General features: G+C 44.3%; 4 protein-coding genes and 1 long non-coding RNA gene across 9 annotated transcripts; all 5 read right to left on the bottom strand.

Annotated features, from left to right (window-relative positions):
• Nucleotides 1-25,658: 25,658 nt before the first annotated feature.
• Nucleotides 25,659-53,842, bottom strand: LOC141924966 (uncharacterized). Its single transcript, XR_012623712.1, has 3 exons — nt 53,452-53,842; nt 32,827-32,995; nt 25,659-28,764 (listed from the first exon to the last, which is right to left on the bottom strand). It is a non-coding gene; the product is annotated as an uncharacterized LOC141924966 (long non-coding RNA).
• Nucleotides 53,843-54,638: 796 nt separating this feature from the next.
• Nucleotides 54,639-90,043, bottom strand: MTX2 (metaxin 2). Of its 3 annotated transcripts, none has more exons than XM_074829174.1 (10): nt 89,911-90,043; nt 76,092-76,139; nt 75,067-75,113; nt 62,967-63,039; nt 59,846-59,922; nt 59,018-59,110; nt 58,270-58,308; nt 57,734-57,859; nt 57,005-57,081; nt 54,639-55,140 (listed from the first exon to the last, which is right to left on the bottom strand). In XM_074829174.1, the coding sequence occupies exons 1-10, from the start codon at nt 90,029-90,031 to the stop codon at nt 54,930-54,932; spliced, it is 912 nt and encodes a 303-aa protein (XP_074685275.1). In that variant the 5' UTR covers nt 90,032-90,043; the 3' UTR covers nt 54,639-54,929. The 3 variants fall into 3 exon arrangements, with proteins under 3 accessions (XP_074685275.1, XP_074685276.1, XP_074685278.1); XM_074829175.1 differs by having other exon boundaries at nt 57,734-57,796; XM_074829177.1 differs by having other exon boundaries at nt 57,734-57,793.
• Nucleotides 90,044-104,680: 14,637 nt separating this feature from the next.
• Nucleotides 104,681-105,517, bottom strand: HOXD1 (homeobox D1). Its single transcript, XM_074828298.1, has 2 exons — nt 105,094-105,517; nt 104,681-104,955 (listed from the first exon to the last, which is right to left on the bottom strand). The coding sequence occupies exons 1-2, from the start codon at nt 105,515-105,517 to the stop codon at nt 104,681-104,683; spliced, it is 699 nt and encodes a 232-aa protein (XP_074684399.1).
• Nucleotides 105,518-111,660: 6,143 nt separating this feature from the next.
• Nucleotides 111,661-143,515, bottom strand: HOXD3 (homeobox D3). Of its 3 annotated transcripts, none has more exons than XM_074829170.1 (4): nt 143,398-143,515; nt 119,530-119,613; nt 115,572-116,117; nt 111,661-115,122 (listed from the first exon to the last, which is right to left on the bottom strand). In XM_074829170.1, exons 3-4 carry the CDS (start codon nt 116,065-116,067, stop codon nt 114,371-114,373), a joined length of 1,248 nt encoding a protein of 415 aa, XP_074685271.1. In that variant the 5' UTR covers nt 116,068-116,117; nt 119,530-119,613; nt 143,398-143,515; the 3' UTR covers nt 111,661-114,370. The 3 variants fall into 3 exon arrangements, with proteins under 3 accessions (XP_074685271.1, XP_074685272.1, XP_074685273.1); XM_074829171.1 differs by lacking the exon at nt 143,398-143,515 and adding an exon at nt 135,254-135,694; XM_074829172.1 differs by lacking the exon at nt 143,398-143,515 and adding an exon at nt 120,332-120,359.
• Nucleotides 126,922-131,347, bottom strand: HOXD4 (homeobox D4). The gene is made up of 2 exons (XM_074829173.1): nt 130,764-131,347; nt 126,922-130,360 (listed from the first exon to the last, which is right to left on the bottom strand). The coding sequence occupies exons 1-2, from the start codon at nt 131,170-131,172 to the stop codon at nt 130,056-130,058; spliced, it is 714 nt and encodes a 237-aa protein (XP_074685274.1). The 5' UTR covers nt 131,173-131,347; the 3' UTR covers nt 126,922-130,055.
• Nucleotides 143,516-143,815: the final 300 nt, after the last annotated feature.

Raw genomic sequence — 143,815 nt, 5'->3', positions numbered from 1 at the left:
GTAGGTAATACCACATCTCATTAGTTATCCTCCTTCCCTCACAGTCCGTGAAGCCAATTATATCAGGGTTGCCATTTGGTGCCAATTGTTTTAGCTCCCTCTCTAACTTTTTAGGCCTCTAGCATTAATGTAGAAGTATTTTCAAGTATTGGCCTTACACCATTACCTACTGTTGCCTGTGAAGTTTGGCTGATGTGGCAAACAGTCTGATTTACCCTTCCTTATTCACTGAAATGTGCTGCTTGCTCTCCTCCTGACTCTTTCAGAAATGTCTTGCACTTTAGTTATGACCACCTCATAGGTTGCCTCAGTCTGAACTGAGTGCTCCAGCCCTTATTGGCTTGTCTCCTACTTCTAGGTTTGATGCATCTCAATGACTTTTAGTTTTTCCATAGCGATGTGCTGGTTTTATGATGAACAGACAACCTATCCATCCTGCACAGGCTTCTCCTGTTCCGAACAGCATTCTGGTTCCCAGCGTAGCTAAACTCCTGCTGTCTACACTGTCATCACCTCCATGCCCTGGCGCTCTGGATCACTCTTGTCTTTTGTGCCTTGTACGTGGTTTTTTAGAGGATATTACTATGGAAGTCCTGCCCAGCGCCTTTTCAGCAGTCTGATTTCAACCTTCACAACAATCCTTTTATATCACAGTGCCAAAGTGGACAGTGACTATAGGCTTTTCACCTGACAGATGTTATCATGGAGTCTTCTTGGACATCAGAGACCTAGATATCTGTGCCTGAAAAAACAATCTCCTACTTCTAGTTAACTCTTCCTATCTTTGACAATTCTCTTCTGGTGCAGAAGCATCCTCAGCATGAGAGGATGCAGTGACTAAAACTTACCCTGTGGTTTAAGAAGACAACATTGAATCTTTGTATCAGCTTCATGACTAAAATGAAGGTTAATTTTAGTCATTAATTTCATAAAAATCCTGTATAAGCAAAGATTCACCGCTATCAAAGAATACTGAGGAGGAAAGTGTTTTAAAGAGATGTTTCAAAGAACAAGAAAAAAGGGAAATTGTCCTGGTTTTCAGTATGGAAAGGAGCATTTTTGGTAAAATTATGGCAAATTTCAAGGCAGGTGAAGAAAATAAAAGTCAAGGGATAAAGTTGGACATACTGCTTTGAGGGGGAAACTCACTTGGAATGAAAATGTATTTTCATTGCTAACATAGGAATTTTTTTTATTTACTTTGAAAACTTGTCATTAGCCATACTGGAAGCAGAAAACACAAAACCTCTGAAGAGATTTAAAAGCAATGTAAATGTTTCAGATTTTCATTAGAGGGGAGATTCTCTGCAAACAAAAGGGCTTTCAGAACATAAACACCTTTGGTGCTTCAGCAAACCAACCCGAGTTTTGCCTGACAGCTGAAAGATATTCCCTGTGGGTCCTTTATGCTCCTGTCTGCAGAGTTGATTGAGTAAATATGCAGCAACAAGGAACATTCTTATACCCTGTGTCTGGCATTTGCTGGCTGATATTTTTAACTTAAGGCAGATACAGTTCGATAATGTTGCCTGCACAGCTCGGCAGTATTCATCAAATACGGAAATGACTTTGATAAATACACCTTGCTGCATCTTCAGTTTTTAGCAGCAGTCATGTTACATTTTAAGTTTGAAGAACTCAAGTGTGGACTTCTGGGAGGGTGTTAAATCACCACGGGGGCTCTGGATAAGAAGTCTGTTCCTGGAGACAGAGTTAAAACATTAACTGTAAAGTCTGCCTGAAGAGCCTATGAGGATTCTTTAGGTAAGGTGGCAGAAACTTTTCTGCTTTGAAAAGGGAAACACTTTCTCAGCCTAAACAGGTGTAGTTTTCATGGGTACTAGATCTATGACAAGCCATGTGAGGAGTTTTCCTGACTGAGGGCCAGCAGGCTGGTGGACAACCTGGTGGGTGGCAGGGCCAGAGGAGCAGTCTCCAAGCTCTAGGGACAGACTGAACAGGACCTTTCACTTCTCCCCCCTGCAGACTGTTAGATCATGTTTTGAGTGTGACATCATTAGAGATTTCTCTATAACAAAAGTGGGTCTCTACATTGTCTCCTGCTTTCTCTAACCAAACAAAACTCAGTGCAGACATTTGTTTTGCTGTTCAAGCACTGACATTTTCCAGATCTGCCTCTTGACCTGTCCTCATTTTGGCCCCAGCTATATTTAGCTGAAACACCAGTGATGTTATTAAATCCATGAACATAGTGATTACATTTTTTTAAAGTAAAAATTCAAACCAGCCAATAATGTGTACATGATTTTTTAATAATAATTTTCACAGAGCTGGAGTTGCATTTGCCACAGAGGTGTTTTGTGATCATGTTTGGGTGAAGAAATGGATGGTGATGCCAGAAACTTGAAGGGAAAATTGATTGTAATATCACAAGCCATAAAGAATTTAGATTTTTTGAACAGTTCTGTAGTAACACATTACACATTTCCTGGGTGGGTTGATGTTTGTGCTAAAACCTTTTACTTTTTGTGAATATTTTCATGGATTTACAGCAATTACTCAACTATTTACAAGGAACAAAATGTGACCCCCATTAATCATAACTAATCAAATTCAGCATGTTCAGTCATAAAATTTTCAGTCACTGTTTTCACTACTTTCATCTTTATTCATATCTTCATGATTCATAAATTAGTATTTACAGCTACCACGTGCTGGTATCTGAGAGCTTTTTCTTTTTTTAATAGACATTTAGTTTAACTGATATGTAGCCTGAAGAGATGACCCACTCTAAGGTACAATTGCTATCTTTCTGAGAAATTAATGTTCATGCAAATTGCAGGACTGATAGGTCCTGGAGATTATAGTCCTTTATAGGAGAGGGAAGAAAAGTAGGGCAGAGGGAGCTTGCACTGTGTCTTGTCAGTGTACCTCAGCTCTGCTTTGCAGGGTTGAGGGAAACACACAACCTTCAGGTTACTCAAACTTCATCACCTCAAACTGCTGCCATGTAGCAGGTAATGTGGTGCAGTTTTTTAACTTTTTGAAGTCATTTGGTAAAGGAAAACCAAGTAATCACTTCTGATGCTTTTCACTATGGCAATTGTTAAGATACAGTAGGAACTTTAAATGCAACTAGTGAATTTGTCACTACTGGTGGATGGCTGGCTCCAGTGGTGGTTTGAGACCTGCATGGCACTAAACAACAGAGACATGCTGTGCTCTGGTGTGTACTTGAAAAAAGGCTATTAAGAACTGAAATGTCAACAGTGACCCCATGCACCTGTAATAAATGTAAGCTTTGTAATTAGTACCAAGCTGTCTCAGGGGCCTACAGATATACTAAGATTAATTTTCAGTATGGCGTGCCTAAAGTTCTTGTCTAACATAAGGCAACCAGTTAACGTTGTCAGGAGAGACTATCAAGTTACGGCATGTCTGGCTTGATGACAGAGCTAGACTCCAAGATCCTTGTGGCAGCCACTATCCTTCCACACACTTTTCTAGAGTTTACCACACCCTATGAGCGCAGACAGAATACCTATAGAGGCACGCCTCCATTGTGGGTATGTGTTTCTCTGTTTCTGTGCTTCATTATGCATCAGACTTACTGTAGTAACCAATATTTACAGGGTAAAATAATGCCAAATTACATGCGTGTATGTATTTTACTCATAAGTGCTGTAGCTGCCAGAAGGGTAGTCGGTGAACGCCAGCCTGCAAAAAATTCACGTGTTGAGGAACTCTTCTGCTTGTTTCAAGCTTTCCTACTGCCTGTGAAAGGCAGATGGCTCTGGGTTCTTATAAAGAAGCCTCAAACAAGGGTAACTGGCACTGGAGCACACTTTAGGCAAAAAGGCTTTTCAAAAGGTATCATAAAGCACATCTAGACTGGAATTTGTAGTTGAAAGGAAAAACTGTTATCCTTTGGGTTGAAAAGTGACCCATGGCTTTAGGCATTAGTGATTTTTGATAAATGACCTGGTCTTCCCTCTCCCTGGTGTGGGAGGCAATTGGTTTCCACTGTAAACCTGGACTGTACACAACTTGCTTTATCATATTTGTAGCAAAGGTAGCATAGCCTAATGCAACAGAGAAGAGGGAGCTTTTGAAAATGTCTCCCTTGTGTTTATTTGTAGAAATAATCTGAAATAACAATATAGCACTTCAAACTTGAAACTTTTAATACATTTATTAACATACGGGATCTTTTATTCTCCTGTTTTCTGAAGTAGTTGTGTTTTCATGAAATACAGATTAGCATGATTTTTAGCATGTTATAAATGTGACATTGCTATCGCATATGAACTGTTTTGGTCAAGAGCCATGTTAACTGCCCCATCAATTACACTTCTAAATGCCTGTCAAATTAAAAAAATGCAGCTCTGGGGCCCTTAGGGTTTTTCCTTCTTTTAGGCAAAGATTTTGTTGTTTTCACTCGTTACTTTTGATCTCCTTATCATTCTGGAAATTTTATTGCTTGGGCTTCAGTTTTGGGGGGGTTGGGTTTTAGTTTTTTTGATGAGAAATATCTTTGTGTGAGAAGCAAAAGGTGCATTGTGAAATCCAAAACTCCTTGGGATATTGAAAGAGGGCATTTAGAATTTCTTATGGATGGGTTACTTCACTATGGGTGAAGGCAGCATTTAATGTGTAAGGTAGAGCAGCAAAGTTGCAAAGGTAATTGCTATTATATCTTATTCTGTATGTTAATAAAAACACTTACCATATTGTGCAGTATATCTGTTAGCAAATGTTGCCATTTCAGCCATGGCCAGGTATACATTTGCATATAATTTCTCCTTCGTATGTTTGTGTGCAGAACTTTTTCTGAAAGCATAAGACAAAATATCTATGCCACTTCAGAACACATAGGTACTTAATTCTGTATGTTCAGCAGACCAAACATTATTGAAATGAATGTGGTGGAACACAGCTGGAGTTAAATGAACTATTGTTCTCACAGGGTAGGCTAGATTAAAAACCACGAAAAAGAAAAAAGTTTAAAATCCTGTGTTTTTTAATGGCTCCAACTACAAGCCTATCTCAAGACAAGCAGCTGGCAAACATATGACATTTTTCCCCCCCGCAGATCTTATAAAAATGAATTTCACATTCATCCAGCCATGTCTTTCTAAGGGTGCCTGCTGGCACATGATTCCTGAAGGAAGCAGTCCATCTGGGAAGGTTGTTAGGGGGCTGGCAGGACACCAGTCCTAGTGCAGAGACAGTGCACAGTGACTGGGAGCAAGGCACCCCCAGGGAAAGCTCAAAGCTTGTCCCCAGCCTCTAATGGACAGGTGTGCAAACAGAAACCTGGTGAGGGTTCTCTGCAGCATTGCGAAGTGTTCTTTCCCTCCCAGATAACTTACCAGCAGATGGGAAGAGCTCACTGCTTCTGTTTCCACTTGTACTGCAGTACTCTGATACTGCAGGACTGTACGACTGTATGAGAGCCTCATGTAGTCCTGAGAGCCTCTGTGTAACATTACTTGGCTTACACATATTTTATTATGTTTGGCTGTTGGTGAGAGTCAGATGAAAATTATTTCCAGATTACAATAAAGGAACTTCAAACATAATAAGTGTTGTTAGATCATTGACCATATTAAAATAAAATTTTAAAAGGCTATACATCAATGTTCAGAGGAAACTGTTTAAAAAAAGGAAAAAAAATGTGTAGCATTATTGGCCTAAAGATACTGCTGAACCTTGGGAAAAGATTTGTGCCACGTTTCTTATGACACTAACATCACGGAGGATATAAACCAGTCATTGGCACTCTCTCAAGAAACACATCACTGTAATTCATTATAACAATACCACTGTGATATTTGTTCATAATATTTATGAAAGCTAGGCTATGAAAACAGTATGCACTGACTGTCAGTGGTGATGTATCATTCTTTAAAAGAGAATATACATGACAAAATGTTTTAAATGAACTCTAAAAATATACTGGCAAGTTAAAACAATTTGGCTGGTCTTGCACTTCATGCCAGGAGGGGCTTCCCAGGATATGCTTCTGGATGACCTTTTGAGGACATATATCAAATAGTCATGTATTTATTATGGTCCCAGTCAGTCTTCAATAGCAATGATGAATGTTGTGTAGTGTACATAGGCATTACAGCTCTGTGTAATACTCTGCTCAGTTTCCAGTTGCTGATTTTTCTATGGAAAACAGAGCTGCCTGTGTCATGTCAACCCAATAAACCCAACTTTTACCCACAGTGTTCCCAGTGGCATAAAGCTTTATCTGACCTGGCAGGGGGGTACAGATGCCAGGAGCTCTGGGAGGAGGCTTCTGCTCTGCTTCTCCAGTTGTGTCTGTGCCCAGTAGAGTCTGGGAGAGCAGTCTGGCCCTTGTGAGTCAAGAGACTTTGTAAGACCTCACAGCTTCCAGTAGTGTGCTGGGACTCATTGCAGTTCTGACGTCAGTGTAGATCTGGATGTCTGGGCACTGAATAAAGAAGCATGCTTCTACTGCTGAATAGTCCTGATGACATGCAATTTTTCCATCTTCCCTATCAGCATTGTAGGGAACATAAGTAGCATGAATGTTCTGACATTTGTTGCAACCAGGCATGGGCTCACTCCAGTTCCTGGTGAGAGGAGGTCACCGGTCCTGGGTAAGTTCAAGCGCAAGAGTAGACTGCATCATGAAGGTGCTGAGGTTGGGCTGAGGCTGAGCACCAGTGGCAGGCAGAGCACAGGCTAGTTTTGCACTTCACAAAGAAGTGAGAGATTTCACAGTGGTTTTGGAATATGGTTTACTAGGAAGGGAAGTAGAAACACAAACCTTTCTCTTTTCCCTCTCTCTCCAGGAAACCTTTCTACTCTGTCCACTCTAGTTCGTTTCTCCCACAGCTTGATTACTTGCTGTGGTGGGGTGAGGAGGGAGAGACGAAAAGCAAAAGGGAAGGCAATCGCCTCTTACCACCATGCACAAAGGCTCCAAACAGAATGTGTCTGGCAAAAAAGTGGACAAATCTAAAATGACTTTTCAAGCTCAGTTTCCTGGATTCACTACCCTTTGCATGAATGCTTAGATTGGAGAACAATAAATACCATCACTGCAGGAAGCCCCAGATTTGAATTGTGTGCATGCAAAGCTATTTATGAATCATCCTTTTTTACTTAGCCACTTCCATCTAAGGTAGTTGGCTCAGTTTAATAATGAAATAGCCTCTCCAGAAGTCCTCTGCCAGATCAGCTTATTGTTCTGAAAAAAGGAATCTCAATGTTAGTTTTCTGAAAGACTTTTTTAAAGAGAAATTATTTAGAAAATATAAGACATATGCCACACTAGGTTTAATGTGCTGTAGTGAAGGGCTACAGGTTGAAATCATAACAATGGAAAGAAAAACAATTCAAAATGAGGTGGAATAAAAATAGGGAAAACAACTAAGAGACTGTGGATAACAGTAAGGGAAAGGTTAAAACTGGAGCAGAGATGCTTATGTAGTGCTTTGTGCAAAAGATTATATTCTACCTTGTATCTTTAGCTGCTTCTCTATCACTCTCCATCTCTTCATCTCTCTTTATTTATACCTATAATTATATATTATTTATATGTTATCCATTTCATCTCATGGGCTCTGGAAGTGTAATAATCTTTTACCACTTTTTTTCCAGTTTAATTAAATCTCATGTTTACGCATTTCCTTAAATTGACATAGCTGACTGGCGTGAAAATTTCCTATTCTCTTTCACTACTGAGTGCATTGTTTATTGGAAACAATACCAGCTATTAAGAATCAGTGTTCAGGTACACGCATTTTAATCATGTTAAGGATGACTGATTCATACTGGGATTGCACCTGTGCCAAAGGTTACATCAGTGATTCTACCTGATAATTTAGATATGTAACTTCAAGCACAAATAACTGTCCATGTTTATAATGAAGTTTCACCTGCAACATTAGAATCAAGGCCAAGGTGAAGCTGGCCAGGAGCCAAGGCTGTACCCTTCCTATTTTATTGGTCTGGAGGAAATAAACAGTATTGCTCCAGATCAAGGAAGTAAGAAACTCAAGACTCCTATTAGCAGTAAGGAATTGTTAACAAGTCTTTCTGGTTGAAATTGTCAGCATCCTTGAAAGAAAAATTAAAAATGGAAACCACTACACATTTGGTAGCAATTTGGTTCCCATTTGAGCTTTAATCAAGAAGACTTAGTAATCAGTATATCAACATTAGTGATGACTTCAGTTGCAATAATTAATAGAAAATACAAAGTTTAGATTTAAGTGTAAAAAGTCAAAGAATAATTTAAAAGCAGTATGTAGATTAAAAAGAAAAGACTGAATATCTTCATCTGGCCTAGATAATGGTTGCTTAATATTTGCATACAAGTCAGATGAACATTCACATATTGGATAGTTTGTAGATAGAGAATATGTAAAGTAACAAATAAGATGTAAGAAACTGTGAGTATATTTGTCAAGCACACTATAAACACCCTCCAGATGCTCTTATGAGATCATCTATGCTCTTGAACAAAAATTCAAAAGAACAGCCAAGAAGATTTCTGTATCATCCAGGCTGAATTTTAACTCCAGTCTCAGTTTTAAACTCTAGTCCAACCCTAATCTCTTCCTAGGCATTATTTTCCTAGTCCATTTCTAATATTGATCTCAGTGATACAAGCATTTTTATTTTGTTGCAAAACAGAGGGACAAGGATCTCTTTTATGTAAGTATTGTGTAAATAGCTGAGGCTGTGTGAAGTGCCTGCATGTCAGCTGTGTTCAGTGGAGAAAAAATATGGATGTTGATGTTTATTCTGAGTATCAATAAAAATTTGGAACACATACTTGTTAAAAGAAAAAAAAAAAAAGGGTGAGGGGGCTTATGTGGGATTTTACTGTCAAACAGCATACATAGCACTGATCTACTAGAACATCTAGTCATGCAGAAATAACAAATTTCTTAGGGAGCGTGTTGTAAGCCATATTATTCTAGAAATCTTTTGACCTGCAAGAGTTGATGACTTCATTTTCCATTTCCAAGTCAGAGGGAAGTTTACTTCGTGAATGGGGAGAGTCATGTTACTTTTGAGCTTCATGTTCTTAAATCACTTCTCTTCCAGTGATTTTCACCAGTCATGAACTGTGTAGATGGACAAAAAGCAAGTTGTGTGTAGTTCTTCACTTCCATCCATGCTCTTTATGAAGGTTCTCTTCTTTCTTTAATCTCTACAATCCGTAACATTTCTTCTTTAAACACTCTACTTCCTTATATGGCAAATTATATTTCCATGGCCCCTTCTGTATTAAGTGCAAAGAATAGAAAGAAATGTTTTCCAGCCAAATGAGAGTGCTCTATCTCAAGCTGAATTCTAATAAATGCCTACAGTCTATAATTGATACTTCCAAGATGGTCTCAAGGAATTTAAAACAATCTAGAATTTAATAGCAATCAACAGAATCGAGACAAAGTGAAACTATTACGCTGAACTTATCGAAAAGCAGGGTTTAAATTGATGCTGCATATTATTCATTTTGACAGCTGCAAATTCACATTAAAGATAGCAGAGACCAAAAGACAGCAACTAGGAGAGGAAATGCTAATTTATTACTTACAGAGAAACAACTCTGAAGCTAAGCTGTTCGGTTAAAATTATTAAACGCTTTGCATTTCCAAGGTACCTTTGATCCACAGAAGCCCCAAAGCACTTTGTGAATTATAAGTACAGTCTTAATTTCCTGTCATACCAGGTGACAGGCAAGTGTCTCTGGAGTGGAACTGTAGCCGACATCTTTCAATAGCAACCCTACACAAAGACAAAAATGAACAATTTTTTTAAGTAAAATGGCATGGAAAGGTTACATCGCTAAAGCATGTGTCTTCATCATGCTATGCTGCTTGTGTTAGAAGAATGGGGAATGAAGAAATCCAAAATCCATTCCTAACTGCACTACTGCTTGGTGTATAATTTGAGACAAGTCACTTAATTTCTTATGCTTCATTATAGAAAGGGAATAACACTGTCTAATTTCAGTGGTGGTGTGCTGATAGCAAAGAACAATGTAGTGAATTCCTTCTTACAGGAATTGTATCTCAGCATTTTGGAAGGCTGAAGTAATACAGCTCTAAGAATGCTCTGTAAAAATATTTTAAATCTTTCAGGTGGAAAAAACATATAAACTATGTAAATAAAAATTACTACATAATTTAGGAATCTATAAGCAGGGGGATGTAAGGTTGATGGTTTGCTATGCAATAATTTCAGTTTCCTATACAAGAATAAAGTTATTTCCAGCAATTGTCACTTTAGGAAGGTCTATGTGCATGGGAAGACTAAACATGGGTGTTATTAATTGATCAAAGTAGCAAGTACTTTTAAAAATCTCTAGTGATATCACTCTATAATGAAAAACTATTGGATGCAAGCACAGTGCCCTGTAACTACCGAAGAGAGGGTTATCAACTTTCTAAAACCCTTAACAAGTCATAGCTTAAAGGCTTGATGAGGCAGGGATGGATCATTCTGATGTTATCATGCTTCTAATGTTTTGCTTCATGTGTATGCAATTTGATTCCTAAGGTACAGTGTGGATGAAAAGTCCTAAGACTCCATTTTCTTTCTGTAGTGTATTGAACAATCTCTTAACTGACATCTTAATTCATTAACATTGTTGGTCCAGGTTCAATCTGATGTCTGTTTCACTGAGCAGGTGTCAAAACATTATCTAGAGAGCAGTGAGGAGGAGGGTGAGTACCTCAGAAACCTATGGGCTTTGTCCTTTCCTTTGGTAATATTTATAGGTACCATTACTGTTACTAGTGTCCATGTTTGTAAATGCTAAAGACCAGGGATTTTGAGTTGGCACCTTTTGGTTAATGAGAGAAGTTATAGAAATAGTGAATGTAAATATTCAAATATTACGCTCTGCTGAGCAAGTCCTAGGGCACCCCTAAGACATGCACAGTCGGTCATCAGGGCAGTTTACAGGGATGGTCCTGCATGACTATAAAGCTAGGAATAAATTCCTCAGACTAGCGCCTTCTCATGGAATCAGGAAATGGGATCAGGAGATACGTCTGCCAGAGTTGGCTCAAGTATATCGCTAAGAATAGGCCAAACCACTTCAAAAAATAATGAGCTGAATGAGTTTAGGACTACTGAGATTTATAGGCTAATGGATAACCATCAGAAGGAGAAAATGCTGTATGAAAACAAACACTGGAGAAATTTAGAGCCCTTATGTCTCTCCTGGCTTACACTGATGTAAATCAGGATTAGTTGCACTGAAGTCACTTGACTTACAATAATATAAGTAGGAAGAGAATGGGTAATTTATGCTCACTTTGCAGTACCACACAGATAGAATTAAGTAGTCTTTTTGGAAATGAGAAATGGGTCTTTTCTGAGCCACTTTGCAGGGAATTAAGAATGGCAACCAGATGCTTCATTCAATGCAGATTTTAGATGGGGAAGAAACAAACCTTGGGAGACTTTTTACAGTATTTCTCAAGAGCATGTGCTGTGTATTTGCCAGCTATAAGTCTGTGAAATTTATATACACTGTGGACTATATTAATTTTCAAATAAATGTAAAATATACAGAACAAGAAATTCTGATAGCTTCCTATAAACACTCTAAAATAGTGTGTTTTCTGTAGTCAGCCAAAAATGCAGTAAATCTGCAGCACAGCACAAGAACTTTGCTGCTTATCCCTGGCCATTCACTAACTCTTTGTCTATTTATGAAACTACTGCTGAGTGAATCTCAAAAGGAGGCCAACTATTCACACTGGGTGAAGCCTCCATGTCTAGAGTCTTATTCTGAGAATTGACCCCTCCAGTCAGGGCAAGGAAGAGGTGCCCAGCCATGTAATGCCTTCCTCCCCTCCAACACCAATTTAAAAACAAAAAAAACCCAACCAACCAACAAAAAAAAGCCTAAGCAAACAAACAAAAAAACCCACCAGACAACCGAAACTGTTTCAGTAAAGGAAAATTAACTAGCTGGGATCGTACCTAGTGCAGTAGGAAAAAGGGGTACATCAATGCAGAGAGAGACCTTTTATTGAAAAGTATTTTGCCAAATTGCTTTTCTATACATCAGAAACTGGATTTTGCTTTTCTCTCCCACTGATGGGCAGTTACTCCTGCAAGTAAGTGCAGTGGTTTGAGGGAGGCTGCTCTCACAAATACAATCCCACAAATCAACTGGCTGGTAGAATATGCAACACTGAGCTAAGTTAACGAGATGCTGGAGCAGCCGGAGTTCCTATTTAATTTGGACACAACATTGGTCTCCAAATTATAGTTTTTCATTGGTTTTCTAGGCCATGAAACCAAAAATACTCCATCCCTTGGAATGCACATGCAACAGTCAATTCTCAGTAAATCCGAGGACATATGTGAAATTAGGGAATTTGTCTTAGAAATAAGTATTATCTTACCGCTTGAAAAAGCGTGTCCTGTTGTGTGATTAATGTCCGTTATTCAGGTAACTGGGACTCTCTAATGCTGAGCATGCTTTATTCTCCTTCCTTAACACAGCAGTGTGTTTTGGAAACCCATCATCCTTTTATGTTCAGGAACACGCTGAAAGTGATTGTCAGAACGTCTCTGTTCACATCTCTTGGTTATCACAGAATTAGGGCAAAAATGCATGATGAACTTTGACTTATATTGACAAAATAAATGCCTTGGGCATCTGTTGTGCTTTTGCAGCCCTGAGTCATACATTATCTCCTGCTCTAGCACAGCTCTTTTGGGTAGCTCCATCCCTGTAACAACTCGCACTTTCACCTTTCAGGTGAGAGCATCCAAGCATCACTAAGCACAACTGGGTATTTTGTAATGGTGGCAGTTTAGTTTTGAAAAGTTCTTCATGATCTAGTTGTGTGGCTGCCACCACCACAGACTTCAAAACTATGCTGACACATAGCTAGAAGACAACTCAGGGTGCAGAGTACTTACAGTATATGTGTGCAGAGAGAAATGAAGGAAACGGCAAGGACCAGGCAGAGAGAGACAGTGTGATGCCTGTTTTACCTCAGGTCTTGCTGTGTCTGTGTCCACTCAGTGGAAGCGGAGAAGGCAAGAAGAGACTTCTTTATGCAAAGGCATAGTTCTGCACTGGTATTTCACATCACTGGTATTTCCCATCTCTCCTCAGTTGAGGGCTGTAGCTTTTTTTTCTCCTATTCAGGGACCCTTCTCTTCCCCTTGCCTCCCACTCCTGACAGGCCTGTCTCCACCACCGCCATGGTTGCTGTGGTGAAAGATTTCTCTGAGCTTCTCTGCTATGGAGGAGTGAAAGGCAGAGCTGGGGGCAAAGCACGGCCATCAGCAGGCTGTTTTTTATGGCTTCAAATCTCAGCAGTGAAGAGATATATGACTTTCCTGGCAGGGGAGGTGGGAAATCACCTCTGATAGAAGTGCTGGTAGAATGGAGGTGGGGTGGTTTAGAGAGCAGCTCTATCCACCCGCCCGTCCTGAGGTAGCACACTGGTTGCTCTGGGTAGCCCCCCCACCCCAAACACACAGACCATCATTGCTTTATCACATGGTGGAGAGTCTTCAATGGTGCCAGGAAAAGATAAACAGGAGCAAGCTAATATGCTGCTTTGCCTCTGCTTAGGGCAAAGTGCTCTTTGGAGTAGACTGGGGGGGTCTAACGTGAAATTCAGAGGTTGTCAAAAGGAATTTTGTTTTGGTATTCAAGCCTATAGTTAAACTTAGTTAACTGTGAAAGTAATTAATTTGCATTTTAAAAGTATGCTTTTTAAAAAAAAAAAAAAAAAAAGCCTGTTTAGGGCAATAATACGCTTCAATGTTAAGAAGCTGATATAAAGTCAGGAAATCCTAACTACCAAGTTAAACCTAATTTACATCATTCTGCTTTTATGTATTTTGGGTTTTTTTAGATTTGGAACCTAAAGAAGAAGCCCTAACCCAGAGTTTTATTGTTAGTTGTTCTAACATGGCTTACGTATTGATTTATTTTTTTAAGTTATTGTTAAGTATGTGACAAACTATTAATCCATTAGTGAAGATATTGATATTCTCAAAGATGTTCTCTAATCTCCTTCAAATATTGATTTAATATTATTATAGCATGGCCAAATACTATATTACTCTTTATCTAAATTAACATTTTTTCAAGATATATTTAGGAAGGAAATGTGTGTTTATTGATTGTATGAATGAAATTACTTTAATTAAGGAAACAGGCCTACTGCCAAAAATGGCATACATGACTATTAGTGCAGGCTGCTTCCTACAAAAGCCCAAAAAGGCATCATGAAAAGCAGATGCCTAAATTAGTTACAATGTACATCCTGGCCAGACAGATGCTTCAGACGCTTGGCCGTTTGGAGGATGGATTCTCTTTCCTTTGAAAACAAGCCATAGCACAGTTTTTTTTCTACCAACCATCATTCAAGATTTTTCAGCTTTAGATTAAAAATTACTTCAGTGGAGCTTGATTCTCTTGTCAGGAGATTCCCATGTCAGCTTTCAGCACTCTCATTTAGATTAGTGCTTGGAGTACAGGATATGAGATACTTAAGAAATGTTAGAAGTTTCATCTTTTTGCCTGAAAACACAGGCAAAAAAGTGATGACAGTAATGACTACTGAAAAGGAAACATCAGGCTGTTGTGCTTTGTTTTATTTCATAGGAGTGTCCTAGCATTCTGACTTGCTTTCACAGCTTTTAGCCCAGTTAGAACCCAGTGTGGATTTCCAGTGCTGTTGCTACCTTGTACAATGAAGAGGAAATCCTCAAGAATGGGCAGGAATCTACAGTTTAGTAACTTCCCATAAGAATGTGATTTTGAAATGTTGTGTAACTGAGAAGTTCATGTATTTTCTGAATCCCAGCTTGGTAATTAATGGGGTACTATGCTCACTCTATCTTCCTCTAGTGCATGAGAATAAAAATACTCCAAACACAGGAATGTCTTTTCTCCACTCAAACTGGAAATGGTTAAAAAATACAGCCTCTGAACCCAACCCCCACAGCTGAAAGTCTTAAAAACCTGGAGATGGAACTTAAAAGGAAAAATCCCACCACAGCAAGGGGTATTAGAAAATGAGCCATGGAAGCAGGATTATTGATCAGGGGATGTTCTGGCAGCAGGGATTGCCCTGATCTGTCTAGCTTTGCCTGATGTGACAGTCAAGTTCCAGGAAGCCTTGTGGCCTCATTGGGGCTGTGGCATGGGCTGCAATCAGGATCAAAACAGCCATTCACTGCTTAGCAAGAACTAAGCTTAGCTGTGATGCCAGTGATTTGGGATGTAGCATTGTTGCATTTAAGGTGAGGTTAAATTTGGTAAGAGATGAATCCCCTTGCATTCTAGCCAATCCTCAGAGATTAGAGGGGCTAGGCATGGCTGGACTTATCTCTTAATAGGTATGCCAATTAGGGCTGTAACTGTAGGTCTGACTCGGATGCACAAACAGCCTGTATGCTGTAGGTCCGGTTGCATTCAAGAGAAGCAGTCAGGTTCACGAGTAGTACGGTTTATTTTTTATGCAACATTTACAGAATCTTTAAGATTGTCTGTGATAAATGCACAAACTGCAGGTTGGTTATATAGCACTACACACAAAAAGAAAAATGATTGCAATCACACACACACTAAGTTCCCGGGTAATCACTCGGCGTAGCCAAGGGCTCAAATCTTACCAAAAGGCATCCCTTCGGCGGGGGGGCGAGCACACAAACCCATCGATCTGTCCCTCCGATTTGGTGTCGGATTATCGTCCTCCCAAATGAGGTACAAACTTGGGGTAGTATTTATCATAGTATGTATGTGTGAGTAGGTGGGACTGTGGTCAAGCCATTATCTCTTGAATAACGACACAGCACGTTCCTTGGTGTGAGGGGTGCACTGTTTTTTGTGGGAGAAGAGGAAGGGTGAGAGACAAGGTGGCAGACTACTGCAAAACAGTCCTTGAGAGGAGATAAGTGAAAGAATGGGACCGTGCGGCCTCCACCTCGCTTCGCATTCCTCCTTGGTGCCACAGCAAACACAAATCACTGGATCTTCATCCTGTCCTGTGTTTGTTCTGGGCACCATGTGTCAAGGAAATGTGTGTTTTGCAGATTTTTCATTGTTTTGCTTTTCCCACACTTCCAACACCTAACAAGCACATGCTCATCCCTGCTCCACTCTTTCACCTTTCTTTTTTTTTTTTTTTTTTTTTGCTATACTGGGAACTTGTCTTGGGAAGATGGTGGCGGTTGACTTGTGCCTGCATTGAGGCATGTACCTGTGTGTGAACTGTATGGAGGGGATAGTGAAGGGCTATGTTCTGGGATTTTTTGATTGCTTTTTGCAATCTAGCAATCATTCAGGAGAGCACCTGTAAGGCAAGCTGTTTGTACCCTATCCACAGGAGAGCACTTGTGGGGCAAGGAACCTTCTCTGCCAAGCTAGTTTTCTGAGACCTCATGAAAGCGCGTCTGCCTGTGTAGCAGGGAATAGTATAGGGGCATATGCAAACAATATATGTGACAGGAAACGTGGGAGAGGCTGTAGCTCTGCCCTTCAGTGCTGATGGGTGGTAAGTATACTTCATTTTATGCTGCAGCATAGCCTCCAGCACTGTCAGAGCTGAGAACTAACCCTGTGATGGTAAGAACTACCTAACAGAAGAGCCTGGCTAGCCTGGGCACCTGAGATGTTTTCTTAGCCCTTGATCTGACTGCAGCAGCCATATTTAATTCAGCCTTCCAGATTAAGGTTACCTCTTTACCTTCAGTGTAAGGAAGTAGAACTACGGACCTTCCCACCTTGTATTCTCTGGTTATTCTAGATGTGTCCATACTGGCAGAATAAATTTCAGTGTAAAGTGCCTACTTGCATGCTGTGGGAAATGGAAGAACATCTCTTCCAGTGTTCCAGATGGAAAGCAGAAGTGTTTCTTCTGGCCTTTTTAAAAAACAGAAATAGGATATTCCTGATTCTGGCAAGGTAGAGTGTGACTAGCCATGGGAAATACTGAGCTATCAGGACTTAACAAAAATGAGTGGCATGAGTTTTTAAAACTGTTTTAAGCAATGGGTAGACACTCTTGAAGGATTAGCTGTACAGCTCTGTATCCTGAGCTCTGTCCTGTGGGGTTCTTTGTGTGACAGTGTGAAAATTCACTGCTGAAGGCTTGACCTCCTCTGCACTTGCAAGCACCCTTTCTCTGAATCCATGAGGCTTCTGTATGCCCTGTGCTTACTGGCAGGGGATAATGGTTTCAGTGATACTTGTGGGATGACTAACATAATTGTCACTGTCTCATTTTTGTAGCCACTCTATGTAAATGCCAATAAAATCTTCCAACCATCCTATATAACTATAACGTATACATATTATAGCTGTAAATATTGTGACTGGTATCTTAGTACATAATGTTTGCTTATGCACTAACACGCATGCACAGACATGTCCCTCTTATTGAAAAGTATCCAAATATCATAAGGACACTTGCAAATCCAGTAGCCAGTATTTATTGATGATTTGGCGTGTGTTTGCTAAACATATGCATAAGCCTTGAAGAAAGACTGCATGAGGAATCCTCAAATCAAGACATACAACCAGCAGCTGCTTTGGGTTAAAGCATTTTAGAGCTTTAAAACCATATTGAGGGTTTGAGTGCTGTAGTACACTGAGTCACCAGTAAGGGGAACCCTTTTTGCAGTAAACCTTCAAGCTTTTACTGCTTTGATGGAGAGCGTGGTCATAAAGATAATGTGACATTTTGGTTCCAAAAAAATTATGTAATCAGAAGGCGAACAGAGATAAGCAGTTTAAAATGAAATCTGAATTACAATTTCAAATCTACTTTTTTTTTTAACCTCTCAATGAGATTGAATAGGAAATGTGAATGAACCTGCATAATGTAGGCATTAACCCTTACAGCAATGCTAAAGAAAAGGAGGAAAGTTGATTTTGACGACCGGCATTAAAACAATATGAATCAAACCACCACAGAAAAGTGCCTGTCATCAGACATTGTTCTAACAAGAACAATAAATTGTTAATTTATTTCTTGAAATCATGTCATCATAAGTAAAACTTAATCTGTGGCTGAGTCTTCTCACTCCAAAAATGCAATTTTGAAACTTAGGCACTACGACCATTCTAAATATTGTCAAAAGTTATAGTTTTCAATAAGTGTAAAGATGAATCCAAATATTGTAAATGCTGTAGAAAAACTCCTGAAACTATTTTAATTAATCTATGTTGCTGTACAAAACATGTCAGGAGAAAATGGGTATGCACATGGATCTCTGTTAACATAATGCCCAAAATCACTAGAGTCTTTAACTGTCATAGTAGGTGTATGTTTTTGTATTGCGCAGAGAGAGAAATATGTTTTATTGGGATGAATAGAAATTCAATATTTACTTGGCTAAATAACCTACCTATAGATTTTCTTATATCAAATGAGCAATTCTGGAACTGGTGTGATGGATTTATCTGAGGCAACTCCTCTCCCTGGCCAGTGCATGCATTTCCATTACGCTCAATCTGGAAAAACATATTATATCTGGTCAGATTTACTTTTTCACTACTATGTACCGAGTAACTAACTTTATGAAACCACTGAATGCACAGATTCAATGCCACCCATAAAATCTGTAAATAAATACCACTGTAAATCTAAGCCAAAGGTTCTGCCATGCTTTCTCAAATGGCCTTCCCTCTAGACTGCTAATCAGACTCTCTCTCTAACTTTGAATACTTCGTAAATGCACTATGCTGATTGATAGTGCATCAATATTAATTAATAATTTACCACACTGTTGGAATTTTTCTCTACATGTAATCACAGCTGCCGCTCCTTCTAAACCTTTCTTTCTCTAGCAAAAAAGAGGTAGACCATCATTTCATTACTTTCATTCTATGTTGTTTAGTCTTCCCTTTGGTTTGTCTGCAAATATTTGGAAAAGTCTCTCTTGGATACTTCTGAAAATTCACATGGTTTATTTGGTAATGTAGTTCCATTTCACAGAAGTGTGATGCTGCTCCTAATTGGAGCTAGCATAGCATGCTTCATGTTTTATTTATACTTACAGTACATATGTGAAGTGCTCCAAAGTATCTGTACTCTGTTAGGAACTGAAAGTCCGGCTTTCAGATGGGGGCCCCCATGGGCTATCCCACTCTAACCCACGGATCAGCTGGATGTGTTGCAGGGGACTAGCTCTGCCCAGGTGGCCTGGAGCTCATCAGAGGAACAGTCCTGCTGAAAGGCAAATTGTTCAGAGTCTAGTTAGTGCCCAGATTCACACAGGTATTTCTGAAGCAGTCTATGATTTTTATCACAATCAGAAATAATGTAGTTCATGACAGAATTATCAAATTCTTTTATGTCACTCTGTTCTAATAAAGCGACAGGCGCTCCCTAGGTGGGATAGAGTAGCCCAAATGCTTTAACTGCATTTTCGCACTGATCACAAATCACTTCCTAAAAACATCTTTCTTTTATGGAAGTCTCTTTGCAACACCATATAAAAACACTTCTGTATAAAAATAATTTCCCAAAAACTTACGTTCAGGCCAGTATCTGCTTTGTAATTATGAGGTCTCAACACAAGTGAAAGGCCAAACCTCTGAAAGACCCTACAGGTAGTTTCGATGAGAGAGGGGGAATAAAAAAAAAATGTAGGTTTCAGTTGCACTTAGATGTAGCATACGGTGTCTGTCATTCAACTAATTTCACATGTATAGTGCCCCTTTTGTGGGGAAGAGCTAAGGATTTGCAATTCATTCTTGTTGCAATTCATTCCTGTTGCAATTCATACTGCTCAAAGCTTATACAATCATTCTGTTTTCCAGGTGGCTGTCAGCACCTGCAATGTTGCTGAAATGTCCCCAAAAGAAACTGCCTTTGCCCAAGACAGTATGAATCTGCAGGTTTTTGGTGACAAGCTTGCATTGATTTTGTTTGTGCCACTTCTGTTTCCTGAATGAGAAACCAGTATATAGTACCAAGCACACTAGTCAAATACCCAGCACCAAGCAAACCTTCCTTAGGGTATGCTTTCCAATTCTTAATTATTTAAATATGATAGATGAAAGTGTACACTCTTAAGCAGTGTTCAAAATATATACATATATATTTAATTTACATTAATATTTTATCTTCAAGGACAACCTCTTCAAAGCACAAGAACAGTCATTCTGATCTGCAGGAATTCTGACTGACCTGATAAGATGACTGGCTATGTGAACATGGGGAGAGTAGTGGATGTTGTTTCCCTTGACTTTAATAAGGCCTGTGTCAAAGTCTTCTGTAGCATCCTTGTAGGTAAAACGGCAGATTTGCCCTGGATAAGTGGATGTTAAAGCAAGAGGAGAATTGGCTGGCCCACCAGGCTTAAAGGGTTGTGTTCAGAGGTGCAAAATCCAGCTAGCAGGTGATTCCTTGTGGCATCCCTCAGAGACTCATACTGGGGCCAGAACATTCAACATCTTTATTAACAGCCCAGACAATGGGACGGAGGGCATGATCTGCCAGTTTGTGCACAACACAAAGTTGTGGGGAGCAGTCAGTATGCTGGAGGACAGGGATGCTATTCTGAGGGTCCTTGACAGGCTGACGCAATGGGCTGATAGGGGCCTCATGGGTTTCAGTGAAGGCAAGCACAGTGTCTTGCAACTGGGACAAAATAATCCCATGCAACCATACAGACTGGACAATGGAACCAGTGTTGCAGAAAAAGACCTAAAGATCCCAGTAGGCAAGAAGCTGAAAAGGAGACAGCAATGTGTTTTTGTGACAACTAAGGCCATCAGCATACTGTACCATAATAGCAAGATTGTAACCATGTGGACAAGGGCGGTGACTATTCCCACCACATCTTGGGTATTGTCTCCTGTTTGGGGCTTTCTGGCACAAAAGGGATGTTGGTGTACTGGAATGAGTCCACCAAGATGGCCTTTAGAGCACCTGACATACAAGCAGAGGCTGAGGGAAGTGGGCATATTCAGCCTTAAGAAAATAAGGTGAGAGGGGATCTTATTGCTCTCTACAATGATCAGAGGCTGTAGAGAAAACAGGCTCTCCTTGAAGGCACACTGTGATATGACAAAAGGCAACAAATGCAAGTTGCAACATGGGAAACTTGTATTAGATGTAAGAAAAAAAGAATTCACTGTGAGAGTGGAGCAGGGGCCCGGAGAGGTAAAGTCTCCATCCTTGGAGACAGTCAAAATTTGGCTGGACAAGGCCCTGAGCAGCCCCATCTAGTTGGACTTGTTTTGAGCACAAGGCTGGATCAGATGACGTCCCAGAGGTCCCCTCCATCCTAAACTCTTCTATAATTCTGTGATATTGCAACAAATTCCTAACTATTGACAGAATCAGTCAATATTACTCTGTTAGAGCCATTTACAAGATGTTTTGTCAAAGATCTATCTGTCTCCATACTATAGATTAATGATGTTTTCATTATCAGACTATGTCTTATAGAGGAAGTAGCTATCTCTAAAATACAGTGTATTTTTTAAAATGAGGATGGAAAAAATATAGGCCAAGATCAGGCTCTAGCTGTTATGTTAATTTTGCTAGAGACAGTGAGGATGAATTGGGCCTAAAATGTTTTTCCAGTCAAAGCAGAACAGGACTCCACAGTGAGAGCAATCCAATCAACACTGCAACCATAATCAGAATTGAAGACTTCATCTTAAAATATCTATTTGATAAAGTCTGGGTATTATAGGTTGACTTGACATTTTGTGTGAGCTTTAAATTGTGTCAGAGATCTCTTCCTTTGTGCATTTGTACCGTATCCCTGCAAAGAAGTTAGTGTTGATACATTGCAACACTTGCATATTTGTGTGTTGTGAAAGATTATGCTTACTGGTGGCTACATATTTCCAGTTAGCACAGTCCTGCATTTTTTTCTGCAGAAGGTGACTTACTTCCCCAGGGCTGTAGGTTTCAACCAGGAAAGAGAAAGAAATCTACTATAAATGTAAGTTAGGGGCTAGGTTCCCTCTGCATCTTGGGGTGTCAACATGCTGCTTTGGGGACAAAGCAGGAGTATAATTTCACTACAATGATACTGAAGAAACTCTGTTGTCTCTTGCATTGAGCTGAAGAGAGATGACCATATGTATCAGACTGCTGAGTAGGAAATTCTCCCTAGTATTTATGATGTCCCGATAGTGGGACATAATAGGATTTGATAAAGAGAAAAGCCTGTGATAGAAAATACATTGATAGTTTCAGACTCCTCTGTATGCTCAAAGAAAGATGACATTTTTTCCCTCTTAATATTAATGTAAACTTTGCAAACTGCGTAGGCAATGAAGTCAAAAGATCACTTGGGTGCAAAAATAAATGTAACAATTTTGTAATATGGCTATATCAGCAGAATTGTCCTTTAAAATTACTGGATTTTCTACTGAAAATAAATAGTTTATTTTTTCTTACAAAGGGAAGGTTTAGACCCTCTCATGTCATCTAGGGTTTTATACTGTGTTAGAAACAACCATTCAAAGCATAATATTTCTGCACATTTTCCCATGCAATTGAGGCTTTTTTTCATCCAAACATAGGAAGGTCATACAAAAGAGCTAAGCTAGGCAAAAAACCTGCTTATACTGACAGTAGTTAGAATAGAGAGAATGCAAGACCTGTGTCAAGTTCCCCTGGTTTTCACAGACTTTCCAGGTAGGGGGGAGTATTTCCTATTTAGAAATGTCTGGAAATATCTAAAGGGCTCTGTAGTCTTTCCTTTCCATACTGGTCCAGAAGCACCAAAACAGGTTGTTTTGCTTACTCCAGGGTTCAATTCTGAAGGATTATTCACATAATATAGGACTGATCTTGGCCATAAGGGTTGTGTGCTGGTCTCCAGAAAGCCTGGTCAAGCAACCTTGAAGTTCAGAACTGGTTTAAGAGGAGTTTACTGGGATTGGCCTATATGAATAATCAATTCTGATGTTTTTACTGGTTGGATTCCCTGCAGACTACATAAGGACAGAGAATTCCACAGAAAATAATATGTAAACTGAATATATATCATAACTTAACTCACTGAATGCAAATTTCCCAGCACCTCCTATTCAGAATTATAACAGAATATACTGTGTGACTTCTGCAACAGCAAGAGCTACAGCTTAATTTGGTATTGGCCAGAAGGCATTTCCCCTCCTCTTTATTAAGGCTGCTGTGTTTCAGGTTTGTGTATATCTAGTGGAACGCAGATATAAATGGAAGCATTTGGTTACCTCCTCTGACTCATTTTCATTTTCTTGATCTTTTTCCTGATGTATTTTTGCTGTAGTGGTCCAGTAGGCAGGTTACTTGAACAAGATGATGGGAAGACTCTGTGTGGTTGTGAATGACAGCTGAGCATCATACTGAATGGGGTTGAAACCACATAGAGATTGGGGTAGTTGAGTCAGTGTACAAACTGACAACAGATTATGGGACATATGGGGTGTATGGCCTTTGATATGGTAAGCTACAGTACAGGGGTTTCATACCAGTGAAATATTCAGTCAGTATTCCCCACAGTGGGATACAAGACATTCATTCTCAGGAATGTGTATTTTTGCTGCTGCATACCAAGGCTGTCCAACATAATGTGTTCTCTTTACAAAAAGAAATGGGAAGTTTTGGAAATACACCCATATGAGAGTGATCCCCAGGGTCAGGGTGAACAGACCCTACTAGAAGAGCCCCAGAACACAGGAGGGTAACAGCAAGCTCCACTGTCACAGCTCATGGGAAGTTAAAAGCCCTTCTTTCTTTGTTTTCTTTGGATTATTGGGTCAGTAATATGCAAAGGTTATGTCAAACTTCTAGGAAGTAGTTGCTCACAGGAAAGTCATGTCTCTTTTTAATGGCTTCTCTGGTGCCAAATGCAAATTGCAAGACTGTAGATGTAGTGTACATTGTTCCTTTCATCTTCAGAATATCCCAACATTTGCAAAGTAGCAAGTTAGATGCTGTGTTCATGGACAAAGGAATCAGCCCCTGTGCACTCCCCAGACCTGGGAGCAGTTTGCGTTTTGTGGAACTGAAAAGTTGATCGGGCGTCAAAATAGTCCCACATATCAGTTCCTGCCAGAAGTCCTCTCTGGGGAAAATCCTGGAGCCGTTCCCTGCTCTTGACAAGAATTCAGGAAGACCTGCCTGTGCACCTCCACAGGCACGCAGGCATTTCAGGCTCATGTATCCCCTCACAGCACTCGCTGCCTGTTGCTCACAGCCTTTGCAGGGGGGAAAGGCAGCATGGTGGTGATCGATGGATGGAGCCGCACGTCTCCCTTCGTGTCGGAGCCGCCTTCCTGCTCGCCGGGCAGCCTCGGTCGGTCTGCTCCTCGCTGCGCCCTTTGTGCTGCCTCCCTGCTCCCTCCCCTTTGGTGGCTGTGCCCCAGCTCTCCCCTGCCTCTGCTAGCAGCACCGCAAAATTGATCTGGCTCCGGAGCTCTGAAATACCAACAAGGGATGGGGCCGCTAGTCAGTTTGATTTCTGCTGCTGGGCTGACAGGGAAACAAAATGGAGGGGTGTGATGGGAGAGGGAGAGCGCAGAAGGTGTAGGAGGAGGGCTGACGTTGAGAGCGAGGGGATGGAGAAAAATCAGACAGCAGAAGAAAAGGAAGGAGCTGTGAGAGATGGGGAGAGAGCGGAACAGCAGTAGTGGGAAGAAATCGGAGCACAAATAAATACCCCTTTCCTAATTGCACAGGAGGTGGAAAGTGAAATCCAAGAGGAAATGGTATAAGTGGCTTTGTGGCAAGAGTAGGGGAATAATTAATGGGGATTTCTTGTGAAATAGGAAGAGGAAAACTGACCTGCTCAAAACAAAGCAGGGAAAATTGGGAGGTACAGCAATTTCACAGAGTTCAAGTTTTCCTTATAGATCTGTCAGCAACAGCTATTTCATACTTGGCAACATCAGCAGTATCAAACCTGAGAGTTCAGAAATCACAACTCTATCCCTCCCCAGACAATGACATTTTCTTTAAAGTAATATATTTTGCATTGGATTTATGTTTTAAATGCCTTATATGCTTGGATCCTGTTTTCATGGGGCTAAAAAACAATGTAAAAAATTACCTATGTTCTTCAAGTAATCACCAGAGTTTGAGAACTGAAGCTTTATAAATTCATCCCAACCGGTAACAAAATCGTGTGAGTTGGTATTTCACTGGACTATGACTAACACTGACCATATTAGATTAGGTGAGAACTCCTGTGGTCCAGGAGCATTTTATCATTTACATATTTGATGGCACGCTGAAGTGGGTCTGTTTCCTGTTTAATCTGAGGCTGTATCTTGCTGCAAGGGTAACTGACAGTGCCAGAGGACTTGGCAGCTCCTCTCCCTGAGGAGGAGTGGCAGTGAGCCAAGACTGAGGAGGAGTGCCACAGAAGTAAGACTGTGAGTGAGATGAAGGGATACAATCACAGGATAATCATGACCTGGATGGATAGTAATACTGCTTTCCTAATCCATCTTTAAAGTGTGGTAAGGGAGTGGTACCTATACAGTGTTTTGAAGCTAACATGGTAACATTGCCAAGACATTAATCTGCAATTATATTTTGATTTCATGACATCTCTTAATAACAGAGTGACTGTCCAGATCTCCAAGATTAAGTACCTCAAGCTAGAATACTCCGTTACCATCAGTATTAGGATCCCCTTATCCTGGAGATGTTCCTAGAATATCAAGCTGAACAAGTAAAACAACAAGTAAACCATAAAGTTAAGGATGGTCTTTAATAGCAATCATCAAACTTTACTCACTGGCAAAACTTCAGCTGAATGTCTTTATTGATGGCTATGTACGTAAGGAGTAATAGCTCCTGCTGCTAGTGTTACTGCATACATGGGAGACCATATAAAAAAATCCTTAGTTTGGAAAGCTCTTTCTGCTATAGATGCAAAAGACTTCATCAGTATAAAATGCTCTAATAAAGGATCCCCTTTTTTTTTTTTTTTTAACACTTGGATGAGATCATTTGTCATAATAAATCTCACTTCTGGACAAGATAGAGACTGACTGGAGACACAAGCATAAGTAATGGCAGGAGTGAAAGACCTTTAGAAACTTCTCTGCAGCCTCTGCCCCATGTGAGAGGAAAAATTTTCTGAGACACACACCTAGCAGCATGGACATTTAAAAATAAAACACAGTGGAAACCCCACCCAAACCATATGCTCCCCTACATACACACTTCCTCAGGAGAGGAGAATGAAGCAAAGATGATGGATGTTACTCTTGTCAGTTAATGTGCTACTCAATGGAGTTTAGATGCTATGGGGATGAAGGCAGCTTAAGAGCTTCTATAGACTATGAAAGAATAATTCTATCACTGCCAAAGCATGTAACACCTGCTCACACAGGGATTCTGACATCAGAAAGAAATTTTCGGCAAGGTCATAAAAAAGCTTCACATTAGGGGAGCTCAGATATGATGATTAAAAAATCATTATAAAAGCACATTAAATAAAAAATCATAATAAAAATTTACTATCGTGATGAAAGTTAGGTAGAAAATTAGGCCATTAATCTTCCTCAAATGAAGAAAGAAACAACCTAGCTGACATGAAACACCTTATTAGAATAAGCCATCTTTAATTAGTTAATGGAAGCCAACTTACAATGTGTTTATTGGTCCATCCCTTATTTACTAATATTTATGGACTTGAGCCTGCAAAGCAATTTTTTTATGAGACAGTGATGCCTGGTACCAGTACATACAGTGGAAGAAAAAAGACCAGCCACTCCCATTCGCTATAGGAGCCAGTGAGGATACCTCAGCGTTGTTAGGATGGAGTCCTTCTCTGATGCTCCTTGGAGAGACTCTGTTGGAAACAGAGCAGATAGCTTTTTAATTAGTCAGATGAGGAAGGGGTAGAGGGAACTGAATCTAAACTTTCCACATGCCAGAAAAATCTTCTGATCCATGAACTGTGATATATATGGGGAGTGTTAAAAACAAAAGGACACACAAAATGGAAACACCTATGTATTTTTTTAAAAAGACCCCATAAGCCTGCTCTCCTGAGTGTTTCCAAGTGATTGGAGGTAGGTGGCCCTAGCCAGCATGCTGATGCTGGAGATCCTATCTGGACATGGCTGATTCTCATTTGCTCTTCCAGACATTGATGTCCTGCATACGGGTTTGAGGTACCAGGTCAGAGCCCGTGAAAGCCCCCCCACTCCTCAGTGTCATACGTTCTTTTGGTTCTAGCCCTAGTCCTCTGGGAGTTTAAACATCCTCGTTGTCAGTGCAAAACTCTCACATCCGTTTCAAATTACACAGGAAGATGACCATTTCATTAAATGCTTCAGCGAGATTTATAGAGAGCCCTAAATGCACTTTGTGACTGATACGGGACACTAATTCCCCTAGGTTTTGTTTTTAGAAAAGCTTACGCTGTTATTACTTCTCTGGTCAAAGGTTACGCTTCCTGCCCTCCATCAATGCAACCAGCATGTAAGTGTTTTCAGATATTAGTCAGATCACCTTTTTGCAAGAACCATATTCATGAGTATCTGCCTGTAAGAGTTAGCAAAATTATGGCCTTATCAAGAAGACACATCTGAATCTTTCCAGTAGTCAGGACTAACTGTATACTTTCATAGTTTGAAAAATTGTGGGAGTCATTTTAGTGTACATGTGTCTACTCATACAATTATCATCATCAAACATCATACAGGTAGACCATATCACAAATTTTAGAAATTGTGTAGCAATAACCACCATTAATAAACCCTACAAAATAAGCAGAAACACGTATTTGTCCCAGAAGTGTCTGTATGGCGTGGCACTGAATCCCTTCTGGTAAGGGGATAAGACAGTAAGTCTGCAGGAGCAGGAGAACTCCAGCATGACAGTTAACACTCCATGTTTAACAAGATTTTTTTTTTAAAGTAGCTACTTGATCATTTGTCTCTACTACTTGCTCTAGTTCTTTTCTTATTAGATGTTCAACTGTAAGAGTTCATTGCAGCACAAACCCAGTGTGATTTAAATACCAGGGGGAAGATGCTCTGGAGCTGGGCTACAGTTCTTAGACATCCACATCATCTCAGTTCATGTCTCTGGTGTGGTTTGAAATAATGTCCACTTTGCAGACTGCTCGTGTTAGCTGAGTAACAACCTCACTCTACCTCAGCTTGCACCATCTTGAGAAAAACAGCATCTTTCTGCCTTCTCTTTTGATTCCCTGTCCAAGCTGGTGCAGCACATTTTGTGCTGAGTTGTGAAGAATATTTCCTTCTCTTCTCTACACACATGAGGTAAGTAAGTCCCTCTGAGTAAATAAGACGTCATGACAAAATCTACCTTTATGCAGAGGTGGTAGTAGTTCCCCCTTCTAATGAACTTTTTTAAGGTAACTAAACAAACCTTTCCAGGCCCATCTACTCCACTAGCCACCTCACATTCTTCATCCCTGTTTTCATCTTTGTTTCTTCAGATAAACCCTCCAATCTTACATGATTCCCCTGGGGCAAACTTTGAAGGTCAACTAATTTAGCAGAGTGAAGTTTAATTTGCTGAGGGAAGGGATTATTAATTTGTTCTGGTTCCTTTTGTTGATTTTCCAGGTTTTCTATATACCAGTCACAGATGCATATGCAAAGGTCCAGGAAATATTAGTTTCAAATATCTGAAACATGTATGTTGAAATGAAAATGTTGAAATGTAATACTCATTTTCTCTTTGGGGATTTTTTGGTTTTTTTAATTCTGTGTGTTTCTGCTAGTGTCAGTTTGCTGATCCTAGACATCATTGCTGGCATGAGCAGATCACGATCATCAGCTCTGATGTTCTTTCCTCAAAACTCAGACAGCACCTTAAAAAAAAAAGAGGAATTTATATGAAATTAACTCCAAAAAGCATTATATGTTATGGAAAATATTTTGGGGCATGTAGTGTGGTGAACTTAAGTCCTGATAGGACTTCAGCTGTCAAGCAGCCAGTAAAGACTTCCAGTACCTTATGAAGTTGTGTCTGATGTAACCATTAAACTTCCAAATCTGTGATACCTATCAAAGTTATAGACAAAAGATTATCCCAAAGAGCAGCCTCAGCTTTGCCTTGTGTATGTCTACAGGCTCACTGTGGCAGAGCCCATTGCTAGAACAGGGCCTTTGGTGGGTTACAGTGAAATTTGGGTTAGAAAGCAGAGCTGATGCATGGAGGTAAATTGCAACCTGGTGTGTTCTGTAAGTTTTGTATTTTGCTTGATTTCTAGGACTGTGAGACTGTTTTTTCCCAGACGGTTAGCTCTTCAAAGCAGAGACACTGTCTTTGCAGGTACTCGCTTGGGGCTTCATATGGCATGGCCCCCGTGCTACAAGTCTTTATTTCAAAACAGACAGTATATGACAAATTAGCTGCTTGATTATCCTTTACTATGTCTCCATAAGAAGCAATGTGGATCTCTGTGCAGAGCACAAGGAGGAGCAGCATGCAGGGCGGCTGCCCTGGCTGTGACCATGAGCCCCATGGGCTCTTAGGTGCAGCAGTAAGTCACCTTTCAGTGTGTGACTGCTGTGGAGAAAGTCAGGTGTCTTTTTAAGTTTTACTAGTAGCGATGCTGCAGGTTTAATGCACTTATTGATGCCTAACCAGTAGCATGTACCTCCTCTGAACACAGGCTAGGCATGTCACATACACCACTCAAATAATTTTTTTTTCCCAGTTTTCCAGTTTTTATTCTTACACCAGCTTTTCCTGGTCCAGAGGCAACCAGCACAGACCTGAACAGTACCTCAACCTCAGGGTAGCAGTGATAGAAAACACACTGTAGATTTGTCCTTCAGCCACTGCTGCTGCTTTTATTATGATAATCCCTGAGGATCCTAGGATATTAACCACAGGAGAGCTGTAGGTACAGTATCACTGATGCTCTCTCTGCCATGACTACAGAATTTGGCCAATACCTATGGAAAAAAACATGATGTTGATGATGTCAGCTTCTAAAAGCATAGTGACAGTATCAAAGATTCAGTGTTAATGATCTATAAGCATACCTTACAGACAAATAAGAATTTAACAAAAAAACTCACTCATTACAATTTTTTTGTAACTAAAAGTATGAAAATACTGTATTGGTTGAAGGGAAGACACGAAAACATTGTTTTGTTTCATCAACATGAGCATGGATGAGAAACCTGCAAATAATAACAGCTGAAAGAAAAGCCAGCAAGTCTATTTCCAGGGAGAGGTAAGACTTCCAAACATTCAAGTTCAGATGTGAACTTGTGTGCATTTGAGACTGCAGAATTCAAAAAAGAAAACTTTGTGTAAGGGAAGAAATAGAATATGATATAGCTGGACCTGATTCCAGCTCAGAAATTCCATAGGAAGAAGGCAACAAATGTTCTGCTGCAAGAGGAATATTTGGGGCTTACCACAAATACTAAATGACATCAGTGTTTTCAGTGCTGTGTTGACAGAAGTGCCAGTTGCTCTGAGTTGTATTTGCACGCCTCATGCTTGTCATGGTGTATCACTACACAGATGTTTTGCACACACAAAAAAGGAATTTCTTTAAAGTCATCTTTTTGAACTATGTTTTCAGAATCACAGACTTGCAATAAAACAGAAATGGTTTTGAAGTGAAAAGTGAATATGGCTAAGAATTTTTTGACTCGATACTCTACCTGACTTCTTGAGTCATACTTAATTCCGCCTTAATTTTTACACAGCAAAAGAGGTCAAAAGATTTTCTGGGCTGAGTTTTACAGTTTGCAATTTTAGAAGCAGCACTAAAACACAGCTAACTGTAGCAATTCACTATTCTCTATTTTAAGACCCTTTTCTGCCAAACATGTTTCCCATGAAATAGTTTGAGATCACCATCCTTTATGACAGTTTAGATTACTTTTGTCTCTGATGGTTTCATAAAGTTGCCCACATCAGCTTGTAAGCAAGCATTAAGTTCATTTGTTTGTGGGTGTTTTTTTCCTTGATTTCTCCACTACTCCATATAAACTCTTGTACTGTCCTTACCGCACTATCTGAGAACCACCCAAAAGTGCGTCAAACAGCATGACTAACATTTCACATGTGGTTTGTTCTTTCTTCAGTCCTCTCCTTGGGGAGAAAATTGCATGCATAATGGAACATTTTGCTTTGGCAGAGTTTTATTGTTTAATTGTTGCTTTTTTTAAAAAGTCTATGGCATGTGTTTATTTGAAAATTGAAGAATTATGTCTTGTACTTAGAGCAGAAGTTGATGATATTTGTGCTGATGTTTGCTACTACAAAAGCTCATTCTTGTCTGACTCTTGAAGTTTTGGGTTCTTCAAACCCAAACATTGTCCACATAAAGACATGGCTTAGTGTCTGAACCTTCACTAGCTATCCTCTAGGAGTCAGGATAGGCAATAGAGAACAACCTTGGGTTACTACTAATCTTTCCATGCCATCCTTTCTGATAAATATGAAAGTATTGGGGGATCTCCTTTTGGTTCTTAACATTGTGTCTGCTTGGTATGTCAGGCTTCTGTTCCATATTCTGCAAGCACCTTGTGAGCTTCTTTTGAAGCAATGTATTGATTTTAAAATTGCTCTCTTGACTTCTTCATCATTGTCCATTTTTATTTAATTGATTTTCTTTCTACATAAGCTTCTGGAGGCTCTGTGAAGTAAAAGGGGAAAAAAAGGCAAACAGCAACCAACAGCTGGTTTCTTACTTCTAGTTAAAGGTCCCATGGCATTTCTCAAGGATAAACTGATAGTGCTAATCTTCTAATCAAATTCTGTTTAGTTAATAATGTTTTCATCCCCTGTATCTAAACTATGGCTGGATCTATGGCATCAGTATTCTATTGTGTTGTGTCTTTACAGCATATTGCATGATGTTGCTATGTGTTGTTAAAAAATTTTATTGCTGTCCTCTTAGGGATTGTTTATGCCAGACAGAGCAGCTAACATGCACATGTTTGTGTGTACAGCACCCACACACATTCTCACTCATACATAGTCAGTAGTCAGTAATAAAAGCACTTTGCTGCTAAATAAATTGAAAATAGTTTTAATGCAATAAATGTCCAAGCAGGATTGATTCTGTGTATTTTATAGCATCTGCTATTGCTCTCTGTTTTTAAGCTACTAATATGTTCAAGTCTGCATAATGTTATTTCCAGATGCAATACTGGAGTTTGTCTGAGAGTGCCAATATTGGCTTGTTTCATTTAGTATTAAGTTTAGGCAGAGATTAACCACTCAGTATGTGAACAGCATCTTGTAGTCTACGTTTCTGATGTATATGTGTGTTATTTTCAGTCACTTGTATCCATTTTCTATCAACTGCAGAAAAGGTCTGCCTTCTATTCCTTGAATTTAGTGAAAACTACTAAAGCTCAACATCAAAGGTCAAATGTAGGTGTTACAAGGACAGTGATGACTGTGAAAACCTACTAAACTGACTCTGTAGTGGGAGAAACACCTTCTTGCCCCCTTCTTTGATTTCTGTTACATCAGAGGAGCATAACATGCAATTATTCCGTATTTACTCTTTCTATCTAGTTCATTTACAAACATAAGGCACAAGAAAGCAGTGATTAGCGTATATAGGTATGGAAAGACATGTTACCAGTTAATGTAATGAAGCAGCATAATTCATTCTTTTCTGTCTACATTATGTAGAGGGAAGCAAATGTGCATTAATCATGCAGAAAGCAGGAAATTGAGATGTATGGAAGGGAAGAGTGATATGATACATGAACCCATCCCCCAGCCTCACAATGCTGCCAACAGGTCCAGTTTTGAATAATGTATATTTTGACAGACATGTCATTTGACAGGCAGGGCTGACCAGAAGGGATGTAAGGAAGCAGCTAGTTATTAGCAAGAAAAAGGAGGGAACAAAGAGTTATTACATCTAATACAAAGTAATACTGACCCGGTTAGCATCCACTAATGCGGAGGTGCTGGCTAACTGACAGGTTTCAGAGAGCAGCCATCCATGGGGAGTCATCAGCAAGCACTGATGTTTCTGGTGAGTGGTACATCCTGCAGGGATTGCTACCAAGGCTACCAAGGCTTCCCGACAGTCCTGCTCTGCATGATTCCTGCGTGGAGAGACATGGACAGGGCAAGGTGGAGGGGATCACTTGTCCCTTGAGAGAAGTGCGGGTCCCAGGCTTGTAGTCTGCTTCCCATCTCAGGAGAATCTGTCTGCAGTTTGTCCTGGGACAGAAGCAAAGTTCAGTCTGCAAGATGCTACCTGTGCAAAGAGCAAGGGTGCGGGCTCGACAGCCTGCTGGGGCAAGGGCAGCCAAGGGGCAAAACTCGTGCTGAGAGTAGAGAAGCAGAGACAGCTCCCAGCTCTTCCACTCATCGTGTGCAATGTGTACCCATGCTGTGCACGTCCACATGGCTCACAGAGGGAGACAAACTCATTCTAAATCCGCTGTGCCAAGCGAAGCAGCACTTGTGCATTTCTCCCTAAAACTCTGGCTCCTGGGGTGCAGGACCAGCTTGGCACTCGCTGTGCCAAGGCAAGCAAGACAAAAACCCCGAGCCTGTTCAACTGGTCCCCGTCAGAGCCGTATCTTGGCATCCTTCTTCTGTCACCCTTTCCCCAAGGCACAGCATCATGGCAAGGCCAGAGAAGCAGTATCTGGGGTGCCACTGCACTCCAGGCTCCTCCAAGAAAGGGTGGCACATCCCGGAGAGCATTAGTGCTGCTTTGACAGGCCTGAACTCTTGGTTCCTGAGATCTTTGGCAGGGCCACCACTCCTTCACAACACACTGTTTTGCAGAGGGAAAACAGGAGCTGAGTGGGAGCTGGTCCCTACCCCCGTATAGCTTCATTTTAGTCCCTCTTCTGTTGTCAGTGGTGCAGGCTGGTGGAGGTGACATGGGAGTGAAAATCATGACCTTTGCGATCACAGCACTGATTCGTGGGCTCTGGTATTCTGCACTGGTCAAGGCAGATGTTGCTGAATGGGCCCACCATATGCTTCTTAAATTTCAATTCACAAAAATGCTGCATATGACATGTATATATACTTTTATATACATATATACATTTATACATACTTTGAATGGAATAAAGTCATAAAAATTATTAAGATTAGACATAAAAGGAAAATCACAGAAAAGGCAACTCCAGCTGATGTTCACCAGCCTAGCATGCTCAATGCTATTTTTTTAGCTGCTTCCTATTTTCCACAAGTTGTCACTTAAGGAAAGTTAAAATAATTTTTCTTTATTATAAGTCTCATAAAAAATGATCACTGTTTATTTCATTGCTGGTTTATTTCCTTTTCTCCTCTCAGCTCTGTTTTTTTATACCTGTCTTGATTTTAGATTTAGTTTGTGGGAATTTATTTTGCTTTTCCATTTCCCCAAATTCCAAAGTGCTTTATACTTAAAAGAAATCAGATAGATACTTCCAAGGTAAAAGATATTTATCTTGCCTAGGTAGTCTCATACTCAGGCAAATAACATGTAATAAAAATAAATTCATATGGAGAAAAATTATGCATATGAAATCGTAGGCATAAGCATTGGGTAACTCTAAGCCCCTGTGCTGGCTGTAGGTAACAGATTTTTACATTTACTTTGTTATTAATTATTTTGGGGCTGTTAACTGATAGCTGTGGTTCAGTTTAATGACACACAAGACTAAGATCTGTTACTTTCCTTGATTTTGATCGTTCTGCTCTCCTTTCTTTGTTCCCATTCTCCCCTTAGGTTTCCTCACACCAGGACAAAATCTGCTGGTCTCTATTGTTCTGCTATGGAAAAATTCTTTTGCAAGAGCTCCTGGATGATATTTCCAGTCACTTTCTTACCACGTCATTTTGTCTCCAGCTGCCAGAAGAAATTTGAAATGCATCATAGTCACTACTCAAACTGATAACATGTGAAAGGTCCAGAAGAAATTGTTTATAAAATTTCCAACACAGTATGTCTTGTAATGCTGCTCTGTGTCATGTTCCATGGTTTTATGTCCTAATCTGACATTATGAGATTACATAATGCATTCGATCTTTAAACAAGTATTACTTTGAAATGTTTGACAGAGTTATGGCACTTCAGGTATTATTTCTTATTATGGACAGATAGGTCAAATCTGCAAACAATTTAATGGCCATACATCGCCACCCTTGTCAAATCAATCCTCCTAGCAAATGTGCTATCAGCAGTAGGAACATTTAGAAGCCTAATCCTTCAAGGTGCTAAACATACCGGTCCTCTTAGCTCCAAGTGGAGCTGAAGGCTCTCAGCACCTCGCTGGAGAAGGGCTCCAATTAGACTACTTTTATAGTAATCCTGAATGCATGGACTTCCTGCACGTATATTAGGATTCAAACTGCCCTTCAGATTTACTTCATTGAAACCTGAGAAGAAGCTATGCAACCGTGGACTAAAATGGCTCCATATGCTTCTTGGCTCCAGTATGTGCTGAGGATTTCTTTTTTTCTTTCTCTCAGCTGAGAATGCTGCTCTCAGTTCTGCTGAGCTTAAGAGAAATGTGGTGTTCTCATTAACACTTTAACCCTGATCCCAAATAAATTACCTCACGCCACCATTTAGCTTAGCAGCAGCAGGCAAATTGAAAGGATCTGAGGTGTCAGAAGGGGACCAATCTTGACCCCTGAATCCTAGGAAAGAAGTGTTTCCTTGTTTAAAGAGTTGGAGGAGAGAAAAGTGCCTGAAGTGCACACAACCTCATGGAGCAAACATTGATATGATTAATCCTCAAATAGGTTGTCTGAAGAAGGTTTGACAGATCTGCCAGCTTCCTTTGTTGGAGCACTGGCCTTGTGCGTCTGTACACTAGCTGAAGTGCTGTTCGTATGGGGAGACCGTCAGTCTCTCATTTTATCTGGCTTGCTGTGTAACTCAAGGGGACTTCCTCTCTGATTCATCCAAACAGAAAAACGTCCTAATGAAGGAAAGAAAGATTATGCTAAGAGCCAGATGCTGGACCTGTAAGATTTCTAGGACACTTCTACTTTTTTGAAAGTGTCATGGAAAGAGCAGCTTTCATTTCAGGGAACCGTCACAACTGCCATATTCCTGCTTCTCCCCAAAGCTGCCAGTTTCATATCTTCTCCCTGAAGACATATCGCAATATCTATTTTCTGATGTGCTGTGAAAGTCATAAGGCACTTTCACCCCCTCTCTGCATAGTGCCCAGGCCAGGAAAGCGCACCAAGGAGACAGCCGGTGCAAATGGCAGCAGATTTCACCAGACTCAGCACACGCATCCTGGCCCCATCTATCTCCCCACTGCTTAACCAACACCCTTTGGACATGTTTCTCTGCGAAACATTCCAGATAGACAATGCCGGGCTGAGGGAGAAGGAGACAGGGTCATGACCAAGAAGTTTGAGAGGGAATGCGTGCGCCTGGGAGGTGATGGGCGGTGCAGTATGTTCCCTCAAGCCTCATGCAGGTGCACTGAATAAATCAGCCCCAGATTGCTTCAAAGTATGCATGAAATTTTTTGTAGCCAGGGGAGCATGTAGTAAGGGTGTCTGGGAATGAAAGGAGGGTCAGCACTAGCTCTGTATCATTACAAAAATTAACAGTCTAAATCAGGGATTATACAGTGATTGTAGGGAGTCTCAGCTGGTCTTAGACCACCAGCTGAAAGAGGAAGATGATCAAAATGCAGCTCTGGAATTGGACTTTGTTCTTAAGCCAGAGTTAAGAGGAATAAGACCTCTGAATACACTGACTGCAAATGATGATTTGTTTCTGACTCTGCAGAGCCCCGCTGTGAAGAGCCCTGGAGCCATGACATATAAAAAAAGGAAGAAAAGACTTTTAAATTGGCACAGAGAAAATAAATTCCATGTCCTAATGCTGACATATGTAAATTTTTTTTTCCAGAAGCCACTAAAATAAATGCTGTAAATAAATAGTTTTAAATATTTCTTTGCTGTAATATGGTGTCCCTGCTTGCTAGGAAGGCAAATCAATATGCACTTATTCCATATAAATATTTGAATATTCCAATATAAAAGTTCATTTTATAATAACAGATTACTGGTGAAGTAGCATTTAGCTGTAATACCACACTGGTGTTGAGTAGTGATGTCAAAGCTGATTTTACCATTTGATGAGGATGAATCAGCACTAAGTGAGTAATATGAAAATACCTTTTGTAGGACATTACATTTATGTAATTCCTCCCCGTTTACTTCTTTCTTCTGAAGTATTGTTCATTGTGTTTTCTTCTTGCTATCCCAGTTTATTACAGCAGTATGAACTCCTTGTATTTTGACTGAGTCTGTGTACAAACATGCATGTACACACATACTATCTTTAAGCTGATTTGAATAACTTTGACTCATGAATAAGAGTCTCAAGAGTGCTCAGTAAGTCTTAGTAAAGGCACACTGTAAAAACAGAGGAATTTTCTTATTAAATATTTCCTAATTTGTTCAATAATTCTGTTTTCTTTTAGGAAATCCATAGGCACACTGTAAAAACAGAGGAATTTTCTTATTAAATATTTCCTAATTTGTTCAATAATTCTGTTTTCTTTTAGGAACTCCATAGGAAGGGACAGTTCAGAAATGAGTGTAGTGAAATTAGAGCATTTTGTTACTGTTTCTATTACACAGAAAGATTGATCATCTTATTTCTGCATTTCTCTTATAGGTGTTGGCATGGTTAAAATCGCCTCACATTTATAATTATGAGACGATGGTTTGAATTGTTTATTGTTCTCTAAAATCTTAATCAGAACAGTTGAGATTTGCTGTGTCTCAAAATTATTTTCTTAATCAACTAAAAATGTTTAAGCATTTCTAATAACAAGTTGAGAGAAAAATAGGTTAGTTTGTTCCTGTTAAAAAAAAAAATTAAACAGATGTCGATAAAGTTTTCCATACATTCTCCCAGGAAAGTTGTGAGGATACTTGTTCTGCTACTCTGCCACTCTGTTCCTATTCTTGTGAAAAAATCTACCACACTTAGCAAAGCCTCCAACTAAAACAGGATAAAAATACCGCCATAGTAAACCAGTAAAGAAATTCAGTTTGTATGAGCTTAGAGATTCAGTAGTGTTCACATCTCTGCAGATGCCACTCCACTAGTCACTCACGGCGCCTGTGTCTTGGCAAAAGCATCATCTCTGGGACACAAGCAAGTGTCTCCTGCACAGTGGTCACAGGGCCCAGCCCTGTGGTGCAGCTGCATTTTATACAAGCTATAAATTATTTAGAAAAGTATATTTTTAATAAAGAAATCTATTTGTTACAATAAATTGAGAATTTAAAATTTTTATTCTCAAAAATGAGGAACATGATATCATACTGTTTATGGTTTAATCCTGTATAAATAGTACTCCAAATTGTGCATATGTACCATCTTCAACTAGCAGAGCACTATGGTGTGTGTTTAATTTTAAGCATATAAGTAACTTCCATGGAAGTCAAAGGGAATTTTTAAGTGTCCTTTGAACATTCTGCCAAATATGACTAGATATCCAAGGAGTACCTCGGTCAAGTTAACTTGCGTCCCCTTAAATATTAAAAAAGCAATTACTTTAAAGTTATATACACAGGTACCATTTCTACAATTGCAATGATCCGTAACAGCAAGATATATCCCATGGGCTTGAGGAAATGTTTGGCAGTTGGGATTCTCTGCATGTTATGCAGTCGGACAGATTATCTAATGTTTTAGGCCATACAAATCACTGAGTCCTAAGCCTATGATGACTGTAAGTGAGAAACAATTTAGTATGTAAGTGCTTTTCCACTCACAAATAACCAGAAATACCACTTCACAGATATATTCAATAGAACTGAGCCATGTGATTAAACTTTATCTTTCCTTTTTCTTTGTATGATCTACTGGTTTAAATATTTAAATGACTGCTAACAGTTTAATATAGGTTATCTTGATCACACAGAAATAGGATATGATTAAGTTCCTCGGTGTACTTGTCTGCATCAGCTCTCACATACCCACTTACAAAGGCTATTGTCTGAACTCCTGAAAACAAGATCTCAATGAGGGGTTTCTTTTGTTGGCTAAGTAGCTGTGTTTCTTCCTGGGGAAATGTGGAAGTGCATGTATACCCTAGGGAGAATTTCCTAAGAGCTGCATCAGCAAGAAGTTTGCCTTCTAAATTTCCAGATAGCTGAAGCAAAGAAGGACCAACAGAGAGTCACAGCCTCAGAGCTGCTGGCAGGAGGCAGGCACTGGAGTCTCTAGTCCAGCCTCCTGCTCGGATCAGGCCTATTGCCATCTCCAGATCAGGCCAGCCATGGCTTTGTATAGTCAGGTCCCAAGACCTTCAAGGATGAAGATCTGACAGCCTCCCTGCTCTGGTGCCACACCACCTCCAGGGGCAACATCGCAGTGCTGGTATTCAGCAATGTGCTCAGCTAGAGCCGAAAGCCCAAGGAGGTCGCTGCCAGGTGGCTTAATGGAGGTTTGTAACTTATTTATATTCAAATTGTCTACTGGCTCCCAAAGAGAAGTAGCAAATGGGAAACCAGGACCAGGCTGGCTTGTCATTTTTGTTGCCTTAGTTTTGTCTTTTCTGAGACTTTTACTTACTAGTGGAGGTCTCCCAAAAGCAGAAAGCTTTGCCACAGAAGCAGCCTTGGACACTGCACTTGGAGTGGGGTGAGACAGATGAGTCTCACATGTGTTAAAGAGTCACACTGAAGTACTTCTACAGCTCAGTCCAGCATCACCTGGCGAGAGGTGATATGAGCCATGTAGAGCAGATTCTAGTCTGGAGTTAATTCCATTTAGCTGTTGTGATCCTGAAGGGCTTAGAAATGTAAGCATTACATTCAAATGTGATGCTGGAAGCAGGTTGTTGCTTGCAAGTTTGTGTCAGCCCACAAGCCTGCTACAGCTTGTGAATTTAATTTTAGCTCTGGAACTTGCTTCAGTTTTGTAAGGTTACTGAAATCCTGAGAGAAGCCAGATTTCTTACATGCAACAAGAATAGCACGACAGTGTTTTCTTAAGAATTAACACCCCCCCCCCCAAAAAGTGCCCCCAACACCAAGGGCTTGAACCAGGTTTTCCCACCTGTCAAACACATGCTAGCCCATGACTATTTGAGAGCAATTACTCCCCACCCCTTTCCTTCCAGCAGCTCTAGTGTAGCTATAAGGATTTAATTAGTGAGTTTTTCCCAGCTCCAGAAACCAGGAGACACAAAGAAGGCCAGGAGCCGAAGTTACTTGGTGCTGTGGTTTATACTGTGTCCTGCTTTGCTTTGTCTCTGCTGCCCACGTTGTCAATAAAACAAGAAAACTGTTTTAAAAGTTACAGCAGTATTGGTTTGACTAACAGCCTGCTCCTTGCAAAGTATTTCTATTTGAGCTTATTGAACATTCATTATGTATCAGACACTCAACCTTGTAAAATTGATCCAGGAAAGGCTCGCCGCATCAGCCAGGCTCCTGCCTTGCTGGTTGTGTGTTGAGGAGTGCATTGCTTTTGCTTCCATGTTCAAGCAGATAGTGCAGCAAACGCTCTCTGAAGCAGCCTACCAGCGTGGGCCCAATAATAGCTCTTTTCCTGACCATTAATTCAGACATCATGCAATCAGTCAAATGAATCTGTCCTCCTTTGCGGCTCTTGTGGAGATTGCTGTCCTCTCAGCTCCAATGAAAGGGACCCCGACTCGGTAGCCTGTGTCTTCCTTTAATTAGAGCCGGTGATAACCCATGGACGGGCTCATTTTGCCAACAGCCATATATCACACGGCCATCGCTGCCTGGCACCAACAGATTGCTGTCTAAAAGCAGAGCACCTTTGATATGAAGACAGCGAGCATGGGAACACCCCGTGAGACCACAAATATAGCTCTTGCAGCCCTCCCCTCTGAGGCTCTCCCACACAGCCTGGCTGGGTTTTCATGTGATTCCCCAGCTTTTATTTTGATCCCATGTCAGAGCTGAAAGTGGCATGTCGGCCTTGAAAGAGTCCTTTGAAAATGTCTGTGTAGGCAGTCTCATCTCAGCGCAAAGCTTAACTGCTCCAGAGCAATGTGCATTTTAAGGAGAAACAGCTTTGGCATTCCATCAACTTTCCTCTGTTTGTTGCTGCTGCATATTTTATGCCACCACCATATTACAAAATGAATACTCCATATTACAAAATTAATGTTGGAAATATTTCCTCTGCATTTTATGGACTTTATTTGTGCTTTGTTTTCACACGATTGTCTTACTTTTGTCTCTAGAGAATTAGTAGTATTATTATCAAGGGCAAACAAGCCTGGAATTAATCTGATTTAATGTTTAATTATTACTTATGATGGTTTTTAGATTACATACCAGCATTGTAGAATGCTCTTTTACAAGCTAGAACAGAGAGATGCACAGTAAGCTGGGACACTGGGATTACTCTGAGACCTCATCAGTGAGGTTTTTCAGCATTAGCATCAGCCATTGCATGTTGTGAGGTTTAGTTTAAATTGCCATTGCTCTAATCAAGGGAGCAGGCACAACACTTGGACAGGAAGCTGAAAAAATAATAAAAATTTTAAAGCTGAGCTGACAGCACCCACCTGGATAATTTTGTACTGAACACAGCTCAGGCCTCCCAGCCTTCCTCTTTGGCAGCAGTTGTCTAGAAGGTTATGCTGAGCGACTGCTATGAAAAGGAATAAAAAAGGAGCTGAAAGAAGATTACTCCACATGTGTTTAGTATCATCTGTATAAGGGCGATGGAGTATTTCTGTGGCTTCTTTTGAAAGCTGATAGGGTTGGGTTTCCCCTTGAGCATACCTGGCTGCCTTGCCTGCAGCAATCCTGAACAGTACAGATGAAATTTTGGCCTTTCTGAAGTTCGCGGATAAACTGCAGTTGGCATCAGTGAGAGGGAGGGGGTGAGACTCTGATTTTCCCCTAGTCTTTGCTTTCTGCCTGCCCTGGGAGCGACGGCATGGATCTGGCTATGTCAAAAATCCCCTTGGCAGGAGGCACCTGCACGAGCTGGGCAGTGGCAGCCCAGCCGCCTGCCTCGCTCTGCAGTGGTGAATTTAGGAAAAGGATGCACTGAGGAGCCCTGTGCCAGCGAGACGGAGCCAGCCTGGCACACAGCAGTGCTGAGATCTGCTTTGAATGCTGAGGATGACCTGAAGATGTTCAGTGCAGGCCTGTGAGCAATCCCTTCCTAGGACAGTGACAGTGCACAAGCAAAATAGGGTGGTCTTCCCAGTGTAGGGCTCTGCAGTAGGGGAGTGTACACAAGATAATCTTTTGAGAGCATTTCCAGGCTTCCTAATGTGTGTATGCAGTGAAACCCTGATGCTCAACACCATGTAGTCATCAAAATCAATAGCAGGGCAGCACCATCCTGTTAAAGATGGGCTTGCAGGCCCTGCGGTAGTGCTGTCTTCAGCAGGGTTAAGTTGTCTGCATTATTCCAGAGTGGGGAGGGAGTTGGAGCTGCATCCTCAGGTCTAGCAGGGTTGGAAATACTCAATTTCTACTCCCTTTACTCAGAAGAAAAAATTACTTTTATATTTCTCTTTTTCTGTTCTTTTTTTTTAACTTGAAGAGTGATGATAATAGTGGAGCTAAAGGGTGACTAAACATTGAATGCAAATTGTTTAATTTAAAATAGGGCTTATAACCTCCCGGCAATTTCCAGACAAATTGTTGCTAAAAACTCCTTATTAAACATTGCTTATTGTTGTCCATATTTGAAATTTAGTTTACATAAAGATTTAGGGGTAGTGCTAAATAATTACATGGCAGGATAATCTGTTCTTCTTATAAATGGTTATAATCATCTAAAAAATCTATCCATGGAGTAGTTCAGGAACAACTATTCTTCAGCAGCTATTTTGGGTCAACTCAATGCATAGTCTATTAGAGGTATTACTTCTGCTGCAGAGTAATGAATCATATTTGCAGTCAGGAAGTCACTTGTGTAATTGTCACTAAATATAACGAATACAGGGCTATTTAAAGGATTTTGGGACAGTCTGATGTTCTGGAAGATGCTGTTTCTCTGGAGAGGAAGGGTAGAAGCCCCTTATTCCAGCTGCTCTCAGTGGTTTAATAGGGAAGAAAGGGAGCTATCAGGATTTGTGCAATGGGATATCGTGCTTTGCAATTCCTATATAAAGTGAAAAGGGGGCTTCTTGATTTGGAAAATTGACTTGTAAGCTGGGTAGAAAAGCATATTAAAGCCTAGTTTATCAGTTTTAAAACCATTCCCTTTGATTATTTATTCTGAGTCCTGTGTTAACACAGGACTAAACCCCATATTGCAAATCAAAGCAGAGACTCTGAAAATACTCTGATTGTTGCAGACAAATTCCCTGGTGCTTCATTTGACAAAAAGATGGATTAGAACAAACTCTGGAGTGTTATTATTACCACCTACATGAAAGATTGTTTCTTTTATTTGTATTAATTACTGATTAGTGCTTTCTGTATCTTCAGCTCTTTCAGATGTTTTGAATGAGATGTATTGCTTTCCATAGTTTCTTATCTAAAGGGAACCCTGACACAAAACTGGTATCTCAGCCACTGTGCACAAGGAAGTCACTGATGTGTTCAGACACTGTACTTCAGGGAAAACCCTGGGTGAGATTCTTGGAGAGGTAAAAATAAGTTCAAATAATACTGCAGACAGATAATTTTCCCCCCAACAAAAATGTTGTGAGTAAATATACTAATTTATTTTATATTGGAGCACAGAAGGAAAAAGAAACTGAGTGTGTGGGGCTCCTGGGGCGTGTGGTGGTTGGGAGCAGCCCAGAGTGGTCCCAGCTATGGGAGGAGAGCAGGTCAGCCCCTCGCTGGATAAGCTCCTCTGAGCAAGCTGGCATTGCTGACATCATCTGCCTGTGGTAATGCTTGGGGGCTTTTATTTACTTATTTGGAAAGAAACCCAGCAGAGTGGCTCCTACCCCAGTAAATTTGCATGCTAACTGGGACAGAGAGTGTGTGGGAGATGTCCTAGCCAAAGGCTGCATAGACAGTGTGGCTTCTTACCGCCCAGTCAAACATTACAGGTCAGACAAGAACCCTTGGGCTTGCAGCTGCTAACATGGCTCTCAGTCATTACAGCCTGGCCACTGCACGATCTCAGCAGGGAGGGCCTTCCCATATGAATCCTCTTGGTCTCACTGCTCAGGAGGAGCAAAGCCCTTTGCTCCTTTGGAGGAACGTTGTGCTTAAGAACCTTAAAATGTCACTGAGCTCTCGTTTAGCCTGTGGAGATCTCAAAATGGAAAAATCCAAGGCAGGTTGCCAAGAGTTAGGACTGCACTTCAGCATCCTATCTGGGAATAAAAAAAAGAGGCTTCCTGAGGTTCAGAGGTTTGGATTTCATACCTTTTGTGCATAAAAATGATCACAATATCTTGGAAACGAGGAAGCAAGACAGTTATTTAGGGCATCAATTAACATGAGACCAGTATTTTGTCAGGTGACTGCATGAAATTCAGTGGTGAGCCGTTCATGGCCCAGGTTTGTTAAAAAAGGTAGTTTTAAAATAGCCTGTTGTACGTCATCAGCTGATCTGTCATTTTCCATAATTCATGAGCACTGGGGCAAGATTAGACAATGGAGTCTTAGGTGAGAATTCATTAATTTCCTCCATGTTTTTAGAAATGTCAGAGGTGTAAAGCTGAGAATAATAAAAGTCAAACTCCTTAGATATATCTACTGTGCTAGGAAGAATATTACTCTGAGCATCTCTGATAGTATACAGTGTCTTAGTGTGCATGTGTCTTTAATTGGTATGCAAGGAGTTTATCTGCTTTACTGCCTGCACTTATCAGAAAAGATATAAAATGGGATGGTGATAATGGCTGCCTTCAAAGAAAAAGATATGTTCTTTCAAGGGTGTAAGTGCAATAAATCTTTCTAGTTTAAGGGCTCACTGGAAGCAGAAAGATTCTGTTCTGCTGACAACTGAATGTGGGGAACTTTCCCAGGGGAAAACAAATCATGTTTCTCTATTCAAAATATAGTAAAAAGTCACTGAAATGTGATACTCCAGAATGTATATTACAGTATTTCCTACAGACTCCTTTACCAATTAAGACACACTTACATACTAATACATTCCTCAAACGGTTAATATAAGGTATCTGGCACTGAAGGCACTTAAAATACACTTGTGAATGATTCCCACAGTAATCTGTGGTTCAAATTTTTTAAAAAAGACTAAATGTAAGCAGTCAACTTTAGGTCTTTTTTAAACTATACCACAGGAATTAATTTGCCTGGAATAAAAGAGACAATGCTGAGTTCATTGCTATTCCAGATTCATTCTGCACATCTAAGGAAAGCAGAGTTAATACTACAGGCACCTACCAGGTCATAAAGGGATCTTTTGTGAGTTGAAAAGAAATCAGCATATTTACTTTAGAAAAACCCACATTATTCATAAGAATCAAATGTTGTGCTTGACTGTTATGGAGAAACAAAGCAGACAAGGGTGTTTTAAATTGATCTGTCAGTATGGTACTTTCCAGGGCTCACTTTGTTCATGCAGCCAGCAACTGATGTTAGCATGAATTTAAATAATTCCTCTTGCCTTGAATAATGACCATGAAAGTAAAGTAATGGTATCTAGGAAATATCCTAACTTTTGAGGAGCTGCCTCTTACCTAGGACTGTTTGTTTGCTCCTCATCTCCCCCACCCCTAATTGCAGGGAGGTGCTCCGCACAGCATATGACTAAACATAATACAATTTGATTTGTGTTGCAGTGTTCTCCAAAGAACAAATCTGTAAAATTACAACATGTGAAAGCTTAACACAATGATATAAAATGGCAGTGGCACGGTTCATATCTTAAACTGACAGACTGATGGTGATTATTGCAAGGACAATGCCCTGCATATGTCAAACGATTTGCAAATAAATTATGTCACCTTATCCTCCATTATTGTTTTTGCAGAGGACATAAACTGTGTCACTAATATTAAACTGTTGGCAAAAAAAGCCTACCTCAGCTTTTTCCTAGCTGAGAATGCAAAGACATCTGCGCAGAGGCAAACATGCATATGGCCATCATTTGTCCAACATCTTACACATTGTGAAGGTTTTTTACTTGAAATGCCAACCTATGTGGCAGATGATGTATGTGTTTCTTCAGTCCTGTGATTACCAGCACAGAGCTGCTCTGCAGTGCTCTTCACCTCATCAGTTCCACAAGCTGCACTCCAAGGTGTGTGAAACATTTGCAGGGAGATGGCATCTGACATGCAGCAAGGCAAAAGCATTCTGGTGTGAATATTTGACTCCAGATTTTGTTCAAATCAGGGTCAGATTCTGACCTGGAGAAATTAGTGCGAGTAGAGATTTAGCACTACAAAAGAGCAATTTGAAAACTGGAATGAATATATTTTAAAGATGGGGAAACAGAGGAAAGTGGTGCTGTCTCCTGGGTGACTCCCAAGGGGCTGTAAAGGAGAGGGGAAGGGGGAAGGCTTTATAAATGACCTGGGCTTTATTCTTTTGGAAATTAGCAGAGGACAAGGCAATCTTAGCCATTTCTATTTGTTAAGTTGCATCATCTCAACTGCTGGGTTCTTTGTTTAGGTTTTGATGGTTCATTTATTACTACCAAGAAATGCCTTTGAAGGGTGATTTTAAGAGCCCGTTGTGGCTAAAAAAGCAGCAAAGAATGCAGTGCGGTGGTTGGAGCGTGGCGCTGGGAAACCAGCCTCCAGTCTCCTGCTCTAGATTTTGCCCTGCTCACATTTGGGACAAATTACTTGCAACTGCTATGGCTTGACTCGCTCTTTTGTCAGGCAGGTTTTTTTGTCTGACTCATCCACTTGGATAAGTTTGCCAAGTATTTCGTAATCTTTGGATAGAAGTCACTCGCTTGATTGCAGATCAGTGACGTTTCAAAGGGGATGCATCAAACAACTTCTGCTGGCTTCAGTGCAAGAGATGGCTCCAATACACTGTGGTGAGGAGGACAATATACTGAGAAACTCACTGAGCTGGTTTAAGGATTGAAAGGCAACTCCATTCTCTTATTGCTACCTGGTTTTCCTCTTTTGGAAGCCTCATTTAAGTGTTTCGCACTTTTTAATCCCCTCGGGATTGAGGAATCTGCTCCTTGCCCTTCCAAGCTTTTCTCAGCCTGCTTCTCAATAAATCATAATTTCTGAGTACACTGATAATTTTTTAGTATTATAATACAAAAATACCAAAGAAATTTGGATAACTGCATTATCCAAATGAGCTTTGATCTTACTTTCCATTTTTCCAATGTTGAATTTTGTCAAACTTAAAAAAAACCCAAAACACCAATTACCTTGTTATTGGAATTGTTTGTGATTAGTGAGTTAGAAAAGCAGATTTTAGGCATCATAGTTTATGGAAACACAATGTGTTTCCTGTGGCAGTAGCATTTGGACTCACTACAGAGACACAGAGCAGAAGGTGGTAGGTTTGCAGGATGCTTCTCTCTGCCTAAACAAATCCTAGAAAGCATGCTGGTTTCTCTGTTCATGCTTAAGTGATTTTACTGGCACAAGGAATCTCTTTCAAAGCAGAGGCAGGAATGCAGTCCACAGGCATGAAAACCTTTCCTAAGGATGAGCCCTTCCTTTTCCCAGTGCAGGAAGACCCTTAAGCAGCAGGAAAGGAGGGGGATCACAAAAAGATATCAGGGAGAACGGGCAGCAGGACAGGCCCCAGGAAGATGCACTGAACCAAATGAAAGCGCCTCCATAGAAACAGGTCTGCAGGAGCTGTCCTCTGTGTGTCAAAAGCATTTCCATCAGATGACGGGCAGCGGTTTCCATAGCAGTGGTTTTAGGCTTTGCATGGTTTTAGTGTGCATGCTTTGGCATAACAGCTTTGGCATAACAGCAAGACCTTTGCACTCACGCTTGCATGTAATACACAGGTCACAGGCAAGTCTGTGATCTTTACACACACATGCAGAAACCTACCTGCCTTTCACAAAACGTTATAACCTACATCATAATATGCTGGAGAGAAGTTTATTTAAGTGGATAAAAATGTACCCTTCCCATAATGCCCCCAAACTACTGATCTTCAACAACTGGTTCCTTAAACATGCCACAACACAGACTTAAAGCTGCAAATGAAAGAGATCATGGAGATAGTCAGTAATCCCAGCTATATAATTCTTGGCTAGGAGGCATCATAGATCAAGATGCTACGCACTTCTGAGGGAAGGTGCTGACAAAAACAGCAAAGGAATTTTAGAGAGGAATTTACAGGAATTAAGCTAGAAACAGCAGTGGACCTAAAGGGAATTTTTTTTTTGTCTTGACAAGAAAGGAAAGTGGGCAGCTCTTAATCTAACAGTCCAAGTGTTAACATCTGAAAGATGAAGGATAATTTTCACAAAATAATCTCAGGCAATAATCCTGTGCATCAGTGACAAAACTGTTGATCTCAGCAGTGAGAGAATGGTGTGACCAGCAACAGATAGCTTCAAAGTCAAGAAATCCTGGCCAAAATTGCACTTTGTAGCTAAAAGTATAGAGAAAAGAGATGTCACCAGCCATGACAGCATGACAGAGACAACCTGAGATGTATGACTAGAGAGGTGGAATTGCTGCTCACAAATCTTTGGCAGAAAGAAGTGGTAGAAAGTGTTAAATCCCTGCTGAGAGAAGACAAACTTGGAAGAGGAAGATGCCCTAGGGACTGGGTCATGCCATAGTTTGACCAGACCAGCTGGGTAATGGCTGGTGTTCTTTCCAGTTCTACAGAATTTGTCATGGCTAAACTGCACTGGTACCTCCCCATGGTACCTGCAACAAGGTTCATTCAGATACCTTCTGATGGCTGCCTGCTTAGCCTAGGAAGTTGGTCTTCTGTTTGCAACAAGCCCTTTGCTGCTGCTTTTATTTTCTATGAACAATCATCACTTCATTCTTGGTTCAAAACTTTGCCACTGAACTGAGGTCACAAACCCTGGAATACTGATGATTTGAGCAGTGCCTGTAGGAAAGGTGACTATCATGCCCTACATCCTCAAGACCTCTAATTTTCTTCTTAAATGCAGAATAAACTTCAAGGTAAAAAAAAAAAAAAAAATCTAGATGAAAGAGCATTTATGTGACATAAAGCTTGCTTACAATAATGTCTTTATTGACAAACTGGGATACTGTCAACATTAAGCCAAATAGGAGAGGCATAAGTTCATGTTGATCTCTCATGTCAGCTCACTATTTCAAGTCAGCCTCTGGGCACACTGGCTTGGTAGACAGGAGTTACTTTGGCTGCCACAGATGTCAGGAGGGGCAGTTCGACTGCATCAACTCTGGGAAGTTCTTCATGTCAACTAGAACCAAATCTGAAGTCTGAAGAAATAGATGGGAATGACTGATGCTCTCTATGGAAAAGAGCCTGTGCCTTCTTTACAGCAAATTAATTAGTTGGAGCCAAAAAGGGTCTCTAAAACTGTCACTATTTTTCTTTTTTCTTGTAAGCCACAACAAGCAAACAAAATTGCACCCAGTTTCTGCTTGCCTTCAGTGGCAGTGCTTCTCTCCTGGGCTGAGTTCTTCAACCATATTCAAGGCTAACAGTCAGTTTCTACATCTCCATCCAAATCCAGAAAATAGCATTTTGTTGGGCATTGCTATGCCATCAGCTCCTCAGCTCCCAGCAATGGTCTTACAGGGAGAGGACATGGTACGTCACGGTGATTTGGTGGCTTAGGGTTGCAACAGCACACACAGACCTCATTGCAACGTAACCACTTCTGTGTAGGCCAACCCTTTTTGTATTTACATGTGAAATATTTCTGATCAGGTAGCTGGAATTTGTGGGTTGTTTTAATCCCGTAGGTGACTAATGGCCCCAATATGGATACAGTTACCTGGGTGTAAACTTAATTCTATTGATGTTGCTGTTTTTGTTTCCTGCACCCCTATTATTGCCTTCACACAATGGTGTTTTGCCAGGCTGGTAACTGTTCCTATGGTAAAACTTTCCAGCCTAGACAAGCCCTAGAAGGTTAAAGTAATTTCAACGTTTCTTTAGAGGTGATGACACAATGGGCCTTGAGCTCCCTGCCAAATGCTACTTTTTTACAAAGGGGTGGGGGGAAGTGAGCCAAGTATTGCAAACTTCTGACGCAGATGAGTGCATGTTAGCAGTTACTGAACGACAGACCAGAGATCAGCCAGGAAAGTTTCAAACTACATCACGGTATAGACTGACTTTGCTAATGCTTTCTACTTCCAACTCCTACTTTTATCCTAAGATCAGATAACGAGTAGCACTTTTTCTTTGTAACAATTCATTAATCAGAGAAATGATCCTTGCTAGTGTTTAGATGTTTTACTTAATTTGGTACTTCTGGCCTGCTGCCCCAGTAGTGCCAAAATTATTATTTCTCACCCAGCAGGTGATAAATAACAACTTCAGTCATGATTAATACCATGAATTTCTCAACCTGACTAATGCAAAAAACTTCAAACCTGCAGAACAAGTGGGTGCTAATTGTTGTGAGAGCCACTGGAGCTGCACTCTGCTTGTAAAGAAAGAAAGCCACGGGAAATGAAGCGTTTTCTAGCAGCACAGCTGATCCTAAGAGGCATCATTAAGTGCAGCTCAGCAGCATTCTCCATGTGCAGGTCTGTGCTAGGCTCTTTTTTTCCACAACACTGAGCTTTAAGTACATCTGAGAAGCAGGAGATCGCCAGGTTATTTTTGTTTCCGGGGGGGGGGGGGGGAGGAGGGGAAAATAAAATAAAAGTCAAAGAAAATACCAGATTAATATCTCATTAACACCACTCAAATACTATAATTTTTACTGATATGTGAAGAGTGATAAATCCTAGCAAAAGCTGCTACCACTGAAGCTCCTTCACATAATGTCTGTCTTGAAATCTCATCACAACATCATAAAAATGTAGCATCAGAGACTCCCTAGTCAAGGAGAGCTTTTCAGAGAGGGACAGGAAAACCAGAGGCTCAGGAAGGGCTGTCAGCTGCAAACAATGATCCAATACTATAAATCAGCCTGTGTGGCTGAAATCCTGGCCACTTTTGAATCACAAGCTGGTTTGCCACAGCCTGCGGTGGAACAGGGTGGCTGCTCCATTTTTCGTGCTGTGCATGCAGTGGCACGGGGTACATGGCAGCCACAGTTTAGCTATGCGTACAGTGCTGTGCTGCTCAGGCAAACAAGACCTCCACAACACCTGGAACTGGCACCACACATTTCTGATAGAAGCAGACACCCAAATTCAGCAAGGACGCAACCAGGTAACTGTGATGAGCAAGGTCTGTGCTGAGCAAGATTAGTCCCTTCCACAACCCTAGAGAAGCATCTTGGGAATGGAGGAGCAGTCCTGTTTTCACCAGGACTTTCCTAATTGTTTTAGCTCCACCAGGCAAGGAAAGTATCTGCTACTTTCCAAGGAACATTTAGCTCAACCTGAGCATCTCCATATGAAGCTACTAATTTGTGGAACAAAAAGACTGCAAGAAGTAAACCACCATGGGCAAGTAATTTATACATTGTTCAGACTCAGTAATCTCTACTCACTTTTATGACTTTGTGTACCGTTTTGGTTGAGTGACTCCTGCAGCTCCTGGTGGGGCATATTCAGAGGATGTTAAGCCACGGTGCAGCTGCTCCTCACATTCTATTAGAAATCTAATTTTCATCTTAATTTTAGGAAACATCAGAAGTTCCAGCTGTCTGCTTTCTTCACCCAAAATAGTCTCTGGGATCTTGGGATTTTTGAGCTTGAAAAGCTAGGAAAAAAAAATCATCATCTGCACTGTCCTGGTACGTGAAACAGACCATAGGCCTTCCCAGCCCAATTCCTGCCTCTAGTGCAGCAGTTGTGCTTCAGTCATGGGAGATCTGCTAGAAAAACACACAACCCAAGAGCAGAATTCTCACAGACTGCACTTGCACAGCCTTGTCTAGTAGAGAGCCACTCAGACCAATAACAAGCCCTCTATTTGGCCTTGGATAAGGCAGGTTGGTTGACTTGCTCAACCCCCTTGCTAGAAAGGTTTTTGGGGTTGGGTTGGGTTTTTTCTACCTTTAACTGTTTTATTGCTGGTCTTGTTTCAAATTTTCATTCTTTTTCTTGAGTTGTGCACAGCATTTCAGGAACAATCAGTATGTGTCCTTCATTGGATTGTGGCTTCCAAGAGTTAAAGCATGGTTTACAAGTTTTGGTCCTCAGTGCTCAGCTCAGTCTGTTCTGTAGCACTAGTCATGATAGCAACGTAATTTAAAAAAAAAAAAAAAAGCATAATGGTTTATTTTATTTATGAAGTACAAAGTCTGTCCTTTGTCTAGGATTTTAATAGCTATTTTCAACACTGATAGCAAAGCCAAGATTTTCCTTGTAGTTTTAAGTTTAGGTATCGCCTAGAATAGGTGCAGCCTAAACTACAAACCAGCCCTGTGGCAAACATGCTGTATAGAAAGTATGCTCTTCAGCCAAGGAAGTAGGGAATGCTTTTTCCCATTTAAATTTTGTTTTATTAATTATCAAAGCCACACACAAGGAACGAGTGATGGTTAAACATCCAGAAACTATTCAGTTTAGCTTCCAGAGCTCAGTCTCTGCTTGTCCTCTCACTTCGATATTGAAAACTCCATGTAATTTGCCTGTCTCTGTATCCTTAAGTGCAGTCTGAGTAGCTCAGGTGGATTTACACAAACTTTGTTTGTAACAGATCAGTATCTTTTGCCAAACCACTTCCACAGCATTTCTTTTCTAGATGAGACATTCAAAGTAAGTTAATGCATACTGCTACCTCAGTGGAGTTGTTTTTATCCTCTGAAATTATTATAAAGCTTGCTATATGTTACCACACAAAATTTGCAATAACTAGCTATTCAGCATTCAAAGTGTTGTATTACCAGTGCTTGCTCTGCCTCACAGAAACCTTGCTTAAATATAAAAACATGGTTTAATTCAATGCTGTTTCAAAGCAATTGCTAAAATTTGGTTACAAGGTGGCTAATGGCCACTGCAGCCTTGAAATAGGAGGAATACATGCCCACCTGCACTTTTTCAGACTGCATGTAAGTTAGTGCCTGTGCACAGATGGGTTTGGAAACCCATTAAGTAAATTACTCCTGTAGTTCAGTGTAGTGGTAGTGGAAGAACTGCCAAAGCCACAGAAGCTAGGTTAAAATCTTTACTCATGAATGGTGGTCTGTAAATAGCAGAGGTAAAAGGCAAGTTTAATTGCTCTCAGTTTTCACATAGAATTTCCCCATCACCATGGCACTGCTAGCTTTAGAGACTATTAGAGTCTATCAAAGTAGTGTATACCATAGTTATTCTCTCCAAACTAAGAAACACCCAACAAATTCTTCTTCAGTTTTTCCAGAACCTGCATTAATGCAGAAAAGCAGATTTGAAAGAAGTATCTGGGTTCTCACCTACTAACCCCTTTGATAGCAGAAATTGTCATTAAGCAGTCAAGAGCTGATGGGTTTTAGTTTGAAAAGATATTCAACATACACATGTGAAATTTTAAGACTGAAATGCAGGACAAGGGCAATTTTTCTCTCCTGGCAAGAGTGATTTGATAAAAGGCCAAGACCCCCTTACACATTGACACTTACATGGATTTGACTCCAGTAGGACTCCTGTATCAAAAAGCAGTCAGTAAGAATTCGGCTCCAATTTCCAGTCAAGCTGACAAAAGTGGTCCCCCGCAGTAGGAATGAGTAAGCAATAGTGGTTCATCAGCCACAGAGTCAAGGGAGACGTGTCCAGTCCAAGGTACACAGCTGCTTTCCATTCAGTTTTTAAGAGAGAAGGAAGTGGCAGCCAAAAATCTCATGACCATTGCATAACAAGCTCGAGTCATTAAGTATTTTGACACTGAGGAGTATAGTATGGAATACAGTCTTTTGACTAAGAAAACACAACGGTTCCAACTAGCCAAACAGCCTGATCTGATTCCCAGTTGTGCCCAGGACTTCCCAAGTGCACAGGGACTGTTTTTGCCACTAACACATTCCTGGGGTTGTTGGTGCTTTAGGAAGTGTCAAGTACAACTGACAAAGCAGAACACAGTGGGGCCATTTAATGCGTTTGAAGAAATACTAGTCACATCAAGTCCTTGCCAACACACAAGAACTCTCCCTTGAGAAGTTCCGCATTGCCAGGGTTCTTGGAGCACCACAGTATTTCTTTGTTTACTGCTGTTGTTGTGCCATAGGATAATACAGAGGCAGAAGGACCAAGGCATGCCAGCCACAGGCTCATACTAAGTCCTTTTGCTACGAGACCCACCTCAGCAAGTACGTCAAAGTTCAGAAGCAACATTAACATACTGGAAGGGGAAACACTGAGCCAGACACTTACCTAGCAAATTCATTTCTTAAAAGTGCAAGACAAGCTAAGGATTAAAACTGGGAAATTATAGGAAGAAATAAAAAGTGTAAATCTAAAAACCAACAGTGAACAAGAAATAAAAGCAGAGGCAGGACACAGATAAGTAGTAATGACAGCCAGGAGCTACTCTGACACAAAATAAGAGCTGACTGAATAAAATCCCATCATTTGTGTGCTGCAAGGCTCTAAGACATTTCTGCCACCCAATTTCTGAATGAAATTTGGCTGAGGCAGGCAAACTTAAGATCTCTAATGAGTCCTTCCATTCCCAGCTTACCAATTCTAACTACCTTATCATACAACTGTCTTCCAGGTGTCCTGCCAGCAGAATCCCACGCATTAACTACACAGACATTAATTACATAGACCTAAACCTTAGTAAGAAAGGCATTTAGAAAGATCAAAGAGAAACTTTTTTCAAGTATTTTATTTTTTTAATACAGATACAATATTTTTCCAAGGTCACTTCAGAGCAAGGGGCATACAGGCTATGAAAATGGAAGCGCCCATACAGTCCTTTCAGGTTAAACACGCACAGTATATTCTACAAGGCAAAAACTGCATTTAGAGTTTTTTCTTGCTCCAGAATGATTTGGCAGCTTCAGTAAGCTAACACACATTTTCACCCTCAGAAATCAATTAATTGAACAACAAAACCCAAAACTGAAATGCAATCCACCCCAGCCACCACACAACATGCTTATCTCAGTAAGGACCTCTTAGCAGACCGGGCTGCAACAGTTGTGGCGCTGTCTTTATCATGACCCTCAAAGTACTGCTGCTCTATTCGCCGACAAAAGGCTGTGAGGTTACTGTAGTTTTTCACTTTCTCAGAGAGTTCATCAGTGGTTAATTGAGTAGTAAGGATTGTGAACAGATGTCCAAATACCAGAGCATCTAATTCAGTTGGTCTGTAAAAGCAAACAGAAAAAAGAACAGGTATTTTGGAAGGCAAGCCCTGATCAATAAAACCCTGCTGTTCTGACTTTTAGATAGCTATGCAATTTAAGAATTTGGAAGAAATCGGACAACACTGAACTCACCAAACGCATGAAAACTGTGTATACAGTATATAAGCATACTGCTAGTTCTCAGTATGACATCTTTTGCTTCTGGTAGCTCAGAAATGTGGAAGTAACACTTCTTAGATTGGACAGAGTTACTGATCCAGTATCAGACCATGCTCCACCTTTCAGTTCTGAACAAGGGCAAATGCTTATCAAGTCTTTTGGGTTTTTTTCCTTTTCCTCTGCAAATGTATATAAAAAAAAGCTCCAGCTATTATCTCACAAAGAAAATTTTTAGAAAAAAAGAGAGGGGGGGAAAAAAAGCATAAAACCCTTATTCCCTTTTTGTGCTTTTCAGCAGCCAGGAACTATTCAACCAATAGGAAAAGGAGCTCCAGGGTGACAGCAACTGGAAACATCTCTTTTGAAAGGAGACTACACAAAAAAAAACCATGTACTTTGGGAAACAGTGGTCTGTTGAATGTTTTCAGTCCTACCTTATCTTAGGTACAAACCTTCTGAATTATCATCTTGGACCTTCGTATATAGGTAGCCCACGTGCAAATAAATAATTTTTTTCAAATATATTAATAATTTAAAAGTCCTTCTTTACTAGTGTTCAGGATAAGCAGCATGAGGGTTTTCTAACTGATGATTTTGCCTTTCTATTTGTGGATCACTTAGAACTCTCCAATGGACATATGGACACCTGTATAACAAACTTAAATCTGTCAGCAACAGGCTGCTTTTCTTATTTAGCTCCTACAGATTCCCAGAAGTCACAGACTGAAAAATACTGGACTAAGAACACATATTTTCTTAGTAATATTTCAGACACCTGCTACGTTTAAGAATGATTTGAGAAGATGCAATTCAAACTTGTCTTCTATAATGCGTATTTATGCAAAGACACATGCAGAAAAGTAACCAAGACCACGTGCTGCCTTTTGAAGACATTTCCCTGTCCAAATGTAGTTAACTGAAGTCCTGAGCATTTCTAGTCTGGTCTATGTCCAGGAGACAAGAGGGAGCTATTGTGATGTTATTTAAATCCATAACACTTCGAAAATAGTGAATTATTTGAGAGGAAAAAAAAGTGGTTTGCAATTGGAAGAAACTGGTGAAAGCAGAGGACATCCACAAAGGCCAGGTTGTTTCTTTTTTCTCCTGGGAACGTGCATCTTAGTTTTACCTTTGCAACTGATCCCTTGTTGATACAAGGCTCGCTTCTCCCCCAGTTCTTGCAACTCACAGGCACCCTCACGCTAATTCAGTTCAGTCAGAACTGCCCCTGGTGTTAAGCAGCGCAAAACAAGCTGTCCTGGTCAGGACAGCATGACATACCTTCTCTCCCCTGTACCTAGTAGAAAATGTTACCTAAGAAATACAAATAAAGCTTTAAATGCACCATTTTTAATAAGAAACTAACTGTATAAAGTCATACATTTGTAGCCTACCTAAGTTGTGGTAGACTAGAGAAGACAAGCAGGTGTAAAACTAAATCATAAATAGAAAAAAAAAAAAAAAAACAACAACAGAAACTTACAGAAACTTTCCTTTTAAAACCTTCAATTACTTATTTCTGAAATTTCACATTTAATATTCCAGTCACACATTTGTATTTCTGCAACTAATCATGTAGCATTAAAATAAAACAGGAGTTTTCATATATATATATATATACACACACATATGTATGTATGCATGTGGATACATGTATCTGTATCTCTCATTCCCGGATGTAATATTTCAGGAAATAGTAACTTACTGCTTATTGAAGAAATATGGTTGTGTTCCTAATCTCTGGGAGAGAGCCTGACAACACTGATCTACATCTTCAAGCACCTATCAAAACACACAAGAGATAAAAGATCCATATTGTCAGGAAATAACCAACATTGCAAAAAACAACCTCTTTATACTCTATTCACACTGATGGTGGGAACAAGGAACATACAGTGTTGGAACATCAAAGCTGTTAAAGACAGTTAAACCTACACAGTAGGCAGGTAGCTAAGTGTTATTTAATCTAACATTTGATGTAAGGCAATTCTGAGTAAGTGCTTCCCATAACGTTTATAACTTAGCTTAATGAACGTTACTAACTTATACCCTAAAACTGCTTTGCTTTTTTTGTTTGTTTGTTTTTAAGACCTCTGACAAGGGAAGCTGCAGTCCTGCAACGCGTGCCTATTAATGCCATACAGGAACTGGGGGCCATAACTTACAACCTATTTTCAGGACTATGGCCTAAACTAACATCAGTGGAGATGTACACTCATAGTAAAACATCCTTCCTTCCACCCCATGGGGTTGCATATAATTTAAGATTTATTGATGCGGAAGGCAAATACCTGACTCCAGATAACATTTTAAGTACAGAATATGTTTTTACATCTGTTTGAAGAAAGTGTTACTCTCCAAAGCCTTTATAAAAAAAAAAAAAAAAGAAAAAATAGAACAGGGTAAAGAAATAAGCTTCACTTTTCATACTGACCTGTTCAAGCGTCTTTCCAGCCCATCCAATGGCTTTCATCTTTCGCCTTACCTCCCACTGCTTCTGATAGGACAAAATGCGGTTAAGAGGCCATGGGTAAGGGGAGCCATACCTTGGGTGCGTAATCTTTGTTTAGAAACAAAAAGGTACTGTGTTATCATATAAGAAAATACAGATATCTCTATGCGCAAAATAGCCAATATTCAAATATTTCTATCAGAAAGGGAGCTGTAAAAGAGAAAGGGAGTTGCATGATATGCTGTAATTATTTGCACAGAATTTACAGTTTGCAGCATAACCATTTAAAACTACTATTTCAGAAACACATACAAAACCTGTATCTATTCTGCAGTCAGCTACCTCCAGTAATGACACAACTTCCCTAAAATGTATATGCAAGCGAAATTAAAGTGAAAAGTCTGTAACATTAATGGTATAAACCTCAATGTTTCATTTATGAGTAGGGACTTGCAATTGTGAGCAAAAGTGTTTTCTCATTAAATTTTAATTAAGATAAATGCTGCAGAACCACTCACCTCCTCTACTGTAACATCATCACACCATTGGAGATAGAGCTAGGAACAGAAAGAACACTTACTAAAACTTCCTAATAAAGGAGAATGCAGAGACAATCATTTCTCAGTCATAGAATTTTCTTTTCTATATTAGATTACATTTCCATTTCATTCCTTCTGTTAGACCTCTGAATGTAGAAAGGAAATTAAAACTGGAAGGCAAAAGCCCAGTCGCTAGTCGTTACTTCACCAGCACCAGGACCAAGCCGAGACCGAAGGCCCACTTCTGTTGCCCACACAGCACACAACTCAGCACCCAGGTTACCAGCCCGCAGCTCCTCAGCCGCCTGCAGCTTGCCAGCATTTCCAACACCACTCCCACACTGGGACTGCGTCACCTTAACTGGCCACGGAGACGAACCACAGGTGATCTCAGCCTCCAACTAGGTGTGTGAAATGGGGTAGTGGTGGCCAGCTGTGGGCTGGGGCAGGATCCCAGGAACCACTAGCATTTTCCAGAAGGTTACTTCTCCAGCTACATGACACACTTCAGTTAGGTGAAGGGAATCATACATGTGGCTTGTGTCTACAGGAACACTTCAGCAAGCAGTCCACAGGGTACAGAGAATTTATTTCTGCCTCCTTTCACCTCAAAAGTTGGCGACCTAATCTAAGAATATGTAGCATTTCCAATATAGGGAAAAATCCTAAAGCTTTCTCGCCTATAGTCACTTATGTAAGTGTGTGGAGTTACTATGGTTTGCTGTACCTCTGCTGTCAAGAGCATATTATTGACTAATTCCATGTAGGCTTTCATCTCAGCTTTTTGGACTTCATCCAACCCATCACTGAGAGAATGGCCCTAATGGGGAAAAGAGAAAAAAAAAAGACACACATGTAAGGAAGGATATTGGAATATTCAGCAATGCCTGACCCAAGGACCTCTGAAGTCAGTGAGCTTTGGCTCAGATCCTGATCTCTTACACAGTTCAATAACAAATTACATATGCAATTTCTATGTACAGTATCCTTTAGAAATAAAGAGAGATCATTGTAACGTAACATAACTAATCTACAAGAAATGTAGACTATTATCAGTTATAGATGAACACAGTTTGAGCACATAGCCTCCTGGTTAATATATCTCTGTGGCAAGAAGTAAACACAAATTTACATCTGTGATACAGCTTTATCAACTGCTCAGTGAAAAGACAGTATTTTTTAAAAGGGGGGGCAGGGAGGGGAGAAAAGGCGAATTTGAACAGTATCTGACACTCGAGGACTTAAACCACTCAGGTCTGGGTTTAAGAGCTCTGAGGTCCAGAGACAGGGCATGTAGAAAAGCAGTCTCAGAAACTGGCACTGGTATGCAACTATTCTGCATAGAATTTACTTCCAGGATTTGAGTAAATGACAAAGAAAAACATTTCCATCTCAACAAACTCCTATTCCAGGATATCTTCCTTTTAAAACAGCACTAGATTTCTATACTGTTTTAACAAATTAAGTAACATTCCAGAAGAGCACACCAGATCAGCACAATGCTAAACAGGATTAACATGCTATTCACTAACTGATGAAAACAATGTACTATTACCTTGGCTTTTACAAACTGGACTATGGGCCCAAGTTCAGATACTACTTGATTTCCCACATGAATAAAGGGTACTTTGCCTGTAAAATGAGAAATGTATTTTAGTAAGAGCTTTTTATACCTGTAAAACATTATTTACAATTTTCAAAGCAATTAAATATTCCAGGTACACCTGAACATCAGTGTTTTTTTTCAAATCAGCACAGATAAAGCTCTAACATATACAGCTCACCTAGCAAACATTTGTAATAACAAACATCTTCCTCCTCCTGAACGTCCTCTGCATGCAGTATTTACAACTGTATATTTCAAAGTTATTGAGTGAGATCAATCGACTTGTATTTTAATAATGGATTTTGCTTTGCTGGAAAGACTTAATTCAGTGTTTCTCTGAAGTACAGCTGGGAAATCCCAGGAAAGCAGACAGAGCCCTTGGCTAGTTTTACAACACAACGCATTCCCACCCTCCCTTCTAACCCACTGGCAGGGAAAGGGCTGCTGAAAGGATGACAGGAGATGTGGCACTGCGCCCAGGAAAGCAAGCAGGGAGAAGCACAAACACACGTTCAGCAAGGCAGAGTATTGACTCTCCTTCCTCTGGTCCTTCAGATTCCATCAACTGGGCCAGCCGGCTCCTGTTGGCTGCCCCAGTCTCCACTCTCTAGTTGTGAGCTGTCATTTTTGAGCCCCTGTGGCCCTGGGGTTGGGAAGCGGTTCATGGTATGAGACCCACAGCTTCACGATCTGGGGGGCTGGGAGGGGGAAGGAGCTGCTTCATCATCACAGATACAAAACGGGATTAAAGCTTAATACTAGTAAGGCTCAACACTCAGTCTATGAAGCTGAACCCTGAGGGTCCAGCATGGAGCACGGCTAAAAACAGCCAGTCCTCAAAAGGAGACTGGGAAATGACTGTGGTGGAACTTGTGGGGGTATGAAGGGCTCCCGAGTCTGTACACACCACCTTCTCTGCTTCGTAACTTTTTCTACACGCAGAACTGAGCCAAAGCTTTAAGGCAGGCAGAGATACAAGAGGAAGCCCTGTTACACACAGCAAGCCATGAAGCATGGCAGGAGTTGCCTTATGCCCCTTTTCCCAGCTCTCAACATGTGACGCTGAGGGCTCCTGCCAGGAAGGCTCCAGCCAGGTTGCTTGTCCTGCAACTCTTCATCCAAGTGCAACTGACAAACATCAACCTTATATTTAAGACTAAATCTTTGAGGATTATTTACATGATTGAAATAATCCATAAAATTGAGATAAATGCTGGATGTTTTGTATTACTGAAAACATCCTCAAGCCCAAAGGCAGTAAACGAGCCTGCCCAGTGCAGTGGGGCACAGCACCCTTTTACCTTCCCACCTCTTGCTGTGGGCAAACTCTAGTCTCGTTAAACAGCCCAAAGAGCAAGATCAGTACCTGTCTGACTCCAAATATGCCATCAGCAATACATTTGCTCTTTCCACTGAAACACAAAAAAACTATTTTTCAGCCTGGCTCGAACACTGTTCATGCTAACAGCAGATTCAGTCATGGCTTTTATCATGAGATTCACTTCTCACTGGCTCAAACAGCCTAAGGGTAATAAATGAAGTGCATCACACCAACAAAGGCTTCACCTGCATCCACATGCTGCATGTTGCAGAATGAAACACAGACCTCTCTGCTGCAGAATTCAGTGGTTTCAGTCAGACTGTACTTCACACACCAAGACAATCCTCTGGTATCATACTTTTGACTCCCTCGAATGGGTTTCATCATTACAACAACTATGAGATAAATAACCTTCCCCCCAAAACGATGAGATGCAGATATTTGTCTGCTGTTGCTGTGAGACAGAGGGTGGTGGGGAGGAAGAAGGGAACAAATGAAAACCTTGTCTGAATTATCATTAACAGAACCAATATAAAGAAAGGAAATGGGCCAAGTGAATAAAAATAAAGACTCCAGGAGTAACGGCAAAACGAATACACGTATTTCTACCCACATTTAAAATTGAAGCAGTATCATTTTCCCTCTTGTCCTCCTCGTTTTCAGCAGAAGGAAGTGTTCAGACCCAAATTACAACATCGGATGCCAGCACGGGGACATGGGGTGCGAGCAGCAGAGAAGCAAGAGTGTGCAACTGTCACCAGTCCTACTCCTGCATGCTCCTCTGTGCATGGATTCAGCCTTTCAAAGCGACCTTTATTTACTAAGGAGTAATTTAGATACCTCCATATTTTGCTGGTTTTTCACTGCTGTCAAGCAACTGCTTTTTTAAAAATTCCACTGCTTTGACCAAAATATCAGTAGCAGCAGCAGAACCCATACGGCTGGCAGACATATACTGACAAGCACTTCCATGTGGCAGTCATCAGCCAGGGCCAGGTAATCGGTAAGTAAGTACTCTTCACACAACAAAAATCAGGGACAGAGTGACAGGATTGCCAGACTTTTGCACCTTGCATTCAGCAATTCTCTCTGATTTTTAGGCAACCTTCTGAAGCCAACCTCTGGATGTTTTTAGGCAACCTGTCATCTCCAGCAAAAGGTAGGCTCTCTACCTTTCTAATACATCATTTGGTGGTGGTGGGTTTGGATTTTTTTCCAGACAGTCTCACAGATCAGAGAAAGATTTAAAATTGCCCGTCACCCTTAAAAGCAATAACGGACCCTTTAGTCTCCTCCTGTATCAACATCCTGGCAATCATCTCCCAGACAGGGTAACAAAAGATACTCCTCCTCTGGTGTTGTCTGACCTCAGCAATGGGAAAATATAACAGTATTCACTGGAATATTCCCTGGATGAAGAATAAAGCCACTTTTAGAAACATACCTCTTTCTGCTTCAGGACACAACCACACTTGAGCATCTGAGAGAAAGTTTCCACCATGCATTTTGAACTGTCTGAATGCTTTATATAGGGACTGCATTCACAGGCACAGTTACACATTGTGCCATCGTTACTTTGCATTTGACTGTTTTAATTGCTTGTGGAGGAGAAACTGCACTGGAGAGGAGTGGGGGAAGGCAACCCACACATGGTAGCACTGACCGACTGTTATCAGCAAGACAAGGCGTAGTTGCCATGGTATCAAAATGGAGGTATAACATAGTAATCTAAATGAAGGCCACACTTACCAGATGGGGACATGTACTCGGCATTTGCCCTGCAAACCACCTGGATTGGCAGCTTGCACATTTGCAAAAAGGCCTGGAAACAAAGAGTCACATGTAAAAAGCATTAATACACCAGTGACAAACAAATGCGTTCTTCTCAATACATTTGACTATGTTTTAGCTAGTTCCTAGCACACACTTATGAAGTACAGCTCCTTGCATATTGCTTTTAGGAAGAAAGAAGGGTAGGTGAAAGAAAACCAGGGGGTTTTTAACTTCCTTAGACAACTGTTTATCATCCAGTCATTGACTGGAATTCTTCCAGTGAAGTTTCATCTGTTTTTACCGTTTTTCCAAGATGAGCAAAGAAGCAGTATCTGACAGACACAGTTAATGCTGTGGCTGTACAAAGTTAAGCAATATTTTACCCCTCCTGAAAATCATAGTACTTACTGCTTCTGGCTAAAGCTGGCTAAACAAGTTCACGTTGGGTAACCTGGCAAACACATACAGCACCTTCCCACATTATATTTACAATAGCTGCCAGAAGTTTTGCTCTATGATACTGTCAGAGCACAAGTCTGCTTTGGGAGAAAGTATTTATCATCTTTAATTTATGTGAATCATGAAGAGCATAACTGGTCAATTTACTGTTTCTTTCTATCTATAACCTTAGATTCAAAGCATTCTCAGTAGGATACTGATTTTTGTCAGCACCTGCCATCACCACAAAATCCTTAGTGTGTTTCCATTGAAATACCAAAATACCAAGAAAAATACTTGCAATTTGGACAGAACATGGCAAATAAGGTTAACTCTTAATCTCTAGAGTCTCTCACAATTCAGCTAAGTTCTATCATTCATTTTGTCTTTCCAATGACAACAGGTCACAATTCCAGATTCCAAAATTATACCTATTTATCCACAGTGGGTTGAGGTGAAAAAAGCCTACACAAAGAAGGCTACACCTACACCATGAAGAAAAATGCTGCTGTAACATAGCACTTTCTACATGAGCCTCCTCCTAGCTCTTCAGGTTGCAAGATATGGCAGTAAACTGCACTCTCACAGCTTTAGATACTCAGACCCTAACCACAGACATCAAAGTAACCTGAATTTTAACCTTGAGATTGCTCACCTCTGCACTAAATGTGACCATAAGGCATGAACTAACACTGGCATCAGCCCTGTTCCTAACTTTCTGGCTTCTATAGTATCCATCAAGCAAACAAAAACAACCCAAACAGCCCCTCTCCTCTCTCCTGCACTCTTCAAGTCCTTTATTCCCAAACTCTAACCCAATCCAGGGATAAAAAGCCGAAAGTTTTGGTCCTTTTCCAACCAAATCCAAGAACTGCACAGTCCATTACAACATTTGGCTCTTGCAGGTTTAGATGATGTAACTCAAATCCAAATCCCAATTTAAGCAAGGAACTATGGTCACAAGCTGCTACACAAGACATTGATTACAGCTGACAAGAGCCCGCCGCAGAACTGCAGAGGCTCTGCAAAACCCACCAGAAACCTGGGGTTCTACATCTTCTGACTTCCTGAGCCTAACTCTAACTTAAAGCACTGCTTGGGAGTCAATACACATACACATGCAGACAGAGAGACAGAAACACAGATATATATAGAGAGGGTACTAGCCATGGTCAACATAAGCCAAATACTGCAGGTCCTGTACTATTTAGCAATAAACTGGTCTCTAGAGTGCTTCATCCCAACTAGAATCTCTATTACTGCTTAAGGGTGCAACAATCACCCAAAGAAAATACAAGGTACGGGCCACATTTGACACCATGCCACTTTCTAAGTCTGTGCACCCATCAGAGTCCACCAAAAATTGAGGCTCTTGCTGTCTTAGCATCCCAAACTCCATGCCAACAGCAGGAATACCCAAAGGACTAATTCTTAAACAGGAATTTAAGGCACTGGTCTGTCTCGGTCCTAGATCTCTTCCCCTTTGCCTGCTGGCTCTGCAGGACCTGGCAATGTCCGGGCTGCTCCAGCTACTGTTATATGCAGCATGTCTCTGCCCAAACTGGGGCTTCATATGCAGCTTCTTTGGAAATAGTTAAGAAACAAGAACACAGAGACTTTGGTTTAAATTAAATACATGTTTCTATGCCATTGTTGGACACGATCTAACCCACCAAAAACATACACTAACTCAGCTGGTACACAGACGTCGTTCTTCTGAAAGCTCTAGCAGTAGCTAACAGCATCATCTCAACACTATTTTGCTGCAGTGGAGCTGATGGCATCAAACAACAGCTCCAAAGAACTTCATCTTTGGCTGGGAGGAGAGGATTGAACTTCTACCACACTACTTAATCCTTAGCTGTTGAATTTCATCTCAAAAATAAGTGGTTTCATTTGGTGTAGGCTTCCCAAATGAATTTCTTTCGCAGTAAGGCACTATATTAACTCTGCAATTCTGCATTAAACCAGAGATTAATTTTGTAACCGCCATGTACTATTCTCACTGCAAGTTCAGAAGAAAAAAAGTTTGAACTGCACTGGAGTTAGGGCAACACATGAATAACTGAAAAGCTTGTAAGTGCAGAGACACATATAAGCAAAAGAACTATTTTTACTTTTTCGTATCAGCGTGTCAAAAGGGAGACACTGGCACGGAACACTTTGGTTACATGAGTTGCTTCAGCAAACTATTGCCTACTGTACATCATATCGTACATTGGCTCCTACACAGTACAAGGTTTCTACCAAAACCACAGTTTGTGACTGAAAAACAGTCCTCAGCGTAGAGGCTAAACTATAAATAAAATCTTTTCAATGTAAAGAGTTCAGCTAAGTTTCCATCAAAAATCTGAACCTGACCTTTCTCTCTCTCCTTCTCAATAAACATCCACAGACCAAGGAATATTGACCTTTATTACATTTGGCAGGGAAATTCTACCTCAGTCTCTGGCCTAGTGCAAAGGGGATTGAGAATATGTTGCCATTTCGGCATCACAGAAATGCAAACATGCTGCATCCACGTGCCTTTTTTGCACTTCATAAGAGAAAGAGGAGAGAGGAGGCTGAACTAGAATTGACATCTAATGTGGGAACAAATATTAACTAAATAAAAATATTTGCTACTCTGCATAATAAACTGCAGATTCTAGTAAGCTTAGAAATAAGTCAGTCTACCCTCAGTGAGGTTAAAAAAATTCTAAAAAAAAAAAAATTAAAAAGACCCTAAACACCAAATCAAAAAAACCTGAGAAAACTTCCTTGGAATAGTCATCTTAAGTTCTGATGAATGTTTCATAGATGGGAGACCAGGACTGAGCTTGAGAAACTGAAGAGTGATTCAAGATTAAAAGTGGGCAAATCCACCCAGTTCTGCATTCATCCCAGCAGTCCTCCTGTGAGGTTCAGAAACACTGACCAGTGGAGCTGCCTCTCCAGCAGCCTTACAAGGCCTGTGCCAAAAACCCTCTTGTGTACCCATGTGCCAACACCTATTCCACTTCATCTTTGTCTATACTTAGCATCGTCTTTTAAGATTAGCAGTGAAATAGTAATGAAACACAAAACCAAGAGAAAACAGAACAGTGAAAGAGTTGAAGACAAAATCATTTAATGCCATACAATAAACCTAAAAATAAAAAAATATTAAAAACTCTATTACATCTTTAAAAAGATGTAAGCCCAGGGAATTAAAAGACCAATACGTTGAGCTGTAATTCGTATCCAAAGCGTGACCTATTAAATTTTAAGTGCTCCTTACATATTGTTCTGCAGGAAAATGAAGGAAAGCTCCACCATATGAAATAAGTTTAATCCTTATTGGATCTACACTGCTGAACTAATCATTACCTAGAGAAGTAGGCCAGTATCCATTTCTTGCTTCAGCTTAAACTAATGGTCCACTGGACAGCCTTCAAGTTGACTAAAAAATACACGTCAACTGATAAAAGGAGACAGTATTATCCCAAACTATGAGGGCTCAAACTAAGAAATAAGCCTTACAATTTGCATTGCTATGAGAGTACTTACATTCTTTCACTGATGTAACTGACAGGCTTTGGAAATTATTAACAACACAGGTGTTTTTGACTTCTTGAGCACAGTGAATGCATTTCATGTTTATGGAAATAATGGTTTCTTTTAGAAAAAGAGATGGACAAGGATCGTGACCAATGCATTCTTACAAATATCCACTGCCAGAAAATCTCAAAATTCTTTTTCTGATGCATTCAACCAGATAAATTAGATTTTAGAAAATAACTGATGTTAGACAGTAAGTGGCATGAGCTATTACCAAAATAGTTGAGATTGGCACGGATCAAAGAAATCCTACAGAGACAATATAGGACAAAGCAGCAATTTTTGTGAGTCTTTATCTCATTTAACGCTTTAGCCCAGTGATCAAGGGAGGATTTGTTCCCTTTTTGACCACTCATGTAGAATGTCAAGAACCAGCACATCTGGTGTGCAGATGGCATCGGACTGCCATGACTTCCAACTCTGATAAAAGATGTAGTAGAACACTGATTATTCCAGCTCAGAGCATTGCATATTTGAACAAGCAAGTAAACCCTTGCTTTTCTTGTGAGAGAAACTATCAACAAATGGGAGTGATCTCAGCTCCTCTGAGTGCTTTTGGAGTGAAAGGCAAGAGATTGAAGGCTAAAACCACCCCAGTGCAGTTCTGCTGAGATTTATGAAGATATCAACACCCCTTCAAAGACACAGCATCAAAAGCTGAGCAATCTGAAAGATCAAGGGCCCAGGCTTATTCTAGTACATCAGAGATTATTGTTAACACCATAAATTTGGCTGATCAACTTAAAAAGGGACTGAAAGGGGCCAGCTGAATTCCAAGTGACACATAAGTTAGTTAATCAAGCTCCTGCAAAAATTCACCTGAAATTGGTAAGCAAAGCAGTAACAGCAAAACTAGAAACAAGACACTTAACTGAGCACAGCCTGTCATGGTTTTGCAAAGATGCTTGCAATTCCAAAGAACAGCATTACATTTCCTGCTCTTTTCTCCTCTGGAAAAAAATGTACTAGCACAGAATCAACAGGGTGACTATTGTAGGCCAGAACCTGGATCTCCTCCAGCACCTAGGATTCTCATGCAATAATACTACAGCATTTCCAGTTCTTCAGAATAGAGGGGGGAAAAAAAATAGCTCTCACATCTGTAGTAAAACTGGTACACGTTACTTCATGTAAAGTTTTCCCATCCAGAGTAACTGTAAAGATCTTCACTGAAAATGTTTATTGATACTTTGAAAACAACTCTTCCAAACAAACTCTAAGCAAGGAAAGGAGAACTGAATTCCTGATGGAACGGATAAAATTTTTTTTCATGCTTAACACCTATCCAAAGAGTAAACAAGTCGGATCAATTCATAAAGAGGTAGGATTAACATTCTTATCTCCCCTTGCTAATGTTACAGAAGATCAAGAGATGACTGCCTAATAGACTTTACACAAATAAAGGAAACTTCATTCAAGCATAAATGTACAGAATTCACTACAACTGAAGGACATCAAACCAAAACGCTCAGCCTTTTAAAAGGAATGAGTAATTTCATGGCTCATAGTAGTTAATGCAGCATAAAACAAGGGTAATGAAATCTCAGATTGGGAGTTTATTCCCCTGGCATCAGCAGGAGCACCTCCTTTATCCATATGTTCCACTGACTATTTGCGTTTCTGTAATTTTAAAAACAGGGGCCTGATTTCTTGTGCAGTATTGGCACTGGCCAATGACCGAAGCAGACACCTGGAAAACTACTGTCCAGTTTAGTAACTTAGGTTGAATACAACGTCTGCTACAAACACTTTTCTCTAAATTGTTTCTGGAACAAAGTGTGTCTTTTCTTTGGATGAGGTTAATGTGCAAAACAGACAAAGGGATTAAAAAATAAAGATTCAGCTTAATAGGGTCTGTCAGCTTCTCTCCCACACATGCTATCTGCTTCTCTTCCCTGGAGGCTAACAGCCTCCCCTCTCATGCTCTTCCAGCCTCTCTACCTGTAGCATCACCTACTCTTCTGGCATCTGGGAAGGGAAGGGAGAAATGTGAAAAATATATTTTTAGCAATGCTCCCTCTCTTCTTCCAGACTGAAAGCACCAAGTCTACAAAGTTGCTACTGATTCTGTGCACCTTGTTTTTAATGGGAGACCTTGCTGTAGACAGGGAGGTGGAAAGTTGCTACAAGTCCATGAGTAGAAACAGAGAGGCAGGAAAAAAGGTGCCACCAGATGAATTATGACTCTCCTTCCCTGCCCTCCCAATATTTACTGCTATAGACTAGGAAGAGGAAGTGTGGGAGGGAGGACAACAAACTGAAGAAAAAGCATGGAGAAGCCTCTCGGTGCCTTTCTTGCTCTACTGCAAGTTGATCCACATAGCACTACAGTTTGCATTGCACTGCCTTCTCCTCCCAGGAAGTAGCATGAGCCACTCTGTTTTCAACGGCAGCACAGAACAAGTCAGTTCGTATTTTTGCTGTGAGAGAAGGAAGTATCAGCAACTACGTGAAAAGGGCTGATAGGAAGCTTTGAGGTGACACTTGCTATAAAATTAATCAACAATCTTATGCCTATCATTCATTTCAATCATGGCAAGTGACACCTCCTGACAGAATTGTGGAGTACATTTACACCAACAGCATTGCTTGTCAACTGAAGGCTTGTTTTGTTTTCTTACAGCCTGCCCAATTTCGAATTCAAAATGTAGGTAGTACGTTGGATTTCAATTATCTAAAAAAATAATCAGAGCAATCACCTTTGTACTGCTTTAGCACAGTTCCAAAGCCCAAAGCCCAGAAACCACAGCCAGCCACAGGGCAACTCACCCCAGCCTCCCCTTACTCCTCTTCTCACACAACTGACATTCTCATCTCCACTGCTGCTGCTGCCCTTGAAACAATGCAAGAAAGGGATGCCACTGTGTCTTCCTATGATGACAAGGATGGAAAATGACTGTGCATGAAATACAATGGGAAGGAGTAAGAGAAGGGAGGGAGGAGTTTTGTATTTATTTCTACAGTAAATTGTTTTAGGTGCCATTTTTACTCTTGTTCTCCTTTTCTCTTTGCCCTCCCCAGCTAAGGAAGGGCTGTCTGGACACCAACAGTTGGAAACAACACAAATCAGGCAGCGAATCACCCTGTCAGAGCTCCATCACAACACTCTCCTCTTCCCCTCCAGTCCCCTCTCAGAATAATACATATGAGCAAACACATATACTCATTAAAAATGAGTTACAACTTAATGTAAATCATATCCAGATTGCAGTTTCTGAGATCAGAGGCAAGAATGAAATTACTTATGCCAAGACTCAAATAGTTCACAACTTATGTCCCCACCTGAGGAACACTATTTTCAGATGGCATACTCCAGGCTTCATTTGAAGAAGATCTATTCATGATTAGATTTTAATAAAGAACAAGCCATTCCAAGCCATCTCTTATTCAGCAGCACTTCTAAAAGCATTCACACAATACTGTTGTGAAGAAAGAGTGAAAGGAGTTTTCTGTTTTCATTTTTACATTATTTCATAAGCATACAAAGGACAATATGTGATGACAACTAAAGAGTTATTCTCTACTTTATTGTAGGAACACATTTTAAAATTAAAAACCATGAACAAATATACAGAATAATTCAGTTTTCATATCAAACAGCTGCAGACCCTGTAACTGAAATAGTGTGTCTAAGGTTATAAATGAAAACTGTTCAGTATCATTCTTTGAGTGACAGATTAAATTCCTAATCCAGTTATGGTAATGGCCACATTTGTAGTTTAACATAAATTAAGAGCTTAATTATATTTGTGACTATTTTAAACAAAATTACAAATTCCTTTGTACCTGTGAACGTAATTTATAGCAAAGCCACGTTCATTCTCCAAAACAATCTATTTTACACTGAAGCACAATACTGCTCTAATGGTATAATGTAATTCTTGTTGTAGAATGCAGAAAGAGTAGATTCACTGGTAGCACAGAGGTTTTGAAGATAAATGAAGATGCTATTCATTCAGGGGTAATTTCATCTTCGAACTATATGAAAGATGTTTCACTCACAAACAGTACCTGTATGGTTTGAGATTTAAGCATGTTTTCAGCTACAACGCAATGCTGCTAGATTGATTATGTTGATACTGCATTTCTCATCATGAAGAATTCCAGCTTTTATTCTCTTTAAAAAAGAAGATATTGTCAGATTTTCATTTCAGTACTAAGCCTTTGTTCAAGCCTCAGCAACAAGTTCAAATTTCTGCTAATGTTTTGTCTAGAGAAAAAAAACCCCACAATTCATATACACACATGAAAAAAAAAATTCACAGATCTGTCGAGGGCAATTAATCATGCATGATTTACACATTCATTTGATTACTTGTTGAAGTAAATAAGCAGTTGGTCTGTGTAACACAATTCTAAATTGCCCAAACATCCTTCTGTCATTCAGGACTAAGAACAGACAATTCTAAATGCACTTTCCTGGAATATATTAAGACCATTTACAAGGACATCAATTGCACAAGCAATTAATACATAACATAATGAGCTGCAGGCTCTATAACCTCAGGATAGCTAGGAGAATTTCCAAAATCCTGAACATTTTAGACAGCCTTTTAAGCAAGACTCTGTGACTACCTGCATAAAGATTTCAGGAGAACCTGTAATAACAGAGGCAGTCTCAACAACCACATTCCTCCGCCTGACAAGTTGGAACAGTGCAGAGAGATGCTGTGCTGCCATTTGAGGTAAGAGGCCTGGCACAGCACAGCTGTGTTAACCCCCTCCCTCCTACTCAGCCACACAACTTCCACCCAGGCACTAAACAAAAAGGCTTTACCTGCACCAGGCACCAACAGGGAAAGAGGGCCGGGACAGGCTGTTTCAGACTGAAATACACTCCCCTATGGTAATTCAGTTTTAATCCATTTAAAACTCCATTTTTCCCTCCTTGAAGTTGTGGAGTTGTTTTGTTATTGAAATAAAGTTGTGTATTTGCTTCTGGGTTTTGGTGGCTTTTGTTTACTATGATAAGACTGATAAGCAGGGATGCTGTATAATGGAAGCTGTACAATAAATAACAGGAGAATGGTTTTAACCGTGAATCATGTTACCCAGGAGGTATATGTGTTTTCATTAACTTTAATGGGAAGAGGGCTGAACATCTCACAAGAACAGCGCCTTCATTCTACGTACAACGTTCTCTTTCCCATAGCTGGATAATCATTACTGATCAGTATTTTCCCTTGATTTTAATTAATTTGCAGTGAAAGTAAAACTTCATTCAATATCAAGATTTTGCAGCCTAAGATCAAACAGGCTTCACTTTCAACAGGACTTCAAGTTAACAAACAAGGAGTGCAAACACCAAGATGTACCAGAGATAATGCACTAGCTCATCTGAAGTTATATTGCATTTTCAGCAAATATAAAGAATCTGAACGCACTAAAAGACAAAGGAATTATTCATTTAGCCTGTTTCCAAGAACAATGGGCAGGAGTTAAAAAACAAACACAAATAACAACAATGAAAACTCTACCAGAATCTGCAGAGAAGTTCCACAAGATGAGAGGGGTATTTTTTTTGTTGTTGTTGACTTGGTTGGTTTTTAACTATTGAAGGTACCACCACAGTCACTTAGCAATTCCCAGAAGACTCTGTCCTCCCCTCTCTTATCAGACATGTAGCTGTAGTCAGAAGTCCAGATTTCATTGCACAATGAGAAGCCATAAGTCAGATCATTAATAAAACAGCAAGGCTCAACCAACTTCCTATGTTCAATCTGCAGCCCTCACTACTCATTAATTCAAACAAAATGCCTGCAACAGTCTGTTACACCTAGACGGAGAGTAACTTGCTCTGCTGTTTGATCTGCTCTGCTGACAAGAGGTATATAAGATGTCATCCCATATTGCAAGGTCGTCAATTTTAAAACAGTCAACTTTTACTCTAATTACTTACTATGGCACGGGATTTTATTCTTTATTTTATATGTAGCTACCTGTATATATGTCCTCCAACAGCTATCCCAGGGCAGCATTATGAAGAGGTGCTGCAAGGAGATTTTGAGAAAGATCTGAAAGACCAGTTGCAGCACATTTAAAGTCTTGTTGTGAACCATGTTCCTTAAAGATCTGATGGCGGCTGACTCCACATGCTCTTTTGATCATAGGGACTCAAAATTCTGATGTGTTTTCACCACTTGGAAGCTCAACAAGCCATGAACAAGCTATGTATCTGCTCTGGTGATATTCATGTGCCCCAAATTAGTAACAGGGGAAAAAGGAACTGCAATAGTGGGGAAAAAAGTCCCAGGTACCAGATACTATTTCTTCTCCTATCCCCCATTCCCATTTCTTCCTCAGGAAAAGAACACACCCCACCTCCACCCCTAAAGAAAAACCCACCAGCAAAAAATATCCAGTAAAAGATAAACAGGCTCTCATCAGAATAAGAAGTACACTTTAAAACAGAGGAACTCAGCAATTTCCTTATGCAAAACACACCAGTATATTTAAAGCTTTCTGATCACTAAGCTAGTAATACATAACTACAGATCCTAGTATTATTTAAAAATGGACCAAAGACACCAAGGATAGCTATTCTTTTGCAGTCACAACCACGTTACACAGATTCTTCAAAATAGATATGATTCCCCAATGCAAAATCGTTCTATAAAGTTTAAGATCAGATATCTACCAGAGCCATATTTATAGTCATGGCTACTATCAGCTGTCCAGCTAGAGAATATTGAAGAAAAACAAGCATTTTTAATATATTATAGTTAATTTATCATCTAAGTGACATGTGTAGGATAACAATGGACTGGAAACAGTAAAGCAAAATGATGCATTAGAAAAGGAAATTTTAGGGTTATGTTGTTGCATCTTTTTTTTGTGTTTTAAATACAAGCCACACCTACAGGTATTGTTAGATGGTAAAAAAATTCATGAGAACCACAAAAAAAACCCAGTTGCTGGAGTAAAAAGGAACTCCAAGATCAAGTGAGCAACAAAAACACTTATTTGCATTACTGCAAGGCATGATACAAAACACGCTGCCCAAACAAACAAGCACGGCCCCATTTATTTGGTGTATCAAAGATGACTCCTCTTTCCAGCAAAGGATAAAAGTATCTTCTTGCTGTACAGAATTTAGTCTTAGAGGTATTTCCTAGATTGCCAGACTGGAAGGAAAGAAGTTAGAGATCCTGGAAGTAGTTACCATGATCAAATGATCCTAACCTGCTTACTGGTAATGTCACTCAGAGTCTCCAAGTGTCCCACTTCGGCTAAATGAGATGTGATGTTTTTGAATAGTCCTCAAAGACTGCTGCCTCTAGCTTCTCGGAGCTAGACCACACACAAAAAGCCAGCAGCAGGGGAACTGTGCAACTCCCTACTACGCAAAGCAGCAAAGCTGCTGTGAAGAACAGGAACCTTACAGACATCCTGCTCACCACCACTTCTGACAGCCAGGCCCTCTCTACTAATGGGGAAAACATCCCCTTGAGATCTGGGTTTACTAAACCTAACAGGTTAATGGGGTTTACACAGACTTCACAGCCACAGAGGTGCTCTTAAGTCAATTAGAGATGCAAGTTTGTCAATTATATGGACTATTTCTAAAAACCACATTGGATCTCAACTCTATACATGATGAAATTGAGAAAACCTATCAGACACATACAGAGATTTGATGCCCACAGCATGAAGCAAATATGCCTCGAGTTTGGGGCAGTATTAGCCTTAAGAATTAAATAACCAGCAAGCATCATGCAAGATGTTGCAAGACAAAGTAGCATACCAAGTGACAAAAGATGGAAACCATGCACAGTTCCCAGAGTAGGTAAACAAGCAGACATTGTACAAACATAGACCAATATAAATACAAGTACAAGTAGCAGCACTCTGTATAGGATTCTCAAAATCTCCACGTCCTTTAGGCTCTGGCACTTCAAAGACAATGTAAAGCACATCAGATACAGGAAAGAAGTCATTGATTTTGACAGAAATAATTCTTAAATTATTCATTTAGCTAAATACAGTTACTTTAGCTAAATAATCATTCAAAAAATAAAATGGAATTAGCATCTTTAGTTTAGAAAAGATGACAGTTTACCTGAACAGCAAGGGAAGATGCATTATCAGAAAGCAAAATTTGTTCCTCTGTTGAAAGAAAAAAAAACAAAAAAAAACACAATTACAAAAAACAGTGCCCATTTAGCTACTGACCTGTAACTGTAAGCCATTCTGGGTTGCATTTCTTATGCATAAAACAAGGAGCGCATATATAATTATTATGCAGCTGGACTAGAAAACCTGTGATATGAATATTAAAAAAAGAAAGAGAAAAAAAGAATACCAGGAATATTTCTCCTGCAAATGCAATTGCATTTATCATACATTACCACCAACGTACAATAAAAAAATGCTCACAACTAAAAACCAAATGCTTGAGCTTTATGCCAATTACTCTTCTCCTAATCAAAGTTAAATAAAACCGCATCTTCATAACTCCTCTGGCTAAAAAGTAAAAGCATTCAGAAACCTATAAAAGCGGCTTGCAGTTAATATTGCACACTGTGTCTAGGTCTGTCACACAAAAGAAAGATGACAAGTTCACTGCAATAAAAATTCCATGCTTAGAAGACTAGGGCTGCTACCTATTAGTCTTCATTACTTTGCAGTCTTCTGACAACTGTAGCAGGCTGCTGAGCCCCAAATGGGGGCCATAATGTGATCTGATGATATATGAAGAGCTGCTAAAGGGAGCCTGAACCATCCTAGCCTATACATTTTAACAGTTCCTTTTTACTGAGAGCCCACTTTACCACAAGACTTCAAAAATCTGCTGCCTCAGCTATTGGTGCAGTAAATCTGCCAACTGTGCCTGCAACCACATCATTTTACACTGCCTACAGCAGCCAATATAATGAGTCAATAATAAACCAAGGACCTTATAGGCCATGAATAGCTGGTTTATATTGGCAGATGCAAGCGTTGCTAAAACCTCTGACCAGACAAACAACACAAAGGACTCTTTTAACAGTTTCTGTGCTTCCTTGCAGTTAATTATCTTAGTGCATATTTAATGTGTTTTCTAAAAATAAAGTAATCATTAATTGCAAAAACCAGTGTACCCACCCTTCAGTTGCTGATACAACGCAGCATTTTCAGGCCAAGGCTCTGCGGCTGTGGAAAGAAAAGGAATTAATTAAGCAAGCCAAACAACAATGCACTTGCAGATGCTAACTGAACACAAACATTACCTAGAGCAGGAGCTCAAACTTCAAAGATGCTGATGCAAGATTTAGCCTGCCCTAAAAACATCCCATTGTCACTCTCTTCCCCCATACTTCTCCTGCTCCCAGAGGGACAACACAGAGCAGAAAACTAAGTCCCAAAATTTAATGTTGCAAGAAAATCTAAAATTCAAGCTACGTTACAGAATGGCCTTGTAATTCTCAAGCAGCTAAAGTAGCTATTTTCCCTCCACCATAAAGACATCCTTGTGCACATTCCCATCACAACTCTGGCCACTCTCAAGAGCAACTATTTATTAAGGTATTAAACAAAGAATTCTGGAAAGAACAGAACAAGACACAGAACAGGGAGGCACAAACCTCCAAACTCAGTGTGAAGAATGCTTTGAGGAAATGGAAAAACTTTCTGCCTTTTAAAGTTGTGTCCTCACTGGTCCTATAGAATACCCACAGCACCAGGTGCTCGGACAGGTCAAACCTACCCACCAGGACGACTGGGACTACCTATTGCTATAAATGATGTACTGGTCAACCCTAAAATGGGAATGTCAATATACATTAAAAAAACTGCATCATCAGTTGTTCAAAACAGTTGAACAGTTGTTAAAAAAAAAAAAAAAAAAGGAAATAAGACAATCACATCTTCCAGTTGAGAACTGCTGCACTTAATCAATCACACACCACTCGAATTTATGGGAAGGCAAAAATAATAATCAGCATGATTTACTGTTAATAGTAGCATTAAGATAACAGGTCATCACATTGTTTTGTCTCCATTACATTCCTTGTTAATGTCTGATTAAAAATCTATTTTTAAATACCAATTCAAACCTTGCATTCTAACCAAACTAACTACTTGTAAACAAAATTAATGCTCTAATCACATATTTTTTTTTTTAAAGCAATGATGTCTATAAATAGCTATGCATGGTTCAAACAGAAATACACCACTGGCTTCAGAAGGTCATTGTTTGTGTCTTCACCCTTAGAATGCAAAGGAAAAAAAATGCACAATTATCTAACTATCATTCTTTTTGGATACTCATGATGAAGTATTAAGTTTTATGGAAGTCATACAGAACTGTAAAGCTTGTAATACTGTACACAGTTTTGCAAAGGTCACTGCCTCTAACATTAAGGCACAGAGCTATACTAGTATGGGCATGAGAAAGCAATTAATCACATTTAAGTGTCATGAAAAAATGTTTTATGTTTTATTGTAGCAGTTATTGGTTTTACACCCCTCCATTAAAGTTTTGCCCTGGAGTAAAAATTTTTGTGGTGGAAGTACATTTACTTCTTTAAATAAAAAGAGACTAAGATAGTATCTGTGGTACTATAGCCTTAACTGTTTAAAATAATTTATCTAACATATTTCTTCAGGTCCATTGAAGTCTTGCAAGAGCAAATGGAATGAGGAAATTAAGGATGTTATTACTATACTTTAGCAAACTTACTAGTGCCAGACACTGAGACACTTACAGAAGTTACTAAGTCATGAAGGTACATTGATCCCGTAAACACTCCAGCCAACCAGGGAAAACATCCTTTTTACATGCCCAAAACAGTACAGAGAACTCCAAATTGCATGAGCCCACTTCTACTGAAAATTTTGCCTGACCCTCTTCAGACTGAAATGTCAGATTTATATCTAAAACTCTTGGATTCTGGCCCAAACTGGAAGTGGCCACACAAGCACATGGCTGAAATATTTCAGGCCCACAAAAATCAAGTGAACTTTTAATTTTCCAACAAAAGAGCTAGGTATATTTCAAGAAATTCAAACACTAACTCCAGTCTGACCTTGGCACTAAGCTATATGCAGTCGTGGAGGTACATGTACATATGTAACAGCTTCTTGGTATACAGAATTCAAAACTACACCGCTGCTAAGGCATGCCATATCCATGCTATAAACTGAAACACAAGTAAAACTTTTTTTTATAACTTGCTTGTCCTTATCGGCTTTAATTTCCCTTCCACATGCTACTGATCACATACAGATTTTCATGAACCACATCTGTTGACCCTAATGTCATTAGTCATGATATGAAGTCTTTATCCCACAGTCTCAGCACATAGGAGCACACGCCCAACTTGAGGGAAAGAAAGGACAAGGGTAGTTTAAAATCTTTGCATTCACTCATTCACAGTTTAGTTACGTACTAATACATGTCTTTTGACAAGTAAATGAAATGAGGACAAACAGCCACATGAAAATCTCAGCCTTTATTATTAGTACACCTTAATCTCCAAATCTCAGCAGTTCTAAGAAAAGGATATGAACAAACCCCCCGCACTTGGCACCTGACAGTCTCCAGAGGGAGGTCAGAATCCTGAATGCATTTGGACAAGATGGACACATGATCACGAGCCTTCAACTGAGGCCTTCAGTTCTTTGTACACAGACCACATAAAAGAGAACCGATTTTGCTATCACTATACAGACTGGATTTTAAAACAATCAACTTCACATTAAGATTCATATATTATTACTCATATCCTGGAAAAAATATTCTGCAGCATGCATTCAGGATTGCATGCAGCAGACTGTGTTCCAGAATACCAGAGGTACACACACAAAGCCTGTGCAATCCTCTGGAAATCAAAGAACTCAATACCCACTCACTACCTGTCTCATACCTTCCAACTTCTACTCACGCTCTTTCTACCAAGACGTTTAGAGTATTAAATATTTTTTTCTGATGGAGCAAGAAGTTTAAATACACACTGCTACATGAGAGGCCCAGGTTCATAAGGTGCAATCTAAATTCAAGTATCAGCTCCCAAGCCACCTTTGATTAGTTGTAAGGTGAAAACATGCAGCTAAGGGAGACCAGAACCTAGTTGGGGGAAGAGAGGAGGAGGAATCACTAAAGGGATGTCATATGCCTCCACAAGAAGAGAAAGTGTGTAACATCTTTAATGTACGGCAATGACTCTTGCCTTATGAATGTAGGTGAAGACATAATTTGTAGAATAATAGGCACTAATATTACACGCTGCTTCAGTTCTGTCATATTTCCAATCCATCAAGTTGATTAATGCTATAATAACTCCTCACAAACTTATCATTTGTGCACTAATGAAGTCAAATCCAGTTTATCCTTCGGCAGCTATAATCTTGGTCTGTAAATGTTCGCTTCCCTGCTAACCATGGCTACTGTGGCACTAGGTATATAACAAGAAAATTAACAAATGTGATGTCAATTCAGTTTCAGAAGCTTTCAACACAGAATCACATTTATGTGTTAGATCCTACACAGACATTTTTATCATTAGCTGCTCACAGGATGAAATAACTGCCTGGAAGTATGCCTTACAGGAATAGCTTCTCTACATATCTTAAGAATAAGGAACTATTTGGTTCTTCCTTCTGCCTCCATAATCAGAAGAATTACTATTGTGTGGTTTTCAATGGGTCTGTCTCTCAGGCTTGCAGTCTTTAGTAAAAGTTGTTTTCCCACCCTACCGAAACTTTTCCCATACTTAACGAATTCAAATATTTAGTCTTTCATGTGGATTGTCTGCTGTTTGTTCAGGACCAGCAAAGCTCATACTTTGTCTTTCCCTACTTCTCCTCTACCACACTGCTTGTATTAATGCCAGTTACAGGAAACAACCATCTGCGGATCAGTCCACCCTGCCAAGTTTGTCTGAAATGAGCTTGAGTTCAAAATTTATTGGGAAGTGAGAATTAAAGGGAGAAGATGGACACAGAAAGCATCACTGCATAAGCCTTGGTATCCTAGGAGCTGAGAATGTGGCAGATGCAACATCACAACAACCAAAGAAGTCAAATGGAAAGTAGACCACCTACATAAAATATTCTTTGGTTTTGTGGATGACTAAAAATGCATGAAAATTTCACTAAGCTCAACATGTTTGTTAGTCAAAGTGTTTTACTTATTAACAGCTTAGCATAGAAAATGCAGATTTCAAAATGTTAACAGGGCTCTTAGGTGTCAAATTAGACTTTGAGAAGAAAATTCTGTGAACTGGTGTGTTGCATGTTCCCACTGGAGTTTTAATTACTCAGGTTTGTAAAATCTATTTAAACAGATTCCTAGACTCCTCACCTGTCACGTCAGAGAATGACTCAGAAAATACATAATTTCTGCTCTCACAAAAAGCTTCCAAACACAGAATGAGTCATGACAGTAACATCAAATTCTTTGCCACTAAAAATGTATTGCATTAGGTGCATTTTTTCAGATTTTGTGGTGAAATGTTTTACTTGCGCAACATTAAGGCCAGAAACAGAATTTCAAATAGCATTTTGATTTCAACATTTCCAGATGTTTCAGACTGTCACTTCAATAAGACTTTATCCACCCAAATACTTCTGGGACAGCAAGAGAGAAGAATGCACATATGCTGTAAGAAGAGATACTTAAGAGCACTGGATCCCACTATCAGCAGGGGATCAGCAGCTCACCTGAGGCCTACGCACATCTTGGCTCCAACTAATGCTCTCAAAACAGAACATACTATACTTGCACAGAGGTGAATTTTAATTCAAAGAATGAGAGGCTGCAACAACATTCCCCCAGTGAAGTCTGTACGAGAGGAAACTCCACATTCCCAAAATGCTCTACAGCGCCTCAGCCCCAGCAACAACTTGTCCAAGCTGTTCGTAGTCTCTTTGCGAGTACACAAAACTTGGTTCCAGCTCCTACATTCTGAATTACTAGGAAACTATTCATCTTGTGTCAGTGCTGCCTGGATGGATGCAGGAAACAGACATTTTCATCCACCTTCCCCAAGCAGCTTCACAATGATCAAAGAGATATAATGAAATAAATGGTTTACAGTTATGCCTTTAATCCTATTACTTAAAAAAATAAAGACTCCAAAAATGAGAAGACACGAAATACTTTGCATGTTAAATTGTCGAATATGCTAAACAACAATTTAGCCATTTCAGCAGTCTAGTACGAATAGCCAGTTTCAAGTAGTAGGGTATGCGGTGTGGTTTGCCCTGCTAGTCTGCCACTCATTTAGCACACTTGTCATCAGGCTGCAGCATTCTTGAATATCAGCCACAGACAAATGCCAGAGACCTCAGGATTCAGGCATCAAGATGTTCCCTCCTGCGTAGGAAATTAAGTCATCAACAGGTTAAAATTTTTGTAGGAAAACACTTAACTTGAAATTATGTTGTTCCCAGATCTTAGCAATACCACAGAACTTTGGTGTGGCAAGAACACTTTTAGAAGACACTGCAGACAGAAATAATTTTCTGTCATAAAACTAGCCTAATAAGAATCAAGGCTAAAGAATTAACATTGAATCTTACTATCCTGTTGATTATTTCTCAAGTACTGAAACTATACAGTGAGAAGTAAATCAAGACAATTTCTGCACCAGATCTCCTATAAACTAAGATTTACTGAATCCTCAGTATGCCAGCAATTTATCCTTTGATATCTTCTTTCTGCTTCTGTAAATGAAGTATTCAGCTGACTAATGGTCTCTTCCATGCAGTTCACTGTGTGCTGCTGTATAGGTGAGGCTAGGACCTGGCCCGGGAACATACGATCTTCTCAAACAGAGCAATTTTCTGAAAGGTTTATGGATCATATAAAGACCACTCCTTGTCTAAAGTCACCACATTTGCATGGATCAGTTTCCCTTCTGTTATATTCTTCTTAAACACTTTGATATGAAAATTGCATAAAAAGAAGGAAAGCTAAAATATCTGTATTTACCAGTGTGGTTCACATGGCATTAAAGGCCTGTTAAAACAGCCAAGAGGCAAGGTATCCTCTATTAAAAACAAAGTTGGCATTAATTTGAATCACTGTATTGCAATATTACAGCTGGAGAGATTAACTTACACATTATTTCCGCACAGTTTCCTTCAGCCTCTCCCTAGGTACAAATTTGATTAAATTATAATGAGATACCTCAAAACTGTTTTCTCACAAGAGTAAACACTAAAAAGAAATTTTGTCTTACATCTGGGCAACATCCACATCCAACAACAATACTTACAAGTCTCCAAACGTTATGCAGCAAACATCATAACCATCAGCAGAAAAACAGTTACCCTTTTTGGTTTCCCAAGACTGATGCTATGGGGGGACCTGCTTCTCACTGTGTTCTAGATGTAGTAACCCAAAAGAAAACCACACGGAAAGCCATGCCACAGTCTCCAGAAGGAAAGAGGATTATTAGTCACTTGATGTTAAGATGCATCAAAAAGAAGCAGGTGATCACGTCATTCTCTTTTCGTAATACAAATTGGTCATATTTTCAAGTAGCATGCCAGGAATTTATGTGTTTCTATATCCTTATTACAGGAAATAAGTGGAGGGGTATATTTTGATTAATACATTGAAACTGCAGAGACTATGGAAGCAAAGTAGTTAAAAATATACATCTCATACATTAAGGGTGATCGATAAAGGAAGTATGAGGAAGTTGTGAATTACCTTTAAGATCCACCAATTCAACCCACCCACACCGAGTACAGATCAATTTCATGTAATTGGCCTGATCCTGTAAACTAACCAGGGCCAAGAAAAAATGAAAGCATCAGCAACTCCCTGGCTCTGCTGACAAAGGACCAAAAAGTGTTTCATAGCGCCATGCCAAATGAAAACCAACTTTCACACAAGCTAAACAGTATGCATTAAATCATGTATCAAATAATTACATCATTTGCTTAAATCCATCCCAGGCCTCCTTTGTAGAGATATTACAATTCAGATAAATCATGACTGTTCAGTAATTACTGATCAAGCAGACTGTCAACGTAAAGACTCAATCTCAGCAGCAATTCTCAAACTTGAGTTTCCTGTGGCTGCACCACTAAGAGAGTCAGCGTGTGACATTACTGCAGCAGCCATTTAGCATGACACAATCTGCTTCTTCACCCTCCAAGAAAGCTATTAATTGCATGTATTTAAGCATTAGTCCAATTCTGCTACTGTCTTTGAGTTGACTTTCCAGAGTGTGCACATCTGCAGTTTAATCCTCCAGGGTGCTCAACACTCTCACTGCTAGGAGAGGCCACAGGAGGGAGATTGCTCAGCATCTCTACGCTTGCAGAATCACGCCTCTTGTCAGGAGAGGAGGCCAAAAAATCTCAACAAAATCAAATCCATAAATATAAGTTGTTCCTAAATCAACATCTGTATTTCTTCACAAAAATCAGAGAATGTGCCAGATAAATGATCTCAAAAGATTTATTTATAACGTCCTGACAAGCTGGAGCCATTTTACTTATTCCTGATATTCAGCATAAATGCTCCATCTCAAAGAAACTCTGTAATTCTTAATTATAGCTTTTTATAGATCTCTAAATCAATCCCTTCCCTTTGTGCTACTTAAGTCCCTTGACCCTCTTTGGCCCTGACTCAAGAAGTAAAAGTTCAAGCACAGGAGCTGTGAAGAGTAGGACAGTGGAGGTATGATACTCATGAATGCCTGAGAATGCTTTACTGGACTGGGACATTTCTTAGCCACGTTAGCTACATTTGTATACTCTAAATCAGTCCTCTGAAAGCTCTCTTAGACTGAGATCCCTGCTCCTCTGTGGTAGTCTGAACTCCTCCTCCCCTATTGGGGAGGAGTCCTGTTTGGCAGGCAGTCTGAACACCACTTCTGCAAGGTGCCCCAAGGAAGCTCCCTGCTTTCTCATCCACAGCACCCCTACTCTGATCCACAACAGATATCCTACACATCTGTCCCACCAGACAGGACCTCGATATCTCACACCCGCTCCAAAAGCTGCTCCACACACACACAATTCCTGCTCACCCAGCACAATTATACATCCCTCTGGCCTTTTGTTAAGGCTTGCGTTCATTCTCTCTTTCCTATCTTCCCCATCTTCCCCACAGTCCTGAGCACAGCAGTACCAGGAGATACAAAGTGATGATAACAGAAACTCTCTGTGCGTGAGTCTTGCAAAGGGGCAAGAAGAGCTGAGATCTCTGGGCAGGAGAGCTCTGTAGGGCAGAAGTGCAAACACTTAGCACTAGTGCATGCAGTCAGCCAGCCAAGTACTGCCACTAGCAAGGGGGAATATGTTGCCTTAGGGCTTACAGTCCTTAAGTCAACCCAAAACAGGCATTGGTATTTAAAATAGCACCTCTCAGCTTCTTCCCCACCTCTGGGAAACACTGCAGACTCCCTACTTAAAAATCTGAAAACGTTTATCTTGTTCTCTTAATCATATCCTCACAGCTTTCCTCATTTCTTTTCCAAGGCTTTCAGTGAACACACTACAAGTGTGGAATTTCTCCAATATGGCATTCAAATGCAAAAAAAAAAAAACAAACCCCACACATGCAGTTGGACTTTGAAAGTTCTTGCTAGGGATGCAAGCATTACATTGGCTTCACTTTCATTATACAACAGCTAGAAGGCAGAACAATCAAAAATTCCCATCTCTCACCATTTTTACTTTCCAATTCAGTATGCACATTCCAGTTTTTTGTTGGGCTTTTCCTCCCCCACATGAGACTGGTATCAATTTTTTCTGCATTCTTTGCAGCACTATTGTAATATTTTCCTTTGATGTTTCCAATCCTTCCTACACATTTCATAAGTCTTACTACTACATGTAACTTCTTCCAGTTTGTATTAAGACGTTCATGTTCACATGACATCTACGTCATTTTCTTAATAATTAAAGACTAGAACTAAAAAAATAATAATAAAAATTTCACAACCTGGTGTGGACTCTCTGTCCTCCCCAAGGCTTGCACGCACCTGCAGTTTCTCACTCACTTTCAAAAGAGACAGCTGAAAATGCCCAGCAGCGCAGCAACATGCGATGCCTGTTCAACTAGAGCAAAGGACTGAAACCAAGCTCTTTCATTCATTCCTGTTTTGAAAAGGAAGCAGCTCATAGGGTCCAAACCTACAGGAAGATACCAGGTTAGTGCCTGGGGACAGTCATGAGAACAGAGCATCCAAGGACCAGAGAGAGAAAAGGAAAAAAAAAAAAAAAAAAAAAAAAAAAGAGTGAGAAAGAGAAGAAAAATCTGGTTCCTCTCCAAAGCCGTTCTTCTGTGACCTCTTGTGAGCTGAACAGTCAAGCTTCTAAACAGCACTCATATCCAGCTTGTTCTACAACTGATGAAAGCTCACCTGCAAATCAAACTGGACAATATCAAAATATGTGTTACTTTTCATTTACTAATTTTGTTACCATTATTTCTTGAGCAATCTCATTTCTGGCATGAGAGAAGAAGATTATTACTTTAGCAGAAAACATGTACCAATAAAATGCTGATTAGAGAAAGACTGCTTAGTCTTAATGGAGCCAGAAACAACTATAGAAGCATACTCTATTATAAACCGCAATTATATTGCATCTTAAAAACAAGAAATAACAATATCTCAAAATGAAATATGTATTGTACTATAATAATTGTGAAAGTCATTTTTCCCCTCTGCTCAAAGGATTGCTTCAAATCATGTCATAAAACATGTGTCTGAGCACAAATTGGCAAAAGCAGTGCAAGAGACTTGTTTACTGAAACTGAACAAGAGTTGAAGGAATTCCTTTTAGTTTGATTAAAAAAAAAAAAAAAAAAAGAAGCACATGAAGAAGAACACTGTAAAATAAAATCATGCAGCCTGACAAATTTGGTATTTTCAAATCACCTCTTTTGGACTACAAGCACCTCTGCAGCAGGCTTAAACAATCTATGCTGCAGACAACCTATTATCAGGCAAGAATAACTATTTTTTTCACCTTAACATGCAGGAAATGTTAACACATTTTGATGCACAAAATGCATACTCAGTTTAAATTTTATGTCTTTATGTGCAGGAACAATTTAGCTGGTCAGGTTTCATTCCCTATGTATTTGTTCTCAGCCAAATTGCAGCTTGTCTCAATACATAAAACATGCACATCAGAGATTTATTTTTGCTCTGGCATGTCACATTGGAGGTAGACTCACAAAGAATGTAAAATATCTAAAGGCAGAAGGGCATCTGTTTTTCAAACTGCATTTGTTTTCCTTAGTATTAAAACTAGCATAAGACCCTTGCACGTAACTCAACGGCAATAAACAGAAGTAGTTTTCCAAAGATCAAAGGACAAACAAGGATATTATTTTCTCTCTTTTGATCACTGATCTAAAACTAATGTTTTGCAGGAAAAAAAAAAAGTAAAGCATATTGAGTAATTTAGTGATCAATTAAACATCTTTTCAACAATCTTTTATAGATTATTTGAGCAGTCAGGTTCTCAAAATTACTAGAGTTAGAAAGATTAATGTTCTGGACCACTTGAAAGCTGGCACTCTAATTCTTCTTACAGTATAAACACTCATTTCCTATCCCGTTAATATGTGATTGATGCTGAGCTACTCTAAACAAATTCTCTACCATATTATCCAATTAATATTTTCCACAGTTCAGAAATAGATGATTTAAAACATGACATAACATGCTTGCTATTCATGAAGCTATGGAAATATTTGTTTATTATTCCACAAGACACAGCATCAACCTCTTTATATTTCTGAATAAGCGAACAGTTGAATGGCACTAAAGCAAGTGGTTTACTTCACATAAGTGATTTAGTCATAGTTTTGTATTTAATAATTAATGCATTAAAGCAGCAGGTGAATGCATGTTGCACAGAGAGGGTGCTGAATTATCACAGCAGTGCAAGCAGGCTGAGCAACTGATGGTCACACAACAGCTGAGGTTGGAAGGCATTTCTGGAGGTCCAGGGACAGCTGCAGTAGGTTGCCCAGGGCTGTGTCCAGTTCAGTACTGAGCATCTCCAAGGATGGAAACTCCACAACCGCTCTGAGCAACCTGCTCTAATGTGAAACCATCCTCACAGTATAAAAAGTTTTTCATTGTGTTTCAATTTGTGCTGAGACAGTGAATAGGCAAGTCAGAAGTGAATGCATAAGGTGCAGGAAAGGTAAAAATGTGTAGTACTTAAAATATATATATATTCTAATACATACACAAGCAAGTCGGTGTGTAAAAGAAAGTTATGATCCTTCCTCTTCTCTACGCAAACCCTCCCCTCAGCTTTCAAAACATTTCTAGAAAACAAACTATGCTGGGATGATCATCTTTAAACACCTGCATGCAAGGACCCATGCTTTATAGCTGTTACATGTTAGAGCAGCAGTAGTTCATTGCAACTGCTGTGACAAAGCGACTGTCTTCATGAACAGGATCCTCAATGACAAGCCAATCAAATTTCATTCTTATGGACATGGAAAAAATTCTTAATCATTCTTACATTTACATATATACTTAACAGAAAGGCTGTACTCACAACCACAGATACAGGGATAAGATGCTATTAAAACAAGTGTCATTGTTAAGTGTTGTTTTTTCCTTGTAGACACACCATTTTTCTTCCTCACAAATATTCTTACATTTATATCTTCTTTGTGCCTGCGCAATGTCTCAGGAAATCTAAAAGTGTTGTGAGTATTGGCCAAGATCCCAGATAACTCCCTGGCCCCCCCCCCAAAAAAAAATCTTTCATATGAACAAGCCAGGTGATTTTCCAATTATTTAGTTCCAGTCTGGGACTGGTACACAATACAGACGATCTAAGATGGCCACAACCCACTGGCAAAGGTATTTTTTATTTTCAAGTCAGATAACTGCTTTTGACACTGATTCGCTTTTGGGAAAGCAAATTTTGTTTTAAAGAATGATTCAGTGGACAAGTCTGAAAAAGGATTTGTACTGTGCCTTGAGTCACAGTAACTAGCTGCATATCCAGCAGAAGTACAAGATTAATAAAATAAGCATCAACCATTTTTGCTGTGCAAAAATAGTGGAGTATTGCCAGTATTTTTCTATCAGATGCCTATATATTACTTTACCTATGAAAAGAAAATTAACATCACTTAACCTGTGTCTGACAGATAAAACACGAGGTGCTACTGTTTTAAGCTTATTAAATTGTAGGAGGGTTCAGAAGTAATTGAGCAGCTCTGATGCCCTCAAAGCACCACCTTAATAGTACAATTGTTAACATGCAACTCAGACTAGTATAAGCAGCATGCAACTACCCCAAAGGGGAGGCAAGAATCTCTACAGAAACAAAAAAACGCTTCAGCAAGGAGGGAAAGAGCCAGTTGTTGCAGAACTTTTGTCTTCTTGTTTCCAGTTTTTCAAACACGCATTTTCCTTACACTACACTTCATTTGGATCTGTCACTGCTGTATTCCATGATTTGCTTGTTTAGCAGGAAGTTGTTGCAAGAAAAATCCAACACTTTCTATAAGAAAGCAATGAGATGCCTACATACAATATAGTTTTGAGTTTGTATTTGTAATTCTAGAAAAAAGTAAATATCAGCCAGCTGTCACTCTAGAATATAGGTCATAGAGCAGAGGAACGCAGCAGAAGCAACATCTACTCACATATGTCATGATACTTGTGTTTCACAATATAAATAAAATATACTGAAGAGATCATAAAGGCTAGTAAACAGAATGAAGCAGTGCTGATCATGACCATATTCTCCACATTCTGAGGATCCAGGGCTCTGGCCCTTAAGAATGTAAGCATGGCTTATGCTAACATTTACAAATTAATGAATGCCAACCCAAGAGCCCAGCACAACTTTCAAGCTTGTCTATGGGTACCTCTACACACCCATATTGAAGATCCACCACCTTCACTTTACCTACCAGGCAAGCCTGCTCTGGAAACCATACATTCATAGCAGAGAACCCAACTCAGGCTCTTACGTTGGGGCCTCCACTGAGTGGCCAAAGGCCCAGCTCCTGGGACAAAACACTGGCTTCCTCCTCAACAGGTCAGTAGCAATTAAAATGCTGCTTCCTTGCAGTATTTATTGCTTGTGAGCTTGTGTAGCATCAAGAAATAAGGAACAGATAATAACAAGTAAGTACAAACCAGACAATGCACTGATTTTCAGCGTGCAACATGCTAAATGTATTTTGAACTTCCTAGCCAGGAATTATCCTGTTATTTTTTTCCCCTTCAGAGCAGACTAATACCATTCTCTGCTAAGTAACTCCACAGTGATACACATCTCTGTTTTATGACACTGCTCATGTCCACTTTACACGGCCCGGCTGCAGCAGATCACAAGAGCACTAACAAGTAACAAAGGTACCGTTACATTTCTCAGCTTCACAAGAGCAACACAGGAAACACGGCACGCACCAGTGGGGTGCAGGGAGATGATGGCACCACACTGAGCTCTCCCACAGAGCGGGACCTAACCCCAGCTGCTAAAATTATAAATACAATGCGGCTTTTTGGATGACTAAAGAAATGTAAATAGTTTTAAAGACAGGGAAGTTATTAAATCAAAAGTAAAGATGCTCCCTGGCATAGCTAGGGGTCAGGGGCCCCCTAAAGGAGGGACCTGGCGAACGTCCACCGCTGTGCTCCGCGGGCAGCTGTGCCAGTGACCTGCCCTCGTCCCGGCGCGCCGGGCGGGCGACGCGGGGGCAATGGCGCCCAGGGCCGAGCTCCGCACAGCACCCCGCGGCCCGCCGGCCGCAGCCCCTCTCCCCGAGGCACGCCTGGCCGGCTCGCCCCCACGGCGACCGGGCCCCGCCCGGAGGGGTCACCCAGGGGCCCGCGGCCGCGAGGGTTTGGCTCCGCACCCCAGCGGGGTGGCTCCTGCTGCGCCGCCACCCTCAGGCCGCGACCCGGGGCGCAGCGCCTGACGCGACGCGGGGCCCGGCCCGCCCGCCCCCGCCCCTCACCAGCCAGCTGTGTCACGAAGGCCTCCGCCACCAGCGACATGTCGCGGAGGCGGGCGGGCGGTGGCAGCGACAGGCCGAGGGCACGCGCAGGAACCGGGCGCCGCCGGGGCAACAACTGCATCCGGGGCCCGGCCCGCCCCGCCCCTCCACCTCCCCCCGCCCGGGGCGGGGCCCCGCGCCCGCTCCACGCCCCCCCCCCCCCCCCACCGCCGGTGAGTGGGACGCGGGACGGGAGGCGGAGAGCTGGCGCTCGTTCGGGCGCGGAACGGAGCCCTTCCTCACTTACAGTGCCTAGCGGGGAGGGGAGGGGAACTCTGAGGGACGTTTAAGAATAAACCGGAGCCTGGGCGGTGCCGCCCCGCTCTCTCCTCGGTGAGTCCGGCCTGAGGAAAAGCCCCTGGGCGCGCGCGGCCCGCGGAAGCGCCCCGGGGGACGCGGCCGGTTCAGCCACGCGTAGCAGCTCGCTTGACTTGGAGATACGATCACAAGGGGAGTGGAAACAAAACTCCGGTCTGTCAAACGGTGGGAAGAAACACGGGCCGATATCGTGACCGATGAGCATATTTATCACGATCCCGTGCGCTGCGGTGGGTTGTTGGGGCGGTGCTGGGCCCAGCTCTGCCCAGTGAGCAACGGTCAGGCCTGTGCTGGGGCAGCGGCGGCCTCCGTTACGGAGCACAGTCAACGGATGCCAGGCCCTTCAGCGGTATAAATGTGGCTGGCTTCTGAAATACTGCAGACACTTCAGCTTTATTCTGGTAGGAAACGGAAATTAGTATATACAGAAGGGTAATTGCAGACATTCAGCAACTCACTCTCAGTGGTATGTTAAGGGTGTGCAACTTAGGCTGTGGTCCTACAGAGAGGAGTTGGGGGCAAGACTGCACTGGACCAGTAGAGCAAAATCAAAAAAAAAAAAATACAGTGGCTCAGACACAGTCCCCAGCCACCGGGACTACTATTGATGGAAAGTCAGCTTAACATGCTCTACATGACATACAGAGGCAATATCTTAAGGAGCTGAAAGATGCAAGTTCAAACTACTTTACATTTCTTTTTTATGAGAGAATCCCAGCAGGGTTTTTTGTGGGTTGTTTGGTTGCTTTTTTTAAATTCAGTGTAGCAAGAGCTATTGGGAATGCTGTAACTGGCTCTAAGGTCTCCCAAGAAAGGTGACTCAAGCCATCTTCAGTTTTCCTCTGCCATTCATCTGTGTGGAACTCCAACACATGTGAGGGTTTAATCCCATTAGTTCTCTGAACATAACAGAATTGGCTAAATACAGTTTAGAGTGAAAGCAGAAAAAAAAACAACCTCCAACTGTCTGAAAGTGCCACACTAATTGCAAGGTAGAATTCTTCCCTGATATAAACATGAATAAAAGTGTTAGTTCTGGCTATACAGCTTTGGAATGTGTTGCTCCCCTGGGTTGGTTCAGAACAGTGGACCAGTTGGACCATTTTTTGACCTTTAAAACACAAATAATGGAGGAGGGGAGGCAAGGCGGACATAAAATGATCTGGATCTGACAGGAAGTTGTTCTGAGAATCTTAGGTGACTTCTTTACTGACCATACTGAATATCTTCTTTTCAACATCCTGGTACCAAAGTGCTTCCTGAAATGTCCTGGGGACGATAAGTTATAACTAAAGGGACTCAGGAAAGGGTACAGCTGCCTTTTCTTCATCCCAAGTTAAGAAAGATTCCAGAAGACAAACTCTGCATTTTGAGATGTACACCTTGCCTTTAACAACCGTTAATTACTTAGTCTTAATTCTGTAATAGAAAGACTACCCAAAGTTTGGAAAAATGCCATAAGATTAAATTATGCATCCCATATGTAGATTACAGAGAAAATAGTGAATATACTAAAGACTTGTTCCATTATTCTACAGTGCCTCATGATCCTCATTTCTTAGCCACACTTTAGTAAGAATTAAGAATATCTCATTTTATCTGACTTACTCTACTGTGAAGGACAGATAACACAATGATACTTCAGTCTTGTAAGATCTTAAATCTTGTAAGTACTAGAGGATATGGAACAAATACAGAAATATATTACTGTTTGCAAAGTAGGTGAAAGTCCTCTGGTGACACTATTAAATCACTAAGCATTATTACTAAATATATTCTTCACATGGTAGTGGAAGCATGCTTTTAGAGCAGTATCAAAAGCAGAAGATACAGTAAATACACTGGAACAGTGGACTGAGGACTGAAAACAGTGATGTGGAAGGGCTGATTATTTAAAATGCTGATGAAAGCTGCATTTCTAGTTATAGTTGTAAGTTGTATAGCACCAAAATTACAGAAGCTCTGAGCAGCCTTGAGAAGTTGAGTGACTTTGTATTAGGAGATTACAACAGTCTAAATTCAGCTGGTGTGTCCTATTTGAGTCCTTTCATCACCAACAGTACTTAGAAGACTAAAAACACAATACATGGTACAAAAGTTGCCCTGGTAAGGCTGAGCATGAGCTGGAGATGAGCTAGGCCAAATTCACATGTTAGCACCCAATTAAAGAGGAAGGTTTCTCTGTAGAGCTCAGTTTGATAGAAAGAGCTCATCTCCAGAAGTGGAGGTGGATGATGCAAACTAAGTCAGGGAACGGCAATCAGGAAGTAATCCAGCAAGTATCGACAAATACAGACCAACAGAAATCTATCAACAAATACAGACCAAAACTGAGGAAAACTGAGTGGAGCTCAGTCCATGCCTCTGATATATGGCAGGATGCGGGTGCTCAGGCTCCCTTCCACAGGACAGGTGGTGGTTTTTGTTTCTGCATTCCCAGTCCTCCCTCCTCCCACTGAAAGGAGTTTTTTACCAGAGTATCTTGTAGGAAATCCTCCAGGGAGACCTCCAGTGATGATAGATAGTAGCAATGAAACCAGCTCCATCACCACCTTCACCTTTATTCGATACGCCTCTCTCCTCCCCCAGTTTTTTGAGGAAAGGCGTTGCTCTTGTGAGCCTGGCTTCCTGCAGGGCCTGGATGCGAATCGTTTCTTCAGCTGGCCATACCATTAACAAACATATTTCTGGTAATTCTTGCTGCATGCCATGGAAAGCTCGCCAGCTTTCACAGATTTTAAAGGCACGACAGCAGATCCCAAGGTGATAGTCCCTCTAGTTTTCAGTGCAGAGAGAAGGATGCACTTTCAGATAGGATTTCAAGGAAAAGGCAGAATTAGGCTGTCTCTTGGGCTTTGCATTTCAAAAAGTCAGCCAGAATAGACCTAGCAGAACCTAAATTACCCCTTAATAAAGGGTCTCACCTTACACAGGCATGCCCAAAAGATGGAGTACAGTTTTCTCATAGCCCATCTCTCCACATGGACTGCCTTTACCAGGTAAGGTATTAATTGCTAGGGTTAAACTGTCCACTGGGGAAACAGGACTAGGGCATATATACATACAGTCCATTTTAAATAGAACGGAATTTGAATAAGATTAATCTTCTGTCTAGGAAAAATAAAAAGACTGTTCTTATTAGCTCCCTTAATAATATTATTTAGACAGCTTTTAACATGTATGTTTAATTTGTATTGTTCTTTTGTTCCATGTTAATATTTACTAAAATATATGGCTATCAATAGTGTATACGTATACCTGCGGTATAAGTCCTTTGCAGATAGAATTGTTATGAATATTTTTACAAGAGGAATTGGGAGATGGCAATGAAAGACTTTTGGACTCCTGCATTTTTTTAAGCCATTTGCTTTTTAACACATCTACTATTGCTGACTATTCAAATTACAGTCTATCTGGCCAAGTATATGACAGGACATAAGATTAAACAAATCACCAGAAAGCGGAGGCATTTGAATGAGTTTCTCCAAATTTGAGTTCTGCTAGGTGTCACGTGCAGTTCTCAAGTTCGTGAAGCACATTGTAGGCTAAGTCCAATTTAAGGTGGATACAATGGTATTGTGTGCCAAACACTGATAGCAAACATTCCTCTTTGTGCGCTGTTGAGGTGGTAGAGGACACTGCAGGGTTGTTCTGTCTTGCGGTATGACCTTTCTTCATCCCAAGACAACTAGCTAGGGCCACATGCTGCTCAACAGACCTCATCAGAGCACTTTCTCAGCACACGACTGGGGACCTCTGCCCAAACTGCTGCTCTCCATTTCCATGGAGCAGGTCTCTAACAAGTCAGGCCTTTCCAAGACACAGGAGGAGTGCTGACAGTCATAGATTCAATTAGGAATGGTTCTCTCTGAAAGAGAACCGGCGGAAATTTCGCTGATGAGTGAAATCTCTGAAGACTGCTTGTGTGGTACAGTTGGCGTGTGAAAATAGGCCAAGCTGTAGCGAGAGACAGCAAACAAACCAGCACTGAAACGCCTTCTCCTTGCCTGGCCCATGGCCAGGCTGCCCCTCTGGTGTAACTCAGGGCATTCTGGGGGCTGCTCTGCATTATGCTGCCTGTCAGTGTCTTTAAAAAGCTATTATGGCTGCTGGAAATCTCTGCAATGAAGGAAGACTTCAGTAAAGCCTTCCCTGCCAACACATCCAGTGCCAGGCAGCAGCAGGAGGGTGTTTTTAGCAGGACTTCATGCCAGAGGTTCTCTGTACACTAAACAGTCTGGCAAAGTACACAGAGCAACAGAAACAGATGGATCTGGACTAGCGTGATCAAATGGATCTCACAAGACATTTGGTATATCTTTAATGCAAGTGTTTGCCTATCAGCCATTTCATGCAATCCACTGTTCTTCATGAAGAATGGTGCCAAAATTCCCCCAAGTATGAGCCAAGTTGCAAGTGTTTCAGCTGCACACAGTCCTATGAGTTTACTAAGGACATACCATCTTATATGAGAACCTGAACTCAAAATTGAGGCCAAACTTTCACCTCTGCAGCTCCTGTGCATTTCCTTGGGCAGTTGGCATGTACGTCTTGTGGTAGCATCCATGACAGAATAAGAAATGAAGTTGTTGCTGTGGAAGTTCAGTTGTATCTTACAATAGATTTTCACACTATGATAAAATTAATTGCATGTTACGGACAGCATTCTCTTTTTTTCATAATCAGGTAAGTACAAATTTTGGTCTAATGGTTGTGTAAACAAAATAAGGTATGATTTCTAGGAACATACTTATATAAAAATGCAATAGTTAGAGTATTAACACTAACCACTTTGCACTTATGGAAGATACTGCATACTTAATTGACAAATCAATTAATGCTGATGCATTTCCAACAACCCACATGAGGATAGAAAGAGTTTTCATAGAGTTTTAAGAGGCACAAGATTAGCATTTCTGAAAGCAAGCAAGGGATCTCAAACTGTGTATGAAAGCCATTAGATGAATCATTTTCTCCTCCCTTTCTCACCTCCCTTCTTGCCGCCTTTTATTCAGCAGGGCCAGACTTTCAGGGGTGCCAAGTCTATTTTAGCACATCTGTCATCCTTGCAGCTGCACTGAGCAGGCATCAAAGCAGTTGTGCAGAAATCCCAACTTCACCGTTTTACTCACTGGAGGCGTTACTGGCCCCCAGGCTCTTGCATATCCCTGTCATTCATAGCAGCTGCTGAGGAAGCTTTCCCCATGCTCTTGAAGTTGGACCTTGATCTTCCCAGCTTTACCTAAACTTTTAGGGGGGTTCTCCACAGGTTAGCAGGCCAGGGCAGAGTCTCCACAGCCACAACCCATCCCACTGTTCTCAGCCCAGGGCATCAGGCATCTCCATGAGAACAGGGACATTACCTCCTGGATTAAGGCCCAACTAAGCAGGATCCATGGCTAGGGAAAGAGAGTAATTCCCCTGAGCTGAGCTTTCAGTAGATCCCTGGGCCAATGAGAAGGGTGTGGTGGGGTTCCCAGGTGGGGCTGGTCAGGCCTATCAGTGCCCCCAGGACCCTGGCAGTGTCTCAGCTGTATGTGGAGTGTGTTTCTCCACGCAAGTGGTAGATTTAGAGCAAAAGGTTTCGTATAGCTTATGCTACATGGGACCAGGATTTGGCTTTTAAACAAAATCTCAGAGCAGAGGGGCCTGCAAGTAGGAGCTCCCAGAGGAGAGACAAGAGCTTCAACGGGACTTTGCCCTGGTTTCCCTGTGCATGCTACCGCACAGGTCCTCACTGCCTTCCTCTACCCTCCCTGCCAAACTGACTGTACCTTTGGCTCCCTTGGATCCAACCTGTGTTAACAGACTGCTTCCATATTTGTCTATCATTTTTAAATCCCCATTTGACCAGACACCAACAAATCTTTTTTTAAAGCATGGATCAGGGCTGCGTTGTCAAAACAGCATGAATGTCAAAGCAGCAATCATAACTCCAACTTGCAGTAGCGATGGCTGTAAAGGTTCATCCTGATATTTATATAGCTCATACTGCAGCAAAATCCTGATCCATCTTGTTAATGAAAGTAAGAATAATTGTTCACAGTTTGACTGTAGGCACTGGTTAGGCAAGTCTTCTCAAACTCTAAAGATGTTATCTGGAAAATTAAGGAGCTGCAACTGAACTCAGTTTCTGGACAAGTGTGGTAAATACCGAGGAGGTTTATTAATTCATCAAAGCTCCTTGTGAGAGGGTCTAAATCCTTCTCTGGAGGCTGGCATAGAAAGAATTAACTTTCTTCTTCTTCCTGTAGAAATGATCACAATTGCCTACCCCGCATGGAGGGAAGAGGCAGCTGTAATGAATTATTTATCTGTAGCACACTGTAAAAGGGATGTGCTGTGATTAATTGTAGAGCTGGGCAGGAAATGGTTTCCTTGTCCCAAAAGATTTTTGAGATTAAAAATGTGTGGCTATTCCACACTTGAATAAAACCAAAACGCCTTTAAAAGATCTTCGAAATAGAGGGAGAGCAAGACTCACCTACAAAAAACCCTCATCAGTTGTATGTGTAGGACTTTCTTGCAACATGAAAGCCCAACAGAAAATTTTAACACCTAAGAAGAAAGTCTGGTAGAGAATTCATGAGGTCAAAAGCATCCCATTCAATCTCCGTATCCTTGGGGAGTGCTCTAGGGAGGAGACCAACATGTTGGAGCAGGGACTTGAACCTTGTTGATCTCACGTGAATGCTGTCTCTGCTGGGTCAGGATGGGGATTAGCTCTTGGCTTTTCATGCTGCCTGTCTCACTTCAGCAGAAGAGTCATGACTGGTTCTACCTGATTACTTGGTCCTCAGAGAAGCAATCTGTTGTTTATACTGACTTTTCTGTTTTTACAGCTAAATGCTGCAGAGCTGAATGACCTTTCATAAACTTTTTGCCTCCAGATGGGAAACCTCCTTTTTTAAAAAGCCTACATGGAAGTGACTTTTTATTTTCTGAATCATTTCCCCCATGTGTCTAATAAATAAGAAGCTTTTATCTAGGTTTTTTTGTTAACACTTCCAGTTTAAACACGTAGCCTGACCATACAGGAGTGACCTGCTATATTTTTAAGGGAGGCTGAGAATTGATTCACTAGATGTGACATAGCAGAAACTTCAGAAGTTGAATCTACTCCATCTAAAATCATTGTCTTGTTTCATAAAAGGAACAAGAAAAGCTTTGCCATAGCTTCATTACAGCTGTAGAAGTTCATACTTGACATAGCTTCTCCCCAGGGTACAACTGTGGTAAGGAAAAAAATTACACTGACTGAAATAACTTGAATGTACATGGATTAAAAACATATGGTCTTTTTAGTAGTGGGTATGAGTTGGTGAGGCTGGGTACCTCCTGAGATTCGTGAGGAGATGTGGCAGATCAGATTGATCCGTTTCCTGGCACCAGTAGAAGGATGTGAGAAAAGCACCAGGTGTCTCATTGGTCTTTTTTGAGACCAAGCAGCCAGAAATAAAAAGTAATGCAACAATGACTTCAGAACATTTTGCAACAAATTTGCACTTTGAAGCTTTTTGAACACTGGGACATGGAAAAGGAATGCCTGACTGAGAAATATTTTGAGCCACACGAGCCAGATTCAGTTTCCATGAGTGTGCAGAGAGCACAGGCTAGCTAAATTCCAACCTAGTCCAGCTAGCAGCCATGTGTAAGCATGACATCTCCGATCCATTACCTTCTCTCAAATCCCTGAAGGCTGGCAAAAGTTACAAGAGTAATGTTGTTAGGATCTAAAGCCTTAGTCAGATGTTCAGAATTAAATGAGTTTAGTAAAAGGAATGCCTGGGCTTGCCAATATATCTCAGCTCTGGTACAGAAGACTTACACTGATGAGTCAGATGGCCAGTCAGTCTGAACTATCAGCATAGTTGAATGCAGACAGGACCAACACAGAACAAGCCCTGAGACTGACACACCCAGCAAATGTGAGCAATTGGTGGCACTGCTTGTACATCATGCGGCCACCCGTGAGGCTCAGGCTAGCCTGTGGCTGATGAAGGCTTTAGGACACAAACTGCGGACCAGCAGTGACCACAGATCAGGGTGTCCCTGTCTGAATGGGACCGCTGCCACCAACATCCAGATATGCCATCACCTTTTATTAAATAAATGGATTTTTAATTTAGGAAAAAAACTTCAGAAGAACAGGCCAGAGCTGTGCTCTTCCAGTTCTTGAAAGCACAGCTGTCTGTCTCTGCAGTGGGTGAGCTCTGTTACAGGCCTTAGATCACAGGTGACAGACACAACGGCATCATAGATGACATTGACAACATGCAGACAGGATGTAATGCTTTTTTTCCCTTTTTTCTTTCACATTTATTATTATCCCGAGCGTTGTGATAGTCCTTTTCTCGTGTGGCTCTTGCTGTAACAATTCACACCTGTGAAGTCCCAAATCAGATTACCAAATCTATTTGATTTGATACTACATTTGAAAAGCAACCAGAAGCACCAGGTGGTCCATTTCTTAAGTGAGACGTGACATTAAGAGTGTTCAACAGTCCTGTCCCATTTTTTTGAACTGTCTGCCTGGTCACATTAAAATGAAAGTCACAGTGCTCACAGTTCTGGTTACAACTACAAAATTTTACAAAATCTTGGACCTTTTATAAGACATCACCCTGTTGCGTACACTGTGCTTTGGGGTCTAGTCTCTCCAGCATGAGAAAATGGGTTTGATAACCCACTGGTGTCATGTACCTACCACACTTTTACTTGGCTGAATTTCTAAAGGGAAAGATAGATGTTTTTTATTGATAGGCTTTTAACACTGTTTGATAATTATCATTGGATTCTAAACTCCGATGTTGAAGAAAATGTCACCCCAGATAAATGGTATCATTTATAAATCCATAAATGTGTGGGGTTTAAAAATAATTATTCCAATATCTATGCTTAACATATGGATCTGATACCAGAGATTGACAGGATTAGAAACTGTTTCCATTATTGGAACAGTAACTGGGCAAAATCTGATCTGAGTAGTCATTAAAAAATTTAGTGAGATTTTTATCTATTTTCAAACAACACTCTAAACTTTACTGTGTTTAATCTAGCTTACTTGCTAAAGGAATATAAAAAGGGGCATTAGGAATGTAGATTTAGTGTAGCACAACTGTTAAGATGAAGAGTAATGGCTGGGAAGCCTTAGCTCTCGGGTTCTCCTGCTATACTCATGTCACCAAAATCATATCACTGGGACACGGGTGTTTTTCATAGCCTGTATGGGCAGAAGGAATGGTTCCTTTTGCCCAGCAGAAGCAGCTCTCCTGATCCACTGAATTCATACATGGGTGTAATTTTATTCACACCCACAGCAGCATAGATTGATGCATTGCAAAGGTCTTTGTTCTCCGTGTAAAGGCACAAGCACCCAGGTTAGAAATGTCCCACGTGCTGGTGGGTGTAGGGGTCTCACTCTAAGGCCAGGGCCATGGGCCAGACTGCTTGAGTTAGACCTGTTAAACATTTTCATAAAGCATGATATGCCAATCCTGGTTAAAAATGTCTCAGTTTCCAGAATAAACTGAAATTTCTTGTGGTTTATTATTTGTAACATTATGCTTCCTGATGAAGTGTAGTAAAAAGATCTGTTTTCCAGTTGGTAGGAAGTCTGATAGGCTGGTAGAAAAGGAACTGACTAGATTTGTTCATGTATTTGTTTGTTTACTTAATCTGCTGTTTTTCAATCTGCTAATCACCAGGGGCAGTTGCCTTTTGAGGAAACAAAAACACGAGCAAAAAAATTGTTTATGAAAAGCTCTTTTGTGGGCCAGCGGTCTAAATTTTTTCAGTATGAAGGAAGCCTTGTCCTGCTTACAAATAGTTCTCAGGACTGTATCTCTATCTCAGATTTTAGCACTCTATGCAGGTGTAAATTTCAGCCAAGGAAGATTCACATGTTGCACAGCTGAGGGTTACTTTGTTCACTTGGCTGGTGCTCAAGAACAGCAAATGATTCCTGGATAAAACTAAAATACAGTAAGACAATACAGACACGGGTCTGGGAAGTATATTTTCCTATATATTGTCCAGAATTATTTGAGGGACATTTTAGCGATATGGTTGGGGAGGGGGTTGAATAACAGACGTTGTTATGATAGGGAGCAGAATGATTTGTCATTTGGTTCACCTTTCTTTCTTTCAACAGGGTGCCTTTTCCTGGCCAAAGACTCCTCTCATTCACTGGCATTAGAAAAAGTCATAAAAAATTATGGTGGGGATTGAGTGAGTCACATACACCATATGAGCCATATATCACCAATAGAGAAGAATGCGTTTCCCCTAAACTTCAGTCACCTCTTAATGATAAACTGGTAACAACCACGTCTTATTTGGGGTTTCTCTCCAAACCTCATTCTCCTTGGTCGTCAGGGATTTGCAAGTGTTCTCGGGATTTCCTTGGAATTTAGGCTAACAGAGCGGTTCAGGACAAATCATAAGTATGATTTATTAGCTGTTAGAGACACGTGCTTGAAACTACAAGGAGGTCTTTCCATTTTGTAATGTTGCCTGCAAAGATTTTTCTTAAAAGAGGTAATAGCCTGTTCTCCTCTACTAATAATCTGTACCGTTTTATGCGTAAACCACTCTTCCAGGTTTTACCAATAAATAGAGGAAATGGCACACTTTTAAAAGGAGATTAAAATGTGGTGATTGGGTTGCATATTTTTGTTTTCTGGCTTACCGCTGTGTTCTTTCATGCTCAAAATAAACCTGTATATGCAGCTCATACCATAAACCAGAGTCATTGGTTTGACCCTCGGCAAAGCGTTCCCTGTGCTGTATTTGCAAGCGATAACATATTCATTCAGTTCTGCATGGGAAGCCAGATTCCCAAGCAAGCCCGGGTTCTTGCCTAAGCCTAGTTTTCAAAGAGGTGTGATTTTCTGTTATCACTTACCTATCCAAAGGATATGAAATCTCTACGTTCACATATACCGCTCAGGAACAGTAATTTTACAACTTTTTTCTCCTTGGAAACCTTCCAAATCAATATTTTTGTTCTGTTTCAGGCAAAATGGGAACACATAAAAAAAATTATTTTGTTCATATCCCTTTGTAGCCTGTGGCCCTTTGAGCAATAGTCAGTAGGCAAAAATTAATATATGACTGAAATAGAATGGTCTTTCTGTGGTTTCTAATGATGTTTGAAGGAAAATAAGGCCAGGAAATAGTATTTTCATAAATTGTGATAAATTATATGGTGGTGGGTGTCTACTGAGGCAAGTCTGGAATATTTTGCTCTGACTGTGGTGAGAACTGCAGCTTGTGCTCTTACCTCTATCTGCCTAACCTAAAAGTGGTTTCCAACTACTAGGCATCAAACTGAACAAGTGTGAGACACAACTCTTGGGATTAATGTTAAATGAGTGAATCTTAGACCTTATATATCATTTATTTGTCTCATGTGTGCACAGGCATTTTTATTTAATTATTCAGGAATTGGCACACGACTTGCATTAGCTCCTTCCTTTGGGTATCTTGCTGACAGCACGGTGCAAAGGAGCAATATCTAATCCTCATACAGCTAAAACTGTTCATGAAGAAGATCCTATTAAACTGGCCCTGTCATGTGAGCAGAAATTATGCTTAATACTAAGTACCAGTTCTTAAGAAAGAATATAGTTGTGTTCATACCAGCAAATTGATTCAGACTGCCATAAAAGAGCTGTAAGGTTTCATCTTAATTTGCAAGTAAATCTCTATATATTCAGGCTGTGTCATTTTGATGGATACAGAACTGTGCACTGCTACAAGGCTGGCACATGTATTTATTTATTCAGGAAAATATATGGCATGAAAACATTCATTTTAAAAGACTTAGTGTGCTCTAATGGCCTGATCCAGCACCACTGAAATCAATGAGAATCTTTCTCTCCGAGTTGGTAGTGCAGGAGCATGCCAGCAGTGTGGAAAACGTTCCTCTGGCCTGAATGCCTAGCACAAATCTCAAAATCATTAGGAAAATAAAAGGCTGACAAACTGGCAACCCCAAAGACATGTGACAAATTTGGAGGCAACTCAAAACACAGCTGTTTTCTGAAGTTCACGTGTGAACCATATGCTCTTAGAAAGATGGGTTATTCTTCCTACATGTCTATGCTTATTTGTTGTTTAAAAAAACAAGGAGTACTAACAGGAGACTTGGTACAAACATACCTTAAAAACAGCTGAAAAGAGTTGGTTAGTAGCTGACTTGCCTTTAATATTCAGCTTGCAAAACAAATTTGATTTACTTGAATTTTCATTAATTTTTCCGGATTTTGCTTTATTCTGCTTTAAATAGCATCTTCTCAAAAAAAGGTGGCAGAAATAGTATTTTCTAATTTTTAATGAATGATCAGCCTGCAGTATAAACTCTTGTTTGGTGTCATTACTCTAATACGGAATTGCAAACCACATATTTTGGTTGCAACTAGTTTCACAAGAGTACTTCAGTCCTGAGAATTTTTCAGTGATAACCCATGAAGTGAATCAGCCAGTGGGACATGAACTATAACATCATATACAGAAAGAAAGCGTCCCTGTGTGCATGCACAACTGTGAGCCTCTAGCTTTATTGTACTTTCCAGGTACAGTCGGGATATGATGTGTAACCAAACACGTCTGTCTTGGGAGGCCCCCTCCCTCAGATGCTCGCTGCGGAGGCACCCGTCTCCTTGCCGAGGCGGCCTCCTGCCCCTGCTCAGCCATGGGCCTGCTGCCGCAGCATCATCCCAACGTGCCTGCCTGGCTTTTGGGAGCACGCTGTTTCCCAGCACTTCCACCAACGTCTGCTGAAGCTGCCATTGGCGGTGGCTTCCCAGTCGCTTGGCAGAAGAGAAGTCTTCATAAGAAAGCCTTCAAGCAGAGGGGTGCCTTGGAGAGTGGAAGGCAGTATGGAGAATAAGTAGCCCCTACATTGCGGACTTTCTGACTTGAGACATCCATCTTCATCTTCTCTCTGTATTTCTTTTGCTCAGCAAGCATCCAGCAAAGACCAACAGCTGTTGGTGTCTGGGGCTGGCTTCCAGATAGGGACCTAGTGCTTACAGGTCCCCAGAGATCCATCTCCCCTGGTGCTGCTACAATTTGTTCTTCACCCCAAAGTCCAACACCCAGCAGAAATCTGGAGCAAAGAGAGAGTTATCCAAAATCATTTTGTCCCACAAGCAAATAAAATCACCTTCCTGTAAATCCAGATGTCATTCCTCTCCACTTCGCTGTTATGCTTTCCCTGTCACAGGCAGGAAGAGTCTAAACTCAGCTCCTTTGTCCACTTTGATACTGTTATTTTGTCTCTGGGAAAGATGAAATAGGGAAAACTGAGGATCACTGGTGAATTTTGCACTTGTATGGGATAGTCAGTCGTTGTCACTCTTTTTGAACAAGGAATCCTCATGGTCTTTTGCTAGCAGCTGTCTGTGGTCAAACCCAAGCATCTTTCTGCACTTTTAACAGCTCTTGAGGTTTTGCATGCGGTAAGATTCATTGCAAACTGATTAATATGGTGCATTTCTTTAACCATAAGATACAATCAAGCCTGGGAGAGCTGGATGGTCTGAGAGTCTGGCCCTAGATGCTGTAAGAGGCTTTCCATTGTCTTGTCCTTGCCAGGCACATGCAAGAGGTGCTGGGAGCCAGCAGAGCAGCTGCTGGCCGGTCCCCGGCAGCCCATAGGCTCTGGAAGGAAAATCCCAGCACCTCCGCAGTTTGAATGGGAAGAGGTGCTCCTCCTCCGACTTTATTTCTTTTAAAACCTTCCCTCACAGTTACTAAACAGATTTTGGACTAAATCAGCCACATCAGGAAAAGGAATGGGAACCAATGAGGAATAAAAACAAGCATGTACAGCCTCGGGTTTTTGCAGCAATGTTGCGAAGGGTAGGGCAGAAGACAAGGGCACTTTTCTCAAAGGGAACCATACTGGTGGCGGTGACCACCCCTGCCCCATCCCGTGGGGTGAAGCTTTCCCTGCTCTCCTCTGCTCTGTCTTCTCGGGGCTTCTCCCCCTCTTCTGCATGAACTTCGCCTGAGCCTGCGAAGCTCTCTTTTCTTAAAGGCAAAACGAGGACAGGGTGGGGAGCTTGGGGCGGCCCCCCCGTGCACCCACCGCCCCGCGGATCCGGGGGAGCTGGCGGAGCCGCTCGCTGCTCTCCCCGGGGGGAGCGGCAGTCCCCGGCAGCTCCCAGCCGCACCCGCCCGCCGCCTCGACCCGGGCCCGAAATTCAGCAGCGGCGGCGCGTCGGGCTGGCCCCTTTCCCTGAATCCTCAGAAATAAAACTGTGAATAAGTTGCAACAGAAAAAACAGCGGAGCTACATCGCCGCGGTCCCGCGTGGAAGGACCCTCGGGTGCCCCGCCGGCCGCAGCTTCGCGCCCAGCCCCGACGTCCCCGGTAGACCCCTCCGTGGGGGGGCGGCGGGGCCTCACGCGGGGCCGCCCGGGGCACCCGGGTGGGGGGCGGCGGCGGGGGCGGCCAGCGCCTCCCGCTCCCGCTTCTTCTGCTTCATGCGGCGGTTCTGGAACCAGACCTTCACCTGGGCGTCGCGGAGGCGCAGCGAGCGGGCCACCTCGAGGCGGCGGGCCCGGGACAGGTACCGGCTGAAGTGAAACTCCTTCTCCAGCTCCGTGAGCTGCCGGGTGCTGAAGCTGGTGCGTGCGGAGCAGGCGGGAGGTTCCCCCCCGCACGGCGCCGCGCCGCCTGCAACGCCGAAAAACACCGCGCTTCAGCGGGGGCAGGGGAAGGGAGCGGGGCGGGGGCCGGGGCCGGGGCAGGACGGGGGAGCACGGGGAGCCGGGATGGGAGCAGCCCCCGCCCGCGCCCTGCCGCCCCACTCACTTCTCCCGGGCGGGCTCCGCTTCGCTCGCATCCACTCGAAGGTGCGGGGCGCCGCCGGGACCGCCGCCGCCGCCGGGGCCGGGGAGCCAGGCGAGGGGGCGGCCCGGGGGCAGGGCGAGAGGCGCCGCAGCCCCTCGCCTCCCACGCCGGGGCAGGGGCAGGGGCGGCCGGGCTCCGGCGGCGGCGGCGGCGCGGGGCGGCCGCTCCCGGGGAAGATGGACGGCCGGTAGCGGGGGCCCGGCGCCGCGGCGGGAGCGGCCGCGTACCCCACCGCCCCCGCGCAGGCAGGCGGCGCGGGGGACGCGGCGCTGGCCGCGGTGCCCAGCGCCAGAAAGGCGCCGTCCCCCCGCCGGGGGTAGGGGGGCTGCGGGGCCCCGCGGCACAGCCCCGGCGGGAAGGCGAGGGGAAAGTACCCCAGGTCCATGGCCCGCGGGGCAGCGCCGCTCCCCGCGCCCCGCCGGGGCAATATTGCCCTGATATAGGGCCGGGAGCGGGGCGGCACGTCCCGCCCCGCGGCCAATGGGAGCCCGGCGGGGGGAGCCCGCACCGGGGGTCCCGGGCGCCGCCGGCTTCCCTGCCCACCCCCGGCTGCCCAGGGCCGGCGCGGAGCTGCGGGTGGGCAGCCCCCCCGAGCCCTCCCGGGACCCCCCCCGGGACAGACCGCTCGCTCGGGACTCGCCGGACCCGCCGCGCACTGCGGAGCCGCTGGCCGGGAGTTCGGAGGGTGGGTGAGCCGGCGCTTTCCCGCTCCCCGGGCTCCCGCCCCTGGGTAGGTGTGCCCCCTCCCCTTGCCCTGCCGCCGGCCAGGCCCCCGGAGGCTCCCACGGGAGCCCACGCAGCCCAGGGGAGCAGCCCGGGGAGCGGCGGGCTGCGCAGGCACCCCCAGGCTGTCCGCACCCGGGGCGGGGGGGAGGGGAGGGGGGTGCTGCACCTCACGGCGCTTAATGGTCTCACTCCATCAGATAAGTGCTCTGCAGGCTCTCCAAAGTGAATCCCCGGGCTCACCCCGTTAATGGGCTTTCATTTTTCCCTTGGCCATTCGGCATTGTTCACTGAGCGCTTGCAGCTGGCAGAGTGCAGCAAGTTGCACTGCCCAGCCAAACCCTCCAACTCTCTCTCTTGGTTTTCATCCCCCCGGAATGGCAGGGAACAGGAACAAGCGTGGAGGATGTGAAGCGTGGACTCCAGAAGCGATCGTCTTTCCCTAAATGGCTCCAAGAGACATTTGGCCATCCAGTCTGAGCTACACATATGCTCGATTTGGGTAATCATGTGTTTCATCCAACTTGTCAACCGGTAACCATGTGTCAGTGCAGTTCGGAACAGCAAAAGGGTGCGCTGGGGAGAGAGCATGCTTGGGCTTTGGTGACTTGGGACTGGACAGACAAGGAACACAAAGAAGGGCTACATCGTACTGCTTCGAATTAGACATGTAACCTTCTAAGTCTTAGGAGGTGGATGTGGACTCAGCTGGGAAATGCAAGGGCGGTACCTTATCAAAAATATTTTTTATTTCTAAATAAAAGCATGAAATTGAAATGCCTTCATCCATCATTCAGTGCCTTCCACTCAACAGCCCAAAGAGCTCTACAAGCTCTTGGAACAAAGTGCTGCTCACTGTGGTCAGGAGGAGACCACAAATTTTGCGAGGACCAGACACGGTGCCAACCACCCAAGGGCAACTGGGATCCCCAGAAAAGGAAAAATTCCACTGGGTCTTTTGCAGATTTCAGAGGCTGGGCTGGTGGCAGAGAAGGCACATCGTGGGCAGGCACAATCAGACCATTTCACCGACTCAGCCTCAACTCTTTCCTATAGAGACATGTGCTCTGCAGCTCAGCCCCAGCTGCCCCACCAGCCAATGGTTCAGAGCAGGCCTGGGTTTCTTTCCTGCAGAGGCCCTGAGAGGATACATCCCTGGGACAGGCAGACACAAGCCCACGAGGACAGGGAAACACTCACCTGCAGATGGGCTCTGGCCAGCACCATGGCCTTCTATCAGCCCCACTTTCTCCCCAGCTCATCCAGCCCACCTGCTATAAAGCAACCATTACTGAGCAAAGGCTGGCTATACAGATCACTGCTTTAACATGCTTGGAACTCAGAGTCTATGGACAGAGCAGTCACTGTAAGCCCAGAGACCCGAAGTTAGGTGTTCTCCAGACACAGACATGCTCACTGTTCCGGGCCGTGCTACCCTGCCTCATTAATAATGGATTATCTCCTACCTTTCTATTTGCAGGGATACAGGTATAAATTAGAAGAACAGATTAAATCAAATACACCTAGTCAGGAAACCTACATTTTGAGGGAGAGGTTAAATTCTGGATGATAACAAACTTGCTCAGCACACCCATGGCAATCAGAGCAGTTTGGAAAATGCCATCTTCTGACAACACAGAAGCCTGGGAATCCCAGGCTTTCTCTTTAGCAAAGAAAGGCTGTCCACTCAGCAAAGCTCTTCAGTCTCCCCTGCTGTAAAAACTCCTGCCCCCAGTGAAACAAACAGCACTGGCTCTGGAGGAGGGCTGCTGCTTTACTTGAGTCTTCTGTTTGCAGAACGCAACTGGTTTAATTACAGCTAAAGCTGTGTTTTAAACACTAGAAGAGCTGTCCATGTTCACACCAAGAAACGATCTTTCCATTCACCCAGCTGGATTCTGTTACTGAGTTTCTCGTTTGTTACCTGTTTGTTTTTGCAGGACTGTTCAGGGATGAGGAAAGCAGAACTCAGTGGCTAAACACAGTCAAAGCGTCTCTTGTTGCTGCTCTGGCTTTTGAGGGGGCTGCAATTTTCTACACTCCTGAATTTCACAATGTTGAGACTTAGCTAAGTCCCAGTGATACGAAGTTGAGTGACTGCAGCTGGTTTTTTGCAAGAGTTCTAATGGGGAAGAGTCCCTGGAAGTCAAAGGAGGAAGAAGAAAAGTGGGTTAAAAAGAAGTGTGGGAGGAACATGATGCTGTCAAAGGCAATTTAAGAATGGCTGGGAGGTTTCAGGACATCTGTGCAAGCAGTGTGGTGATGGCATGAGCCAGGGGAGCTGCTGGGGCAGAATTCTCTGTGAGAACAATGGACCAAACCAGCCCCTGTGCCACCACACTTCTGGAAACATGTGGGCCACTGCAAAGCCTGAGATTGCCACTGTGAAATTAAGACATGATGTAGGAATGAGCCCAGCCAAAAAGCCGACAAAGTGCAGACACTTACCAGCCATGCCCTGGGGAGGCTGCTTGAGCAGTGGCAGTGGCAGCCCTGAGCCACAGGGACCACTCAGAGGTTGGGGCATGTTGCCTTTCCTCTCTGGAGCAAGACTCCACCCTCTGTGCTTGTCACAGTAACTAAGACACAGGAGATTCAACAGATCTCTCCCCAGCCCTTAGGAAACTGATGTGAAAGGTCTGGTTCAAGCGTGACCTGGTCCTGGCCCCTCTGCTGCCAGGACACTGCCGGCCAGGAGAGCTGGTTCTCAGTGGTACGTGGGGATGTACGTCCACTGTGTGGAGACAGCCAGGGTGTGGATGAGCATCCCGAAGAGAGGTGAAAGAACACTGGGGATTTAAGCAGCGGCCCTATTAACACAGGCAAACCATCAAAGGCCCCTGGGAGGAAGGCTGTCAGAGAAAAGGAGGAGAAGCTCTGGGGAGTTGATTTTGTAAAATGCAAATAAAAGCAGAGATGTATAGAGATCCCAGGGCAAAGAAGGGGAATAGTCCTGCAGCTCCAGGGGAGCCGGGCTCAGCTCCAGCACAAGCACAGCCCTTCCAGGTGGTCAGGGCACTTTATGTTCTTCCTAAGGAAGGTGTGTTTCCCTCTGCCATTGATATTTCCCTACAACAAGCTCCCCTTTCCTGGCTGACCCCTGGGGTAGTTTCACCAGGCCTGGGACAGGGACCTCTGCTCTCCCAGTACGTGGGATTAATTACAAAGATCCTCTACGTGAACACAAAGAAGAGGAAAGTCTCTTCCTCCTTCTGTAAGGATTTCCCCAGATGAGTGATTCCACACGGGCCCCTGTGCCATGTAACGCCTGACCCCCAGCTGTGAATTTGGTAAGAAGGAAAAACTACACGTATTGATAACCCAGAGGTATCAAGGTAAGCCATATTGCTGGGTGCAAAACAGAGATGTCAAAGGGTTTGCAGCCAAGCCTTCTGCCTCGCCTAGCTCTTCTTGCTCCCAAAGATCCTAAAAGATAGCCCAGGTTCCTTGGAGGAAAGGTCGAGGCTATGCACCTCACTCAGCATGGGGATGTCTATCCTCTCCCAAAACTGCTGTTTCAAGAAAACTGGCACATCAGAAAATAAGTAACAAATTAGCTCTAGTGTTCAAATTGTACATTCAGGAGTAATTTTACCTGGATGACCTCCATCCTGCCTAGTACAGATCCCATGATAATTTCATTCAGCTTTGTGCTTATGGTCACTGCAGCTGAGCCTTTCTGGGGTTCATCCCAGAGCAGTTCAGGGTGCTCCAGGACCCTGGGCTCTGAAGGTGGAGACAAAGGCCCACCTCTGCTCCAAAGCAGCATCTACAGAGGATGTGCAGGCACAGACACCTCGCTGTGTCCCCTTTTGCGTATCAGCCTTTGCGACCGAAGGGGCTCGCTCCCATCCTGCCACGTTACTCCATGGCTCTCGGCTCCAGGACTGGGCTCTGCCTCTTGCTGGCCAGGTCAAGCCCCAGCTGGCTCAGGCCCAAGCAGAAGTAGGAGGAACCCCTGTCGAGTGAAAAGTGCTCATCATGTGATTGATGACCCTTAATAGAGCCAGACCCCTCCCTCCCCCGCCAGCCCCACTCCCAGCGAGGACCACAGCGTACCCACTGCCACTGCTCACATGGGAATGGGGATCTGTCGCCCATTCAGGGATTAACCTGCCGCTCAGTCCCTGGAAAGTGGCTGCAGCCAACGGAGCTCTGGTCCAGCCCCTCTCACGCCTTTTAAAAACAGAGGTAGCCAGTTCATCAATATATAACATCACGTGGTGCCCAACCAACCACCGCAGCCCTAATTGCCCCGGCAGCACCAGCCCCTTTGTGCTGCCCGTCTGGCTCCAGCTTTTGTTTCCAGGCAGGTCTGCGGCAGCAGTGCCGGACGCCTGGGCCCCTCCACCACGCAGCACACTGCGCCTTCGCCGGACTGCCATTGTGTGCGGCCGCTGGGTGCACATGTCAGGCTGGCACATAGAAGGATGGCATCACGACCTGCAGCTCCTTCCTTCCCTCCCGGCCGAAAACTGTCAGCAAGGCACCTTCCCAGAGGTAGCCCAGCAGCCCCATCCCCTTTACCCTCTTTTTTCCCTAGCCAACTAGTCCCTTCTGTGCCTGGGCCTCCCTGCAGGCTGTTTCATAGAGCCTCCCATAGGGGTGGAGGGGTGCAGAGACCCCAGTGGTGGATCCTGCCTTCAGACTTCTTGCCATGGAGCTCCAGTGACCCAGCTGGTCCCCAAGAAGGTCAGGGGACTTCTAGTTGGTGATGGTGGGCTCCTTCTTTCTTAGGCAGCCTCCCCCCTGCCTGTCCTTGCCTCCTGGGTGTGCAGCCAGCTGCCTCCTCTTCACCCACGGACAAGGTTGCCTGCAGCCCCAGGTGACCCAGGTGTGGTCCCATGGTGGCAGCCATGTGGGGTGCCCCAGAGTCCCTCCCCAGCCTGCCCAGGGACCAGGGCTGGGAGCCTGCAGCACTCTGCCCAGGGAGCACTTGCTAATGGAGCAGGAGGCATTTGGCTTTGTTTTCCCAGCCCCACACAAGTGGCACCTGCAAGACAGTGGCATCCTGGGGAGTCCCTGGCTGTGCCTGCCTAGGTCCCCCTGCCCCAGTGCTGCTCACCAGGCCCTAGACAGAGGGACATGGATGGGACCCACCCTCAAAAGAAACAGGTTGCAAAGTGGCAGCTCAGCCCTGCAATGACTGCACAGAGCTAAGACAAAGCCTCATCTCCTTTTTGCAGTGGGGAAACTGCTGCAGCCCCGTTAAATGGTGGGTTACTGTAAGGGCCAAACCAACAAGTGGAGACCCCAAGACCCACTGGTCTGAACAGGAGGACCTGCATGGCCTCGGTGAAGCTCAGTGCACCCCTGACACCTCTCAACCGGTGCTGTCAGCACCTCCCTAGCCCAAACACCACTGCGGCGTTGCCGGCATTTCGAGGACCTGGCTCAGTGACCCTGTTATGGGTCTGGAGCATATGGAGGGAGCAGGGAAGGAGGGAAAGGGGTGCGATGGCTCCTATTTGTGAAGAAAGGCAAGGCTGGGATCAGCCCCAGGCCTGGCCTTGGCTGACGAGTTGTGTTTTAAATAAGTGACCGGAGTTCAGCACATCAGATGCTGTTGCAAGGGAGCTGAGTTCCTATTGAGTGTGAAAGGGGTTTGTTTATAATTTATGGGTTTTAAACGATGGGCCAAGAAAAAGTCTGGCTTGTGCCAAAGTGCCTCTCTCCTCTAGATTGCTGATGCTTGTACAAACATTGTAAAAATGCCAGCGATCTCGCTAAAGTAACATTACTTCTAATAATTAGGTTATCATCACGGACTTCTATCGCATTACAAACGAGACACCTCTGCCAGAGTCACGGAGAGGAAAGTGAATTTATTTACAAGAAGATTCCCCCTCGCACATGCTCCTCCTCCTCCCCCACTGGAAACCAAGTCTGCAAACCCCATCTTTCTGCAATATGAAAATAATTCAGGGCAGTGTGCCTCAGTAGCACCATGTTTGTGGTCAGGGTTCCTCTGAAACCCCCTTCTTCCTCAGATCTGGGGAAGGGCTACCTATAAACGGCCTCTTCTTTCTGAACAGGTTTAATGAAGGACTAATAGTGTAAGTCAGAGCAGACACTGAAGAACAGCCTACAGAGCACGAAGGTGGGAAACACTTGGGAAAAGCGCATGGGGTTACAGCAGGGCTGGCCCTGCAGAAATGGTGGTGCCTTGCCGTTTCGCAGATAGAAGCAGGTGATGCAAAATACGTCGTGTTTTCAATAACACACAAAAAAACCTACATGGACAATTTCAGTCGTGGGTACATTGATTACATAAAGTTTTAGAGATACAAACAAATATATATATTTATGGAATATTATAGAAGTATAATTCACAACTGGTGTTTAGCCTTACTTTTTGTGCTCTTTGTGTGTTTTGTTTACTCCTGGATGGAGCTTCTAAGAAACAATTTGTGTGAAAACTTCCATAGAAAGCAATTTTAGGGCTCAAAATGTTTAAAATATGTCTCCGAACAAAGTAGTTTATTCTGTTCTGTTTTGTTTACAGATCTACAACACATATGTCCAAATTTGCTTGGGTAAAAGTGAAATTTAACAAAATATACAGTTCTCAACGTAGCACAACATTGTTAAAATCACGCAGAGGGGAAAATAAAACCCTAAGTAATATTTTGAATCGTTACTGTCCAGACAAACACAAATACCGATAGGCGAGGAAGAAAGCAGGGAGGAGAAAGAAAGGAAGAAAAGAAAGAAAGAAAACTTGCCTGTGTTGACCAGAATTGGAGGAGTTAAAATATTTCTCACAATAGGAATGCCAGGTCCTGTCATTAGAGGATGGAGTGGGAGCTGCAGTGTTTGTCAAACTGGGAAGTGGTGTCAGACGGTTTGGTGGGGAATACAGAAGTTCGGATTAATCTTTAACTCGACACTTTTAGAAAGAGATAAGAATAGCCTTGGAAGAGACTTTAATGACAACGTTTACAAAAGAAGTATCTCTGTAAATCCAGCGAGGGATTCAACACAGCCGTGTAACTAGAGAGGAGGAAACACGAGGTTCAGAGCATCGTTCCTTTTTTTTCTCCTTTCTTTTTTTTCCTTTTTTTTTTTTTTTTTTTTTTTAATTCTTCCCCGTGTTAGCTGTCCCGTTCTTGGCAGAGAGAGGCGGGGGTGCCCCTCTGCCTCGGCCAGAGGGGACGGGACCGTCCTCGCCGGGTGCCGGGGGAGCGCGGAGGCACCGCCCGGCCGCACCGCCCGGCCGCTGGCCGCACCCCGCCTTCGGCTGTCTAAATCTGATTGTCAATTTTCTTTCAAAGTTTATTTTTATGAAAAACAAGAGGAAAAGCTCAGGCTTCCAAAGATGTCTAAAAAATTGATTTATGGTTAGTATAAAGACAACAGTATAAATAACAAAGGAGGCGGCAGCTGCTGCGCGGATTGCTATGGAGACCCTAATGAAATTAGCACTATCAGAGGGTTTCTAATTTTTTTGCGTTCTAAGCTTCTAATTTCTTTCCTATTTCAGATAGCCAGAGTGTAATTTAAAAAAAAAAAAAAAAAAAAAAGAAGAAGAAGAAGAAAATAGCCCACCGAAATAATAATATGTGCGATAGATACCCAGTCAATAAATAACCGTTAACCTCACCGAGGTTTTTGTATGCAGGATTTGATCTCGAACAAGATGGCCAAGCGCCCCGCTTTGTGGATCGGCTCCTCAAAGCGGCGGCGCTTCCAACGAAAGGGTGGCTTCACCCGGCCGAGCCAGCTGCCAGCCAAGCCACCGAGGCGCTCGCGTGGGGCCAGCCGCTTAGAAATAAATACTTTAAAAATACTTTCGATTTTTTTTTTTAAGTGTAACGGCTCTCTGTGCGATGCCACAGTTTGTTTTACTCTATTAATGACTTACGACTTGCTGTCTTAATTAATCCTTACATAAACTACAAACACCAGCCACTGTTACAACTGTTCAAGACTACTCTCTCAACTAGCTCAGACCGAATATACTAAATAGGTGAAATGTAAGTCACCATGGACCTGAATCGCTCTCCCGAAGCATCGGTGAAGAAACTCTACAAATACCCACATAAATACATTAAGACGAGGATAAATAATCAGTGATACAAAAATGTCTCGCTTAAAATAATAAATACATATCATTTAGTCCGACGCGATCCTTACGTCACGGAAGAATTCATAAATTAACTTCTCTGAAACAAGCTCACGCGCGGGCGAGTTCCCACCGCCCACGGCTGGTCTAACACACCTCAGCATGACGCGCTGCTAACACTACGGCATCTCTAAGACTTACCTTCAAGTACATCATTACCAGCTTATCAGTCCCTCGGTCTGCGGGATATTGCACTGTCATGCTTAACACAGCTCTAAGAGGAAGGCTCCCGCTCGCGGACCTACCCGGGGCTGCGGAAGAAAGAAAGAGGGGGGCTGCTAGGGGAGACAAATCCACTAACACTGTTGGCACTCGAGAGCAAAGTAACACTGTCCCGTCAGAAAAGTGAGGTAATGGAGAGGGGAGCGGGCCCCGCCGGCCGCCGCCCCGCTACAGATGCGTGAGCTTGGGCGCCTCCTGCATCCGTCCCTGAGAGGTGTGGTGGGAGGAGAGGTCCGTGTAGGTGGGGTGGGGGTCGCAAGGTCCGTGGTGGTGGCCGCCGGGGATCTGGGCGGCGCAGCTGTAGTCCACGCTGGCGGAGGAGGGGTGCTGCAGGTGCCCCAGGTTGAACATGGGGCCCGAGGCCGGCATCGAGTCCACGAAGTTGCCCCCCACGTAGACGGGGCTGCCCTGCAGGCTGGGGTTGGCGAAGCCGCCGCCGCCGCTCTGCATGGGGTGGGGGTCGTACTCCGCGCCCGCGTAGCGCTTCTGCTGCGGCAGGCAGCTGCTCAGCGGCGCCGTGTAGGCGGCCAGCCCGTACATGCTCTGCTGGGGCTTGGCGAAGGAGGTGGGCGAGGGCGCGTCGTAGCCGAGGCTGCTGACGCTGGGGAGCTGGCTGGAGTAGCCGACGTGGTTTGGGCCGCTCAGGGGGGGGCTGCGGTCCGGGGACTGTCCGACGGGGGAGTGCATGATGCCTTTGGCTTTCTGGTCCTTTTTGTACTTCATCCGGCGGTTCTGGAACCAGATCTTGATCTGCCGCTCCGTCAGGTTCAGCAGGTTGGCCATCTCCACCCGGCGCGGCCGGCACAGGTAGCGGTTGAAGTGGAACTCCTTCTCCAGCTCCACCAGCTGCGCGCTGGTGTAGGCTGTGCGCACACGCTTGGAGGCCGGCCCGGGGGGGCTCTTGTCCTCGCAGCTCTCTCCTGCGGGGAAGAGGCACAGAGAGCCGTTGGTCCCCCCCCGAAAGCCCCTCCGGGGTCCCCCGGAGCCCCGCCGCCCCCTCCCGCTCTGCCGGCGCCCGCGGAAAGGGCGCAGGAGACCCGGGGGCCGCCTCCCACCCCTCCCTGCCCGGCATACGCACCCCCCCGCAGCTGCCTGCCCCCGGGGAGGCCCCCAGCGGCCCCCGTCCAGGAGCTGCCGGTACCCGTCGGGGCCGCGCCCGCCGCCGCCGCCGGGCTGTCGGGGGGAGCAGGGCTGGAGCCCCCAGCCCGCCCCACCTGCAGCGCCCGGCGGGGCGGGGACCCCGAGCGGGGGGCGGGGGCGATGGCAGCTGGAGGAGCAGGGGATCAGGCGCAGGGCCGGCGGACTCAGCCCGAGGGGCGCAGCCCGGCTCCCCGGGCGGGCAGTGGGCGGGGCGGGGGTGTCGGGCTACCTGAGGGGGCGCAGGTGCTTTTCTGCTTGGAGTTCTGTCGGGACTCCTTCATCCAGGGGAATATCTGCTTGCTGAGGGTGGCGGTGGCCGAGCCCGAGGAGTTGGGCCCCCCCTTGGCTTTTTTCGGAGGGGGCGCGCTGGGAGGGGGGTTGGGCGGGGAGGAGGGCGGCAGCGCCGGGGGCTGCTGCTCGCCGATGCCCGGGGGCTGGCTGCCCCCGGGGCCGCCCCCCGCCCCCCGCATGCAGCTGCCGCTCAGCTCGCTGCCCTTGTGGGCCGGAGCGCGGCCGGGCGCCGAGCCCTGGACGGAGCAGGCGGAGCCGGGGTACTCGCCGTCCAGGCCGGCCTGGCCGTAGGGCTGGTGGGCCGCGCCGTAGGGGTAGGCGTCGGCCTTGCTGTAGGTGTAGCCCCCGAAGAGCCCCGTGTTGTCGTAGTAGGCGGCTTTCTGCATCCTCCGCTCTGCGATCGCCGAGGCCCGCGGCCCCCGCTCAAATAACATTGACCGCCGCCCCGCGCCTCACGTCGTCGGCCCGGGCCACTCGCAGCCACCTGGGGACAGAAAAAAGACTTTCAGTGGGGGGGGGCACCGGCTGGGAGCGGCCGGGCCGGCCCCGGCTCGCCCCGCACCCCGGCACCCCCAGCCTCGGCTCGGCCGGTGGGCCCGGAGGCAGCGGGGCGGGAGCGGGGACACCAGGGAAGGACCGGGAATCATCAGGGAAGGAGCAGGGGACACCAGAGAAGGACCAAGGAACACCAGAGGACGTCAAGGAAGGACCAGAGTCGCCAGGGAGGGAGCAAGGGACAGCAGGGAAGGAGCAGGATCACCAGGCAGGAGCCGGAGCAAACTGGGGCACACCAGGGAGAGAGCAGGGGGACAGCAGGGAAGGAGCCACCCGAGAGCGGTGGTGCTGGGGGGAGCGGGGACACATGGCGGGACATCCTAGAGGCCACTTTCTGAGGCATGTGGGAGCTGTTTTCTCGCTTTGTTTTGTCCTTGGACCGCTCCCCGCGCGTTTCGCCGGATCAGCCCCCACGGTTGCAGGCCGGGGCTCTCAGCCAGCAACGCGGGGCCGCCCCGAGCGGTGTCCCCAGGGACCCACGGGCCCGTTTGGGCCGAGGGCCCCCCGCACCCCTCGCCCGGCACGCGTGCGCACGGCCGCGCGGGGCTGACATGATGGATTGGGCCCGGGCCGCGGCCGGGCAGAGGCAGAGAAATCCCGTCCCCTTTGTAAACCCGGCCTCCTTCTTCCCCCGGATTCCTCCGGAGTTAAAGTGTAACCGGCGCCATTCACTCCCTTCACTTTGCACTATAAAGGAAGTCGCAGGTCAACTCCCCTATTTTAATTCTGCAATGAATTAAAATCCCTCACCCAACGTTTCTCGTCCCTTTTATTTGTCCCCAGTAGAAAGAACCTGAGACATTGGAGATCATTTTTAGGGGTTTCCCTTCTTTTTCCTGCCCGCAGACTTACGGCGCTCCCCTCCCCGCCCCCTTGGCCCCTCGATCCGGCTGCTCAGACGGAAAACGCACGGACAGCCCCGAGTCCCCTTCGCCAGGCGTTTGGGGACAGGGTGCTGTTGCCTTTCCCCTTGCTGCTCCCGAAATTTTCTATCTTCCGCTTGTTGCAAGACAGAAACCGTCGTGCAATTTTGTTGCGGCTTTTTAATATGCCCTGTTCCTATTTTTCTTGTCGGACAGGGCTTTTCTCCGACATTTTTAGTGATTTTGTAAATTAGCACATACTTCACCCAGCAATGTATGTCTGTAACTCAACGCATCTTAAGAGTTAATTGTATTTCTTCAAGGTTTAAGCTTATTAACATACCAGAGAAGAGTAGCTAGAAATTTCTGAATGGTGTTCGATAATTCTCATTCTTCCAGCCTGTACTTAAGCTATACTACCGGAGTACTGCTCTTTCTCCCTCAGCAGTTGGTACCGCCAAGCACCGCTGATCTGTTCTCTGAAATTCACCGGGAAGCACGTCTGTATAACTCAGAATAACCTCAGCGAGCTGCGATCCGCGGCCGCTCAGTCAAAAACCGCCGGGGTCCTTTTCTTCCCTGAACAAAAGCTTGGGAATATCTGCGAAGCTGATGGAAATGGGGAAAGAGCTATTTTTCTCTTCTGGAAAATTTTAGCAAAAAAATGTCTATGGAAATAGACGATGGCAATTCAGATGAGTTTTAATACGCTGTGATGATCTTGACGACTCTTGAAAGTATTTTTGTGCAAAACAACTCTGTCGCTCGTTTTTCCGCTTCTATCATCTACGTTTTCGGGAGCGGTCTGGACTGAGGACTTTTGTTAGCACAACACCGCCTTAAGCGTAGGCTTTTATGTGCCTCGTAAAATATAGTTCCCAAAAGAATACGCAGAATCTTAAGAAAGAATATTGCTGTTAAGCTGTTAAAGGCCTTATTTCTTTTCTGAAATACCAACTGCTTGTGAACTCTGCTTGAACCTAAAAAGGAGGCTATGGGCCATAAATCACATGGACAATGCTCAACTGTTTGGTGGCTCATCTTTAGATCTTAAAAAGAGAGAGAGGGAAAGAAAGAGGGAGAGGGAGACCTTTCCAGGGTTTGATTTTCCACGAGTGCAAGGCCCGGGGTGATGTTTTTATAGGTAACACCAAAGCAGGGACTCAACACTTGGTGGTTTGGCCAGAAACAGCCTCCAGGGAAGAAAAAAAAAAAAAAAAAAAAAAAAAAAAAAAGAAGTGACATCCAAATGGTGAGGCCGAGCCGTGGGAGGTGGGCTCGGAGGCACCGAGGGTAGGAAACCGCAAAGTATCCGTGTCTGTGTTTCAGATTTCCCTTCCTCCTCCCCAGAAAGGTTAACCTCATCTGAACTGTTCGGCGTTGCACACGATAATGGGGCTTTTTGTCCCGCCACTGGTTCCAGCGCTTTTGGAGGTTACCGACCGTCTCACGGCTCTATCTGGGGAGCAGCCGGGAGCCCACGCGTCCACCCGCGCGTGTGCGCGGAGCGCGGCCGGCCCACGCTGACACCGGCCCGGCACTGCCAGTCGCTTTCCTCCCGACAGTTTCGTATTAAGCAGTTCTCTACTAAAACTTCCACTACACTTAATTCTGCTTCGGATCAATATCTAATATGATACCGAATAAATAAGAGGCGGTGAGAGCGGCCAGCGGAGCGGTTATTAAAGCAGCCGGAGCTCTCAGGGTGCATATCAATGCACCTGTCATTGCGGTTTGTAACAAAATTTATGACTGCTAGCGCCGTGGCAGTAAACGCTCCGGCCAGGAATGAAAAGGAAAACACTTCCCAAGCCCCGGCACTTTCAGAAGTGCAAAGCAGCCGGCGCGTAGGAGGGAGCCCGGCAAAAGCATCCCCCGCTCGGCGCGTTTCCCGGCCGCCGGCCCGGGGCAGCCCCGTATATAAGGAAAGCGCCGGAGCCGCCGCCGGAGCCGGCTGCTGCGCCGAGCCGCGGGCAGGGGAGCCGGGCGACGGGGAGCCCCTGCCCCGGGCTGCGTCTGAGCCGGGGATGGCGGGGGGGGTGTCTCTCGCCTCTGGGGGGGGGGGCTGAGAGCACTTGGGAGCCCGGAGGGGCCCTGCGGACAGAGGAGCGGCGCCGGGGGGGGGGGGGGTGGCTCCGGCACGGAGCGGTGGCCGTCGTGGGGTCTCTTAAAACAGCTACGGAGCCCCCCGCCCCGGGAAGCCCCCCGCGCCCCCCGGCTGCGTGGCTCGGCAGCTCCCCAGCCGCGCTCGGCTCCCTCTGACTACGGGCTGCTCTCACCGGGCCTTTCCGCGGGCTGTTACTGACTTGGCGTTGAGGGCGGCGGGGCGCCCCGAGTGTCTGCGGCGCCGGGCTGGACTGAGCCGAGCTGCGCCCACCGCCCGGCGGGTCAGGCCGGGCCGGGCTCTGCTCCCCGCGAGGGGCCTGTCGCGCTGGGGGGAGCGAGAGGCGGACGGGAAAGGAAATTTAGACAACTCACCACACTTATGTTTTTTCTTGATTTGTGACTTTAACTGTGTGGGTAGGATCTTCAGGTTCCTTTGGATAATCCGTGGGCACGGACCTGCAAAAGAAGTGAGAACTCTCAGCGGAAAGTGGTTTGCTTTGGACTTTCTTCCTTAGGACTTTGTTAATAAATGCAGCTCTCGTCCGCAGCCCCTCACCGTGTCTCTCCGTCCACGTCAGATATTTTACCAGACAAAGGCAGATGTTTCTCTTCATTTATTAATAGCACTTTGAGAGAGGCGGGGAGCAAACAAACGAGGAAAATACCCCGGCTGCGGGTCTGACCCGGGCAGGGCGGCCTGCGGCAGCCGCTTCGACGGGCCCCGCACACCGGCCGCGGCCGCGGAGCCGCACCGGACTCCCGGAGAGCCCAGCCCGGGCCGAGGCGCGGAGAGGCAGCGCACGGGGGGACGGGAGCGCCGCGATCACCCCCGTGGGTCACAACCACCGACCGCCCCCCGCCGCCCGCACCCAAGGCCCGCGGAGCGCTCCGCGGGAACGGAGCTAGTGGGGGTCTCTCTCCCTTCCCCCCCCAGCTCCCGGTTAAGACAGAGAGAAAGATAAGCGGAGAAACCCCAGCGCTGAAAATGCGCCGCAAATATCTGCGGCTCGAAATGAACATTTTTGCATTTAGCTGTGTAACGTGTCGACGCAGGACTTTAAGAACTTAAGAGTGCCAGAAAATCCCCCACAAAGAAGCCCAGGTCATTATAAAGACGATATCTAGCCACCATAAGCCTTTGAAATGACCTTTGGCTCGTACAGCAATAACTCACCACTTAATGAACAACCAACGGAAGCGCCTCCAATAGCTCACAACACAACAGACCTTACAACTTTCCACCAAGTCTTCTCTCTCCCTACCCAAACCCGGTAGGATGCAACATTCCCCCTCCAAATCGCCTTAATTTATGCTGGCAAACTGGAGTTAGGGAAGTGGAGCTTCATGATTACACATGATGCTCGCTCAGGTTCTTGGCCCGGGCCTGTCCCGGTAACGTCTTATATAATATATTCACGTGGGCGTACGTCAACTTTAAGTGCTTTGTTTTTTTTAAAGAGGGTTCATTAGAAATAGCACTTTACAGGGTGTACGAAGGCAGCGTATGTTGGGTTGCACCTTAGCCCCTGAGCGGAGAGATCATAATATTGCAAACCGAGTCATTGTTAGCCGCTGTTGATTAACACGGTAAGTTATCATTTTGTGCTAATTAATTATCGACTTCTCATCCCTTTCCGAAGCAGCTCCTCAGCCTCACAAGCGGTAGCCCTCTTGCTCTAGACATGCTTTACTTGGTGAGAACTTGGCCAAATACCGAGATTTCCACGGCCACAGGAATAGCCCCCAAAGTTTGTTCTGCGGAGAGGGGAGTCCGGGCACGCCGGGGTTGTGCTCTGCTCCCAGCGCCGCTTCTGCAGAGCCGACCTCGGAGAAGTTGCCAGAGCTAAACTCAGGGAAATCTTTAGAATTATTCAGGCGTGGGCCCAATATAGGTATTATTGAAATTTTAGGTGAAGTTATAAGTGAGTGCTTCCATCGAGCCAAATGAAATGCTGCTTGCAGTAATTGGATTCAGCTGACTAACTTGGCAGGCCAGCAGCTTGGAGGCATACAGCTAAGAAAAATGTGCACTGCCTTTAACTTCTGATCGAGCAGAGCAACACGCAACAGCAGGAAAGAAACCCACCCGGCTTTGTCCCCTTCCCCTCGCCCCTCTGTCCTGTTTCCCGCGGGGCAGCTCGGCCCCGGCGGAGGGCTCGCCCGGGTGACTGGGGGCGGGCAGGCTCCGGAGCAGCCCTACACCCGCTCCTGCTCGCCAGCACAAAGCCTGGCTTGACGCGGGGGCTCTCTAACAAACATAACCGCGGGTTCACCCGGGCTCCAGGCAGGCCACAACTCAGGGGAAACAGGCGCTCCTGGGAGAGCCGGGCTGGTTGCAACAGCCCAAGAGGGAGCTGAGCTGCAAATGTGTGCGGGGAGGCTGTGTGGCCGCCTCCAGCCCCCCAGGCCGCCCAGAGAGGCACCGGTCCCCCCCAGGCACCTTCCCACCGCCTTATTGATCAAACCCCACAAATGCAGGGCATGAAACTTCTCGGTAGATAAATATCAAGCCGTGCTTCAAACAGCGTGTGTAACTCGAAGGCATGAACATACCGGTAATATCAGCACTAAAACAACTGGGGGAGGAAAACAACAGCCACTGAGGAGCACGAAGGCACGGCGAGGGGGAAAGGTTCGGGCAGGCACTTGGCAGGAATGTTTAAGATACACTATGTAGGGGCCACATTACCGATGAGCCTATTTTAAATTGCCCTTTACAAATCCGCACGGCTACCCCCTGCCCGGCTACCCACGGCAACGCATTAACGGGATGCTCAATCTTACTTTGGCAATGGGAGCATCTAGCAAAGTTGTCTCTCCCTCGTTTCTTTGCTTCTTTGTAATTCCCTTCCTGAAACCACCGAAAATTGGGGAAAGGATACGGCTAAACGTCTTCCCCTAGCCTTTGGGAAGGAGTCCACTTTTTATTTAAAGAGCATAATAAAAAGAAGATACAGCTTAAAACGTTCAAGGAGGTGGAGACCACTCCATGCATTTGCAGCCGTTATGGGCAGAGATTGCAAACAAATTCCAGACAGTCTCTGAGTAAAGGCGATAATGCAGCCCCTGCGGTTAAAGGTCCCATTTTGTCATGCAGTTGCTTACCTGTGTATCAATTTATCATAAACCTGGGCTCCTCACTTTTCAGGATCTGCGCTTGCAGTTCTTAGAATATATCCTTCACCCTTTGTCTGCAGACAATACTCTCCTAAACCTGATCTTGCGGTTTTACAGACATTTCCATACACCAGAATTCCCGACAGAACGAAAACAGGCTCAGGCTCAACTACCAATAAAAGAGAGCGAGTGGAAATCGGAATTTGTTGGGCTTTAAAAAAAAAAAAAGAAAAGAAAAAAAATCAACACACAACCCTTTAGCCATCAGCCTCCTGGAACCAAAAGCGGCAATTGGCCGGCTCCCGGTTTGTTTTGGTTTTAAATCGTGCGGCCATTGATGAATTTGGGGGGTGAGCGGGAGAAACCCCTTTATAATCAGAAATATAGGCACTGCCTTAAAATACAGGCATATTGGCCCACGTGACCGCAGGAGCAGCTCGCCGGGCCGAGGCTGGCGCGCTCCCCGCGGCCGCCCGCGCCCCCGCGCAGCGGGGCTGCCGCGCCGGGCCCCGCGGGACGGGCCGCCCCCCGCGCTCCGCGCCCCGCGCACCGGCCGCGCTGCCCAGCCCGTTCTCCTCCCTCAGAGCTCCGCTCCGCACCGCACCGCGGCGGCCGGCGGAGGCGCCCGCACTTACGCGCCCCGCGGGGCCGGCGGAGCCCGGGAAAAGGTGAATTCCGCGGGGTGATCCCAGGGCGCAGAAATTCCCGGCGGAGAAAGAGGAGGTATTGGGGACAGGCTGCAGCCGAGAGCCTGCGCAGGGGGCAGCTCCGCAGCAGCGCTGCACCGGCGGAAAGGCGCTGGGGCTCACTGGCGTGCGCGAATTTTTTTCTCCTTCTCCGTACGGGGGAGATGCGGGCCAGAGGGGACTACCTCCGTCTGGAGGCTAAAGAAGCGTTGGGAAAAAAAACCTCATGACATTTGTGCGTGTGTGTGTCTGCCCTGAGCCTGCCTCCCCTCACTGTGTGTATGAAGAGACATAGAGCAAACCGATGTATATCCGTCATGGGTGCCCACAAAGCTCCCCAACAATTCCAGTTCGGCAGGGGAAGAAAAAAAAATATATTAGCTCCTCTGTTTGATTTTTCTAACATATCTGTAGCTATAAATACAGCACACCTAATCTAACATCTGCTATGATTTCATTACCATCCAAAGCATGGGGATGTGACAGTAACGTATTACCTTACAATACTAACCGTAAGTGCATTGTAACATTTATCTAAATTACATTGCTTTTCCTGACTTTGCAAACCAGTTATAAAAAGATTGGAGTCCAGTGATGGAAACATAAGTTCAATGTAAATTATTGTGTACGGCTTCGGATTTATAATCCTATATTTCTTCGAAATGATGCACTTAAATCTCGCCTCAAGTAAGAGGTAATGGTTCTTTATATCCTTTTCCGCCAGCCATATATTTCGGCGTCTGGGTAGCTTTGCAGAGCCCCCCGCGCTCGCGTGTCTGTGTGTACATACAGCAGCCCCTACACGCACAGCGTGTTCTGCATACTTGTGTACGTACACACAAAGCCGAACATAATTCTGGCCGCTGTTTAGACATTTTGGATGACGGAGAGGTCTTTCGCTTCCTACACAAAAGTGCGAGGGAAAAGCTGGGCACCGGTCGAAGCAAAGAGCACGAAGAGGATTCGGAAGAAAATGCCTTTTTGGAGGGCAGTTCGACACCCCCCCCCCACCCTGGAAAAAGCCCCACAGCCCTCGGGTGTCTTTTCAGATTCTAGGGCTAGGAAAAAAAGAGGCGAAATTTAATGTGAAAATGGAGGACGGCTGAAAGAAAGGAGCACCTTCGCCACCGCCACCAGAATTAAGGCATCGTAAAGGGGACTGAAAAAGTATTAAGGAAATGTTAATCCTTTGGCTGGTGGGACTCCAGCTTTGCGCGAATTTGTCTCCAGTAAAGGATCTAAGACTTCTTCAATCGGAGCATATGTTCATAGAGCAATAAAACAGAAAGATTTACAGTCTCCGCCCGCCCCCCAGCAGCCTCGCACCCTTTCAGGAATTACTTATGATGATTTATAACAACAACTCCGGCAATTGTCAAACTGATAAAATAGCCCGGGCTATATGCGGGAATAAACGCTCTTATGAAAGGGCTGCGATTTATGTTCGGGTCCATTTTACTGCGTGTCTTGGTGGAGTTTGGTTTCTTTCCCGGACCAACAAGATAATATAAAACTTCATTGATAAAAATGTAGGAGTTCTCGTGAAGTAGCAAATCTGTTCCTTAGTCACTACCAAAGCACATAAACATTTGTCATCTTTGAATAATTGAATTAATGTGTTATTGTTTGAATGTATAATTCATAACATAGGAAACTTTGTCTCTGTCCTGCCACCGAAACGGAAGCAATAAAAAGCTACAATCTAGGGGTTTTTAGAAATTACTCCAGCAAGGGCTAATAAAGAATATCCTGTTTGCAGAAAGTATTTCCAGCTGACTCCAGGATTTCACAGAGAAATCTCAGCCTCCTTGTCCACATTCTGTGGAGCTGTAGCCTTATATAAAAACACAAATCCGATTTCCCCCTGGTCTGGGCTATTGATCGGGGACTTGAAAGGCGGCGTGCCCGCTTCGGGGACTGAACGTGCCCGGGCTCCTCCGCGGCCCCACACCGGGCGGCGAGGCTCGGGCGGGGCCGGCCGGCGGCCGGGGCCGGAGCGAGCAGGAGCGGGCCGGAGCGGGCAGGACGGCCGGGACTGGAGCAGGCAGGAGCGCACAGGGCGGCCGGGGAGCGGGGCGGGGGGCCGGGGCCGGCCTTTGTGCGGGCGGCGGGGGGAAGGGGCGCTCGGCGCTGGCCCCGGCCCCGCTGTCAAGACTCGGGGCAAAATTTACGACCCGGCTCGCAAAGCGGCGGAGGGCCTTTCCCCGCCGGTGGGACTGAGCGGCGGCCGCCCTGATAGCCGCATTGTTTCCGCCGCTCCGCGCCTCCCCGCGCAGGCGGCCGCGGCCAGCCCCGCGGCTCCGGGAGGCGGTCAGCCTGCCTCCTCCGCCGCGCTCCGCGGTGCTCCGCGGTGCTCCGCGTTCGCCCTCTTCCCCCGCTCCCTGGGCAGCAAAGGTCACCGCTTGCGCCCGGTTCGGTTCCCGGCCGCTGCCGAGCTGGAAATCAGGAAGCAGCGTGCCCTATTTGTCAAGCGTTTGACAGCTGAGTTCATTAAGGCTTAAATAAGAAGGAATAAAAGTAAAAAAAACGTTTACGTACCGGGCGTCTCTTTTTCGGCAGCTACCAAAGAGCTAGGTGTGCAGAGAGAGGGACTGCACCCTTTGTATATTATATTCTTGGGATCTCTTCAGTTTTCAAGTCTGATAGAGTCCTTTGCTTGGCAGATTAATGACGACTCCGTGTTTCTTAAGGGACGTGCTGAATTAATTATTTCGCAAATCACGTGGTCAGGACTTGTAGAAATCTATTCTTATCATCTTCCTTGCACTTTGAAATTCTGCCTGTTATGACTGTTCCTAGCAAGATTATTTTGGTCTCTAGGCTGGGGGGGGGGGGGGGGGGGAAGGGAAAAAAAAAAAAGGAAAAAGAATCAGGGGAAAGGGCTAACAAACATGGCCGTTGGAAGCGGTGTGGCTCTGCACCGAGAGGTCCCTATTTACTGTACTGTACAGTGAGTGGGGTTTGCTATTGACTCTGCCTTTCCTCTTCATTCTTACCTTAACGACTAGTGGTGATATAATATACAGAGCTGTATTGATGTATCGGGAGTAACAGGAGGAGCCATTAAACAGGAGAGAGAGAAAGTATAATCACAAAATGTGCCTCGACATTTAAACTTAGCGAGTGTGTGCTTAGAAGCGCACCCGCCCCCTCCCCTCCGCGCTCCCCACGCAGGAAGGGCTCATGCCTCACGCCGTGCACCGGGCGCCTTCCCGGGCTCAGCAAGAGCCTGGCTTTGGGGCTCCTGCCTTGACCACGCTCCAGTCCTCAGTGACAAATACTTATGACAAAAATAGTGTGGTCGACTTCTCCTGGCCAGAGGTATGTGTTATTGTCTGAGGTGCTTACACAGGGGAGAAAAAAAATGATGTTTGCCTTAGGCACAGGGAAAGTTTAAACTTTCCAAGTTTGTGTTTTCTTGTGATGTTTCGTTTGTATCTACTGAAAAAGTGGAGTTTACTGCTCAGGAAAAGCTACTCACTGCATTCCCATTCCAAATTTCCATTTATTTTCTGAACTGATTCCTTCCAGGACTCTCCTAAAAGGCACACATCTGTGTGGAGATCGAGGTGACTTCAGGTGTGGCTCCCTGCCTCCTACCACACATGCATAAATCCGGGAGTCATTCTAGGAGGGCTTGTTAAATGCAAAGCAGTAGCAAATGGATGACAGGCACTTTTAACTGCAGCCTAAATGTAAATATAGACTCCAGCTTAGCCTAGAGTCACACCATTATGGCTGGGGCAATCAGCAAACCTGTTCAAAGGGACATTTGGAAGGATGCTAGGCAGAGTCACTCATCTTTTAACACTGTAATGATGGGAGGGACCAGCATTTTCACAGAAGAGAGACCCACCTTGTAAGGACTGTTTGTTCAAGGTACAAACCAGAATCTATTTCTCTACACCTTTTATTATTTCAAATGTATATGGAGGGCTTACATCAAAACTACAGGCGACAATTATTATAAATAACGCTTTAATCAATGGCAGCAAAACATTGGCAAAGTCTATAAAAAGCATCACACTTTAACAGAGACGAGAGTATTGCTGGACAATGCGACCGTTTAACAAAGGCTCCAATGCACAACGTTTCACCCGTGATAAACAAAAATAACCAGCTTCCCTTCCTACACAAAACAGCTCTGGAGGAGGGTTAAAAAACAGTAAACCCCACACCTTCAGGTTCATTTTCCGCGGGAGATAATGACCAGTGGGTGCTCCTGGTCGTTATTACAGACATTACTGACCCTCAGAGCACTGGCAGATGGAAACTATTTCTCTTGGTACTTTCTGCCTCCAGTTCACGTATTCTCCGAGCTTACAGCGCAATTACAACTATGTAAACTTACAGTGCCCCAGCCTCGCTCAAAGGGGACTTGCAAAGAGGGTTGTAAGAGCTGTGCCTGCTGAACCCAACACTCGTCCTGAAGATATTAACATTTCAAAAGACAATGAGACAAATTCTGCTCGCAGCTACATCCCTGTTTGACTTCAGTGGGCGGGGGAAGGAAATCTGGGGGCAGAATTTGGTCCTTTAACTTCGTGAGCCATCTCGGTGGATAAGAAGCACAAAGCAAGGATTTGCTTATCCAAGGCCATTATTTTCCAGAACTGTAGCACAGATGCCAAAGTTGGTAGCGCTCTCTCGAATAACACTTCTGCCCTGCTCCCAGCCAACTTATCACAGAGTTTAAGTAAACAGCGGGGGTCCGGGAGGGGGATTTTCAAGAAGAGTAGCCAGAGAGGTTTTCCTTTTTGTTTTGTTTTTTCCCTTTTCCTCTTTTTTCTTTCCCTAGATTGTATGAAGACCAAAGGGAGGGCTTTGGACAACTCTGGAGACGAAAGGCCGCTACCGCAGGAACCGGGTGTAACAAAACTTGCAAACTTGTCTCAGGCATTCCCTCCTCAAGCGCTGCTGCTAGCTGCTCTCCATGCCAGAGAAAGGGAAGGGTAGTTTGGGTCCAAAAGGTTAAGGGTTTAGAGGTCACTCTTCCCGGCTGAAATACAACTAATCGAATAGAAAATTTGTCCTCTGGGTGAACCTGTTCCTGCAATTTAGCCGAACTTCAGTAAAATACCTTTTCAGCTTCTCAACGTGAAGGCGTCAGAAAAAAGACGTCTTTACTATGTATGAACTCGGTGCTTTTTGTCATAGAAACAATGATGCGGATAATGCGGGAATATCCATCTTTAATATCACGACGTGGAGATATTCAAGTATTGCCATGTGCAAGTCTGAGAACTGGGCTAACCCTAAGGAAGAACAAAGAGTTTTCTCCAGGCTCTAAAACAAAAGACCAAGTCTTAAAGACACTTTGCGGACTTCTAGGGATGAGAAAAGGGCAGAAATTAACCGCTGGCCACAGTTAATGCTGCCGAATACACTCCTGATGAAAAGCTCGCCTTTTATTTTCGAATTCATTCAAGCCCATTTCGGCCAGTGTTTTCCCGAGCGAGCCCAGAAAGCAGTGAGTCCTCGGTGGGAAGCCCCCAGCCTGAAGATGGGCACGTTAACTCACCCCCTGTTCTTTCCACCTCCCTTCAGCGTTTGCTTTGGGTTTCCTTCTTTGCCCCTTTTCTCTTTAATAAAGGCATCATCTCGTTACAATTTCGATTATATGGTCCCTCTCCCAGGCTGCCCTGAGGGTACAGGAGATAAGGGCTGAGCTTTAAAATCGCCTGAGCGGCTGAGTGGCTGAGGGAGCTGGTTTGGCTGGGTTTGGTAGTTACAGCGCACTAAAACTTTGGCACGATGCAGCCAGCAGCCAGGGACAAATCCGTGGGTATTAGACCAGCTCTGCTCCCATCCGAGCCTTTCCCCTTTCCCTGAAAGCAACTTGCTGAGATTTCCAACCACTGCAGTCATGTGTTGTGGTTTGCTTAAAAACAATCACTGTTCTTCAAAAAAAACCCCAACCCAACAGACGAAAATAACCCCAAAACAAAACAAAGCAGCAACCCACATAGCCTCTCTCTCTCTCGGGCAGAAAAGAAATCTAAAATCTGATTAAAAGAATGCATTCAGCTTTCAGCTTTGAATGGCTCAGGTTATATCAGAAATCGCATCTATTTTTCACTCTGGGGTTTTCCTTTTAGTTTTTTATTGTGGGGTTGGTTTTTTGGTGGTCTCCCCCCCCCCCCCCTTTTTTTTTTCCTCCATTTTTAAATGAGGTATTGATGGTTTAAAGCACAGCGCTGAGCAGAGCAGACTTTGGAAACAGATTTCAAGCCTGTTAGCCCTGGATGGCACACGGTAAGGAGCAGGGACGCTTCTCCTATTCACAAAGAAGGAAATTCAAAAAAAGGGACAAGAAAGTTGTGTACGTTCAAGACAAGTAAACATTACACATGTGTTCATGAGACTGGGAAGGAGAAATACTGTATTTCAGCTCCCCTTCCCTGTTTTTGGTTTGACTATTTTTCTTTTTATCTTCACTCTTCTACGTAACAAATAAATAAATACGCTAACACTATCAGTACATAAAATAACCCGTTTTCACTTAATTCCTATGCACACCTTCTGAGACTTTATGGAAATGAGCAAGTATTTTCATTACACCAAGAAAGGTAAAGCAGCACAAAAAGTTCACAATTACTAGTCTTTATGTTCAAATAAAAGACTATGCCATAAATTTCCTGTCCTTAACTTGCCCAAATGCATCCTCCCGAAATTGTATGGGATAAAAAGACAATTAAAAGTACAAATCCCAGAATAAAGCATCGAACCTTCACTTTCGAATTCAAAACTGAAACACAGGACAGTTTAATTTTCAATGATTTATTACTTTTTATGGACAGAAGGTCTCGTTTAATATTTTCCCAATTCCCACTGCCTGCATGATGTTTCTTTTTTCTTTCTTTCTTTCCCCCCCTCCTTTTTTTTTTTTTTTTTTCTTTTTTAGGTTGTGCTAGCAGAGGCAAATAAAATAAAGTCCAAAGTAGCGTCATTTTGTCTCCTTTGTACAACAGTACCTTAAAGAAAGATGACAGTTTCTCGAGTCCTTAGCTGCTACATGCAGGTTCTGCTTGGGCAGTGTCAGTTATGTACAGTACTGGTCAGAAGCAAAGGATGAAATGGAAAATTTCACCTCTTCTACAAAGTTGTCAAGTCAGTCTGGTGGTCCTTGGAACCAGTCTGTAAATGGGGGTTTGAACCAGAGGAAGAAGACCTGCCCTTCGTGTTGGGCAGTTTGTGATCTTTTTTCCACTTCATTCTTCTGTTCTGAAACCAGATCTTGATCTGGCGCTCAGAGAGACACAAAGTGTGGGCTATCTCGATACGGCGGCGCCTGGTCAGGTACCTGTTAAAATGAAATTCTTTTTCCAGTTCTAGGACTTGCTGTCTGGTGTAAGCTGTGCGGGAGCGTTTAGGTTCCCCTCCGTTGTAATTGGGATTCACTGGGAAAAAAATACGGAGAACTTTACAAAGCTAATCTTGACTTGCCGGTTCGACTTTACAAAAGAAAACCTTACGAGCTGCGAGCATGTGGCCGGGCTGGATTCGTCCCAGTTGCTTACAATGGACGGGCTGCTCTCCCCCTCACTTAAGGCAGGCACTACAGGCACACGCAGCTAGGTAGGCTGGGAGCCTCTAGCAGGCTCCTAACATGGAGTTTTCTCCTGCACGGCAAAGCCCCGCATGGCCAACGGCCTATTTCCTCGGCAATAAAAATTTATGACGAGTGTAATTGGCTACCTCGGCTTCAAAAGCTCGTCCACGAGTCTGGCGGGGACTCGGGCGAGCGTCGCTGAGGCCGATCGGAAGCAGGGTAGAAGAGCAAAGTAAGAAGAGGATCCTTACCCGAGTTAACATGGACTTTCTTCATCCAGGGATAAACTACTGCTGGCTGCTTAACTGCTGACCCGTTTGGGGGTTTGAGGGCCGGCTGCTGGCTGCAGGCTCGCGAGTTGGGCATTGGAGGCGGTGGACAATGCTCTGCTTGGCCGGGGAAGTGGCTCGCCGGGCCGGATTGCTCCTGTCCATGACCCCGCGGCTGCACGGCAGAGCCTTGGGCATTGCTACAGCTAAAGGGCTGCTCGCTGTAGTTTGACCGTGGGTAGAGTCCCTGGTGCTGGAAATCAGAGCCCTGCGAGGCACTGTAGTACTCGGCCCCCTGCTCGCCTAGGTAGCTATTCTGCAAATATTCCTCGCAAGGAGGAAATTTGGGATCCACATACTTAGAGTTCACCATATACGAACTCATGGCCATTAATTTCTGAAGGTAGAAAATACTAATTTTTCTCGTGTTGTCTTTTTTTCCCCTGCCATAGAGCCCTCCTACTTGCTGTCAACTGAATAAAGTTAGGCGGGCATGTGACCGGCCCGGCCAATGGGGAGCCGGGAGCCGATCACCGGATTTCTCCGCAGCTCAGCATTTCCACCAATTTCACTCCATAATATCCCCGTAACCGAGTGACCCCCCTCCCCGGCGGGTCGCACCCCCCGAACCAGGTACCGGCGGTGTGGGGGTACCCCTGGGGCGGCGGCCGCCTCCCCGGCCCGCAGGTAGGGTCAGCCTTTTGTCTGGGCTGGCTTCCCCAGCCCCGAGGGAGGATGCCCCGCCGCCTGATTTACCAGCCGCAATCGCCATCGGGGTTTGTTACCTCGCTTTAAATACAATATCGAAAGAAATATACGGAGCGAGGAGCTGAAGGGGGGGTTAAAAGGGAGGAAACTGATAAGGAGGCGAGGAAAAGAAAAGCCGTCAAAGAAGAGGGTAATATGATGTACAATAGCTCTGTCTTGTCTTTGTCTCGCAGAGGTCATCCAAAAGTTACCAGAATTTAGTTCTGCTGAATAAAATTAGGCAATCAGTAACTTCTCATTCACTTTCAAGCCCCAATATATATGTGTGCATACGTATGCACGCACACACGCAAACGCACACGTATATACAGAAATCTATACTCGTATCTATGTAAAATCCTACAAATGGCAAGAAACCGTTCACTTTTAACCACTAAAGTTCAATCAATTGAACCGAAGACGGCATTTAGTTAGGTTAAAAATATCACGGGTTTAATGAGATAAATTCGGTCTTCATTCATCAATATCATTCCTGGAGCACAAGTAAATACATTCCAGTGAGGCGAATGCTGCTTTTGCTGCTGTCGTAAATATTTTGATGCGATCTGGACCCTTGACAGGAAAATTTTGCTAACGTCTGGCATATCTAGTTAATTTATGATCATCTTTTTAAAGATTCATTCACTGATTGGTAGACAATTTTTTTTTTTTCAGAAAATTTGTAACTTCTGGTGAGATTAACTGTTTAAATTCACAGTCTGTCAGTGAGAGTTACAACTGAACGACAACTGAAATTTTAAGACACGTCCTAAAACTTAGCAAATAGGAGTGAGGCAGCAAAACTTATAATTTCTGAGTGTTCAGCACGCACACGCCTTTTGATTCCGCCAGTATTTAAACTTCTAACCATTTGCAGAAAGGTGAAGTTTTTGCATCGACCATATATTCCCCTAGAATCGAATCTGTGACTATATGAATATCACACAAATTCGGTTCTACAGGGTATATATAGACAACGTAATAACATTCTGTTTTCATCTACAATATAGCAGGTCTTTGCAATTCTCTTAGTCCTTACTGTCTTCTGAGGAATGCAAACTATTCTGCTGGGACTCAGTTCTGAAATACGGCTTTGCAGGAAGGTGGGATTTCAGGCAAGATTCGCACTTGTTATTACTGCTGCAATAGAGCTCTACGACTCTCCACCAATTTATAGCGATGAATTTCGCCTACCAAATTCTCAGAAAGACCTGCTGCTCACTTTAATTGTTCTGCCGTTTACGTCCTCGCTACGGAAAACGGACTTTACCGGTCAAATTGTGCTATTTAGAATAATAACGGTTAAAATAATTTAGAAAATAGCCTTTATCTATTTAGGCTAACACGAATCTGAAGAGATTCTCCATAATTAGAAATCCCCCCTCCCCCTCAGACAAAAAGAATTAAAAAAAAAAAATATCGAAACAGAAGTAAAACAGCCGACAACAGAAACAGCGACTGGTGAAAAGGAGGAGATTTAAGGCTGGAGTTAGTTGCTCTGGGGAAGAAGAGAGTTTCCAAATTTACCTTCATCCCATTATGCTCGTCTAGCTATTATCCCCGCGAGCTGCCTGCGAGCCGCAGCCTCGCACCCTCCCAGGTTCTCCCCGCCGTAGCGTTTATGGTGAAGGGCAGGGCGAGAGGTCAGCCGAAATCATTTACAAACATATCACAAAGTTTCATTATTTTTACTTTGTCGACAGCGGCACACAGGAGTACAAAAGTTCATGAATTGTGTCTGACCCAGCTCCTCACTGCTGTCCTGCGGTCAACCTCTTCTCCTTCCACTGTTTAAAACAGGCACCATAAGGACAAATAATGGTGCGGGTGTGATACATCCAACCACTGAGGAGGGCAGATTTGGGGGTGTTGCATTTATCCGAGCGATGTATACTGGTTTGTTTGCCTGCCTCCAACTCGCAGCTGCCTGATCTGGGGACACTATTTTTAAACATCTGCTTTCTTATCACTGCGGTGGTGTCTTCTTCAGAGCAAGTGCAACTCGAAACGACTTTGTGTCCCTAATCTCTCCCCCCCGCCCCCCGCCCCCGATTATTTAAATCTCCACCCAACTATTTCAAGCGTCTCGCCCCGCTTTCTGCTCTTTTCTCTAAAGGGAGGGGGGATACCTCCCCCACACGGGGGGTTGTTAACCACCCGTCCGAACTGGCACGAACACCCCCCCCAAACTGAGCTCGCGTTTGGGGCAGCCCCCGGGAGCGGACAAGCCCGCCGAGGGCTGCCCGGGGAGAAGCGATGGGGCTGGGGAAGCAGCAGCTCCCTGCTCTCTTAATACTACACATTTTCATATTTGTTAGACGCTGTGACCTGCGTTTCACCTTATTGCACGACTTGCTCAGACAGGTCAAAGCCAAAGAGTTATTGATGAACAAAAGCGTTATATATTCACCTCCTGTTCAACTGCCCATACAAAATGCTTTTGATCTATCAGGCTTTTTGTATTCTGGTTCATAATCAGTATGCTAAATGTACGTTGGTAGAAAACAAGTAATCCATACATTTAAGGCCGGCCCTGGAATAAAATGCCAAGGACATCTACATAGCGCAGGGCTGAGCTCCGGGGGCAGGAAAGTTACCTATGGAACACAACTAAAACTGCAACGCTCGAGGGGATTCTTTAGTTCGTATTTTAAGGGCTCGAAAACCAATACCGCAACGTGTGGCAAAAAGAGAAGGAGAAGCCTGGCACAAGCAGTGAAAGAGATTATTTATCAGCAGGCAGGGAGAGGAAACAGGGAGAACCACAAACAAACACAGCTCCGCTCCTGTGCGTGCTCCCGGTCCGAGCGGGGCTGGCAAAGGCGGGGAGGGCGATGTGTACCTAATGAATCTTCAAATACCGCAGGCTTCTCTTCCTCTTTGAGAGACAAGCCGGTCTCAGTCTGAAGCACCAGGACTAAAGCCCTTAGCTCCTTCCTGCAGCCAGAAAGGTTCAACAGCATCTCCTGCTACGCACCGAACTGCTGCCCTCTCCTCGGTCCCCCCCCCGCCCAGCTCATGCGGGACCGTCGGGGGTACGAAAACCCCTACCGTGAAAGATTGCCCTCCTAAGCTCAGACCCCCATTCCCTTCCGTGCCTTCACAGAATTTAAATCCACGTTCGAAGCTCCCTTGCCTGGAGAGCCCCAGCCGCAGGGGATGGGCGCTACCGCCCCGCACGCCCCGGCCGGCTGGCGCTGCCAGCCCCCAGCCCCCAGCGCCCGCCGCTCGCCCGCCCCTTCACCGGGCTGTGCCAAACGAGGTTAACGCTGGCGAGCAGGCACAGCTCTGCCTAGAATCCCGTCTGGAGGAAAGAGGGGGAGTAGCCAAGGTTATGAGGCGCTGGGACACAACGTGATCCGTGCAGGCTCTGCACGGGGAGGCGCTGTACAGTCCCGCCGAGTGAAAATGGAAACGCTGCTAATTGCTTCAGAGTGCTTAAGAGCAGGAGGACACCTGTACAGCCCTATAATAAACCCTCAGGAGGCTGCACCTCTGCCTTTAACGCTAGCCAGGATTATGACATGGTACCACAAACCGACTCCACAAAAGCCTTCACATGCTGACATAGTCTTTTTTCGCTTTTTTTTTTTTTTTTTTTTTTTTCTGTTTGGGGAGGTAGCAATATTCAGCAGGGATACATCAGTTTTAATTCTCCCAGTCTGAAGGGAAGAAACAGGATTTTTAAGCATCGCAAACTCTACAAGAAATAAGAGGTTACTTACCGTGGATGTCCTTCCATGCTGCCGAACCTGTTGCAATAAAAACGTTTGTTACTGTTGTATTCCACATACGGGTGATATTTCTGGAGAGCAGTTACAGACCACGTTTGATAGATGAAGGCAGAGAGGAGCTGGTGGTAAATCCTGCGAGCAGCGGAGTGCTGGGGTGGAAGCCCCTTCCGAATGAGGACCACGTTGCATTCAGGCAGTTTTTTATGAACACATGCTTTCCCTGTGCCTGGGGTGTGATCCTTCACTTTTAATATTCATAGTCTAGATTTTATACCGGATAATTTCTAAAGGAATGAAAAGTCAGACCTCCCTCTTTCACTGATGGAAAAAAAGAATAACAAAGGCCTTTTTTTTGTTCTGTGACAATCCAGTCACTTACAAATGAAATATTCAGATCACCTTTGCTAAACCATCACCCATAAAATGTCACAATATGCCATGCAGCATCGTAACCATGCTGAGCACAGAAAGAACTACAATTTCATAAGAATAAATTTCGTATTACTCTAAGATAGGTCCCCTTTAAGATCACCTAATTAACCGAACAGTAACCACGAGACATGCGTCTTTGTTTGCATTATAGAAGGATAGATTTGACTTGAACTTTCCTTAGAATCTTTTAATAAATACATTCAAAGATCACATTAAAGAAAACAAAACCACGCGCTCGCTCTTATGCTCCTGAAACGCATTGTATATTTAAAAGTAAATAATATTGAGGGGTTCTTCTCTGTAAGCGATTTTTCACCTCCTCTATTGCCTTCCTACGATATCTTGGAGAATTATTGCATTACACACGGAGCAATTGCCTCGGTATCAATAGTTCACTAGATAGAGCTTCCCAAGACAGTTTTTGTTCAAAAAAAAGATTTTTTTTTTAGTTCTGCCCACTCTGGATAGCATTCAAAGCTTGCGAGGACAGTGGAATAATATCAGCATTTCGGCACTAAACATTCCCTTACCGTTCCTTTCCTATCCTTTTTTTTTTTTTTTTTTTTTTTTAGTAAAAAAAGGTGAGCTTCAACTAAGGTGTCCGATGAAATTCAGAAGTGTCGGACGGGGAGAGCGGCTGGCCCCGGCGCTGCCCTAGTCACCTGAGCTCTACCTGTCCATTTTCCCCAGCAAAGCTGTCCCGCACTGCCGGGCGGAGCAGAGCGGGTACCCACTCCCACGGAGTTTCCAGGGGCACAAAGCGAGCCCGAGCGCGGCGGTGGCAGTGGGAGGCCGGTAGCGGACTTACTGCGCGCCCCCCCCGCGGCCGGGGGGGCCCGGGAGCAGAGGTGCCTGCACGGCCGCATTCCCGCAGACGGTTCCCTGCTAACACTTTCCCGATTACTGCTTCCAGGAACGAAAGCATCTGCACTTGTATGCTCTTAAACTAATTTATGGTGGGAATTATATTTTGGCTTGTCAACTCTCAAGCCATAAAACAAAGTTTATTGGAATCACGTGCTTCTAAATAGCCACTCAGGACCTATCTCTGTGGAACCATAAATAACCTTCAGCTTTAAACTTTTATTCGCTAAATAAAGGTTCGCTGAATCTGTCCTGTAAAACGGGACTGGGTCGGAATAACGGGGATGGGCGGAAGGTCAGCTCCGCGGCGTTATGCCGGCCTTTTTGAGGAGCCTGGTGTAGGGAAAGCTGCTAAGAGGGAAGTTAGCGCTCCCAGATTGCTGTCGAGAAGGGACCCGGGTCTGTTTTGCTGTGGGTACCAGTTCAAACCTTTATTTGCATCTCTCAGGGGACAGGGAAGCCCATCGCCAGGGAAAAACCCAGAGGTACTGCGGGGAGACGGGGGTCCCTCTCTCCCTTCCCGGGATGTTTCTGGCATTTTGGTCAGGCGTCCCTGGAAAATGGTTTTGACTCGTTCACCTCCTGAGCTGTTGCTCGGGCGAACTGTGCCAGGGGCTGCGGGCTCGCCAGGCACCCGACAGACCTTCCCAAGCGACCAAACTGCTGGAAATAGCGAGGGCAGCGGGCTTTGGGAAGGGAGAGAGTGTGAAGGCTGCCACAATGAGATCTTTGAGGACTGGAAGTTTGAGGAGGGTTATAAAACCATAAAACAGCCCTGGCGTGAAGGGAGCAGGGTGTGAGTTAGCAAATGAGAATTTCAAGGAGCCCGAGCACAGGAAGTCAAATGTCCCTGGCAGTCACCCGGCATAAAGGAGCCCGGGCATCAGCTCCCAATCTGTTATGGCTAAGGTGAGGAAGTCGGAGCGGCCAGCAGCTCCTGGTGCCTCCAAGGAGTGGCTTGTCCCTTCCTCGGAGGGCGGGGAGCCGCGTCCGCCCCGTCGGGGATCGGCCGCGGACAGAGGGGACCAGCCACTCCCCCGGCCCGCGGGTGCGGATGCGCCTCCCCGCAGGGGCTCAGCTCTGAAAAACGGGCCAACTTCAGCTCCTTGCTCTTGGTGGCACCAGCTGGCACCAGCTGGGTGGTGCCTGTCTAACGCCAGAGTTAGGACCCTCCTGATCTGCTCTTACTTGGTCTAACACGAGAGTTAGGTCCCTGTCGGTCTGCTCTTACTTGGCTATTTCCTACCGAATCTGGCTGTACAAGTTTGAGGTGGCCTAGAAGGGGCAGCTTAGCTCTCGCCATGATCTTCAGGTGTCTTAAGCACAGCTGACCAATTCGGTTTTCTCCAGAGAGCAAGAAGCGTCTTGATCACCTTTCCCGCTCCTTCTTTGGGACGCGGGGTTATTCTGCATCCCTCTATTTGCCTTGCTCCGTGTCAGTGCTTTAACGATACGGCAGCGCCTTTGTGCTTCACCGGTGGCCTAAGCTGGGGAAAGCCTCTTCCTCCCCGTGCCCCCTCCTGCCCCGGGCAGCTGGCGGGGGCAGTGCGTAACGTGACATTTCAGCATCTTAATAGGGCGGCCGGTGAAAGCCCAGGGGATCCGGCCAGGCGCCCCCGGGAGAGGAGTGGGCTGCCCTGCGTGGGGCTTGACTCGTGGGTCGCATTCAGCTGGAGCACGGCCCGCGCTGCCAGCCCCGGGCAGGCAGGGGGACGAGTTCCACGGGACTGTACCCCGCACCCTGCTCAAGCATCCGGGCCTGGGCAAGACAGGTGCTGGACCAGGCTCGGCGACAGTCTTCGGAGCCCCCCCCGAGCCCCCCGTCCTCTGTGGCCTCCGCGGAACGGCTTCAGCGGCAGGCAGCTGCAAGAAGCCAGGGTGCCGGTCCCTTGGGAAGGTGAGAGGAAAGGCCCACGGATGGGGACCTGAGGGGAAAGGTGCAACGGGGAAGTCCAACAAAATGTGGGGAGAACAGGCTGGGACGACAGGAACCACGGGGCAGAGACAAACGCGTTTGCCCCGGGCCTGGCAGCGGGTGCTGGGTGCGGCGGAGGTCCGGTCCCGGACAGCGGGGGCCCCGGGTGGGCTCCAGCCCCTCTGCCGGCACGGGGGGCGCCACTTCCCTCCCCGCGTGTCTGCGATCGCTTCGGCTCTCTTGGCCCATCTCGTAGGCAAGAGAAGCCCACGGTTTGGAGACGGGGTACGGTCCCGCGGGTGCGGGAGGAGAGGAGCCGTAGCGAGGCGGGCGGGCGGCCTCTGCGAACGGGGCGGGAGCGGCGGCCCGGGCCCGGCAAGTGCCTCGGGCAAACGCGTCCGGGAGGCTGGGGCTGGGAAAGGGGAGGCTGTGGGATAGCGAGGAGCTGATGAGCGAGATACAACTCCCTGTGATCTAGGGGCAAGGTGAATGTTTCTCCAACTGAGTAATTCTAGCCCTGAGATTTTGAAGATGGAATTAGGAGGATTTTCACATTTCCTATTCTAATATGCAGATGTGAAAGTTGACTTTCAAGTTCCGGCCAGTTCATTCTCCAGGCTTTTATGCGAGTTCTCATATTCGGGGCTGACGATCTGGAGATGGATAAGAGGTGGAACGAAGTAACTCGGTCATAATCGGTTTCCCTCTGGTAATTGTTGCGATAAAAGGGTTGGGGAAATTGCGTCGCATGTGTAAACCACCGTCGCTCTCGATGCTACTTGACAGTCACGAAGTCCTACCCCGAGGACCACACCGCCAGAAAATGACAGGCTCGGTCTCTGACTTTGAAGACCTACCGAGCGCCTTGATAAAAGCGCCTGCTTTCATCACAGCGCCGACCTTTCAGCAGTCCCCTCGCCGCCCATGCCCTCGCCGAGCAGGATGTGGGCATGCAAAGGCCCCTGCCCGCAGCGCCCGCAGGCAGATCCGGCGGCAGCGGAGGCCCGGAGCGGGCAGGGCGGTGGCGAGCCGCGCCTCGACATCAAACGGGGGCAGCGGCGGCGGCACCCCGGGTCCGCGGGGGAAGAGGGCGAGGAGCACGGGGCAGGGAGGGGAGGCCGGGGGCCGTGGGAGCGTCTAGCTGGGGCAGGCAGGGCCCGGGGGCCGCCAGGGTCGTGTCCGGGCACGGCTGGGTAAGATGAAGCCTGGAGGCAACAGGTGAGGCGGAGGCAGGGAAGTCTGCCGGGCCCCGGCTTGCAGGGGCAGGGGGGATGTGCGGGGGCCGGGGGCTCTGCCCGGGGGCAGGGAGCCGGCGGGGAGGCGGGTGCGGGCCGCCGCGGTGCTCTGGCACCCACATCAAAGGGGCAGGGAAGGAAGCGGCGGCTGCTCGACATCAAAGGGCGGGCCGGTGACCGGGAGGGCGTCAGGGCACTCGAGGTGAGCCCCGCCGGCAGCGTGGGGAAGGCAGGGAGTGCGGAGGGGCGCACACAGGTGCGCGCAAGGGTCCGCGGACCCGGGGCGAGCGGGAGGCCGCAGCGTTGGAAGTAGTGAGACAACCGGGGCCCAGCTGTGGAGGGCTCCGGCGTCGCCCGAGAAAGGTGGCGGAGCCGCACCCGTGCCCGCCGGCCGCCGGTGGGCCTCCCCCGTGGGCAGGCGGGCGGCCGGCTCCGGGTCCCGGGGCGGGGGGCGGGGGGCGGCGGGCCCCTCGCCCGGGCGGGGAGAGCGGCCAGGCTTGTCCTACAGCGCCTTCTCCTGGAAGAGGCCGTGGAGACAAAATGGCTGGTGGAGGCGGCCAGGGCCTGCCGCGCCCCCGGCGGCCGCTCCGCGCCCCGGCCCGGCCGCCCCGGGGGCGGGATCCTCGGGCAGGTGACCCCGGCCCGGGCCGTCGGGGCGGGCGCCCACCCGCGGGCAGAGGCGGCGGAGCGGGGCCCCGACGGCGGGGCCGGGCGGGCGGCGGGGGGCAGCCCCGCCACCCTCGCACCCTCGCGGGGTCCAGCTCGGGTGGCCCCCACCGTGGGGCGCTGGGTGGGCGATGCGGGCTGCCTGCCCCCCTCCCGCCGCCCCCTCCCCCGCGGGCGGTGGGGGGCGAGTGCTGGGTTTGGGCCGAGCCTGATGCCGCTGAATGCACTTTTATTGCCTCTTGTCTCTGGCGGAGACCCTTCCTCCGCTCCCTGCCCGGCCCCCGCGACCTGCTGCAATGTTTATTGTGCCTCATCTTTTCCTTTCGCTTCCTGTTTTTTCCTCTCCCGCTCCAGCAGCATTGAGTGCCGCACTGCAGTAGAGCCGTAAATACCTTTAACAGCTGCCTGCCAACCGAGGGGTGAAATACTGTCTTTGTTCGGATTTTTTTCTGCCCCAAGCGCTCATAAAACACCCCGTGAGAATTATATTTGTTTGGGGAAAGAGAAACATTATTGGGAAATAAACGAATCGGAGGGATTTGCGGTTCTTAAGAGTGCAAAACCAACGTGTATTTCTTTTCTCAGTCTTATCGGGTTTCCCGGGTCCGCAGTTCACATCGCCTCTCGCCCTTGCACCGAACCCCTGCCAGACTCGGGGAGCAGAGGCTGCACTTCTCCGAGCGATTTGCAGCAGCTAAGCAGGAGCCCAACCGGACTCCCCAAATGGCAGCCGGCGCCAGCGATACCTGGGCACTGCCAGGGAGCACAGGCTGCCCTTCCCTGCGGGTTATTTTGTGGTGGGGCTTTTTTACTGCCCGTGCGTCAGAAAAGTGTGGACTAGGGCTCGGCTCTTTCCTTTCAACAAAAAAAGGAGATGAGTCATAAATTCTGTCGAACACGTCGGGAAACGAAGCAGGTGTGAGAAATGTGAATGTGAATTCTGTATTCCAAAAATTATGGCACACCAACACATCTATACTCATACAGGCGCCCAAGTTATATGGATATATAAATATATATATAAAAATACAGTCCTCATGTGCCATATATATACATATACATACAGAGTTTGTTATAAATACTCACAAACACATAGGTATATTTAAGAGCACGCACATACTTATGTGTGCTCCAATGTTAATGACAGAAATGAAAGAAAAAGGAAAAAGAAAAAAAAAGAAAGAAAAAAGAGGAAAAGCAAGGAAGGAAGGAAGCCGTTTAGGAGGGAAAAAAAAAGCCGAACTCCCACATAAACCAGAGGGATCATAAATGCATATGTGTATCCGCATGTGTCAACATATGGACTCGCAGACACACACATGCACATTAGAATTCGTTAGAACATCCTGCTTTTGTTTTCTTCTTTTCCCCCAGGCTATGAATAATTTTTCAAAACAGCTCAAGGACGAGATTTTTCGAAGTTTTGGAGAGATTTATAGCCAAGCAGCTATAATTACTGTGCCACCTCGGAGGGATTCTGAGAGTGAAACCTAATGCAATACATACTTTCCAAGTTACTCTTGAAGACTGTTGCTATGTTGAAAACGATTCCTCCCAAATAATCCCCAAGTCCTTCAGCAGCGCAGGGCGGTCGGCTAGTGCAAGCAGCCAAAGCTTGAGGGAAAGGCATCCTGTCGCCTACTGTAGCGGGCTCGGGCTCAGCAGCTGGGGAGGTGCTCGGGGATGAATTAAAGCAGAATTTCTTCTGCGGCTTCAAAATATGTACCTGGGGCACGACCCACACCTTTCCACCCTCTCTGGGTACAGTTTAATCAGGCATTTTGCTTTACCGTTAAATAAGTGGCTGCTTTTGAGGTAGATGGCGAGTCAGTAAATTCCTGCAGTGCCATGGCACCGTGCATTTCCATCGCTGACCAACGACGTGAACAGTAAATACCAGGCAGCGGGATTTCTACTGTGCGTTAAGGTTTTGAAAATGAAGAGGAGATGTGTAAAATACATATACGTTCAAAATAATATACCTCAAAAAGAATATATGTTGTACAGAGAGTGGAGGTGTAGATCCGTATATACACGTATACAGGTAATGCGGATATGGACATATACCTATATACGATAGGTAACGCAGATAAAGTTTGCGTGACTGTTCCATCTCCTCTACATACTTCAAATTAAACCTGGGTTTGTTGTTTGGTTTGTTGTTGTTTTTTTTTCCCCCGAGAACTCGCCCCCGGTTTAGCCCCTGATGATTTCCGCGGGGGTGAGCCGCCGTGCTGGGGGCCGCGCTCCCAGCCGTGGCTCCGCGCATCCCTCCCCCGCGCCGCCCGGACGCTGAGCCCGGCCCGGTGCCTCCCGCCGAGCCGGTCGGAGCTGCAGCCCCGGGCCCTGCACGGTACGTTCGGTGGGAGAAGGGTGTGCTCGACCGTTCCGGCGGGGCGGGCAGGGGCTCCCGGGGCTGGCCCGGGGCACGGCCCCCGGCCCGACCGGCTCGGCGGGGCCGCCCCGCGCCCTCCGCCCCCGCGGGAGCACTGACCCCTATTCTTCTGCGAAAACACCTGTTAAGCTTTAAAGTTACGCGCCCGCCCTTCCGCCATGGGAAAAACAAACCGCAGCATCACCACCCCGCGTTTCAGACTGGCAGAGGGAAAAGCAGCCGGAAAAAAGGCCTTTTATTGGAAGAAACCCCGCGGCAGGAGAGAAGCCGCCTGCGCGCACTGCGCCTCAGCCTTCCACCCCTCGGCGCGGAGGGTCGCGGAACCCCGCGCCATCGCGGCCCGCAGCGCCTATTCCGCGCCAGACCGCGCAACAGCCGCACGCACCCCGCGGCATACCCACAACTATTATTAATACTAATAACAATAACACCCGTAATTACAGTAGCAATAGCAGCACCAGCAACAGTAGCAATAATAATAATAATAATATCCATAGCAAGAACAAGGGGCTGCGAGGTACAGGTGACCCAACGGGGCAGGACAGGGGAGCCGGCACCGTGCCGCGGAGCGGGACGGTGCGCGGGCGCGGAGTACCGGCGGACAACCCGAGGGGAGCCGAGTGCTTACCAGTTCGCGGCACTACCCGCCTGCGGAGGAGCCCGGGAGGGTCGCTGTAATCCATTTCGCACCCGCGTAGCAATCCGTGTGCCGGAGGAGGCAGCGGCAGCGGCGACAACCACCGGCGGCCGAGGAGCGAGGGGCTGGAGGCGGTGCGGCGGCGGGCGCGGGGCTCCGCGCATCCCCCCGCGGGCGCGGGAGAGGAGACGGCGCGGGGCCGGGGAAGTGTCAGAGCGGCGGCGGCGGCGGGACCGGCCGCGGGTTTTGGGGCGCGGGGCACAAACATGAAGGCGACTGCCATACACCTCAGTCTAGACAAAGGTTAGAAAAAGAGGGGCTGAGGCTCTCTGAAGGCAGAATGCAGGGGGAAATTCGCCAGGGAAATCAGGAAAAGGCCATGAAAGCGCTCGCTGCCTGCACATGACCA

The sequence above is a fragment of the Strix aluco genome, chromosome 6, assembly GCF_031877795.1.
Source record: "Strix aluco isolate bStrAlu1 chromosome 6, bStrAlu1.hap1, whole genome shotgun sequence".
Lineage (NCBI taxonomy): Eukaryota > Metazoa > Chordata > Aves > Strigiformes > Strigidae > Strix > Strix aluco.
The sequence above is the reverse complement of the archived record's forward strand: the minus strand, read 5'-3'. Positions and strand labels throughout refer to the sequence as shown.

Bases quoted from the DNA above. Each gene is read 5' to 3' on its own strand.
- MTX2 (XM_074829174.1), bottom strand. From the start codon at position 90,031: ATGCAGTTGTTGCCCCGGCGGCGCCCGGTTCCTGCGCGTGCCCTCGGC. The intron at 59,111-59,845 runs GTAATAGTACAT...TTTCCCCATTAG, and splicing joins TCCAGTTTGTAAAAGCCAAG to GGCCATTCTCTCAGTGATGG. The intron at 57,860-58,269 runs GTGAGTGGTTCT...TTCTAAACAAAG, and splicing joins ATGATGTTACAGTAGAGGAG to ATTACGCACCCAAGGTATGG.
- HOXD1 (XM_074828298.1), bottom strand. From the start codon at position 105,517: ATGGACCTGGGGTACTTTCCCCTCGCCTTCCCGCCGGGGCTGTGCCGC. The intron at 104,956-105,093 runs GTGAGTGGGGCG...TCGGCGTTGCAG, and splicing joins GCGGAGCCCGCCCGGGAGAA to GCGGCGCGGCGCCGTGCGGG.
- HOXD3 (XM_074829170.1), bottom strand. From the start codon at position 116,067: ATGTTATTTGAGCGGGGGCCGCGGGCCTCGGCGATCGCAGAGCGGAGG. The intron at 115,123-115,571 runs GTAGCCCGACAC...TCTTCCCCGCAG, and splicing joins AAGCACCTGCGCCCCCTCAG to GAGAGAGCTGCGAGGACAAG.
- HOXD4 (XM_074829173.1), bottom strand. From the start codon at position 131,172: ATGGCCATGAGTTCGTATATGGTGAACTCTAAGTATGTGGATCCCAAA. The intron at 130,361-130,763 runs GTAAGGATCCTC...TTTTTTTCCCAG, and splicing joins GAAAGTCCATGTTAACTCGG to TGAATCCCAATTACAACGGA.